Source organism: Marmota monax, unplaced genomic scaffold (genome assembly GCF_021218885.2).
Source record: "Marmota monax isolate L192 unplaced genomic scaffold, Marmota_monax_Labrador192_F-V1.1 WCK01_AAM20220418_F8-fsc00638, whole genome shotgun sequence".
Lineage (NCBI taxonomy): Eukaryota > Metazoa > Chordata > Mammalia > Rodentia > Sciuridae > Marmota > Marmota monax.
In genome coordinates this window covers 15,863-160,041 of record NW_026693899.1, presented here as the reverse complement: position 1 = coordinate 160,041, position 144,179 = coordinate 15,863, and the positions used below count along the sequence as shown (strand labels likewise).

Here is a 144,179-nt window from a genome sequence, read left to right as displayed (position 1 = left end):
AACAGATGTAGAACTTTATTGAATTAGTGCTATTCATTCTTATGTGTAAAAGATCATTAATAGTTTTGAGAAAATGATAGTAACTTTTTAAAATTAGTATCAAAACTTATCTATTTGTGTGACTTTACCTTGATGTCTAATAAACAGAAAACCTATGTTAGAGTATTTTCTTCACTAATTATCTGGGTGGGTTGCTTTGGACTCTCTTTTGCTGAAAAAATGCTATTAATATAATTATTATTATTATTTCTATTTTCAGTATTTTATAAGAGGTACTTCATGGTTTAACATGTTGCCTATTTTCAAAAATGTTCAATATGATGCTCAGAAAAATTGTATGCAGTCATTCGTGGATGAAATATTTTATATGTGTCTGTTAAATGTAGACTATTGATTGTATATTTTAATTCTGTTGATTTGTTATTTAGTTTTTGCTTGAAAGATCTATCTAGTGATGAGAGTGCCATGTTAAAGTCACCCAGTGTTATTGTGTTATATATTTATTCAGTGTATTAGGCACTTTTATCATAATGTGTCTTAAAGTGTGCTTGTTATGATTTTCTATATTTGGAAAACTGTATGCCTCCTTAATTTATTTTTTATTTCATTCTTAAGTTTTGAAATATTTTCTTCTAATAACTTATCCCAAAAGTTGTACATTCTTTCAGTTTCATTTCACAGCTTTCATTTATCTCAATAAATATTAAATTTTACTTTTTCATATTATTGTTTTTTCTTTTATTTTTCTTAAACTAGGGATTAAACCCAGGGATACTTAATCACTGTGCCACATCCCCAGCCCTTTTTATGTTTTATTTTGACAGATAGTCTTGGTAAGTTGCTGAATCTTATCTCAATTTGCTTTCCTCCTTCCTTAGCTTCCCGAGTTTCTAAGATTATTGAAATATACCACCATGGCTGGCCAGATCCTATTTTTAAAACACTTAGGTGAAGGTTCAAATCACTAGCATGCTTAAGATATGCTAAATTTATTAAGTAAGATACACTATATATCATCATTTATAATTTTAATTTAATTGTTTTGGGAATATACAACAACCAGCAGGAATAAATAAAGATAAGAATTTTAACATTTATAAAAAAAATGTTTTTATTGCATATGGTAAAAATCTTATACTAATAAATCATACATTGTATATATATATATATATATATATATATAATATGGGATGTCTATAACAAATTATATGCAATAGGTCATATGTGTGTGCGTGTGTCTGTAAGAAAGAAAAAAGCAGAAATGTAAAAGGCCTTCACCACTGTCACCCTTCTTGATGATTTGGAAGCCTCATAATCCCTGTGACCAAAGACACCATGCTTAGCACCCCTTAATACTGAGTTGCATACATTTTCAACATATGAACCAAAGTTTTACTAGGATGATATATATTAAAAGAAAAATAAATTTTACTAGTGTGTAGAATGGCTTTTAGGAATCACTACACAATAAGTTATCCTCAACTACATGGTGTAGGTGATTCTTTTTCTACTGATCATGGAAAGCTTCTTGCTAGAGTAGTACCTGGGGTTGATCCTAGTAAGTTCACAATAATAAGAAATCTTCTCAATAGTTTATGGAATATTATCCCCAAAAGACCAGGTTCAAAGTACAAACAAATGTTAATAAATATTAAAATACAGATATTGCTTTCTAACATAAAGTAATTTTGTGGAAAATAAAAATGGAAGTGATATCCAAAAATTCATGAATATGAGTTTAAGGCCAAATTCCAAAATTTAGCAAGGCCCTATGGAACTTAGCAAGATTTGTCTAAAAATAAAATATAAAGAGGGCTGTCAGCCATGTGTGGTAGCCCATGCCTGTAGCTCCAGAGGCTGAGATACAAGGATCAAGAGTTGAAAGCTAGCTGCAGCAAAAGTGAGGGGCTAAGCAATCAAATGAGATCATGTCTCTAAATAAAATACAAAATAGGGCTTTAAATGTGTCTCAGTGGGCAATACCTCTGAAGCCTATTCCATGAATTCAAAAAAGGTTTGCGGTTGTGGTTCAGTGGTTAAGCACCTCTAGTACCAAAAAAAGTGCCTATACTACCCAAAGTGATCTAAGAAGTTCATGTAGTACATATAAAACACTCAATATTACTTTTGTAGAAACAAAGTAACTTGTTTTTAAAGATTCTATGAGGTATCCAGGTTACATAAATAACTAGACATTCAAATTTTAAAAATGCTTCCTGATATAAAAATAATAAAAGCTGCATGTTGAATGGTTTTATGTTAACATGAAGTTAAATGAGGAAGCAATATATAACAAAATTGAGAATACATAAATTAACCTTCAATTTGATGATCAACTCAAAATATAGTTAATGATATATGCTCATTAAAACATCATTCAATAGAGAAAAATGTGGAAACCTATAAAATGTCCTTCCACATGAGTGGATGTAGGCAATCTGGGATGAACTATGGAATGTTTTCAAACTTTATGAAGATAATAAATTAATAATATGTACAATGATCAACTTTTAGTATAGTATGCTAAGTGAAATAAGTCATTCACAAAAACAAATATCATGAGATTCTACTTATGAGATATGTAATTTAACTAAACATACAGGCCAAAAGGAATGGTGTCTGTGGTGGAAAGGTGAGAGATAAATGAGCACTTGTTTTGGAGAGAATTGAATTTTACTTTTATGTGATACAAACTTTCTAGAAATATGTTACAAAACCATTTGAATCACCACTTTTGAATAGAACATTTAAAAGACAGTAAATTTAATTATAAGTAAGTTAATGGTTTTGATCACAACTAAAATTTCAAAAACCTTTTATAGATAAACAGAATTTTGAAAATCTTTGTTACCTTTAAAATGCTAAAGTCTTATTCCTAAACAAGAGAACAAATTTATTTGTATAAAGATGTGGAATATGTTAGTACTTCTAGCTACTTGGAAGCCTGAGACAGAGAAATGCAAATCTAGCTTCAGCAACTTAGTAAGAATCTGTTTCAAAATAAAAGTAAAAAGGGGCTGGAGATGTAGCTCAGTATTATAGCACCCTTGACTTCAATCTCTAGAATACATACATTTATGCCTATATGTATTTATATCACAAAATTTAGATAAATTATGTAAATAATCACATAAACAGAATAAACAAAACAAGGGTAATATTTATACAAGTAAGTAATATAAAAGTTTATTGAAAATAGGCACATTGTTCACATGCATTTAAATTTCACCTAATATTGTCCTAAAGTGAAAAGTCATGAAAATTTCTATTCCATTATATCACATAGGCATAAAAATAAAAACTGTATTAACTTATGTGTGGAAACCTACTTAACAACACTGAAGTTACTCTAAATAGTGGAACTCAAAAAGAGACACAAGAATTAGAGAAAATGTAACCCACAAAATTCTGAATAAATATTTTACTTTAGAAATCCTTATTTTATAATTTTTTTTTTAGTTATGGATAGATAGAATGACTTTTTAAATTTGATTTAATTAATTAATTTACTTACTTATTTTTTGTGGTACTAAGGATCAAACACAGTGCCTCATATATGCTAGGCAAGCACTATGCCACTGAACAACAGCTCCAGCCTTAGAAATCTTTATTTAAACCACAATTTTCAGCTACACTTAAATAACTACTATGAGCAGCCATTGAGAATTACTGCTATTCATGACACAGCAGAGAAAGTCCACAGAAAATACAGTGTAAGCATTCATAAAATGCTCTGATGTGAAAATTTTGAATGAATAAATAATTAAACTATATTAAAGTTTTCTTTAAGATATTATATGATATTAGTATATTACAATGGTTTAACCTAGAAATATTTAGAAATTGCACAGATATTCTAGGAAGCCACGATATTATTTGCAAAAATAAGAGACCCAGAATAGTCAAAGAAATCCTTAGCAAGAAGGATGAAATAGAAGGAATCACAATACAAGACTTTAAATTACACTACAGAGCAATAGTAATAAAAATGTCAAGGTATTGGCACAAAACTAGAAATACAGACATTGGTACAAAAGACAGAGACAATCCCAAATGAATATGGTTATCTTATATATACAAAGCTGCCAGAACCATGCATTAGTGAAAAGACCCCCTATTCAATAAGTGGTGCTGGAAAAACTGGAAATCTGTATGTAAGTAAATGAAATTAAACCACTATTTTTCACCCTGCACAAAAGTCAACTCAAAGTGAACCAAAAGCTTAGGGAGTAGAACAAAAACATGCACATAACAGAAGAAAAAGTAGGCCCAAACACTTATCATTTTAACTTAAGACTTCACTTTTTTTAAAAAAAGGCTTCTATAGCACAAGACGTAATAATAATAACCAATGAATGGGATGGATTCAAATGAAAAATGTTCTTATCAGCAAAGGATACAATAATGTGAAGAGAGAGCCTACAGAAAAGAATAAAATCATTACCACACACACCTCAGATAGTCTTAATCTTCCGGATACATAAAGAACACAAAAATCTTAACACCAAAACCACAAATACCCCAATCAATAAATGGGCAGAGGAACTAAGCAGAAACTTCACAGAAGAAGAAATACAATTGATTAAGAAACACGAAAAGTGTTCAACATCTCTAGTGATTAATCAAATCAAATCTAAGATTTCATCTCACTCAAGGCAGAATGGCAACTATCAAGAATACAAGCAATATTAAGTGTTAATGAGGATGTGTGAAAAAAATGTACAATCATACATTGCTGGTACTGCAAATTTTTGCAACCACTATGAAAAGCAGTAGGAAAATTCCTCAGAAAAATTGAAATGAAACCACCATTTGAACCAGCTATCCACCCCTCAGTTTATTCTCAAAGGACTTAAAATCAGAATACTACAGTGATACAGCAACCTCCATGTTTATAGCAGTTCAATTCACAAGAGCTTAACTACAGAAACAACCAAGATGCCCTTCAACAGATAAATGGATAAACAAAATATGCTACATATACACAGTGCAATATTACTCAGCCTTAAAAAATAATATTATGGCATTTGCAGGTAAATGGATGTAAATTAGAAAATATATTGCTAAAAAGAAATAAGCAAATCCCCCAAAAAAACAAAAGCCAAATATTTTCTCTGATTAGCAGATGTTATTCCATAGTTGGAGGGGTAGTGAAAAATAAAGGAACTTTGGATTATGTAGAGAAGAGTGAGGAGAGGAGTTGGGGTGTGGGTATGGAAAGGATCATACAATGATACAGACATCATTATCTTATATTCATATATGATTACACAAGTTCTGTGACTGAGCACTATGTATACCCAGAGGAATGAGAAATTATGTTCCATTTGTATGCAATGTGTTAAAATGCATCTATTGTAATGCTAATAACAAATAAAAATAACAATTTTAAAAATGAAATTAGGAATTTCACCAGGGGCACCCTACCCCTGAGCTGCATCCCCTGTGCTTTTGATTATTACTACTTTTTTGAGACAAGAACTTACCAATTTGATTAGGACCTCTCTAAATTACTGAGACTGGCCTCAAACTTGACATCTGTCTGAATCATTCTTACAAATTAGTAGGAGGCCGCCGCCACATCCCTGGGCCCGGCGGGGCGCCGGCGGCGGCGCGGAGGCCTGGGGCGGGGCGGGCCTCCGCGTTCCCGGGGCACCTGGACCCCGCGCGCTGGCCCGCAGGCCCGGCGAGGCCGGAGAGGAGCCTCCGGGGCCGAGGAGGAGCCTGAGGACTCCATCGAGCGCCGGCTCCACGGAGGCAGAGTGTGACTTCTGGGACGGGCTGAGGACCCCATGTGTCACTCCAGGGCCGTGATAACATGAAAAGCACCCACCCCCAAGGTTCTTCACACACCGTTGCAGGCAGAGTCCTTGAGTGTCTGGCGGCTGACAACATGCACCAGCAGTGGCTCCTGCTGGCCGCGTGCTTCTGGGTGATTTTCATGTTCATGGTGGCCAGCAAGTTCATCACGCTGACCTTCAAAGACCCAGACGGGTACAGCGCCAAACAGGAGTTTCTGTTCCTGACAACTGTGCCAGAAGCCGGGAAGACGCGAGAAGAAAAGCACTTTGCCGAGGATCCGAAGCCCGCTGGGAGGATGCCTCTGGCTGCCCCTCTGATCTATATGGAGCGCCTGGAGCTCATCAGGAACGTCTGCCGGGACGAGGCCCTGAGGAACCTCTCGCACACTGCGGTCTCCAAGTTTGTCCTGGACCGCATATTTGTCTGCGACAAGCACAAGATTCTTTTCTGCCAGACCCCCAAGGTGGGCAACACCCAGTGGAAGAAAGTGCTGATCGTGCTCAATGGAGCGTTTCCTTCCATCGAAGAGATTCCCGAAAACGTTGTTCATGACCATGGAAGAAGGGCCTCCCTCGTCTCTCCTCCTTCAGCAAAGTGGGAATTGAGAAGCGATTGAAAACGTACTTCAAGTTTTTTATTGTAAGAGATCCCTTCGAGAGACTCATTTCTGCATTTAAGGACAAGTTTGTTCATAATCCCCGTTTTGAGCCTTGGTACAGGCACGAGATTGCCCCTGGCATCATCAGGAAATACAGAAAGAACCGGGGGATCCAGTTTGAAGATTTCGTGCGCTATCTGGGTGATCCAAACCACAGATGGCTGGACCTTCAGTTTGGGGACCATATCATTCACTGGGTGACGTATGTCGAACTCTGTGCACCTTGTGAGATAAAGTACAGTGTGATTGGACACCACGAGACCCTGGAGGAGGATGCCCCGTACATCCTGAGAGAGGCCGGCATAGACCACCTGGTGTCCTACCCCACCATCCCACCGGACGTCACCGTGTATAACAGAACCAAGGTGGAGCGCTACTTTCTGGGCATCAGCAAACGAGACATCCGGCGCCTGTATGCACGTTTTGAAGGGGACTTTAAGCTCTTTGGGTACCAGAAACCAGATTTTTTGCTAAACTAATGTTTAGGACCCATGAATCCAGATATCTCTGTTAGACTGGGGGCTAGCCAGGTAGATGTCTGAGCACAGAAATGACACTTTCTCCATGACACCTCTCCTTAAGACTCCTGAGGCCTCCCCTGATCCCGAGGGCCTCTCCCCCACCTGTTATCAGGAAGCCGCTGGCCTCACCTTGGAGAGGAGTGGAGACATCTGCAGGAGGAGATGTGACAGCATTAGGAGCCATCGCCCTCAGCTGTTGAGTTGGCAGGCACAGCTGAGGCCCTCCTGGCCGCCAGGGTGGTCTTGCCTGTCATCAGTGGATTGCAAAAATGGTACCTGGCACTTTTAGGAGGGGTGGAGAAGCTGAGGTGCTGCAGAAGCTGCCCAGGCAGGGCAGGATCAAATCTGAGTCATAAGATGACACCTCTGGCTTTCACCTTGGTGTTGCTATAACAGATGGTCCTTTCTGGGACAACTGAGTCCCTGTGACATTCAGTGATGACCCCAGAGCAGGGCCAACCGTCTGTCTTTCAGAACCCATGCCTGTGCAAGGCAGGTCTGTGTGTCTGGACCACTGCCTGCCAATCGCCTATCCCATCTAGCACCAGAGGTAAAATTTTGGAAAGTGATTGGAGGGGAGGTTCTTACCACCCCGCAAAGGGGACACCTTGGAGGGGCTTAAAAGGAATGTGGCACAGGAAAGGAGGAGCAGGCCAGGCTGGGGACTGATTTGGGGACCTCCATTCCGCCTGACTGACACATGTCCCATCTGGGTGGGCGACAGGAGATCCTCCACCCAGCTCTCCCAGGGCCTCACCTTCCCCAGAGCCAGGAACAGACTAAACAGTTTTAGTCTGGAGGAAGCCAAACAGAATTCAGTGCAGCTTCCACATTCAGTGCCCTTTCATCTCAGCAAAACGGCCACCACCAGACCCATGTCTGCTGATGCCACCATCCTGGACTAACTGGCCAGAAGTGAGGTCATCAAGTTCACCAGCAATAAAATCTGACGCCAAGGCAGCGTCCAGGCACAGAGAGAGCCCCCACGAGGAGCACGCCACAGCCACCACGAGGGCCATGTAGAACCCGGGAGCCCAGCCGGGAGGGGTGATCCAGGCTTTTCTCAAAGGCAGCCTCAGCCCCCCTTTTCTCAAAACTGCTTCCTGGATTTATAAATGTGAAAGTAAAATGATATTTAAAATAAAAAAAAATTAGTAGGATTACAAGTGTGCCTGACCCCCCGGCTCTCCAACCACTTTTAATACCAAATGTGTAAAACTGCATAACAACCAATATTCCAACAACTAGTAGTCTAATAATTCAACACTGATACCACTTAGTAGAGATGCCACAAGTTTTGGGTTCACTCCTGTCGAATTTCACTAATCTGAGTTATTAGTTGCAAGCCCCAGAATAAGATCTATATTTGTGATGAGTTTTTCATAAATTGGGGTCTCTACAACGACACACAAGTTACATGTTCTAATAAAACTAACTACTTACAGAACAAATAAACACAATTTACTTATACATACCAGCTTCTATAAAATATGAAACTCAGGAAGCTGACAATGGAAAATACATAGAGAACATGAAAAATGTTAGAGGGAAATAGAGCACATAGAAAATTTTAGGAAATAGATGGTTGAAGAAATACCCTCTAGTTTTGGTGATTTGCTTCAGTAGCAAAATCTCCCTTACCATCATCATTAAGAAAATTCTCCCTATTTAAACTGTGGTGATTCAGACACTCACACTGCAAAATTTCCATTTTTTTTTGCCATCAAAACCAATTAATTTAACAGTTTCATATTTAGTGATCAGAACAAAATATTGTTTATCCAACCTTACCTTAAATTTTCCCCCTATGTTCTACCCTTTGTACATTAAACCATGTCATGTCAGCCTATAGCAACATACACAACTTTTTTTTTTTTAATCTCCTAAGTGTAGGTTGGCTTTTGTGTAAAAACTTTTTCATTTTGAATTTTGATTTATTCTTGTGATAATGGGGCATTCTGCCACTGAAATATATTCTTAGTCTTTTTAATTAATTAACTAATTAATTAATTTTTTGAGACAAGGTCTTACTAAGTTTCTCCACTAAGTTTGAACTTGTGAACTTTTTGCCCTAACCTCCCAGTAGTTGTAATTATTGGAATGACAAAATATGCCAGTTGGGTATGAATATTTTACCCTTCTTTGATACATTCCCCTTTCAGCTTCTTTTTTTACACTTCCCTCTAAAAACAAGCAATTTACAGGCTAAATTTTGGGATGCATCAGGATTTTGTATTTGATGCTTTCCCATTATTGCAATATCCATTTAGAATTTTTAAAATTCATTCATTATGAATATCTGAGTTTGTCTAATCTGATATTTTATAAATAGCTCCACAACAATAAAAATATAGCCACATATATTATTAAGAACTTAACTGACCTTATTTTGTGTATGATTTTATTCTGAAATTACCTCTATCTTTACTCTTAGGAAAAATTTTTATATCTTTCTAATACTAGTCATAAATTACATTCCATAGCTAATGAAAAAGTAAAACTAAAATGAGACAGTCTCTATCCAGCATTTTATTGGCTTAAATATTTGATGACCACCCTGACCATGAGGCAATAAACTATGCCTTCCTATCTGCATGTAGTGAGTTTTCTCTTGAATACTCCTGCACAAGTAGACTAGAATTGTTTTCCTGATTTTTTGTCGTAGTTTATTGTCCTTCTGCATTATTAGAACTTTTAATCTTTTCTCCCTATATGGGTAAAAGGAAAAATAATAGAGATCATTTTCCCCTTTCTCTTTAATGCCAGAAGCTAGGTGACTAAACTGCAATGTGTTTCTGGGGAGCTGAATCTAAAATTAGAAGAAAATTATATTAATGTTTCAATACATGATATTTATATAAAACCTATACAGGATATTCCTGTAATCTCTAGAGTAACCAGCTAGTCTGACCAGGTGCTCCATTTCCCAATAAGCTGCTTTGTAGAAAGTAATGATTATATAGATGTTGATATTCTCTAGGTAATTCATCAAACATGGCAGCTGGGGGCACCTTGGTTTACCTTCATGCAGTGCTGACACTCAGGACCAGTAAAAGACATGGCATTCATTGAAGACACATCACACTCTAAAGTTTTTTAAGGGGGCCCTAAACCTTCTATCCATGCTTACAGAAGACAAATAGATAAGATGTTATATAATTTTTTATTTTGGTACCAAGGATCAAGCCCAGGAGTGCTTAAGCACTGAGAGACATTCTCCCATTTATTTTTATTCTCAAACTTGTGATCCTCCTGCCTCAGCCTCCTGAGTTGCTGGAATTGTAGACATGCTTTCCCACATGGCATTAGATGCCAAACTTTTTTTTTACAGTTTCAAGTGATAATCCTATTTTTCTCTCTTGTGAATGTACACAAACATATTTTATTTAAAAAAATTTATCCAGAACTCAGAGAAAAAGATGAATTAAAATGTTATGTTATTTGAAATGTACAGTAAAAAAGCATACTTCATAATATACTGAGTTAACTGAGAAAAGATGGCATTTAGGGAACTCATGCTTACTATACTATTGGAAAATACCCAAAAAAGTGGACAACATCTGAGATGTAAAAAGAAATTGAATACCTAATGGGCCACAACTACTCCCAAATATGAATTATTATGTCAGTCAGAATTCTCATGTCATAAAGGTGTGTGGCAAGGAGGTAAAGAGAGTTTAAGCCAAGGCTGAGGCCAACAATCTGGCACAGGACATAAAAGTAGTATCCTGTCAAGCCTCATTATGTGGGCCAGAGGTGATGGAATATTGAGCACTATCAAATTTTGACTAGGGTTAACAGATTCCAAATCTGACCTCAGGAAAGTTCAGTTTCCCACAATTAGTTCTATTTTCAACCAGCCCCTGTCTTCTGTTTCATAATGCCCAGCCCTGCAGACTTATCATTTCTACAAATACTCTAGCCCCTGAAGTTCAGAGTGAAAGAACCTGTGACAGAAACTCCCAGGTATCATAATACCTGATGGATCTAGAGATTTACCTCCGCCAGAGATAAAAGTCTCCCAGAATTTTGAAACTTGTCCTCTATTCTTTGGTTGTTTATGATTGAATAATTACCATCACAATCACCTCTGATTGGATAATTTTTAACTGAATGGACAAAATACCTGCCTCAGACCCCTCTGAGTGACAGGTGAAACAATTAGAACTCAGGCTGCTGCATCAATGATTGACAGGTCCTTGGTTATTTTCTTTTTCAGACAGAGCTTTGTTTTTCCTGACTTTCTTTGTATACCCCACCATCTCAAGGAGAGAAGCTAATATGATGATGATTGTGAAGAAAAAGAGGTCATGTGGATGAGAAGAAAAATGCCACAGTGGACAGCCATCTCTCTTCCAGGAGCAAGGCTACCATGTCAAATAGCAGAGCATATGCAGAAAGTTTCCTAGCTGAAATCAGAAGAATAACCCAGCTTAACCCAGTCTAAACAGGGCTTTCTCAAACACTGATCATTTCAATCATGAATTTGTAAGTTTGGTGTAGTTTGTAATATTTGATAGCTAATCAACAAATATATCCAATGCAAACAGTAAACCAGAGTTCAAGACTTGCTGATTTCAGAATCACTAAATTGAATTGAGCATACAAGAAATACAGATTTTCCCCCTGATTTAATATTGGAAGTCATATTAGATGATTTTGAGTTATGCAGAAATGTGTGCAGACATAAACTTAAACTCACACCATACTCCTCACCAGAAGATGAACCAGACAACCTTAGCCAGATCACTAGAATCAAGGCTCAATGGCAAGATAAAAAGTTTTAATTTTTTCCTTCACATCTAAATTCTGATGTCAAGGTGTAGACACATGTGAAGACATAGAAATCCTTCCCCATGTTCACTTTCTAATATCTAAAAGGCCTGAGATTTTCCAGGTAGTCATTTGGAAAGATGGATTGCCTTTGTGAACTCTCATCTCATAGCACCCTCCTGTGTTTTCAAGACACTTTAGGCCAAGGCATAATACTAGTACATTTTTATACTCACTGTATTTTACTTACTGTAATATAAGCCATTCTAGATTAAAGTATTGGAAAACAGACCCTACCTGTCAATAAGAACAGCTACAAAAGAACATTGTCAATTGCCTGGCTACAGAGAAGGATGAAGAATTAGACTGATGTTATTTGTTAATGTCAAACCTAATTGATCTAGGACATCTCGTCCCCCTAAATTTACGGGAAGATGATCCAATACATATGGCTGTATAGTTCCTTCACATCCTTCAGGATCCTTCCAATCTAATACCATTGCACTTCTATGGGGATGAGGATGATTCAGAATAAACTCTGCATAACTTCAAATTTAAGAGCTCCACTTGGTCACACACTATATACAACTTTTTATTTTCTTAGGTTTTACATAGAGACATACCAAAAAATCAGGGTATGTGTCTATATTTTGCTCTTCATCAATGGGAATAATAGCCTCAGAAGTATTTTTCTGAAGCATCTAGAAATGACTTGGAATACTGTGAAAATGGCTGAGGTCTGAATTTAGGAAATCAATAATCAACAATGCATTTTTAATTTCTCACCATATACGAAATATTAAATTTTATAATGCATTCCACAGGCATGGTGATAAAATATTCTATGGAAACATGAACAAAAGACTGCATCTGTCTCCCAAGAGTGCTAAAAATGAAAAATTTTTACCCATAGATAATGTAAGGAGAGCACAGCATTTATAAATAGGATATCAAACAGTGCACTAGAATTCCCTGATGAGACTATTATCTGGGAATATCTATACAAAAACATAAAGCTACATGAAACTTGGGTCAATACAGAAGGATTTAAAATAGATTCAAACAGGAAATAGAATCCATGATTATGGTATATTGATAAAGCACTGTTTCAAATTTAATTGCAAGAAATTATTCTAAGTAGTTAATAGAGACAAATCCAAATATGAGTTAAAGTAAAAACAATGGCAAATAAAAATAAATGGAAAACAACTAATAATTTGAATAAAAATTAACACTAACAGAAAACTGAGTTGAGCAAAGCCACTTCTGTGGTTAGTGGTGAAGAGATAAAAATTCAGTTCCAACTATCAATTAGAGAAGCCATATTTTATCCCAAATTTACTGATTGGTAACTCATTTGTAAATAGGTGAGAATAACTTCCAATAACTTGAATGAACAATATCTTCAACCTTCAAAATATTTTAACTACCTAAGCATGGTGGCACAAATGTATAATTTCAATGGCTCAGGAGGGGGAATAAAAATATGACAAGTTAAAGAAAGCCTCAGCAACTTAGTGAGGTCCTAAGCAATTTCTAGATTCTGACAAAATAGAAAATTTTTACAAAGTGGCTCATAAGATTATGTAAAAATTTTCTATTTTGACATATGTGTATCTTAATGACATTAACATATTCTATCACCAGAAGCATGATAAATATTTGTATATTCAGTTAGCATATAAAAGAATGAGATCTACTTATAGGGACAGCACAGTGGTGCATACCTGTAATTACAGCCACTAAGGATGCTTAGATGGAAGGAGAGCAAGGCCCTAAGCAATTCAGTGAGACCCTGTCTCTAAGTAAAAAATAAATAAATAAATAAATAAATAAATAGGGCTAGGGATGTGACTCCATTTTTAAGTTCCCCTGTGTTCAATTCTGGTACCAAAAAAAAAAAAAAACAAAAACAAAACTAAACTAAAAAACAATGGAAGAAAATTGAAGTCTAGAAGTAAATGCCACACTTTTGTTTAATTGAATTTTAACAAGTTTGTCAGAGGAATTACATGGAAAATTAGGAGTCTCTTCCACAAATAAGGTTGGTATTATTGGATATTCATGTGTCAAAAGCATTATTGGATTTTACATGAGATTATTTAAAATAGTTATTATGAAATGAATCTTACACCAGAATATGAGAGCTAACACTAGAAAAAACAAGAAAATAATTACATATTTTTGAATAAGATTTAGCAGTAAATTCTTAGTTATAATTCAAAAGTAGGTGTGAAAATTAATAACTTGGGCTTGAAAAAACATATATATATAAAATAACCTTACCATGAAAGTAAAGACAAAATTATGAGTTTTTTTTTTCTTGTTTTCAAAGAACTATCTTGATCAAATTTTTAACCTTAACTAGAGGACAGTCAATCATCTTTCTTGAGTTGATGATTGAGCCTAGAGCTCAAACAATTCTCTTTTTAGGCTCTCATAATCCAGTGCCACAATGGACCCTGCATAGTTACACCAAAAAAGGGAACCAAAATATAGACAAATCCTATACATCCCAGACACCCCCAAATTATTTAAGCTGTAAAATCAATGATAAGCCCTAAATTGACTTCATACCACTTGACATATATTAATTGACCCCTACATTTTTATTTGGTTTTGCTCTGCCCATGAATAAACCACCATGTGATCTGGTCAGGCAGTATTCTTTTGTTTCTTTGTCTATCCAAGTGCAACTGTTTTATATTATATAAAGTTTTGCAAAAAAAAATCTTAAAATGGATGAAAAAAGAAAAGAACAAATGTCAAGTGTGTAGAAAATTGAAAATTTTATACCTCTTTATTGGGAAAGTAAAATTATCTAATCACTGTGCAAAGCACCTTAGTAGTTTCTTAGTAACATAAAAATTACTAAATTAACCAGCAATTACCTCTAAAATAACTGAAAATGTGTTCAGTTTGAAAATAATACACTAGCTAACATGTAAAGATAATACAAAGTAAATGGATTTAAAAAACTCTGTATTTTTCCAAAATAGGATATTATTAGGCAATATTATATTTGTATTGCTAGGAATTGAACTCCAGGCTACATGTGATAGGTGGGCACTCTACTTCTGAACTGTAATCCAAGTCATATTCAGCAATAATGTTTCATATGAGTACTAAAATATTACAATAAAGATGTATGTGGAAACCGTAAACCTTAAGCCAATTAAAAGAAAGCAGAGAAAAATGCCTTGTATTTTATAATCAAAAGTATATGTAACTTCCTGAACAGGTAAATTTATGAAGCAAAAATCCCCATATTTCTCATTATCAAAGAGCTGTGTGAAAGAGAAACAAAGGAGTAATTGCTAGTGGGCACTAGTTGCTTTCCATCTCAAACAATACCTGGAACTAAGTGTTTGTGATGATACACATGTGAATATACTAAGTGATAAATAATTACACCCTTAAATGGTTATAAATATAATTTTAATTTCATCTGTGCTTTGCCAGAATAAACAGATAAATTTTTTATGGAAAGCATAAAGTAGCCAAAGTCCCAGCCAGTAAAATAGGGAAATAAAAATGTAACTGATTTTCTTTGTATTATGGCTTCCACTTACATTTACTTGAATATGCTGTGGCTATATGTATATGATGATTATTTTTTATTTCCTTATTGCTTGTTTATAATTTGTGATAAATATATGAGAAAAATATGTCTGTATACAAACTACAATTCTAAAGTTGTCAAGATTGTACTATACTTACATAATTAAATATTCATTATTTTTTGAGTGTGTGTGTGTATGTGTGTGTGTGTATTCAGTGCTTGCGATCAAACATAAGCATAGCAAATGTTTTACTGTTTGGTCACATCCCAAATACAAATGTATATTTCTAATCTTGATTGCTTCTCTCTCTTTGTGGGTGTATGTGTGTGTTTCTTTCTGTGTCTCTCTTTGTTGTTTTTGTTGTGGTTGTTTGTTTGTTTGTTTTGTAACATGGATTGAACCCGGAGGAGTTTTACCACTGAACTACATTCCCAATCCTTTTCATTTGCTATTGTGACCCAGGTTCTAGCTAATTTGATTAGGCAGGCCCCAGATTTATAAATCTGCTGCAGCCTTTCAAGTTCTGAGATTAAATAAATGGGCAACCATGGCTGGCTATTAATTTCTTTTGAAAGAATATCTAATGACACATTTTTTATTTTCATTGTATGTATTTCTTATTGTTAAAGTGAACTTTTAGCACATCCTAATTAACACTGTTATGATTGTTGTTACTATTATATTAGTGAGTAAAAATTCCCCATTATTAACCATAATCTTCTCCTTCACACATGTGCTTTGTTCTATTGCCTATTTATTGTACTTAAATTTTTTTAGAGAAAGAGAGAGAGAAGGGGGGAGGGGGGAGAGAATTTTTTAATATTTATTTTTCAGTTTTTGGTGGACACAACATCTTTATTTTATTTTTATGTGGTGCTGAGGATTGAACCCAGTGCCCTGTGCATGCCAGGCAAGCATGTTACCGCTTGAGCCACATCCCCAGCCCTTATTTTGAATTTAAACTTAATCAGCCTGCTGATTAGTGTGCTCAGTCTCAAGAGTCCTCAGTTCTCTGGCCATCTCAGCCTCCTCATTCCTGTTTTACTCTAGTTCAGTGTTGCAAATCTCCCTTACCTATGCTGTACATATGTCCTGAGTATGAGAATCTCTTTAATTGTGCTAGTGCACCAGCCCTGGTTCTGAGTTTAGTACAGCAAGGCACAGTATTGTGTTAAAATAACAAAAAAATTCACCTTCATCTTATATCCATGTTTTCAAACAGAAGAAACTATTCAAAGGGACACTCAGATGGATGTAAAGGAAGGGGGTTACATGGTATTCACTGAAGATAAAATGAAAGCTGAGAAATAAGAACTTGAGCCTAAAGATCCCTCGTATTGGTAATATGAGTAATACACAAAGACCCAATTTAGACAATTTATTACACATCTGTAATCCCAGCAACGTGGAAGGTTGAGGTAGGAGGATTGTGAGTCTGAGTCCAATTTCAGCAACTTAGTGAGACCCTGACTCAAAATAAAAAGGGCTCAGGTATTGACTCATTGGTAAAATATCAAGAGGTTCAGTGACCAATGCCCCCCCACACACAATTTAATTCCTGCAATTTTGTGAAGTTGAACTGATGAATTATCTAATTGTCCTTTAAATTACAAAATCAGCACTCAGTTCTTCCTACAGTTTTTTAATATATATATTCAATATATATATATATATATATATATATATATATACACACACACACATACATACACACACATATATTTTAGTTATAGATGGACACAATACCTTTATTTTATTTATGCTGTGCTGAGGATCAAACCGAGGGCCTCACATATGCAAGACAAGGATTCTAATGCTAAACCCCAGCCCCAGCCCCTAACCTATGCCTTCTTTAGCCTCACTTTTGGTTCCTATTTGAAGGTGATAACTTAAGTCAAAAATCACAAACATAATAAATAACCAAAGAATAGTACTCCTATGAGGCCAGAAATTATACATTTCTTTTTGTTCATTACCCAGAGCCATGAAGACTAATTATAATAACACAGGGTCAATAACCACAAGTGAATATTAATTTAGTAATAAAGTAATAAATAAATTTCAGTTTTGTATCTGGCTTCAGATTATACACACATACGCACACCCACAAACACACACTTAGTTTTGTATGAAACTTTATTACTTATTTATTTATTTATACGTGGTGCTGATAATTGAACCCAGTGCCTCACACATTCATTGTAACCACTCTACCCCTGAGCTAAAAGCACAGCCCTTCAGATGTTTTTAATCAGATCCAAATAGTTACATTCAGTGGTCAAGAAATGGCATAAAGTATACCTTGAGCTGCCCCACAAGAACCACCAATTAATTCTAAAAAGAGAATGATGTAACACAATGGAATAAATAAATAAGAAGGTAACACATAAGTACTAAATGAATTTAAAAAGAAATTAAACCAGGCATGGTGGTGTATATCTATAATTTTAGTAAGATAGAATTGTGAGGCCATCCAAACATAAATACAAGATTCCTGGTGGTGCATGTCTGTAATTCCAGCAGCTTAGAAGTCGAAGGCAGGAAGTTCTCAGGTTTAAAAGCAACCTCAAAATTAAGCAAGTCCCTAAGCAACTTAGTTTGACTTTGTCTCAAAACTAAAAAAATAAACTGGGCATTGTGGCATTTTCAAAGCTAGCCTCAGCAACTTAGCAACACTATGAACAACCTAGTGAGACACTATATCAAAATAAAAACATAAGATCTGGGGATGTGGTTAATGGTTATACATCTCAGGATTAAAAAATAAATAAATAAAAAAGGGGAAGAGGCTTGGGATAGGACTTGGTGGTTGAGTGCCCTAGAGTTTAATCCCTGGTCCAATAAATAAATAAATAAATAAATAAATAAATAAATAAATAAATAACAAGACCAATTGGGCAACTTAACCAGAGATGATATACCTCAGTAATACAGCACTTCTAGGTTTGATCCCCACACAAAAAAGAACAAGAATAAGAAGAATAAAATAAAAAATTGTTTTATAATGAAAACAAAGAAATACAATCATTAAAAACAAATAAGAGCAACTATCTAATGTAAAGGAGAGAACCACTAATTTACTAAATTAATTTACAAAGTAAATAAAATAAAATAAATTAATCAGTACTTGAATTAAGTTTGTTGATATACAGAATTTAGTCTTGAAGCTTTGATTGTACCCTGAAAACAATTCATAAAATTAAACCAGTATTTTCTGAACCAAGCCAAATATATGTGTATTGGTGATTAATAAACTTGTTAAACTCTTGAATCTGAATAGAGTTTCTATTCTTTTATATGTTTTTCATCATAAATCTCAATAGATGTTTCAAAGAAGACAATGAAGAATCCTTAGTATCCTTCCCACATTGTGTGAGATCTTTCTATATTTATTTTTGTGGTTCAAGGTACATACATTTCTATATATGCAGTTTTATATTTTTGCTTTCAAGATCCATTAAAAAAGAAAAAAATTAATCTGCTCATCACAAATTTGAGTGCAAACACTGAAAAGTCTATCTTAACTACATTGGAATCATACAATATTAGAGATATATGGAGCTTTTTTTAATTACAACATAGGTTAAAAAATTAAATATGAAACACTTTCAAGGAGATGAAACTAACATGCTGATATATCACGTATTTATTTTAGTAAATAAAACAAAAAATATCATAGAGAAACATTACACAAAAATTTTGTTATCACATTAATAGATATCTACTCTCATGAAATATATCTTCTGTAAGTGCAATATAGTTGCATATACAAGTTTTTCATAATATCAATTTAAAAGATGCAAGATCTAGCTGGGAGAGGAGGCACATATATGTAGTCCCAACAGCTCAAGAGGTTGAGGAAAGAGGATAATGTGTTCCAAGCCAGCCTCAGCAAAAGCAAGATGCGAAGCAACTCACTAAGGCCCAGTCTCTTAATAAAATGGCATTCCTTAGCTTTTGACCACAAAAAAATAAATAAATAAAAATAAATAGATAAATAGATAAATAAATAAAATAAAAAAGTCAAAGGTTTGATGGGAAACTTAGAAGACACCAATATCTATAAGCTAGAAAACTAGAGAATAGAACCCTTGACCAAACCATATTCACTTAATGCAAGAGATGATAGAATAACCAGCCAACAAAATGCCCAGGTTTTCAACTGTCAAATAAAAACCAGCCTAAATGCTTTTCTATAGAGAATGGATAAAGAAACTGTGGCATATATACACAATGGTAAATTACTCATAATTAAAAAGAATAAAATTATGGTAACTGTATGTAAATGGATGGAGTTAAAGAATATCATGCTAAGCCAAGTAAGCCAATTCTCCAAAACCAAAGGACAAATGTTTTTTCTGATAAGTGGATGCTAATCCATAATGGAGGAGGCATGAGATACGTGGAGAAACTTTGGATTTGTAGAAAGAAAGGGGGAAATTAGTGTAGGAAAGATGATGGAATGAGACAGAAATCATTACCTTAGGTATGTGTATGATTTAATAAATGGTGTTACCCTACTTTGTGTGTAATTCATGCACAACCAGAAGCAAAAATTTGTGCTCTATTTGTGTATAATTTGAAGAGCATTCTGCTGTCATGTATAACTGATTAGAACAAATAAAAAATAGATTTAAAAAAAGACTCAGGTTTAAACTGAGTAGGAAAGAAACCTGAAAATCTATCAGCCAACCTCCAAAATGTAAAATAAGAGTGATCAAGAAATGTATAACACTAGAAAATCTTCTGTGAAATCAGGCTTCTTAGTTACAAAAAAATAATGTGTCTTCTAATGGGGATTAGGTTCACAAGAAAATAAATGTTAAGACAGAAGTTACCAGAAATAATTAAAGGCAAAGAGGACATTATAGATAATAGCAGAAGGGAATAGGTTCTTGATGGAACACCATGTAGTTCACATCACAAGGAAGCTGGTATTAAAGAAAAGAATAACAAATACATTTACTTATCAATCTGAAATTAAAGGCTGTCTGATCAAGCTGTGCTGACTCTCAGAAAAGTCAGTGAAGCTACAATCATGTTTTCCAGTAGCTTTGGTCAATGTTTTCATAACTACTACTTAATGCTGATCACATTATCATAATGGAAATTTGATCACATAGAAGATGTAATTTGCAATAATGCCTGATTTTCTACTACTGCAAAATAATAAAAGAATTAGGCACTCATTTGAATAAAATAACCAGAATTTTTTCTCTTCCAGTTATGAATGACTTAAATATAAGATTTTCAGTGTGAATGACTGTGAGTGCACTGATATCAAAGTGATGTTAGGGCCATACTACCTCTAAAGGCTCTAAGAGAAAAATATTTTTTGCATTTTCTCAAATCTGATGGCTTCTAGCATTTCTTATCTTGTGACCACAAATCTTTCTTTTCTGTGTTATTGAGGCCTTCAACATAAAGCAGAGAAGTCCCTATCATATTAAAGATAGTGCTAACACAACAGGGAACTACTATCCAATACTACAGGATATGGGAAACATATTGCATGATATGAAAGACCCTCCAATAGGCTTGTTCTTTCAAACATTGTTTGCAAAGATTGACAAAAGTCAGTTCATGTCCCAGAATAAATGAGATGAGTCTCTGCCTCTGGAGACCAGAACAGGTCATAAAAGAGTTATAAAAGTGAATTAAGGACAGGGCATTACAGGACATAGCTGATAAAATCCTGATATAAAAACAAAAAAAAAATTCAAAAAACATCATACCCACCTACATTCATTTAGGAGAATCAAATTTGGATGAAGAACAGAGGACAGAGGCATAGCCAGAAGGATTTAGCTTTATTTTCTTTTTACTAAATTGCTAATAATGTTTCCCACAATTACAGATTTCTGGATCACATTAATTACTACTTCATGTTTTGAATGTAACCATTACCTTCTATCTAAAATGCATGTGGCTATACTGAATTCACACCCACATTTATGCACTGATCATTAATCTTTTTCTCTATATAAATGTATATGTATGTGCTTATATTTTTCCCACATTTCCAAGATTCTCTCCTGAAAATTTCTGTGATATCATCTCCCTGAAATGCATTTTTGTCATTTCAGGTCACTACATCTAAATGTTCCATTCCATATAGTTGGAAAAGATTGAAAAATTGAAATGCCCTTTTGATTTAACTAATTAGCCACTAGAATTAAAGATCAACCTCAGTGACTCCAGAGGTGTTAATTCTCATTCACTTTTTTTGTTGGTGTTTAATTTTTTGTAGTTGTAGATAGACAGGATGCCTTTATTTGATTTGTATATTTTTAAAAACATTTTTTACTTATGGTTGGGCACAATGTTTTTATTTTATTTGTTGATTTTTATGTGGTACTGAAGATCAAACCCAGCACCTAACACATGATAAGTGAGCACTCTATTGCTGAACTACAACCCCAGCCCCTATTTGTATATTTTTTATGTGGAGCTGAGATTCAAACCCACTGCCTCATGCATGGTAGGCAAGCACTCTTCTGCTGAGCTACAGCCCAGTCCATCATTAACCTTATAGTGTTTTAATTTTAAAGCAAGTAGCAGGAATTTCATTTAACTGGATAGTAAAAGATTCAGAGCCATCCATGATGCTTTAAATGGTCCCAACAACATAGGGTAGTGGTTTTCACACCACTTTACCACTGAAGCATATGGATTTCATTCCAAGTTGGACATGGGTATTATGCTTTTCCTAGAAGGAGGTAGTTGGTTATGAATATTGACCTTTAACTACCTCTAATAATCTTGTAAATGTGAAGGTTGGATAAGAGGTTTAGAATTGTAACATTCAAAACACTTAGAGTAGACCCATTTGACAACAGGTGACATTTATATTCTGAAAACATGGAAGAAAACCCTTTACCTAGGCCCAAAGAGGTGACAAAATAAACTATGGAAAAGAAAATTGTAGTCATTCATTAAATTGGTTTAAAAATATTTTAGATGGTAATATATTACTGTACTAGGAAAGAGTGATGCAAATGAAATTTCAGTTTTTACATTTCTGAATATTTTAAAGAGAATATAAAACCTGGCTACAATGGTGCATGTTTTTAATCTCAGTGGCTTTGGAGGTTGAAGGTGGGGAATCACAAGTTTAAAGCCAGCCTCCACAATTTAATGAGGCTCTAAGAAATTATGCAAGACCCTGTCTCTAAGTACAATATTTTATAAAGTGCTGATAATGTCCCAGTGGAAAAGCATTCCAGGATTCAACCAGTGATACCACAGAAAAAAAGAGTATAGAAAAAGATGAGGTAATAAGTGACAATCTGTGTCAAGAATGTAAAGAATTTAAAAGCAGTAGTGGTTAGTCTATGGAAAACTCCTCTAGGTTTGTTAACTGCTGCTTTAGAAAGTTAGTATCCTGTTCTTCAATGTATACAAGGGAGATAGAAGTCCTATTTTAAGGTGTGTATGGGAACAAACAGAAGTTTCAACACAGCTTTTAGTTGTCCCCGAGTTCCACTTTAGTGGGTGATTGGATTATGCCCAGGTGATAGATTCTTGAGCTGTTTGAATTAATGTGTTTTTATACCAGGTCTTCATAAACCAAGCTTAGGACTTAATAAGAAGCAGACTTGGCAAAGATGAAAACATTCAAATGATAAGTAAACATGTAAATATGTAAACCATTATTAGAAAAGTTAAGATTCAGGAGATTTGTATCGTTATATACTCACCAGGAATGTAAAAACAATAGCAACTATGCAAAAGTGAATAAATAATATTTTCAGGGCATAATGAAATAAATGAAGAAATGAATAACAGACTAAAAAGTGCAAGGACATTAAGTGATTGGAATTTTCAAAGATTTCTTGTGGCCATGCAAAAGTGTAAAGCTACTTGGAAATGTTTATTTTACTACCTGCTAAGGCATACCCTCTGAAATATCAATTCTGCTCCTTTCTGGGAAGACATAAACACATATACAACCCTATTTATATATTTCTCATGTGGAGCTGAGGATCATATTCAACTGGCTCTCTCTCTCGGGAATTGTGCTATCTTCTTCTTTCTATCTAAACCATATTTCTGCTTATAAAGACACTGCCCCTCTATCGTCATGCTAACATTTTAGACTTGTTGCTTTTGAACCTATTAGCTGGTCTTTTTTTCTCCTCTTTTCTTTCATGCTTATTTCCTCCCTACCCCATCTATCCCACCAATACTTTGTCATGAATAGACAGTCCTACATACTCAGCATACACCAGTCTTATGTCCTGCCCTTTCCCTTTTCTGTCTTGTGCATGTATCACTTTGTGATCCCCTCCACTTAGACATCAATAGTCCAGAGTGGGGTCAGGGTTGAAGATTAAATGTGCAGGGTATTAGAAGTCAATTACATAACAATAAAGCTATGAAAAGTGGGATACCTCTAAAGCTGTAATATAAATGAGGTTAAAAAGAAATCTAAAGACATCACTAGTTAAATTAAAGGGTCTAAAATTCATTAATTTCAGTAAGTTGGAAAAGATAATTACATGAAAGGGAGAGTGATGAAAAGAACATTAAGTACAATAAAAATTTTCAAGATATACAAAATGTGCATGTCCACAGAGTGTCATATATTGGTGCATATATACAAAATGTGCCTCTTTTAAAAACAAATATACAGTGCAATAAATACACTCTAAAGTGTTTTTTTTTCCACTTTTTAAATGCCATAGTGAATACCAACACCACGATTTTTGTATTACCAAATGCTTAGGCTACATGTTATAGTTACATAAAGTTCCTCACTGACCAACAGATAATTTTATCACACATTGCTATATGTCGTGATGTTATAAATATTAGTATATACCTCATAATAATATAGATAAATAGACCCGTGTAAATAAGATACAAGATTTATTAAAAGAAAAAAAAAGACTTGTCCTTGAGACAACTATAAAATATATAGCTTGCACTATGGTGAGGACATAGAAAAATGACATTGTTTCCAAAGACAACTCCTGGGACAAGGGGATTTTTTGAGGGGGAATAGTATTATATGCTTTCTTAATACCAGATGTAAATTATTTTCAGAAGTAATATATACTTCAAAATAAAAATAAAATGTAGCTGGGAATGGTGGCACACATTTGTAATCACAATGACCGGGAAAGCAAAGTTCAAAGGTAGCCTCAGAAACTTATCAAGACCCTGAGAACATGGAACAAGACTCTGTCTCAAAATACAATATTAGATGGCCTGAAGATATGTCTGTGGCTTAAGGTTAAACCACCTCTAGTTTCAATCTGATATATATATATATATATATATATATATATATATATATATATATATATATATATATATCAAAAGTTACTGTAGAAATAAATTTATGGGAGTTGGTTTTGTAGCTCCGTGGTATAACACCTGTGTAGCATGTGAAAGGCACTGGGTTTGATCCTAAGCACCACATAAAAATAAATAAATAAATGTTCAACTACAACTACAAAAATAAAGGGGAGTTTATGCCAGAACACATTCCTGTAATCCTAGCAGCTAAGGAGGCTGAGGAAGGAGGATCACAAGTTCAAGGCCAGCTTCAGCAAAAACAATGGGCTGAGCAACTCAGTAAGATCCTGTCTCTAAATAATACACAAAATAGAGCTGGGAATATGGCCCAAATTACCAGCACTAAAAAATAATAAGGGGACTTATAGTATGAATGTCATAGAACATGCCTCCAATACCATCTATTTGGGAGGTTAAAGCAAATAAACTGAAATTTCAGGGTCAGCCGAGGCCACTTACTGACAACCTGTCTCTACATTAAGATTCAATAAATGGCTTGGAGGAGCAGTGAAATGGCACCCTTGGTTTCAATATCAAGAACAACAAAACAGGGCTTTTTTTCAAAAAATTACACAAAATATGTTAAAAATTCATAATTGGGCAACATTAAAATTAAAATTTGAATGATACCATTAAAAAGTACGAAGAAAAGAGATAGAGTAGGAGAATTAATGTCCTCACATATAACTAAACTCTTTTAATAAAAAAGGAAATGATAGAGACACCAAGTGAAAAGCAGACAAGAGATTTGAATAACTCAAATATAGAAGTGTTCAACAATAAAAAAAATTACAACATGTTAGCAACTTAGAGAAAAATAAAAAAACATCAGATAAAAAATATTACAGTGTTGATGAGGACATGAAACAAATTCTAATGAATTGAAAGGAGTATAAATTATTGTCATCTATTTTGAAAAATGTTTACTATAAATATATACATAAAATGTTATATATATATATATATATATATATATATATATATATATATATATATAATACTCCTCAGAAAGTAAGATAGACCTACAGAAATTAATGTACATGTGAACCATGATAGCATATAATTACATGATAGAATAAAGCTAGAGCTATGTTGGTCCATACAGCTAAAATCTGGGGGCTGGGAAAAGAGAGGAGGTACATTAAACATTACATGACTACTAAAGTTTGAAAAATTGGTTTCTAGGGAATAGACACATTTTTTGTTTCACTACATTCAGCTTTAACTAACAGAACAAAATATCACAGAAGTATTATATAGAAGTGATATCTGTGTAACATATCACATATGTAGAGATTTTCATGAAAAATATGTAGAACTTATCACAAAATAAAAATTTACAGAGGACATAAAATACTTCATCAAACACACCAAGTAGACAAATAAAACTCATCACTGCAAAGACAATCAATTTATGGTAGTTTAAAGTATTATATTCCCCCATCAAAATTTTAACATGACTTTCTTTAATAAAAGAAGAGTCCAAGACAATTTTTTTCTAAAATTTATCTGAGAAGTAAAATACCTCGAAACCTCTCATTTAAAAGACCAAATAAAGTAGTTATTGTTATTTGACACTAATGTATATTGTAAAACAATATTGCAATAATATAGTCCTATCAATTATAACAGAATCAAATCTAAATCTATATATATATGTTAATTTTGGGTATTTTTAAGAGCAATAGAAAGGCCTACCTAAATATAACCATATGAAAAATAACATTAGATGTGAAGGGTGAGATGGGCATGGTGGGACATGCCTTTAATCTCAGCAGCTTGGGATGCTGAGGCAGGAGGTTCATAAGTTTACAGTCAGCCCCAGAAACAGTGAGGCACTAAGCAACTCAGTGAGACCCTGTCTCTAAATAAAACACAAGATAGGGCTGGGGATGTGACTCAGTGATCCAGTGCCCAGAGTTCAATCCCAGGTACAAAAAAAAAAAGATGTGAATGGGTGAATGGTGAAATTTTCAATATAAAGTTAGAATTTGAAACCGGTGGCACAGTTCATTGATAGCGTGTGTGTGTAGATATGCAAGGTACTGGGTTCCAACCTTAGAAACATAATAAAAAGCAAATGTTAAGTGGAGATGATGTTGAAAATAAAGGAAAATATTAACATTCTGGACTCTCCCTTCATCTGTAGAGTTAATAAAAATCTACTCATGAGTGTCTCTTTGACACAGTCATAAATGAGTAGAGAGACTTAGATACATTGGACAGTTTAGAAAATAACTACCTTTAATCAGCAGAAAAGCTGGGCTGCACTGGGTATTAGTTTTGTCTTGAGCAAAATACCATATTTGGGACCAAATCTCCAACAGCAGCATTACCCTCAGTAAAGAGAAATGTGGGAGAATTGATACACAATTCTCTATGCCACAAAAAAATGTGGTGATTTTCTAGGGACTGTGTTAGTTTGCAAGCATATTTTCCCCAACTGCTGTTGCTGGCAGATGAGGTTCTCTCTAGCTTGTACTGTGGGTATAATAGGGGGAAATACAGTATAACACTGATAGCCTAAGTGAGATTTTAGCATTTCCTGAGCCCTACACAAACTCTGTTTACTCCAGTAATAACTCCAGAACTACCAATTGCTGCTAGTAAGACTTTGTTTGTGCCCTGAGTGACTCAACTTTAACATATTTTGTTTGTTACCATGTCCTGAAGTTCCAAGCTCTGGAAGCAAAGGTGACTGAGAATGTGCAAATCTCCATAGATTGCAAAAAATAAATAAACAAATTTACATTGTTTTTCCAGCATTTTTATGGACTATGATACCTAAAAGTAGTTCAGAAAAAGGGTTAGAAAATGTCAAGAGCTTTTTAATGTTTTGAACAACTAATTTTTAAAAAAAGAAAATACAAATTCCTGATTATTCCAAGCAGTCTTTACAAAAATGCTTTTATACTAGCTACTTCACATAAACTTGCCTCAGGGATTTAATGTATTAGTCAAATGGACATCTTGCAGTCTATGTACTGCTGTTATAATAAAACTGTAATTAAAACCTGAGAACCAGGTGTGGTGGCACATGCTAGTAAACCCAGAGGGTCATGGGGATGAGGCAGGAGAACTCATTCAAAGAGAGACTCAGCAACTTAGCAAAGCTTTAAGTAACTTAGGGAGAGCCTGTCTTAAAATAAAACACAAAATGGACTGGGGATGTGGTCAGTGGTAAGCACCCCTGGGTTCATTTCCCAATACAAAACAAAACCCAAACAAACAAATACCTGAAAGATAAAAGAGATAATAAGTATATAAAAGAGTAAATAAGTATATAAAACTGTTGGTGACAATAAAAATTCTATAAATGTATTTTTGAAACAAATGTTTAGATTCTCCAAAAAGTCAAAATAAAAATGCCATATAATCCACTAATAACTATTTTGGGTAGTAGAGCAAGGTTGTACATGCTTGTACTCTCAGTGGCTTAGAAGGATGGGGCAGGGGGATTTCAAGTTCAAACCAGCTTTAGCATCTTCGCAAGCTCCTAAGAACCTCATTGATACCCTGTCTCAAAAGAAGAAGAGGGGGGAGGCTGGGGATGTAGAATGATGAAGTGCTCATGGATTGATGTCCACTACCTAAGAAAATAAAAATAAATAAATAATAATTCTGGGTTGAAAAAGTCATACAATCCACTAATAAATATTCTGGGTATATATCTAAAGGAATTGGGATCCTCTTGTCAAAGAAATTATTGCAATTCCATTTTCACTGTAGTTTTATTCACAGTATCTAAAAAGAGGAATCAAATGAAGTGTTTTTAGATGAAAGGTATATCAGAATATTTCTTCCACCTTCAGAGCATCCAACTACTCCCCTTAGAGGCTACACACTTATAATTCCAATGGTTCCTAAGAAGGCAAGACTCAGATACTGATATTTTCAAGATACTCCAAGAGACTTTGACATCTTTGGGCACCTTTTGTCAGACTGTTCTAAAATTGAGGACTAGATAAATATGAGACAATGAAACAAAAACACAAGATAGAGTAAATTCTTCAATGGGGAATCTTAACCTAGACCCGGTGATAACTGAAACCAGAGTTTGAGATAAAACTAGATTCTCTGCTTCACTGATTTCTGGGTTATGGATACAATCCAAACAGATATTGGAAAAGTGTTAAGGCTACTGTTTAAAATCTATGTAAAATAGTTATTAAAAAGTACTAGGGATGTAGCTCAGTTTGTAGAGTGCTTGCCTTACATACACAAGACCCTGGGTTTTATCCCCTGTGACACACACACACACACACACACACACAAATCAGGTTATTGACATGGCTTTTGACCTAATTTGCTGTGTATTTTACCCCTTGAGATTGAACATGCCTGTAATTTAAATTCAAGTCCAGACTCACTTTTATTTTCCTACCACAGCAGGACAAAGGAGTTTGCTGAAATGTTTCAAATGTTTCCACAGGTTGCTTTAATAAAGTGGTCTAACATATAAAACAAAACAAAAATCTCAATTGAGGACCCATTTATTTTTAAATCCTTAATTGTGACACATTAACTATATTATCCTATTTAGAAGAGAGTCATTCTTTTTAATGTCACTTGTTTTTTCCTGCTTTCTTCACATGTGAAAGGCTCACAAGGGTAAAACAACATCTTGAAAAGCTTCCCTGCAGTACTTGGAGAAAAAAAAATACAAATAATGCATCCACTTGAAATGAAACATGGGAAAATAAAAATTGATAATGTTGAAACTGGAGTTTTGAGAAGAAATTGAATTCTCCATTTTGCCAAATTCTTTTGGGTTCTTGTCTCACTCCATATATATATAAATGAGTAGAGAGTCATAAATGAGTAGAGAGATTTGATCTCAACTGATGATCAAATCTCCACTAGACTATGTGTGTGTGTGTGTGTGTGTGTGTGTGTGTGTGTAAAGCCATGCAGGAAAAGAGATGACAGCAGGAAAAAAAATACAGTGGTGTGAACTTAGGATTGTATATATGGTTTTGGGCAGAGCATGAAGCAAAATTTACCTAAAATAGGTATTGAAAAAGTTATCCTGACTACAATCTTGCTTCACTTACATTCTTTCATAACCCATCCTACTTTGTTCCCACAAATGTTCTCATAATTTTTTTACATTTTAAATAGGCTTTAATAGTGCTCATTAATATATCGACTAGTTAGCCTCCAGGTGTGGTTGAATGAAGCCCATTATCCTAACTGCCTGATCATTTTACTATCTATTCACTGAACCCTGGCTTTGAAAATGTAAACAAGGAGCTAAAAAACTAAGGATTTATTCTTAGACATACAAAGAGCAAAGCTGAAGTTCTGGATTTCAAATTTTTGTTTTATTTGAGATACTTTCTTCCACTAATTTTAAGAAGCTCAGGAAGCATGAGTATCATGAGTTCAAAGTCAACCCCAGCAACTTAGTGAGGCCCTAACAAACTCTGAAAACCCTGTATCTATACAAAAAATAATATATATGTATATGTATATATATGTATGTATATGTGTATATATATATATATATATATATATATATATATATATATATATATGGGCCGAAGATGTAGATCAGTGGATGAATGCCCCTGGGTTGAATTCCTGATACCAAAACATAAAACAAAACAAAACAAACAATAAAAACCTCAAGAGAAACAAGTCCTAAAAACCACAGCTTCTACCATGCATGAACACAACTAATGGATTTGGGATTCTGGTGGTGATTATCCCAGTCTTCACTACACAATCTGGGGATCTGAGGACAGGCTGGGCTAGTGGCACATGGATTCCCACATAGGGCTTCACCAAGGTGCTTAAAAACACCATACAATGATGGGATTGAATGCCTAGGGTCTCCACTGATGATCAAATCTTCACTAGATTAGTTAGAGGGGAGTGAAGCCTGAGCTGCCACAGAGGCCCTCTGGTCACCAGACTCAACAGAGGACCAAGAGGAGTCCCTGAGTCCCTACTACATTTCCAGTTCCCACCATTGGAAGTCCTGTTGGCTTAAAACAGCCTCCCTATCCAATCTCATGATAACAATGCACACTTACCATTTTCTCTTTCAGGGTTCTTAGCATTGTCACTTTGATTTTTTTCAGCACCTGTGTAGCACAGAAACCAGAGGTTCTTGATCTAGTATAGGAAGCTTAGGAAAGGATTTGAAGAATGGCAAGCTCCAGACACAAAGGGAGCAGAATATTGTGGAAGTCCAACCCTTTCATCACTGGATGTGTGAGCACTGGAGAGTTCTCACCTAAAGGACCATTGGACAAGGCTTAAGGCAGTGCCTTCACACTGAGCCTATTGGGCCTGCTGTTTGAGTGACAGCATAGTGCAACCAACCCAGAAACAAATGAGGTCAGAATAGCAATTTCTCAGCTGCTCTGGTTGTGTGATTTAAAAACTAGCAATCAGGGCTCAGCAGAGAACTCAGTCAGTAGTGTTCCCCTCTAAGGCATAACCCTGGGGGTTAACCACACACAGAAAAAAAAAAGATTAAGAAAAGGACTGTGTATCAAGCTTATGTACCCTCACTACAGACCCCATCACCCTCTCTCTCTCTCTCTCTCTCTCTCTCTCTCTCTCTCTCTCTCTCTCTCTCTCTCTCTCTCTCTCTCTCTCTCTCTCTCTCTGTGTGTGTGTATATATATATATATATCTGTCTTGGGACAGAGTCTCAAATATTCTTAAGATGACTTTGAGAGTAACAGGTATTACAGGAATGCTCTGCAGCCCTGGTCTCTCTCGCTCTCTCTCTCTCTCTCTCTAAGCTGCTGTGAATTGCAGTAAGTGCCTGGGGATGGAGTTATTTTAAGATTTTAATGCAGAGTTTTCTTTCAAAGTAAATTCTATCAAAGACAGAAGTCAATTTACATTTATCACTGATTATAAAGATAAATTAATTTGTCAATAGATTTACATATTTCTATAAATGGAAGTGACATCACAATTACTTTAAAATTATATTTAAATTTCTGCTCTTTGGTTTTATGAGAAAACAACTAGAACTTAGGCTTATAAGCAATTAATTCCCTGAGGTAGCAATGTTCCCATACCCCCCACTAAAAAAGTGACTCACAATATAATTTTAAAGCTTCTAGTATTCACATTAAAAATGAAAAAGAAGTTGGGCTTTTGTAATCCAAGTGGCTTGGGTTGCTGAGGTAGGAGGAGCACAATTTTAAAGTCAGCCTCCATAAAAAAGGAAGGCACTAAACACCTCAGTAAGACCTTCTGTCTAAATAAAAAATAAATAAATAAAAATTTTAAAAGAATAAAATTAACTTAAATCAATTGTGATAACTTAAAGCACTATATGGAGAATATAATCATGGCTTGACAATATGAATTTAATAATGAATACGTGTATTTTTGGAAATTCATTTAAAATTAATTTTAAAATTTACTCTTTACTTGAAGTCTCAGGCACATCTTAGTTCACTGCAGCCACATTCCATGGTTTAGAGCTATGAATTCTTTGATCTCAGCAAGGTGAAAAGTCTGGACCATTCATTTTTATGTCATAGGTGATGGGATACATTTCCTGGACAATAATCTCATCAAGGCCAAAGCACAGGGGAGACAGTGCACTTTGAGAGAGCTTATTTGTCCAACCAAGAAGTGTACAAAGCTGAACACTGTTTCAAAAGATGCTAGACACAGATCCATTTCCATTTCAGATATCACACTGTAAACAAATTAAAAAAATGGTGTCCCAGGAAATGGAGGGTGCTAGGTCTTCAGATCTGTCAGTAGCCCATGCTCTAGAATATAAACACATTAAAGAAGATTCTTCTTTGAAATATTTTCTTGAGCCTAGTGGCAAGGTTGTGATATCTGTTTTTTTCCCCTTTGATGTGACACACTGAGAGAATATTTTCACAAATCAAAGGCATACCTGACTATACATATTTCTAAATAATTCAATAATATATTGAGAGATGTAACTTTAAATTTAAACTAGAGAAAGCAATTCACTCTCTATAAGATAGCTGCTATTTTCCAGATAATTAGTGTACCACATGTGATTGAATGTTGACATCTTGCCTACAGTGGGTATATTGTTGTCTATCACTGTATAAGAATTCACGCAAAACTTACTAGCTCATATTTGAATTGTCCATCAATTAATCTAAGATCATCTGTGATCCTTTTGTTGCATGTGTTTGCTGATGATTGATAAGATTACTCAGAGGGTGATCTGGCTACCAAAGGAAGCACCCTGATTCTCCTCCACAGGATATTTTATGAACAAATAAATTAATGTGAGAGGAACCAATGAGGTCACAGAAAGACATCTGCAACTGAAACTTTTCTAGATTCTTCTCTGTTGGTCTGCATATTTCCTGTTTGGCACACGTGATAAAGATCATCATGGTGTTTGTTAAGCTGCTTCCCAAGTTCTATGCCAGGCCTGCTGAATCACTTCAGCAACACGACTTTGTTTTTAGATATACATGACAGTAGAATGATTTGACTTTGATTCAGCATTTTTCAAAAGTCCTCAAGTTGTTTTCATAATCAACCACAGTCGGAAAGAGCCTGGGAGAAATGTGGGGAGAGAGGAACTAATTCCAGTCCAGTTCTCAAGTCCTTAAATAATCAAGTGTGTCTTCAATTCTCAAGTTCCCTGCAACTTTTGCCAAACTCCACTTGGGTAGGGACTGTCTAGAGGTCCTAAAAGATTTATACTTAGAACTGGCCTTCCTACTTTGAGACCCTATGACCAAATGAGGCTGTGTGTATTTTGTCACTGAAAATATCTCTGCAAATCAACATACTTCCACAGACAGGAATAAAAAAATCAGACACAAAAGAAATGGAATGTACTGCTTCCCCATTTTTTTTTCTTTTTTTGATTAGGTGATGAGGGCTTATATTTTCAGTGTGCACTTACTATGAACCAATCACATCGTCTGATAATAGGAGTTGAAGAAATAGAAAAAGTATAAGACTTTTTTCAAAAATATGTTTTAGTTGTATATAGACAAAATACCTTTATTTTATTTATTTTTATGTGGTGCTGAGGATTGAACCCAGTGTGACATGTGATAGATGAGTGCTGAACCACTGAGCTACAACCCCAGGCATGAGAGAGCATAAATCTGAGAAGTGAAATTGGAGTGATAAAGAAAAAATGTATGGGTTCCCCAAAATTATGTTTGTACAACTTTGGAAAAGTGCTATAATGTTCTTCAATGACAAATGGAATCCTCTCCTGTTTTCAGGCTCAAGAATGCTGGCAAAGCTGCCTTAGCAAGAGTAATGAGTGACTGACAACGTAGATGGTATGTGGGAGGGCTGTGAGAGAGCTAGGGATTAGCCTTGCTAAAGCTTCCCATGAGGGAAAAATGCTCTATGAATGGAAAATCTTTGATTTGAACATTTAAAAAATGTTTAATGAAAAATTCTATTGCAATTTATCGTTCATATAAAAAGAGAAATGGAGAAGGAAGTAGAGATGAGAAAAGGAAGAGAGAAAAGGTGAAAAAATAGAAACTCAATTTAACTCTTCTGCTAAAGCCACATGTATTTTACACTTTGTTTCAAGGCAACTGCATAAAGGTAACTAACTTGAATTGTTTGTTTTTATAAAGACATAAATCTATTAGAGTCAATATGGTCAAAGTAATTACAAGAAAATAAGAATGACACTAGAGGCAGGATCAGTCTAGCATCTCTTGGTAAGCAGCAGCATTTTATATTTTAAACTCATTTTCAGAAACTCCAAATATTCCCTGGGGCCCAGGGCTACACACCTCTGACAAGACCTTTGTCTCAATAATACCTGAATAGGGCACAGGGATGAACCTGCCAATTCTGCCATCACATTTCTCAGTCATTAACCCAGGGCTGATATTGTTCCTACAGTGTGCAAAATGCTTCAATTCTGGTTAAAGAGGCTGTTAAATGATCATCTGGAACAACTCTGAATCAACAAAGAACATCACATCTGAAATGCACCTGGGAGAGCAGGCCACAGGCTCCATATGTAAATAAGAAAACTCAACCCAGAGGACGGGGCTCTACACTCAATGAAGTGCATGGTTGGTCCTATTTAGGGCCATCTTCTATTCCATCTTCTACTTCTAGAACTGACTTTGTTATTGTGTGTGTCACTAGAACAACAACTAAAATAACACTTATTGAATTTCTAAAAGATTTTTTCTCAGTTTGTTCTGCATTTACATTCCCATTTGATTTTCACAATTTTCTAGTGGTTATGGCTATTATTCCTATTTTACAGAGGACAGCGTTGAGGCTTGGAGAAATTAAGAGCATTTCTGGCTCCCTCACTGCACATATGACCTTGAATAGAGGCTGTTAAAGTTGTCATGTAGAAAATTATCACCATACTAAATTCCTAATATGGTATTTTAAAAGGTAACATTAGGCAGTTTATGTGACTACCCAGCACAATGGTGGGTATAGGGTATGTCACAACATCAGCCAGAATTTCTCAGAGTCTTCCAGGAGCTTCCATTTCCCAGAAATAAAATCCAGGTTCTTGACTCATCTATAGGGCCTGAGCTATCTTGAAACACCCAGTCTTTCAGTTTTGACCACTCTTTCAATTCTTCTCTTCGTGAGACCCTCTCTACCCTAAAGTACTATCCTGCAGCATCCACCTCAGAAACCATACTATTTAAAATTGTGGCTCCTAACTCCACCATTCCCAATACTTTCACCCTACTGTTCCCTTTTCTCCATAGTATTTATCATTAATACACTGTATTTTTATATATTTTCTATTTTTATCCTTCCCTACCAAAATTTAAGCTGCAAGGAAAGAAATTAATCAGCTTTGTTTTATTCTTGCTGAGCACCCAGTTGATGTTCCTTCATTAAATAAATATAGGGATATCCTTCTCTGTCCTTTACTTTCTTTCTCATTCAAGGTCACATCCTTTTTTGATCAGAAGTATATATCCTTCGAAGTATGCAAAAGTCAATAGAAACACTTCAACTTTTATATGAAATATATTTAAAGGGTTACAAGACAAAAAGAAAAAAAATCCAACCAAGCAATAACAAAACAAAGTTTGAATCAGGGGCCTCTTTACCTGCACTGCAGCTCCTAGTTTGAGAAGTGTAGGACTTTTTTGTAAAAAATTTTTCATTTTTTTAAAGTATCCATGGGGGCTTAGGCAGACTGAATCACCCATTCTCTACTCTCTCATATTTCAGTAATGAGCATTCATTGACTGAATCCTCTCTGCACAGGACTCTGCATATGCCATGACTAAATGGAAGACAGACCACACCTGTGCATCTCAATTCATTATTATATGATAGATACTAAGAAGGTATTATATTCTGAAGGACCCAAGTAGGGGGCATGTACCCCCAGTTGCAATTTCAGAGAACAAGTTTAGTGACATCTTGAAAGATATCCAAGATAATTCGGTCTCTAAACAACAGAGAGGAATTCAAGTCAGTGCTCACACTGAGCAAATAAAAAGTTATAAAGTATCATAAGGCACCCATGGAACTGTAAGAAGTTTTGTAATACTATGACATCAGACATGAGGCTCAGCCTCTCCTATGTGTTATATAAAAGAATCAGCCTTTACTTGTGGAAAATAGATTGATCCAAATTGTGTGCAGAATTATCTTGTTATTGAAAATGTCTTTAATCCAGGCTTACTAAAGATTTAAAAGTTCTTTTCTCCAAGTTAGGGCATAATCTCTTTTTTTTCCATGCCATTATGTAAGCTTCCAGGTGACCTCTTAATCTTTAGAATGTACTCCTAAACATTCTTGAATGTCTGCTTCTCCCTATGTCCAATATAGTTTTATCAAATGGCTAAATTTTAAAATTCTCTTGAGACTGATGAATCTGGCCAATATGGGGTTCCCTGATAATTATTTAGTGCCAGTTTTTCTTAGTTGAAAGAGCCCTTGTGAGAGAAGAAACTAATAGCACTTTTCACAGCAGAGGACAGAGGAATGAGTAGAATCAGGTGAAGAGTGCACCCTGGCAGAGAATCTCACTGATGGCCTGAAAACACTAAGTTTAAAGTCAGAAAAGGATAGGCAGGAGAGGGAGAGACAGGTCATAGAGGAGAAGATAAAAAAGAACTACAGTATGGGTAGAACAGAGAGGGATTCCTCTTCATTTCAAACCTCACCCTAATGGGTCTTAAAATGAAACATTAGCACCTATGTACTTGTATATTTTATTACTAATTAGACCTAACATACTTGTCAGTTTTGATTGAGGTGTTTAGTGTACAGTATGCTCAGTTGAGCAGGGGTGAGCTCTTTTAGATCAAGATTGATGTCACAACAAGTAATGGAATGTTTCACTTAGGTAGTTTGGTTCTTTGATATCTGCAAATATTTTCAAAACACAATATTTTTCAAAAGGTTTCTACATGGTATTTTGTTATGAAATATTGCAAGAAATAACGTGGTTTGAAAAGTACTGACAATACTGTAAAAAGTAAACAATTGGCATTTCCATTTTCACTTACAAGAATTTCCTTTTTATTTATTTTTTTACTTATATTGGAAGTTTCATTTGTTTTTCTTTAAAGAAGAAGGCAATGAATGACTTCAAGCCCACTTCCAAACAAAACACAGCTGTATTATGTTATTTGCTCCCTTTTCAGTATTACAGCCTGGGAGAATTTTTAAGTACTATTTACTTATTGATGACTTAAAATATCTGTTTATCAATAGGCTATTCCTTTAATATTAAATATTATAATGATTTCTACAGTTAAAATGTTTACACCTAACATCTTTTTAAAAATTTTTTTAGTTGTAGATGGACACAATACCTTTTTTATTTACTTAGTTTTATGTGGTGCTAAAGATTTAACTCAGTGCCTCACACATGCTAGATAAGCACTCTCCCACTTAGTCACAACTCCGGTCCCACATAAATCCTTTAATTTAATTACAAAATTGTGTCCAGTGGATAATATTAAAGGGTTGAGAGAATAATTTGGCTGAGATACTGGTTGTAATTATCCCTATATACAGAAAAGCAACCTGTGTCCCAGTGGGGTTAAGTGATTGCCTCAAAATGGAAAATTCATGAGAAGGCACCACCAGGCCCCAAGTAGTCATTGTATAATTCTATAAGGTAGAGACTTTCATAGAAATATATACTGACCATGTGCCAAAGATTGAATTCATGAATGAGAAATTTAGAAACATGACAAAGTTGGTTGGAAGGACATGGGGAAATCATATATATATATATCAATCACAGAGTCTGTTGAAAAAAACGTTGTAAGAAAACTGCAACAAACTGGGGGTACTGTATATACAAAACTGGATAATATTCTATAAGGCAAGAAAACCCTAAATTTTGGAGTTACATTTTCTAGTAAACAGAAAATATTTGCAGCTAGTTAATCTTTCTTAGTTTAACATTTAACTTCAGAGAGTTCATGTACAAATGTATAGTACTAGTTAGTCAAAGTTATCTTCCTCTATAGCAAAAGTTAGCAAACATTTTTATATGGCACCAGGTAGCAAATATTTTTGACTTTGTACACCACAGAGACATTGTCACATCCATCTAGCTTTGTTATTAATATTAATTTATATTAATAGCACTATTAATATTAATAATAATTAATATTAATTATTAATGTTAATTAATTAATATTCATTACCTATTGCCAGTAGCTGCTTTCTGCTTTCAGCCGCTATTGGCAATAGGTAATGAATAAAGATGACTCTGTTCTCATATGTCTGTATTTACATCAACAACAACAAAAGAGACAATGGCTAGATTTGACAGGACATAGTTTTCTAATCCATTTGTCCTAGATTGGACTGAGGGAGATCCCATATCCAACATTATAAGAAATTAAAAGTGTTGGAGATGTGGGGAATTAGCTCAGTGGTAGGGCACCCATGGGTTAAATACCCACTACCCCCCAAAAAATATGTTTTAAGGAAAAATTAATCATATTGAAAATTCTTTATATTTAGTTATTATCACATATGACTTAGAATAAATTCACCTATAGCACTACTACTATATGTTCATTGGGATGCTAGAAAGAAAGTAAAAGCATCATTTCAATTGTTTAATGAAGTACAACATTGAGGTAATAATAATTTCATAGGAAAGTTATTCAAACTTTAATGAATATATGAAGAATATGCCAAAGTCAAACTGTGATTCTTTTTTGGATTTCCAACATGTAGTACCAAAATTTTACATTCCTTTTTATTAATTAAGCATAATCTACAATCTAACAAAAATGATTAATCAGAAACTGAAGTTGTGTGTTAATTATGATCCATTGAAACATTTTATATTTGCAGTATAAGGTTTTTATAGTATCTCCAGCTTGCAAAACTAACATTAAATACTGTGTGGATTAATAGCTGTCAAGTGTGCTCTACTTTCAGTATAAAGTAATATAAATTAGCTTCATAATTTGTCAATTAATATAGTTCATCACTTCTGAAATTCTTTTAACTCTTATGCGCACTTACTGCTATAGTTACAGGTACATATTTTTCTGAAAAAAAATTTTTCTTGATTCTTAAGTTATAAGAAATAACTTTGGTTCTGTTTTTTTTTTCTCTCTGTATTTCAGTTTCCTGATTGAGCAGGCTACAGAGATAAGACATTTCTGAGTAAACTCAGTGGAGAGTGAACCAGACTTAAGGCAATGACCCTGAGCAGCTACCATCAAAAACCTTTGTGCTATTTTCTCCAGCAGTTTTTCTCATTAAAAAATAAATACACTTTAAAGCATTTTCTTTTCCTAAAAGTTATTCAAGGTTGAAAAATGAATTCATTTCATTTAAGAAAAAAAATCTATTTTTTTAAATAATGGAATAGTCTTATTAATAAATGTTTAGCCTCTTTCTCTTTCTGTCTCTCCATCCATATTCCCTCCCACTCACATTAAACATCTTTCATAAATCAACGTTGTTGTGTCCTCTAGAAATCAAGTAGCCTGTAGTTTCCTATAGAACACAGTTCTCACTTTATATGAATAGTTTTTGGCAACAATTCTAGAGCTCATTTCCCCAATTTAGAGTTTCTTTACTCTCATCAGTCTACCACCACAGCAGAATTTCTTAATTATGTTGTTAAAAATATCATGTGTCATGCAATGCCCACTATTTTGCCTAAATATGGGTATTATTAGTAAACAAATAAGCAAAACTGGAAAAAATTAATATCTCAGGCAACAGAAGAATACCTTCAACCACGGCTATATTGCTAGTACATCAGACTCAGGAGAACAAAGCTTAGAAAGGTGTTGCATATACAGTCTCACCTCCACCCAGCTTTCTTTTGTAAAGGCTTGCCTTTGCCCCAGACCTTAGATATCAAACATTTATGACCAACTTCGGGGGAAAAAATAAAAGTCACTTCCTGTTGGAATATGTTCTCGGCCAACAACATCAAGAAGATGAGAAAGTCTGAGTTAATGGCTGAAGTTATTAATTATAAACTTAATTTTTGAAGAAAAGAAATTAAGTTTGCTATAGCAATTGAGTTGCTTTGCTAATAATTTCTTTGATACTGAATTGGGTTCTAAGGGCAGCCTTAAAATTAACTAAAAGTGAACTGGCATAAAACAGCAGACATTTGGGGGCTGTAAGTCTGAAGTCAAGATACCAGAGGACTGTGTTCCTCTGCAGTCTCAGGAGAATGTGCATGCTGTTCCAATGTCTGGGGACCCAGGCGTTCCTCACCCAGAAGATGCCTCTCTGCTTCTGCCTTCACATGGTATTCTTCCTGATTCAGTGTCTAAAGTTCATTCTTCTCATAAGGACACCAATCATATCGGACTATCTTCCCTTCCCTTCCCGATGTATTTTGGGTGTGGGAACGTGGCTCAGCAGGGACGCGCCTGATTGCAATAGAGGAGACCTTGGGTTTCATCCCTAGAACCGCGAACAAAGAAAAGAAAAAAAGTAAATGATTCCGATTGCATTTGTTAAGAACTCCATTCTCAAAAGGGTAAAACACCCGTGGAAACCGAAAGCTATCCGTTTCAGGGCCCATTCCCTTTGTCCTGACGCAGGGCAGGAACCCGCAGTCCACGCCCCATCTCGTAGCTCCGCCCCAATACCCCTGGGCACAGCCTTGCCCTGCTCGCACAGGTGCACGCACTGGCGCACGCGCTCATGCTCGCTCGCTCGCCCGCAGGCACCGCCAGCTGCTTCTGCGCCCTGGGTTTCTGGGAGGCCTGGAAGAGGCCGGCAGACGGGGGAGAAGGACGTACCTTCCAGTCCCCCAGGTACTTCCTGCTGACTGCTGCCTGGGCTCTTCGCTTCTGGTCCCACGGCTTCGTCGCCCTCTGGGGAGGCATGGCGTCACCTTTCCCCTTTGCAGTCCCCGGTGAGGTCCTGGGGACTCTCACAGAGGCAGCCTGGGCCCTCACCACCGTTCTGCTGTTGGCTTTCCCAGAGCCGGGAGGAGAGCCTCAGGTAGGGCGGACTTCAGTATCCCTCGCTGTGTGTGGCAGCGGGCACTGTCCTGGCTGGAGAGGCTTCGGGCGAGGAGTTGGGCGAGGCAGTGCGTGGAGAGGGGGCGCGCTGTCTGTCGCTGTGAGGCACATGGCTGGGTGGATGCAGTGGAGATTATAGTTGTAGGCCAGTGGGGCAGAGGAGGGGTGTGCTGTTCCTGGTGCTCACTCCTTCAGGCGGCTGAGTGGGTGTGGTGGGGTTATAGAGCTCATAGTTGGGTGTAGTTGTGGGACAGTGGAGGGGGTGTACTTGGGAAGCTGCTGGAGGTGGAGCCCCTCTCCTGAACTGGGGAAGGGGAAAGGGAGAAGAGTAAAACACGTGAATTCAAGGGAAGCTTGTCTCTATTGTTAAAAGTATGGATGTATCATATTTTAAAAACTGTTCTGAACTATATCTGCAAGTGTTTTTTTTTTTCTTCACAGAAGTAAATTCCAATTTTTCAGTGTAAGTCCAGCCATTATCTGATTTGTAATGATTCATTTTTTAAAATATACCAATGGCTTCCATATTTTAAAACGACCCATTTTATGGAAACCATTTTTGAAAGTCCTCGCTTAATTTGCCTTATATTTCACTATTTCCCAATAAGTAGAATTACTCTCCATTGACATTTTTCTTTATGCTGTGCAAAGGATATATTCGTTCTGAAATACTTTGATGTGCATTCTTCCAGTGTGTCTAATGCATGCCTCATGGAAAATCAGTTATCAGTTGGTTTTGTCTTAAAATGAGAGATAAGCACTGGAACTGAAATGGTCAAGTTTTTAAGGCATTCACCTAATGTCTTCTGATGACATTTTTCTCTATTGAGACATGTATTTTATAAATGCATGTCTTTGTAATAACACACATATTGCATGCCTTTTGTTGTTTATACAACCAGTTATAGTAAGAAAAAGTTTTTTTGTTATTGTTTTTATTTCACATTATCATTTGATGGTTTTGAACATGTGTCCATGTTCAATAGGTGGGGATTTATTAAATTTATGATCAGCATCTTGATAAAAGAGGCTGTTAGCCAAGTTAGGGTTAATTTTCATTTTACCACAGGGTCATATGTCATAACTAGATTTCACTTAGGGGTAACACAAGTTAACACCAAAATAGACAATTAAGAATATTAACATATTAACAAGCACTATTAAAATTAATTTTTTTTGCCTTTGAGATTTTACCATGGGATTGAGAACTACATGAGGAATATCTCTTAGAAGTTATTTTAAGTGTAGAAGCTTAATACATTTGCCTAGATGCAACCAAGCTTATATATTTTAATTGAACTACTAAAACCTTAAAATCATATCACCTTTTGATTTTCAATATGTAGAATACTTTCTGAGGGTTGGTTATAATTGTCTGAGTTCACTTTATAATTTTTACCATTAAGAGTACCTCAAAATGCAAATGAAGACTCTCATGAGGAAAGTAAATATGTGAAGTTTGGTTTTCCCATAGCAGTTCTGTGGAGCATCCCAGAGCCCCAAAGTCCCTGATAAGCTCCTCTAGTTGGACATTGTAAGTCTTGCTAAGTGCTGCTGATGGTGGGGTATGATAATGGTAGTAGAAAAGAAGAGAAGGGATGCATACTTGATTTTTTTAAAGTTTCTTCTAATTATACATGACAGTAGAATGAATTTTGAGATGTCATACGTAAATGGCATTTAACATCTCATTCTTCTAGTTGTATGTGGTATAGAATCATATTGGTCATGTGTATATGTGTACTTAGGGTAATAATGTTCATTCGTAGGTATTCTTCCTACTCCTTTACCCTCCTCCCCTCCCTTCACTCACCTCTGCCTAATTGAAAGTACCTCTATTCTTCCCTAGAAGGAATCCTCCTGTTTCAGTCTCCCACCTCATTGGCATTACAGGTGTCCACCACTGTGCCTGGATTTCATTCTCATTTATTCTGACTTCATGGGTAATATTTCTTTTCTCAAAGACTTATTTCGATTGGCACATAGTAAGTTCATATTGATATGGTATAGTGTAATCATTTTGTTTCATGGGTAATGATCTATCTCAACTTCTATCATTGCTTTGTTGTAAATATATATATTTAAAACATCTTCCCTATAGTTAGTTTTGGATATACAACACATTACTTCAGCTATATTCCCCCAGTTCTGCCATAGAACACCATAAATTATTCCTCCTAACTGTAATGGTGTTCTGGTTGACAAATCTCTCTGCATCCTCTCACACTCTTCCCAGCTTCTGGTAACAACTATTCTCTTAACCGCTGTGAGATTTATTGTGTTAGATTCGACATGTAGGTCAGATCAGGTAATACTTGTCTTTCTGTGCCTGGCTTATTTTATTTAGCATAATGTCCTCCGTGTCCATCCATGTTGTGTTGCATATGACCAGACTTCATTTAATTTTATGGTTTCATAATATTTCTTTTTATATATCACATTTTTTAAATTCAGTTTGTCAGTTTATGGGCACTTCTGTTGTTTTCATTTCCTGGCTATTATGAACTGTACTACAATCAATACAGTAGTTAAGGTGTTTCTTTAACATGTCCATTTCATTCCCTTTTGTGTAAATCCAAAGTGGAATTGCAAGATTATGTGGTAGCTCTACTTTTAGTTTTTGGAGGAACCTCCTTATTGTTTTTTGTAGCAACTGAACTAGCTTACATCCAACTATCACATTCTTCAAAAATGTTTTTTGTGATTTGCCTACCACATGTATCCCAATACTTTCCCTAATATTATGGCTTTCCAAATATGAAAATATATGCCTAGCCAAACCACTATCTCACTATTTTCAATAGTGTCATGTAAAAGGAAAGTTTCTAAAGTTTCTCAAACAAACAATGACAGTTTCTGTCTGGAACTTTATTAGATTTTTATGCAGAGTTATCTTTGACTTTCTTAATCATTTCCGCAGTTCATTTCAATAAACTTAATTTTTAAGTTTCCACTGTATTATTAGTTTTAAAAATTGATTTGTTATTTTTACTTTACCATATTTTTTAATAGTGCCTCAAATCTACCTTTGTATCCCAGATACTGTTGAATTTATGTATTGAAATGCAAGAAATAAAATGGCCATGTGAGGCATGAATTTAAAAAAAGAATAATTTGATATTATTTAAAAATAATTTCAATAACAATGCTATGAAATTAAGATGCTAATATTTCAAATATATTTATTTTTCTAGCACTTAAGACAAATAATCAAACTAATCACCAAGAAAATAATAAGTACATGCATTATTATTTAGGCTGTTTATATATCCCTGTGAGTCTCAGAATTATTGCCTTTTATTTGGTTCTAAAGAAAAGTCATATATTACTATTGCTGCATCATTTAAATAAAATCTTTTTCATTATTGTTTTAGTTCTGCCTGGCATTTCAAGTATTTCTAGTAGACTTAGTGTATTAACTTATTAATATATTCTGCTTAACTTGCATGGTAGATTCTTTCAGATTATGTGGGAATATTTTGACATGCATAATGTAGTTTTATTTGGTCAACATACTGTTTTCTTAAGCTATATAATTATGAACCATACAAACAAAAATATTTTACACAGGTCACATCAAAATGAAGAGAAGTAAAGCAATTTCATTAAAAATATAACATTTTGTGTTCACCATTGAGCATCAAATTTCTTAATTATCATATCTTGTCATTTTTCTCTTTCATTTCCTAACACAAATTATATTATTTAATACATCTTATAAAAAATTGAATTTTTTGTTTGTTTGTTTGTTTTTGTTTTGGTGGTCCCTATGGGAAATTTTTTTTTGTAGTGCTGGAGATTGAACCCAGGGCTTTCTGCATGCAAGCCAAAAACTCTACTAACTGAACTGTCTCCAGTTCTTGAATTCTTATTAATAATTTTTTTTCCAGCTAAAGTGAAATTTTCTAAATATTTCTATGTGTGTGTATAACACATAACATGACTATGGGTAATATTACATTTATGTACATTCATACAACACATATGGGGAGAGAAGGAAAGAATGACTATTTTTTAAAAATATTTTTTAGTTGTTGATGTACCTTTATTTTTTATTTTTTTAATTATTTTAATTTATATGTGGTGCTGAGGATCAAACTCAGTGCTTCACACATGCCAGTCAAGTGCTCTGCCACTGAAGCACAATACCAGCCCCAGAATGATTATTTTTGTGTTTAGGTAATGATATTTGTCTGTATGTGTATTTTTCCTATAAAATTTGAACTTAAAAGTGAAGTACGATAAAGTGATCTGAAATTAAATAGTTAATAAACAGAAAAATTAAGATTCTAAGTCTGGTCTGGTGCTACATTTATTTTTCTATAATAGGCCTTTGAATATCAGATATTGATCAGGTAAAATCAGTAACATGAAACTGATTATCTGGGGAAGATAATGAATATTAAACACATTTGAGAAATTCAGAATATCAACTGTGTTTCCTTTTTTTCCTTTTTCTCTTTTTATCATGGTTTTTTTTCCCCCCACTAATTGCAAAGTATAGCACCTGTCACGACCTCTTTTGTCATCCACTTTGGCTACCTAAATAATTTGTTTAGAAAATTTATAATGTATTATCCACTATGATATATAATTGTAAAAGTTTGAGACAAAGGTTTTCAACTTTTTGTACATTATTTTCATTTCTTTGATTTTCTCACATTTATTTTAATGAGAACACATGTAATGGGAGATAATATTTTTTTTAATTTCAATGTTGTAATTTTTGTAGGTCTTGATCTTCATGTTTGTTGTAATATAGAGTTATATACTATCCAGAGAATAATCTTATTTTGAAAACATAGGACATAATGTCAATTAAACAGGAGAATTTACAAGTTTAAGGGCAGCCTCAACAACTGTGTGAGACCCTTTCTCAAAAATGATTCCATCTCCATCACTGAAAATAAAAGTTGGGGAATCTAGCTCAGAGGTAGAACACCCCTGGGTTTATTCTCTGGTATTCAAAAAATATGAATAAAAATAAATGAAAAAATGACCAATTAGTTGATAACAATTTTTTAAAATAAGCTATTAAAGTTTGTTTTGTGATTTAATTGGAACAAATTAAAGGATAAGGCTATTTTGTTCTAATCATAATATTGTACAACTCAAAGGATTTATTTTGATAATTTTTATATTACTGAAATATTGGAATATTACATTAATTATTTATCTCTCTGTCAATAACTAGTTGTCAGCTAGTTATATCTAGTGTATAGTCAGCTGGATTTGGCCACAATTCTTTGATAATATCAATCATTGAATTATAAATATGGCTCAAGAAACTTAATCTGGAGGCTTACTGAGGCTGGGCTGTGGGTGGGAAATATTTAGCATGAAAATAATAACATGGACTTTTGAAAATATTTCTGTTTTTGATATAAGAATATATATATTTATCCATTTACTTAAAAACACACTTGATTGGAGATTTAAAAGGCAATTTGATATTACAGCTTTTTATATGACAAAAGAGGAAACAGCTACCTTGTCCTCTAAATGGAGAAGAAGACGTGTGTTCTCTTCATTTCAGATCATCAAGATCTGAACCATTTGCTATTAAGGAACTGAAGCAATTTTCTTATTTTCTTTGTGTTCCTAGTTCTCCATCTAAAAGTAGCAATAAATATAGTAGTTTTTTTTAGAGCATTTTGTATTAGTTTTAAGTAAATGGCATGTGGAGGCAGCTTACATATGTAGCCAATACCTAACAAAAATAGCAACAACTTTCATTTTTTAATTGTCATCTGTCTTATGGTCCTTTTTCCTTATGCTACAACAGAGCCATAGAATTAGACAGATTTAATTTCTGAGAACATCAGTGATTCTTTGTGATGTAAGGTATGACAGTGAGCTATCTTTATGCGTTTCATCTGTCATAAATCAATTGGTGATGAATGGTTCCTTTTCTGCACATACGTTTGAAAAGTTTATGTATTGGTAAACTGTTGGGTGACATATTTGGAACACAGTCAGTTGTAGCTATTTTAAACAGTATTACTAACAGCCTGCTAAATTGGCTTCATGACACCTATCTTCTGCACCTTTTCCTATTATTTTCACTTCCACCACAAATTTCTTTCTAAAAATAATTTTACTCTTGTCACATTACTTCAGGTGTACCTTTAGGATAAGAATACAAACAAAAAAGAAACTAACAAATATAATGGATTCCTTTTGTTAGGCAACAAGCTAAACGTACTGTAGAAGTTATCTAATTTAGTTCTTCCACTGATTCTTTAATAGAGGTGATTGTTTTCCCAATTTTAACTGCTGAAGAAACTGGCAGAAGTAAGATGAATCATGTTCTAGTGGCATCATCCTCTCATTCTAATTGAGAATTAATGAAATATCTGTCAGTGATTTTCAGCTCCTTGCAACTTAGAAGAAACATGCTTTTATGCACTGAAAATAAATATTAAAAAGTAATGTCATGTTACACATTTTTATTAAGGGAGTAGAACAATAAAAAACCCTAAGTATCAGCAGTCTGATATAAAATAAATATCATTTTAATATCTACATCAATATTTCTGGGAATAATATTTTTAAAAAATGATCTAAGGTATTTGAAAAAAGCTACAACACTTCACTGAAATAAGTAGCACTGTTATATTGCTTTTCTAACTAAAATAAACACTCAGGATATATTGAATTAAAAATAATTTCTAGAATTAAGCTATAAAGTATGATATTTAAATAGTTTAATTTTATTTAAAATATTTGTGTATGATGAAGAAGTGTGAACAAGACTGATTAATCATAACAGAGATACCTGTGAGTAGTTCTACCAAATATTCAACTCTATCATGATACTATAGTAAAGCATTATAGTATGGACACAAGATAGTAGATCTGTTGTATGAGAATAACAGTGGAAAACTAGAAAAGTTTCTAATTCTTTTGAAAATGCATCTGATAATGCAATTTTAGAACTTGAAATTTTTATATTATTAAGTGCATTTCTAGAAATCTTGCCTGAAGTTACAGGAAAAAAATGTGACATTTTATGGATGAGTTCATGCTATTATATTATAAGTTAAACAGCAGAAAGTTGCTTTTTGTGTTATATTTTTCTTTTTACAGATGTTTGTTAATGGGATGCCTTAAGTTTGACATATCTTATACAATAAAAAAGTTGGGAAATTATTCCTGGTGGACAGTAGTTTGCTTTTTTGTTCTCCTTAATGGTCCCCATGACAGTTATTTAGGCTGACATCTAAAAAGGTTATTGCTGCCTTTAAAATACATGTTAGACCAGTTTCTGTTATCATGATATTAATTATTTTGTCATAACCTAGATTCAGTATCATATCTAACACTGTGGGAGAATAGTAAGGATTGTTGAAGAAAGGGGTAATAAAATAGAACACATTGTATGTTCAAGTTCTTATAGGCATGACATTAAGCACCTTGCAGCACAACAAGTTGTAGGTAAATTCTTCTCAGTCACATTATCACTTATGTATGCAATATGTTTTGTTGTTCTAGAACAGAAGTATCTAGGGAGATCTTTCAGATTCAATTACACTGAATTCTAAACAAGCAAGTTGAAATGGATATATTTCTCTCAAAACAACTAATGGAAATAAAGAAAACTTTGATTTTTAAATTAATTTAACAACTATCTATTGTGTTCAAAAATAGCAATGTAGTTAAATTAGAATTCAAATTAATACCTATAGATTTTTCAAATATGTGAGCTTTTTAAATTTTTGCATGAGTCCAAAGTAACAATGAAATTACCTAAATCCATAACCTAAGGGACCAGTTTTCCACTTTTCACTTCCCAGTAACTAATTGTGTATCTATTCTTTCCCTATTCTGCAATAACTCCTGGTAATGACTAAAAGCTGTTCTAGAAATAGAAGTAGTAGTAGTAGTAGGTGAAAGTATTTTTTAATGCCATTTTTTTTCAATTTGTAATCTCTTTATTTGAATGGGACATGGCTGCATTATCTCTGCCCACATGTGGTTTAGAGATATGTAACAGAGCAGAAGGGTGAAACTCCTCTCCACTGTGCTATCGTTTATAGGAACACATTAGTAGCAACAAACCTGCTCTCATTCAATGCAGATATTGAAGCCAAAAACATGGTGTACATCAGTCACCATTATTTCTAAATTATTTGAAATATATTTCTTTAAAATTAATAGTGATGCATGCTAACAAATACTGATTATAAGCAGAATTTTCTTGATTAGAATAGTAGCAAATGTTGAAAGTTCTCCTCGTATTCCTTGTCCTTCTTTTGTAGCTCATATGTATACTTAGTTTGTCTCAATGATTTAAGTCCACATTTAGAATTCTAGAGACTCATGTATAAACCTGAACTTCAAGCTTCTCTGAAGGAACCTCATGTGGTCTCACTTGAGCCATAATACTTTATGGTGTGGTGTACAGGGGTGCATCCAACATGCTGGGAATATGTGTTCTCCAGTTTGCTGCTGGCAACTACAGCATTCACTCAGACCACCTACTTTGCCTCTATAAATGAATTTACAAGTCTTTTAAATATATATTTTGATAAAGATTTCATGGTGGTTTCTACTGATATACAAGAACATGGCCTACATAATATATTATGCATCTCTTTGAAATGGGATTAAATTTTTAAGTTTAGAATTTGGCATTTGAATAGTTTTCTTTCTATATACTATAAAAATCATGTTCCCATTAGAATTTTTGAAAGTCTGATTAGGTTACTCATTGCTAGAAGTGGATAAATAATTGCTAAAAGTAGATAAGTCATGGATATTGCAAGCTGTCGTATGTATTACTTTTCAGTTTTGTTCCTTAAAAATGCAAATGATTTAGTGTCTTTCATGATGCTAAAAATAATCTGTATAGGTCAGCATAAATCTTGTTGATACACAAAATTTCTGAATTAAATTTTTCCTAAAATTATAAATAATTTTAAGTAGCAATTAACGTGGAACCAGAGTTAAATTTTTTTTGAAAAGTAGCTTAGTATTATGTTACCAGGATTATCATTAAAAGTGAGAATACATTTTTAATATTATTTTTATTAGAGTCTATATTATACATAGTATTTGGGTTAATTCTAACAAAATCATACAGGCATGGAATTCCAGTTGAGTTAATGATCCTCTCTTTTCCCTTCTGTCCTAACTCTCCTCCTCCATTCTCTTCTTCCTATTCGCCTGGACATTCTTTCACTTGTCTATTTATTTATATTTGATTACTTCTTTCTACTTATACATAAAGGTGCTATTCCCTGTGGTATATCTGTATATGCATATAACATGATTTTTAAAGAATCCCTTCTTCATTGCCTTCTCTTTCTCATTCCCACTCTTCCTCTCAATCTTCTTTTTTCTACACTAATGGTCTTCCCTATGTCTTATGATATTATGTTCTTTCCTTCTCTATTTAACTTCAGCTTCTAATATGAAACTTTTGACTTTTGAGTTTCTTGGTTTGGCTTATTTCACCTAGCATGATATTCTCCCCCCACCCATTTACCAGCAGATGGCATAATTTATTATTTATGGCTGAGTAAAACTACATTGTATGTATGCGTACCACAATTTCTTTATGCTTTCATCTATTGACAGGCACCTGGGTTGATTTCATAAGTTAGCTATTCTTAATTGTGCTACTATAAACACACGTGGCCGTATTACTATACTAAGCAAATTTTATTTTGGTAATTTTGTGAAAATACTGAGTCATGGGATGGCTGGGTCATGCCATGTTTCTCATTTTAGGTTTGGGGGAATCTCCAAACTGTTTTCTTTCTTTTCTTTTTTTTTAAATTTTAATATTTATCTTTTAGTTCTCGGTGGACACAACATCTTTGTCTGTATGTGGTGCTGAGGATCGAACCTGGGCCGCACACATTCCAGGCGAGCGCGCTACCGCTTGAGCCACATCCCCAGCCCTCCAAACTGTTTTCCAGAGTGGTTGTACTAGTCTGCAGTCCCACCAGCAGTGTACAATTGTGCCTTCCCCCTACATCCTTACCAGCATGTATTACTATTTGTGTTCTTGATCATTACCACCATGGCTGGAGCAAGATGAAGTCTTAGTGTAGTTTTGGTTTGCATTAATCTAATTGCTAGAGATGTTTCATGTATTTTGGGGACTTTTTTTCCCTTAGAAATTTCTGTTTAGTTCTTTTGCTCATTTATTGACTGGGTGTTTTTTGTTTGTTTGTTCATTTGGTGATTTTTGTTATTTTTGGTGGTAAGTTATTTTTTAATATTTATTTCTTAGTTGTACTTGGACACAATACCTTTATTTTATTTATTTTATGTGGCGCTGAATATCAAACTTAGGACCTCACATGTGCTAGCCAAGTGCTGTACCTTTGAGCCACAATCCTAGCCCAGTGTTAAGTTTTTTTGAGTTGGTTATTTCTGTTTGTTAATGCCCTATCAGTGGATTAGCTGGCAAAAATTTTCTCCATTTCTGTAGGAAAAAATATATTTTTTATATTGAGCTTTCTAACATGTAAGATAAATATCTCTCATAAATAAGAGAAGACACAGGGACTAATTAAGAAAAAGCAACATAGTTTATGCAAAGTCTATCTCTTTTAATTTAGAGCCCATTATCTTTGTGACCCTTTTGGAACAGGAATGCCTGACATTGGTATCTGGGATTCTGATTGCATAAATTGAATCAAGAGGACTTGTATAACATGGAAAAAACTTTCATGTCATTGGAAAGCTTTCAGAACTAAATCCATGCAACTTAAATTCTTTACATGTGAATGTTTCCTTTGAAAAATCAATGTTAAATAGGTGTTAAGCAATGAGAAAGCTATTTCTGTAATATTGGACATACAATGCACAATTCTGTAAATTTTCTCTAAAAATAAAACAAGGAATCTTACTGATGAGGCTTGGTATTTCTGGAAAAGTAGACGTTCTTCAAAATATGATTGATACACTCTACTGGCAAGTTGAGGATTTTGCTCGTTAATTAAATATAATACTTAAATTCTTTACTAACATGTGTTAGGGAATGGGGCTATTGACATAGAATACAGTTCATGTTCTCGAGATGCTCTTGGTTGAGGTGGGTGTAGTTTACATAACTCCAAGATGCCATGATGAATGCTGTGACAAAGGCAAGGATTTGTGGAAAGAGTAAATGTTGGAAGCAGTTTTGGAAATGACTGGAGTTCATGTGGCCACTCTAGGCAGAGGAGATGCATTTCAAAGTGAAATAGCAGCACATATGGAAGCAGAGTGGGAAGAGTAGGAAGTGGCTACTCTTAATTTACGTTATTATTATATGCTTATATTCATACAGTATTTTGTAAGGTTAAATTCAGTTGAGAAGTATTAATTTTGTGAATAAACTATTTATATTTTTTTCAGAGTGGCCAATCACCAGTTTTACTCACCATAAAGAAAAACAGACTGATGATGGTAGAATAAAGCAACCATACGTGCAGTTGATGATAAGGGAAGGTATAGCACATTATTTATATATTTGTTTATTTTTTTTTTTGAAAAGGCTTAATATTATAGGGAAAATCACTCAAGTTAAAAATATTAAATTAATGGGAATGACATAACCATTGGAATACAGTGAAATATATGAACATGAACTACAATTAGGGATAAAACCAGTTATTCAAACTGACTGATGAAAATAAGAGTATGTCGTATGACTCACATGTCCTTATAATTATTAGCTGATGATTATTATTTGATTTTATTGATCACATGGTCTTGTGTTAGCTAGAGTTTTCATTTTAGTTTTATAAATATGGACTTTTAGTTTGCTTTTTTTTTTCTCCAGTATTGAACTTTTTAAACTTTCTTTTAGATTTTATCTTCTCTTGGTATAATTTCCTTTTGGAAATGCTTTGTTGAGCATAAATAGACATTGAAAATAATTTTGTTCTTTGGATGATTGTTTGCTTTAAATTACTTTCTTTGTAGAATATTATTTTTTATTATTTCTAAATGAGTTTTAATTGCTGTTGACACATGTTGTCAATTTCTAATGAAAAAGAGGGTAACATATGCTTGAAGGCTGGTTGCAAGATTATACATGTAGCATCAATGCTTCTCAGAGTGAGTGACTGAAGCAACAATGACTATTATTATCATAGTGCTACTGTTATTGTATTACACCTGCAAATAGCTTTTTTACTTCTTCACCTTTGGCTGACTGTGAATTACAATGTTACATCACCCTAGGAAGCAAAAGGAGCTTTATTCCTCAAAATCTTTGCCAACTCCAGATGAATGACCTAGTCATAGTTACTGTCCATTGAAGGATTTTAAGTTTGTAACTCTCCCCTTTGGGGACTAAAGGTTTCTTTTTTTGTGTGTTTGTTTTCATTTTAGACTTACAAATGATTTTCAAAGATAAAGGCTTGATCTTCCAAGATGTTTATGTCTGTTAGTGTATGTAAAGAAAATATATCAAATTGCTAAAATATAATAAATTGGCTGTTTAAATAAATTTATTAAAAATACTTAAGGTTGAAGTTATCTCTCTCTCTCTCTCTCTTTTTTTTTTTTTTTAGAAAAACCCTTATGTTGTCTGTGGAACATAAATCAACACAAATAGTTGATCTGCTTTTTCAATGTGTTGTTAATGTGTCTCTTCAAATACTGTGGATGGGTTGTCTTGTTTTATGAAATTGCTAGTGGCAATACTGCATAAGTATTTACATTACAATACTAGTCAACATTAGATGCATATTCACAATAGTTACACCTGTTGCATCTCACACATGAGGTGAGATTTTATAGTGTCAGTATGTATGGAACAGTAGTGAGTTAGGACAGTTCATCAGTCAAAAACCCTTCAAAAGTCTACCCTAGAGATAGTGATGAAACTTTGGGTGAAGATGAGGGAGGTGAGGTGAGGGGGAATGGGGGCAGGAAAGATGGTGGCATGAGATAGACATTATTACCTTGGTACATGTATGACTGCAAATTTGGTGTGACAGTACATCATGTATAATCAGAAATGAAAAGTTGTGGTGCAATTGTGTACAATGAATCAAAATACATTCTGCTGTAATTAAAATAGAAAAATAATTAAAATAAATGATTTAATTAAAAAAAAAAGTAGTGATGTGTGCATGAGTCACCTCCAAGGTTTGTTCTCTCCTCTCCCCTCCCCTGTCCTCTCCTCTTCATGCGTTGGTAGGAAATTGTTCTAGCATTGAGGTATACCACTAGCCAGTATCTTAAAACTTTGTAAGCCTTTATCCTTAGGGTTTCCAGCATTATCCATTTCATTCCAAGCATAACCCCTACTCATGGGCACAAATAGTATCACACCTATGATTTTTCTAAGTAGCTATTTGGGTCTTGAAATGCCCAGTTTAGCAGAAGTTAGCTTTTCCACCATTATCCTTTAATTTACCAAGGACCTAATAATATCCTTGAAGTCTAAGGAAGATAATTCTGTAGTCAGATGGATGAAGATAAAGGGATTTAAAATTGTTCCTTTGTCTCTGTGAGTTCAGTTACTGTAGTGTTTCTGCTAGAACTGACCCTGTAGATTTGTAGTGAATAGCTTTTATTACAATATGTCCTGACTAGTCCCAATCCCTGAGTCTTCATGGTAACACACACTTAGACTCAAAAGTTGCAACATTCTTTTTAGGTCACATGCACTCATGCTTTTTTATTCAACCATTATTTCCAAGCAGCAGCACTGTGCTTTGACAGCTTGGCCTCTAGCTTTGACCAACAAATATTAAGCACTCTGACCCTGTATCCTTTTAGGAGCCTTATTTGGAACCATATTAGCCTTACCCTTTTGGGTACATTATTGTTTGAGGATTTTGTCTTTTCTATCAGAAAATTGATATCATTCAAAGCTATCAGAGAGCTTCAAATAAGGTCACTGGAAGAGATGGGAGTTTTCTGTCATCTTGGCTAACAAGTGTGTGCCCTGAATTGTTCCCTTTTTTGAAATAGATTCCCTTTAATTGCAGGGGCAGGGGGAGGAGGAAATATCACTGTTTCCCAGGGTAGGTGCCAACTTTTCAGTGGCACATCTAGTGGTTTGTTTTTTCGAGTAATTAAAATTTCCCCAGCTGTTACAAATACTGCCTAAAGTTTTCGGCATATAACAAGTTGTTCTTCAAAAGAAAGAGATTAAGCAGATTCATTGAATGTAAGAGAGCTAAGCCCCATTATGACTCTTCAGTATCTGTTGTGTTAAAAAGGATTTTGTCTTCCCAGTCAGCTGGAGATCAACATGGAGATGTAGCTACTCTTACAATGATCTGCCGATTCTGTTCAACTAGGTAGAGAAGAAATAGTAGTAGTCCAAACCAGTTCTTGCATTTGTTGTTATTGATTAGTCTCTCAAAAGAAGATGATTGTATTCTCTAATTTAAGAGATATTTATAAATAAAGTTATAAATTAACTTAATTGCTGATTTGCTCTGAGGTACAAAGCACAAAGAAGAGCACGATTGATAATTAAAATTAGGACTCAAGCATTTTTTAATAATTTTAACATTTTAATACTAGAACCTATGGAAAATGCATATTAGTTATATTTGATATTCTAAAAAGTTAAATATGCCATTATTTTACTACTTCTCTTAACATGTTTCAATGTTTCTTAGTAAATCTTCATAACAAGCTGGTGAACTAAAGTGATACAACACATATTTCCTCCAAGGCCTTAAGCCTAAGAGAAAAGACTTGTGCAAGAACAAGGAGATATTGTTTACAGAGACAGAGAATTTTCTGAGTTCACGCTACACTAGTTAATATATTTGCCTGAGTTGCTCTCAATGCATGATCATTTCGTCTTAGTTTTTTCTCCTTTATTACAAGTTATGGGTGCAGTAGCACATGCATTCACTCCAGCTACTTGGTAGCCTGAGCCAGGAAAATCGCTTGAGCCTTGGCCATTATCGTGAAATGCCGTCTCAAAAATAGAGCAAACATTTTAGAAATAATTTTCAAGTTAATAAAATGTCTATAGTGCTTACAAATTTGGAGAGCATATGAAAAAGTTCTGAAAGTAGATCTAAAACACTATATTTGGTCAGTGTTTTCATATGAGTATTAAAATATGAATTTTATTACTTTTGTCAAGCATAGCAACAGGAATCTAATTCTTCAATATATAAAAGCAGAATCTAGGATGCCATCAATTTTCATTCCAGGTAAGACTTACAAAAGTGAGTTACACTTGGTGTGCATTCCCTGTGTAATAAGAGTAAGAAAGTTTTGATCACAAAAGAACAATGGAAAAAAGTAAATGTTTAAATTCCATTCATATTTTTCTAATTTTTTTCTTGATCACATAGAATCCAGGATTATTTAGCAATTAATTGCATTAAATTTATTATCTAAATGATATTGTCATAAGAAATTTTATACTAATTTTGAATCTGAAATTTTATATCATTGAAGAAATAAGAAAAATATTTTTAAATTAGTAGGTTGTGTTTCTTCTATTGTGGTATTTTAACAAATTGGGCTTTTCTATAATGTCACCTGTTATAAAAATGGGTGTTCCTGTGAACTATTAATATCAACAGATTGGTGGATTTCACAGTGGTAATTCGATACACACATATACAATACTTGAATCCTAACCCTCTCCTTACTTCCATTTTTTCCCTCCTTTCTCTTGTTTCATTCCCAAATACCTTCTCTCTCCTTTAGTAATCTCTCTTCCGTTTTCTAGTCATTCTTATTTTCTTCCAAGATTAAACATGTTACGGAGAGCATGTGATACTTGGATTTTAGTTTCTGTTTTATTTATTTTTCACATTTACATGGTGACCACCATTTCCATCTGTTTTACAATTTTTGTCCTTGTTTCTTTTTTAACTTTTTTATTCAGGGCTTGAAATATACCATTTCTTGCTATCCTGGGCTTTACAGTTTCTCCTCAGAAATCTAATATTTTTCTTATGTGTTTATAATTGCTTTGACTTTTACAGATTTCAGTGTACCTTTGGTAATTTTATAGACTATTCTGTGGAAATGTTCTTTTCTGGTCAGGTCCATTTGGTGTTCTAAAAGCTTATTATACCTTGATGTCCATAACTTTCACAAGATTTAAGAAATAATCTCTTTTATTCACTGAGAAAGCTTGCATTTCCTGTAGCCTGTACCTCTTCTTCATTGTGTGTACCAATGATTCATTAGATTAGTCTATAAATTGTGTCCAGTGGGTTTTTAAGTTCTTTACAGTTCTTTTAATTCTTCTTTGTATTGTTGAATGTAATATTTCATGATCAACTTCAATCTCTGATATTTTTTCTTTCACTTGATCTACTCTACAGGTCTGACTTCTACTCGATATTTTTATTTGAGGTGTTGAGCTCTTTATTTTCAAGATTTCTAATTGATTCTTTTCAGAATCTGTATTTAATTGTTCCTTCATGTCCTGCAATTAAAAAAAAAATTTGTCTTATTTTATTTTTTTAGTTGTAGATGGACACAATATCTTTATTTATTTATTTATTTATTTATTTATTTTTATGTGGTGGTCGAGTACCAAACTCTGGGTCTCACACCTGCGAGCCAAGTGCTCTACCACTGCACCCCAGCCCCAGCCCTGTTTTGCATTTTATTTAGAGACAGGGTTGCTTAGTGCCTCATCATTGCTAAATCTGGCGTCAAACTCTTGATACCCCTTCCTTAGCCTTCTGAGCTGGTTTTTTGAGTTCTTTATGTGTCTGTGAGATTAATGTTCTCTCTGAGATTCAGGTGGTAAAAGATTTTTTTTTTTACATTTTGCGGGCTCTACATTCATTTTCTTTGCTGTGAAAAAGCTTTTTACTTTGTACCTTCCCATTTATTGACTCTTGATTTTATTTGTTGCAATTTAGAAGTTTTGTTGAGGATGTGAGTTCCTAGGTTGACATGATGGATTGTTGGTCCTACATTGTTTTCTAGTGGGTACAGGATCTCTGGTCTAATGCCTAAGTGATGACTTTAAGTTGAGTTTTGTGCACAGTAAAGGACAGGAGTTCAATTTGATTCTGCCATATACATATTTCCAGTTTTCTCAGTAGCATTTGTTGAGAAGGCTGTTTTTTCTTTTTATGTCTGTTACTGATGTCTTTGTCTACTATGAGATAGTTGTATTTATGTAGTTTTGTCTTTGTGTTGTCTTTTCCGTTTCATTGGATTTCTTGCCTGTTTTACTGCCAAAATCATGGCATTTTGTAGCTCTATAATTTGAGATTGTATATTGTGATTATTTCACTTTTCTCACTAAGGATTGTTTTGGAAGTACTGGGCCTCTTGGTTTTTTTCCAAGTGAATTTCATGAAATGCCTTTTCTATTTCTATGAAAACATATCATTGAAATTTTATTAGGAATTGTAATAAAAATATAGTGTTTTGGTAATATGGCAATTTTGATAACATTAATTTGCCTACCCATGAACATTGGGGATCTTCCATCCTCTAAGGTCATCTTCAATTTCTTTCTTTAGTGTTTTCTAATTTTTGTTATAGAGATCTTTTTTTATTATTGGTTGTTCAAAACATTACAAAGCTCTTGACATATCATATTTCATACATTTGATTCAAGTGGAGCCCCTTATAGAGATCTTTTACTTCCCAAGTATTTTAATTTTTTTGAGCCCTTTGTGATTCACCAGCTGATTCATAATTGGTGTAGAGGACCATAATTGATTTATGGGTGATAATTCTATATCCTGCTACTATGCTGAGTTTTTTTTTTGAGTTCTAAGTTATTTTGGTGTAGTTTTGGGTCTTCTAAATAGAGAATCTTGTGGTCAGCAAATAGGGATAGCTTGAGCTCTTCTTTTGCTTTGGTTAGAATTTCAAGGACTGCGTTGAACAGAAGAGGTGAAAGAGGGCATCCTTGTCTTGTTCCAGGTTTTAGAGGGAATGCTTCAGTTTTTCTGCATTTGGAAGGATGTTTGCCTTGGGTTTTTTGGTATATAGCTTTTAAAATATTCGGTTATGTTCCTATTCCTAGTTTTTCTACTGTTTTAAGCATAAATGGATGCTGTACTCTGTCAAATATCTTTCTTTCATCTATTGAGATAATTTTGTGATTTGTTTTAAGTCTGATGATGAATTACATTTTTTGATTTCCATAGGTTGAACCAATCTTTATTATGGTACACTATATTTTTAATATATTCTTATTCAGTTTTCTAGTATTTTATTAAGATTTTTTGCATGTGTGTTCATCCAGGATATTTGTCTAAAGCTTTATTTCTTTGTTGTATTTTTGTCTGGGTTGGTATCAGGGTGATTCTACCTTTAGAGAATGAGTTTGGAAGAGTTTCTTCCTTTTGTTTTTCATGGAATAATTTGATGAGTATTATTGTTAGTTCCTTTTTAGAAGTTTGGTAGGAATTGCCAGAGAATCTATATGGTCTTGGACTTCTCATTATTGGTAAGTCAAAATACTGATCCATAAAAAATAACTGGCTTCAAAAATGCTAGAAATGACTGGGTTCAGTGATGCATACCTATAATCCCAGTGGCTCGGGAAGCTGAGACAGGAGAATCTTGAATTCAAAGCCAGCCTCAGGAATAGTGAAGTACTAAGCAACTCAGTGAGACCCTGTCTCTAATAAAATACAAAATAGGACTGGGATGTTGCTCAGTATTTGATTACTTCTGAGTTCAATCTCTAGTATCAAAGAAAAAAATGCTAGAATTGAGAAAAAATATGGATGTGTATAAATGTCCATGAATTATTCAGGTCACAAACAAGAAAGGAAAAAAAATATATAATTTAAAAAACAATAGATCTCAGTGCTTTTGTGGTGCTAGTGATTGACCCTATAGCATCATGAAATTGAGGCACATTCTCTGGGAGTTGGCTACATTTATAGTCCTTATCTTCCATTCTAAATAGTTTGAGGGAATATAGATTACATGCTGAAAAAGTATGGCATCTATAAAGGTCTGCCACTTAAGAGGATTATTGAGAAAATTGACATCATGCTGTATGACACAGTACTAAATGAACCATCCTGCTCTGCTGCAACCAGATAAACTCTTCTCAATGTATTTGACAGTCTCAAGAAGTCATAGTTTATAAAATGGTCATCAAAAACTTTTATAAGTACCTTGCCATGGGAAATAAGACTCTAAAGGGAATAGCATGCATGAATTGAAATAATCCTCCTCTTTTGACTGGTGAGTATAAACTCAGTCTATATAATTTTAACAGTACAATTCTTTTCAAAATTAACATCATCACTATTTATTTTACTGTTGGGGATTGAAACCAGAGCTCACACATTCTATGAAATACATTACCACTCAGCTCCTTTCTTTGTCCTCTATATTCTCTCAGGGAAAGAAGAGTCACATTATTTTTTGTTTTGTTTTTTTTTTGTTTGTTTTTTTGTTTTGGTTTTCTTTGTTTGTTTTGTTTTGTTTATACTTCTAATGAAATTGCAGGAATTTCTTCTCCCATAGGAGATATAATGGTTGGCACATTCTGAAAGTATGAGTGAGTTAATAGCCTATTTAAGTATTTTATCAAATCAGTTATGATATTATCATATAATATTACTACATAACAATTTGATGCTACCTCCCTAGTTCTTCTTTCTGCATTTCCCCAGGACAATGCAGTGTGGATAAGAGTATATAAACTCTGAATGGTGTCATCTTTCAACAGTTTTTATCCCTAGGGGTGGTAAATCATTGTTTGTACCACACATAAGACAGGAAAAGTAGCTGGAAGTAAGAGATTAGCATCTTTGCTGTCTCCTATACTGGAATGTCTTTGTAAGCCTTCTGTCCCTGGTCTGTTTACTGCATTCCTCTAAGTTCTATAGATGTTTTCATATATTTGTTGACCATTTGTATTTCTTCTTCTGTGCAGTGCCTGTTCAATTCCTCTGCACATTTATTAATTGGGTGATGTTGTTATATTAGTGTTAAGTTTTTTTTTCAGTTCTTTATCTATCCTGGAATTTAATGCCCCCCCCCCCATTCTGGTGGCTCTCTTTTCATGTCCTTGGTTGTTTCCTTTGCAATGAAGAAACTTCTCAGTTTGATGCCATACCATTTATTGATAATTGATTTTACTTTTTCCTGAAGGGCCTGCCTTTCAGCATCAACTGTGGGGAGTTTGAGGGCACAGAGAAACCCCTCCAGAGATAGTTTCAGAGAATGGTGTCTGCTTTATTGTGTAGCAAAAATAGCTTTTATAGTGGGAATGTGCCTATTTACTGGTAACAGTCATGATAGGCCAGAGGTGATACACAACATATCATATTACGGGAATCCTGACACCAAGAGTCTAGGAACTGCCACATAGGCTGACCTTGTACGATCAAGGGAATAACTTCTTGCTTCTTGTCAAAGGAGCAGGGAAATGGTGCTTGCTAGTGTTCTCACAATACTCTGTCCCAAAACAGTATTGTACATTAGGACTTCCATGCTGCACAATGAGCAAGTAAGCATTCCTCCATGTAGATCCAAGGTCAGACCCACCAACAACTTCTTTTGCTTTAGGGATCTTATTAAGAAGTCAGTTCCTGACTGTTGCAATCTGTTGGAGTTTTGGGCCTACATTTTCTTCTAGCGGTTGTGTGGATTCTGGTCTAATTCCTAGGTCATTGATACAATTTGAGTTGAGTTTTGTGCATGGTGAGAGGATTAGGGTTCAATTTTATTCTGCTACATATGCATTTTCAATTTTCTCAGTATCAGTTGTTGAAGAGGCTATCTTTTTTCCAATGTACCATATTGGTACCTTTGTCTAGTATGAGGTAACTGTATTTATGTGGGTTTGTCTGTGTCTTCTGTTCCTTTGGTGGTCTTTCCTGTGTTCTTGCCAATATCATTTTTTAATAGCTCTGTAGTATAATTTGAGGTCTGATATTATGATGCCTCCTGCTTCATTTTTCTTGATAGGGATTGTTTTGGATATCTGGGTCTCTTGTTTATCCAAGTGAATTTCATGATTGCTTTTTCTTTTTTCTGTGACTAATATCTTTGGGGTATTGAAGGGAATTGCATTGAATCTTCATAGCACTTTTACTAGTATGGCCATTTTGACAATATTAATTCTGCCTATCCAAAAACATGGGAAGTCTTTCCATCTCCTATGGTCTTCCTCAATTTATTTCTTGAGGGTTTTGTAATTATCATTGTAGAGGTCTTTTACCTCTTTTGTTAAGTAGTTTCCAAGATTGTTTTATGCTATTTTGAATGGGATAGTTTTCCTAATTTCTCTTTTAGCTCATTCATAATTACAGTATAGAAACACAATTGATTTAAGTTTGTTACTTTTGTATCCTGCAATTTGATGAATTCATTTGAGTTCTAGAAGTTTTTGGTAAACTTTTTTTTTTGGACTTCTAAATATAGAATCATGTCCTCTTCAAATGGATCTAGTTTTAGGCCTTCTTTTCCTATTTGTATCCCTTTAATTACAATCATTTGCCAAATTGCTCTGGCTAGAGGATAACAGACCTGATTTGTTCAGCTCTCTATTCATCAATCATTAGTAAAGTTGGTGGTCTTGTGTTTTATTTCATTATGATCTGATATATTACAGAATATTATCTCTACACTTTGTATTTGCTAAGAGTTGCTTTGTTTACTAATAGAAGTAGTGAAAGTAGGCATCCCTCTCTCTTTTCAATTTTTAGAAGGAATGCTGTAGTTCTCCATTTAGAATTATGTTGGCCTTGGGTTTGTCATATATAGCTTTTACAGTGTTGAGGTATGATATTTCATTCCTATTGTTTTTAGTGTTTAAAGCATGAATGGATATGGTATTTTGACAAAAATAGATGCTGCATCTATTTGGAAGATTATGTGTTCTCATCTCTGTGTCTGTTTGTGTGATGGATTACATTTATTGATTTCCATTTGTTGAAACAATGTTGCATTCCTGGGATGAATCCCACTTGGTCATGGTGCCCTATCTTTTTAATATGTTTTTGTATATTTATCAATATTTTATTGAGGAATTTTGCATCTATGTTCATCCAGGATATTAGTCTGAATTTTTCTTTTGTTGATGTGTCTTTGTTTGGATTTGGTATTGGTGTGAGATAGGCTTCGTTGAATGAGTTTGAAGCGTTTCCTCCTTTTCTATGGAATAATTTGAGGAGGATTGGTATTGTTTAAAGGTTTGTTAGCAATTGGCTGAGAATCCATCTGGTCCTGGATTTTCTTTGTTAGTAGGCTTGTGATGACTTCTTCATTCTCCTTATTTGTAATTGATCTATTTAAATTTTCTATTTCCTTTTGGTTCAATTTGGGTAGCTTATGTCTCTAGGGATTTATTGATGTCTTTAAGATTTTCTAGCTTATTGGATTATACTTTCTGTAAAATAGCTTCTAATTATTTTTATATTCAGTAGTATTTATGTTGATATTTCCAGTTGCACCATAGATTTTGGTACTTTATATTTTTCTCTCATAGTTTGGCTAAAGTTTATCAGTTGTTAATTTTTTCAAAGAACTAACATCTTGATTTTTTTAAATTTTTGAATCTTGATTTCTTTGATTTCATCTTTGATTTTTATTGTTTCCTGTCTTTTGCTGACTTTATTGTTTTTTTTTAATTTCCCCTAGGATCTTGAGATATAATGTTAGATTATTTACTCAGTAACTTTCTATTATTTTTATATATGGGCTCGATGCTCTACTTTTCTCTTAGAACTGCCATCATAGTGTCCCAAAGATTTTTTTATATGTTGTACCAGTATTCTCACTTACATTTAAATAGTCTTTTTATATTCAACCCTGATTTGCTTAGCTATCTATTCATTATCCAGTAGTGAATTTAGTCTCCTCATTTTAGTTTTTATTTTTATCTTGTTGATTTTTAGTTTTATTCCATTATGATCTGATAGAGTGCAATGTATTAGCTCTCTTTTTGCTTTTGGTAAATGTTGCTTTATGTACTAAAATATGGTCTAGTTTATAAAATGTTCCCCATGCAGCTAAGAAGAAAGTGCATTCAGTCATTGATTGTTGAACTATTCTGTGTAATTCTGTTAAGTCTCAATTATTAATTATAATTTTAGTTCTGTACCTTTTATTTATAATTTTTATTTGTATGATCTGTCTAGTGATGAAAGAGGCATGTTAAGTTCTCAATATTATTGTTTTGTGATATGTTTGTTTCTGGATATTGAGAAGAATTTGTTTGATTACATAGATGCTCCATAGTTTGGATCATATATATTTACTATTGTTATTTCTTTTTTTTGTATTACTCTCTTAAGCAGTATGAAATGGCCCTTTTTATCTGTTCTGATTAACTTTTGCTTAAAGTCCATTATATCAGAAGTGACAATAGAAACAACTGTTTGTTTATGAGATCCATATTTAATGAGATGGGTTTTCTATCCTTTCACAGTACATCTGTGGATATCTATGCCTATGAGGTGAGTCTCTTGGAGGCAGCATATTGTTGGGTTTTGTTTTTTGCCAGCATATGTCTTTTGGTGAGATGAATCCATTAACACATTCAGTGTTATTATTGAGAGATGATTTTTATTTCCTATTATTTTGATTTATTTCTAGTTTTCACATTTTAGATTTTACTTTATTCTTTAGTTGTAGTTTTCCTCTCTGTTGATATATGTATGTATACATGTTTATATATACATGTATATATATTATTTTTCTTCACAAAATATTTTATTAAGTATGTTTTGTAATGCCAACTTTCTAGTCATGATTTTTTTAACTTATTTATCATGGAAGGTCTTACCTCATATTCAAATCTGAACAAATTTAGTATTTTTGGTGTAATCCATTTTTTTCCAGAGCTTGGCATATATTATTTCAAGACCTCTAGATTCTAGGGTCTTGGTTGAAAAATCAGCTGAGATCTATATTTATTTGCCTCTGAATGTGACTAATCATTTTTCTCTAGCAGGTTTTAAAATTCCATCTTTATTTTGTATGTTAGGTGTTTTCATAATGTTGTGGCTAGGAGTGAGCCTGTTGTGATACTATATATTTGGAGTTCTATATACTTCCTGTGTTTGATTTTCCATTTCATTCTTAAGATTTTGGAAATTTTCTGTCATTTCATTGAAAAGATCATTATTTTTTTTTTTTTTTGGTTTGAAATTTAGTGCCTTCATCTACCCCAATTAATCTTAAGTTTGGCCTTTGCATTTATTTATTTATTTATTTTTGAAAATTCTGTTTATGGTCTGGTAACATCTTTTCTCTATGGTGAACTTTATTTTGAAGAATATGTAGTACTTCTTCATTACTTGAACATCTGCCCTTCAAGTCATCTATTCTTTTGGTGATACTTTGCATTGAATTTTTAATTTGGTTTTTTGATTCTTGCATTTTGAGAATTTCTGATAGATTTTTCTTTACAATTTTTATTTTCTTATTGAATTGTCTTTTACTTTTTATGTCTTCGTGTGATTTCACTCCTTACATCATCTTTTATCTGATAGATCAGTTGAACTATAAACTTTATGAATTTCTTCTCTGACATTTCCTCTACTGTGGTTTTTCTGAAATTTGCTGTTGTGTCTTTCTGGTTTGTTTGGGATGCTTTGTTCGCTTGCTTGTTCATTTTGTTTGTTTGTCTACTAATGCATCTAAATGAGTCTGAAGCACCAGAGCTTCTGGTCTATGAATTTCTTGTGATCTTGTAGATATCCTGTGCCTCACAGATTAGGGGGGAGCCAAATAATTGCAAACAATGCATAACAATGTGTACAATGCATAACACTAACTTGAACACTTACTTTTTATTTTCACACAATGTTAATTGGCACAATAAACAAAAATGTATCAGTTTTTGTCAGTAAAAACGAAAGTACTCATAAATTATATCTTTCATAAAATCAAAGAATAGGCATTTCCTGTGGTTTCAGTTGTATTACTTGTTGCTGTGGTGGCATCTGGAATTTTAAAAACCAATTAGTGTTATGAGAAGTTAAGAAAAAGTTCATTAAGAGGAAAGAAGCAATGGGGATTTGTAGTTTCAAGATACAAATAGGGCAGATAGAGAGGTGATGTAGGATGTGTTGTTTATGAGGGGGAAGGAGGAAAAACTAAGAAGTGAAAAATTAAAGAGAAAAGAGAGAATAATGGAATTTTACTATTAGTAAGAGAAAAGAGAGAAATAGAAACAAAGGGAAATAAAAGTTTTGAAACAGAATACAAAAATCAATTCAAATATGCTAATTGAAAACTTTAATCCTCAAAAACAGAGTAAGAAAAAATAACTGAGAATGCTAGAAATGAAAAAGCAGAAACAAATATGTACATGTACAAGTGTGTAAATGTGCATCATATATGCATAAGTACACATTGAAAAACTTAAAAAAAACACAGGAGTGTCACTAAGAGTATGTTCTTGTTGTCTTGTGAGTCTTTACATCTCTCAGCTTCCCTTCTCCATGGAATGATATGGGGAGCTGTGAGAGGTGCTGTCAGCTTGCACCTCCAGAGTATAGGTTATGCTGGGTTCTACAAGATGTTCTCAGGGGAGGCATTAAGGTCTGGTCTTTGCCCCAGGTGTTTTATTGCATGGAAAGTTAATGGGCATAAATGAATCAGTGAACCTTTTGGAGTACACTGCACTCTTCTCCCCAGGGCTACACTCATGAGAGGGGAAGCCAGTCCTTCACCAGTTTTGTTTCTCAAGGGTACTGTTCTTTCTGGCCTCCTGAGATTTTTCCCAAAGCACCAAGCTCCATCAGTCCTGCTCATTCAGATTTTTAAGACACTGCCACTGGTCCTGGGCACTGTTGTGTCAAAGGAAGAGAGGAAGGAAGGCTCTCTTCAGCTTCTCTGACTTGCATGTTGGAAAGGAAAACTGCTGCCCATGCCAGAAATTTTTCTAATTTGCTAGGCTCAGTTTAAATCTTGTGCCTGGTGTCTGCCAGATTCATGTATCGGACTGAGCCCCATATGAATCTAAGTTCCCAGTTTGAATTGGTGCTGCTGTAGTGAAAATGTCCAAACACGTCTCCAGCTTCAGCTCCCCAAGAATAGCATGCAGACTAGGGGTGACATTCATGCAGCAGTTTAATGAATAGAATAGCTCCTGGGTCTGCCCAGAGCCAGCTTGACCCTCTTGTCCCGTGTTCTGCGTGCCAAGACTGTCTGCAACATATTATTATTATTATTATTATTATTATTATTATTATTATTACTATTACTACTGCTACTACTACTACTACTACTACTAGTAATAGTTTTAGGTGGACACAATATCTTTATTTCATTTTTATGTGGTGCTGAGGATTGAACCCAGTGCCTCATGCATGCTAGGTTTGCATTCTACCACTGAGCCACAACCCTAGCCTTTTGTATGCAGCACTTTTTACTCTTTCTTGTCCTTGTGTACTGACTTCCCTCACTTCTGTCAGAACCTAAGCTCCAGTTCTGTTTCTCATATTTGTCTAACCCACCCTAAATTACCAATTTTTCCAAGGTTCTCTTTCCAATATTGAGTATCAGTGACATTCTTTTATGACCCACCTCACAGAGAAGCAGTTTTCTCACTCTCTGAGTCCCATGTAATGGAGCTGTGAGAAAAGTCACTTCTTGCTAATCCACCATTGTGTCTCCCCTTGTTTGACACTGTTATCTTTATGTTACTAAATTTGACAATGATTATGTTTTCTTTCATCTTGAAGCTTTTATTAAGGGTTATGGTTATGGGACCAACAATTTACTTTTAAGTGTCAAATTTTTATTATTCCTTCATTTCTTTTTTGCGTTTATAAGTACAAAGTAGGAGACATAAAAATTGTTAATGCATTTACTTGCCTGTCAAAAATACAATTAATAATAATTATAAAAATTTATTCAGATATGAGCCTGTAGGAATATTTTATAATAAAATATCAGAGTCATAATCTTTTAATATTTTACATTTCTTCTATTGATTAAATATATATTTTATATTTTCTTTAATAGTGAAAGAAAGTTCTAAAATGACTCTTTAGAGTCATCTAAAAGGTATGCATTTATAGATTAAAAAAATTATCTACTAAGTGGTGAGTGAAGATAAAAGGATTGTTGAGTGTTCTAGTCTGGGACAGACATCACATTCAGTTAACACTTGTTTTCTAAAGTTGTCTTACAAAGACTTTGAAAGTGTCCTTGCTATTATAACCTGTTAATTACTAATGATGCAGCTATCATTCATAAGGTTGACAATTTGTCCCATATTCACTTAATTAATAAATATCAGGCCTGTGGTTAGACTGTAGCCTTACATAGCTGAAAAATCCATTGTAGTGCCTCACTCTACAGATTGATACCAAGATGTATTATCAATTCTATATCATCAGTTCAGAAATTCAAAGGCAGTTGTGTGTTAACTGATTTACATTTTACCTGTGAAGCCTGGTTATAGTCCAAGAAATTTGTCCTGACATTTTTGACAGTTCCACTTATAACCATTTTTTTAATACATCAAAACTTTTATGGAAAATCTCACAGATCTATGGCCACATGGTTTTCTAATAAACAAGATCAGGCAAATACTGGAGAGATTATTTTTCTTGAATTGAAGAATACCATTGTTTAGATAATGTAGTATTAATTATATTAATCCTTAGAGGACATTCTGATTTCTATATTTTCTGATTTTCTTGTCAGTTATCCTTCAATTACTTCCCCTATTCATTTTAGAAAGACTTTTTATAATGTTTTTTCCTTCTTCTATGACTATAATCTTTTCTTTAATATCTATTTTTATTGTCTGTTTTGTTCTCTTGATGTTTTTGTTTTATTTTGTCAATTGAATATTATTTTTTCTGTTCACAGAAGCAAAAATTCAGAGAATTTCAGAATTTTAAGGAATTTCAGCAACTAGTCAAAGTACCCTCTAGTCTTTCATCATGTGTTTGACAGGCTGGCCAAATAATGGATTCCCAGAGGAAGGGGGACATTTAGATAATATTCAGGGAAACAGAGGTACAAATATCAAGACTCTGCTTTTTCTGGCAGTCTTTCTCTTTGAGTGTCTGAGTGCCTGTAAATATTTTAAAGTGCTTGCTAGTTATGTGGACCTGAATAAAGTGAAACTTCTTTAGGAAAAATTTATTTCATAATTTGTTTTAATGCGTCTGACAGAAGTATTCTAAATTATACATATATATATATTACATATATATATATATATATATATATATATACACACATACATACACACATATAGACACATATATGTATATATCTGTATTCTGAATATATATATATGCATATATATATATTTTTTTGTATATATATATATATATATATATATATATATATATATATATATATACTTTTTAACTTTAAAAAAAATTTAAAAGATTCAGGGAGCTCTTTGCACTATTTTTGAGTAAAGGCAAGTAATAGGATATTTTTATTGGTGATTTCCATGCTGAAGAACAATGACAGCCATTTTCAAGCCATCTTGCTAATTATTATAAAGAGAGGGGACTCTGCATCTTGCTACCTTGTCTTCGATTATCAGAAGTTTGTTTCAGTTCAGGTGAGGAAAAAAAAATATCAGCCATTATTTGGGTTTTAAGTTCAGCCTTCAAGCCAGGCAATTTTCTTTTTTTTTTTTCACTGTTTATTTATTTATTTATTTACTTTTATTGGTTGTTCAAAACATTACAAAGCTCATGACATATCATCTTTCATACATTTGATTCAAGTGGGTTATGAACTCCCATTTTTACACCAAATACAAATTGCAGAATCACATCGGTTACACATTCACATTTTTACATAATGCCATATTAGTGACTGTTGTATTCTCCTACCTTTCCTATCCCCTACTATCCCCCCTCCCTTCCCCTCCCATCTTCCCCCTCTACCTCATCTGCTGTTGTTCAATTCTCTCCCTTGTTCCCCCCCCCCCGTTTCCCCTCACAACCTCTTATATGTAATTTTGTGTAACATTGAGGGTCTCCTTCCATTTCCATACAATTTCTCTTCTATCTCCCTTTCCCTCCCACCACTCTTCTCTGTTTAATGTTAATCTTTTCCTCATGCTCTTCCTCCCTGCTCTGTTCTTAGTTGCTCTCCTTATATCAAAAAAGACATTTGGCATTTGTTTTTTAAGGATTGGCTAGCTTCACTTAGCATAATCTGCTCTAATGCCATCCATTTCCCTGCAAATTCCATGATTTTGTCATTTTTCAGTGCTGTGTAATACTCCATTGTGTATAAATGTCACATTTTTTTATCCATTCATCTATTGAAGGGCATCTAGGTTGGTTCCACAGTCTAGCTATTGTGAATTGTGCTGCTATGATCATTGATGTGGCAGTATCCCTATAGTATGCTCTTTTTTTTTTAATGCATGACCTCACTTTATTTATTTTTTTTATTTTTATTTTTATTTTTTTTAATTTTTTATTGTTGGTTGTTCAAAACATTACAAATTTCTTGACATATCATATTCCACACTTTGATTCAAGTGGGTTATGAACTCCCACCTTCACCCCATACACAGATTGCAGAATCACATCAGTTACACATCCATTGATTTACATATTGCCATACTAGTGTATGTTGTGCTCCGCTGCCTTTCCCATCCTCCACCATCCCCCCTCCCCACCTCTCCCCTCCCCTCCCCTCCTCTCTCTCTACCCCCTCCACTGTATAACCCTGAGGGTCTCCTTCCATTTCCAAGCAATTTCCCTTCTCTCTCCCCTTCCCTCCCACCTCTCATCCCTGTTAAATGTTAATCTTCTTTTCATGCTCTTCGTCCCTACTCTGTTCTTAGTTACTCTCCTTATATCAACGAAGACATTTGGCATTTGTTTTTTAGGGATTGGCTAGCTTCACTTAGCATAATCTGCTCTAATGCCATCCATTTCCCTGCAAATTCTATGATTTTGTCATTTTTTAATGCAGAGTAATACTCCATTGTGTATAAATGCCACATTTTTTTTATCCATTCATCTATTGAAGGGCATCTAGGTTGGTTCCACAGTCTTGCTATTGTGAATTGTGCTGCTATGAACATCGATGTAGCAGTGTCCCTGTAGCATGCTCTTTTTAGGTCTTTAGGGAATAGACCAAGAAGGGGAATAGCTGGGTCAAATGGTGGCTCCATTCCCAGCTTTCCAAGAAATCTCCATACTGCTTTCCAAATTGGCTGCACCAATTTGCAGTCCCACCAGCAATGTACAAGTGTACCCTTTTCCCCACATCCTCGCCAGCACTTGTTGTTGTTTGACTTCCTAATGGCTGCCAATCTTACTGGAGTGAGATGGTATCTTAGGGTGGTTTTGATTTGCATTTCTCTGACAGCTAGAGATGTTGAGCATTTTTTCATGTACTTGTTGATTGATTCTATGTCCTCCTCTGAGAAGTGTCTGTTCAGGTCCTTGGCCCATTTGTTGATTGGGTTATTTGTTATCTTATTGTTTAATTTTTTGAGTTCTTTGTATATTCTGGATATTAGGGCTCTATCTGAAGTGTGAGGGGTAAAAATTTGTTCCCATGATGTAGGCTCCCTATTTACCTCTCTTATTGTTTCTCTTGCTGAGAAAAAACTTTTTATTTTAAGTCCCATTTGTTTATTCTTGTTATTAACTCTTGGGCCATGGGCGTCCTATTAAGGAATTTGGAGCCCGACCCCACAATATGTAGATCGGAGCCAACTTTTTCTTCTATCAGGTGCAGAGTCTCTGATTTGATATCAAGCTCTTTGATCCATTTTGAGTTAACTTTTGTGCATGGTGAGAGAAAGGGGTTCAGCTTCATTTTTTTGCATATGGATTTCCAGTTTTCCCAGCACCATTTGTTGAAGATGCTATCCTTCCTGCATTGCATGCTTTTAGCCCCTTTATCAAATATAAGAAAGTTGTAATTTTGTGGATTGGTCTCTGTGTCCTCTATTCTGTACCACTTGTCCACCTGCCTGTTTTGGTACCAGTACCATGCTGTTTTTATTACTATTGCTCTGTAGTGCAGTTTGAAATCTGGTATCGCTATACCTCCAGATTCACACTTCCTGCTTAGAACTGCTTTTGCTATTCTGGGTCTTTTGTTTTTCCATATGAATTTCATGATTGCTTTATCTATTTCTACAAGAAATGCCGTTGGAATTTTGATTGACATCGCATTAAACCTGTAGAGAACTTTGGGTAATATCACCATTTTGATGATGTTAGATCTGCCTATCCATGAACAGGGTATATTTTTCCATCTTCTAAGATCTTCTTCTATCTCTCTCTTTAGGGTTCTGTAGTTTTCATTGTATAAATCTTTCACCTCTTTTGTTAGGTTGATTCCCAAGTATTTTATTTTTTTTGAGGATATTGTGAATGGAGTGGTTTTCCTCATTTCCATTTCAGAAGTTTTGTTGCTGATATACAGGAATGCCTTTGATTTATGCGTGTTGATTTTATTTCCCACCACTTTGCTGAATTCATTTATTAGTTGTAGTAGTTTCTTTGTATACCCTTTTGGATCTTCTAGGTATAGAATCATGTCAACCGCAAATAGTGATAATTTAAGTTCTTCTTTTCCTGTTTTTATGCCTTTAATTTCTTTTGTCTGTCTAATTGCTCTGGCTAGTATTTCAAGAACTAAATTGAATAGAAGTGGTGAGAGAGGGCATCCCTGTCTTGTTCCAGATTTTAGAGGGAATGCCTTCAGTTTTTCTCCATTTAGAATGATGCTAGCCTGAGGCTTAGCATATATAGCTTTTACAATGTTGAGGTAAGTTCCTGTTATCCCTAGTTTTTCTAGTGTTTTGAACATAAAGGGATGCTGTACTTTGTCGAACGCTTTTTCTGCATCTATCGAGATGATCATATGGTTCTTATCTTTAAGTCTATTGATGTGGTGAATAACATTTATTGATTTCCGTATATTGAACCAGCCTTGCATCCCAGGGATGAATCCTACTTGATCATGGTGCACAATTTTTTTGATATGCTTTTGTATTCGATTCGCCAGGATTTTATTGAGGATTTTTGCATCTAAGTTCTTTAGAGATATTGGTCTGTAGTTTTCTTTCTTTGAAGTGTTTTTGTCTGGTTTTGGGATCAGTGTGATGTTGGCCTCACAGAATGAATTTGGAAGAGCTCCTTCTTTTTCTATTTCTTGAAATAGCTTGAAAAGTATTGGTATTATTTCTTCTTTGAAGGTTTTGTAAAACTCCGCTGTATACCCATCCGGTCCAGGGCTTTTCTTGGTTGGTAGTCTTTTGATGGCTTCTTCTATTTCTTCCTGTGTTATTGGTCTGTTTAAATTGCGTGTGTCTTCCTGACTCAATGTGGGCAGATCATATGACTTAAGAAATTTATCGATATCTTCACTATGTTCTATTTTATTGGAATATAGGGTTTCAAAATACTTTCTAATTATCTTCTGTATTTCTGTGGTGTCCATTGTGATATTGCCTTTTTCATCCCGTATGTTAGTAATTTGAATTCTCTCTCTTCTTCTCTTCGTTAGCGTGGCTAAGGGTCTGTTGATCTTATTTATTTTTTCGAAGAACCAACTTTTAGTTTTATCAATTTTTTCAATGTTTTTTATTTGTTTCAATTTCGTTGATTTACGCTCTGATTTTAATTATTTCTTGTCTTCTACTACATTTGCTGTTGTTTTGTTCTTCATTTTCTAGGGTTTTGAGATGAAGTGTGAGTTCATTTATTTGTTGGTTTATTCTTTTTTTGAGGAATGAACTCCAGGAAATGAATTTCCTTCTTAAAACTGCTTTCATTGTGTCCCATAGATTCTGGTATGTTGTGTCTGTATTGTCGTTTATCTCTAAGAATTTTTTGATTTCCTCCTTTATATCCTTTGTAACCCATTGATCATTCAGTAACATATTGTTCATTTTCCAGGTGATGCAGGATTTTTCCTTCCTTTTTTTATCATTGATTTCCAGTTTCATTCCATTATGGTCAGATAAGGTGCATGGTATTATCTCCACACCTTTATATTTACTAAGAGTTGCCCTATGGCATAATATATGGTCTATCTTTGAGTAAGATCCATATGCTGCTGAGAAGAACGTGTATGCACTTGATGATGGTTGATATGTTCTATATATGTCGGTTAAGTCTAGGTTATTGATTGTGTTATTGAGTTGTATAGTTTCTTTATTCAGCTTTTGTCTGGAGGATCTGTCTAATGGAGAGAGCGGTGTGTTGAAGTCACCCATAATTATTGTGTTGTGGTCTATTTGAGTCTTGAACTTGAGGACAGTTTGTTTTGTGTACGTTGCAGCACCATTATTTGGTGCATACATATTGATAATTGTTATGTCTTGTTGGTGGATGGTTCCTTTTAACAGTATATAGTGTCCTTATTTATCCTTTTTGATTAACTTAGGTTTGAAGTTGCTTTTATTCGATATGAGTATGGCCACTCCTGCTTGCTTCCGAGGGCCATGTGAGTGGTATGATTTTTCCCAACCTTTCACCTTCAGCCTGTGTATGTCTTTTCCTATCATATGAGTCTCCTGAAGGCAGCATATTGTTGGATCTGTTTTTTTAATCCAGGTTACTAGCCTATGTCTCTTGATTGGCGAATTTAAGCCATTAACATTTAAGGTTACTATTGAAATATGGTTTGTACTTCCAGTCATGTTTATTTATTTATTTATTTATTTTAGTTTGCCTAGTTTTTCCTCTTTGGTTATTTTTATCCCCCTTTACTGAGATACCTCCCACTGTTAGTTTTGGGTGCTATTTTTCAATTCCTCTTCTTGTAGTATTTTGCTCAAAATGTCTTGCAGTGCTGGTTTTCTGGCTGCAAATTCTTTTGACTTTTGTTTATCGTGACATATTTTAATTTCATTGTCTAATCTGAAGCTTAATTTTGCTGGATACAGTATTCTTGGTTGTAATCCATTATTTTTCAGCATTTGAAATACGTTGTTCCAGGATCTTCTCGCTTTCAACGTCTGTGATGAAAAATCAGCCGTTAACCTAATTGGTTTACCCCTGAATGTAATCTGCCTCCTTTCTCTCATAGCTTTTAATATTCTCTCCTTGTTCTGTGTGTTGGATATCTTCATAATTATGTGTCTTGGAGTTGGTCTATTATGGTTTTGAATGTTTGGGGTCCTGTAGGCTTCCATGATTTAAGCCAGGCAATTTTCAAGAATAAATTATTCTCAGGTTCTGCTGATGTATTGGCTTCACTCTGAATTGGAACTAAGAGTACCCTCATAGAATATTTCATAGTTTCGGAGCTGTAGAGGCAGAAAGAAGTAAATATGAGTATTTTTATTTTTTAAAAAACGGAGGTCATATTTTAATTATATTAATCAAGAAACACCATTTAATAAATTATACCTAAACTTTAAACAGTTTACTTTAAAAAGAAAATGACTCACCTATTTTTGTTTTACATTTTTGCTCTAAAGATCTACCAAAAAAACTCATCCAGGTGATTCCTGCTTTGCAGTGGATGAGGAGATCTATGATGCTCATATTAAGGTAAAGTGATCTTTTGTGAAATGTATGTTCTTGGTGTGAATTTTGTGTTTTAATGTATTAATGCTGGAAACTTAGATATATTTTTCTGACATTTTATATGAAAATTTGCTAAGAAGAATGTATTTTAGAGAATTATGTTGATTTAAAAAATGTTTTTGTATCAGTGTTCTCTCAAGAGTGTCTTGGGGATGGAAGAAAAGATAGGCTGGGAAATACGTTGTGACAGACAAATTAGGAAGAGCTTTCTAACTGCAGAGGAAATATGATTTTTAGTCAACGATTTTTTGGGTCAGTTTACATTATTGTGTCTTTTAAATTGTACTTACGTGACTTACAATACTTGTGCCTAAATTAATTTTTATAGAATCATAGAATTTCCCTGGTGGTTTTAGCTTGTAATATATAACATGCATGGCAAGTAGATTTTCTTTTTTGACTTGAACCCTGGATATTTTTGTACCTTAACATTTAGTGAAACCTTTTTTCCTCTATTTCTATCCTTTGCTCTGTATTTACACTAAAGTAATATTGGGAATTGTGGCAACTCAGAATTCTAGAATCTATATATATATTTTTTAAGAGAGAGAGAGAGAGAATTTTTTTTAATATTTATTTTTCAGTTTTTGGTGGACACAACATCTTTGTTTCTATGTGGTGCTGAGAATCGAACCTGGGCCGCACGCATGCCAGGCAAGTGCGCTACCGCTTGAGCCACATCCCCAGCCCTAGAATCTATATCTTAACACTTGTATTAAAAAGGGCTTCCATATCTATACTTTCTGAGTCTTTCCACTAAAGATAAAACTAATTAAAAAAAAGTATAAGTAAATAGCAGAAAGATCAGTAGACCAGAAGGAAATACTAGGGTCTGAATTAGACCAAATTATATTCTATGCTTTTATAATTATATCCTAGTATATAACTTCTACTGTGATGTATAACTGAAAAGAACCAATATAAAATAAAAATAAATAATTTAATGAACCTTTTCTAAAAATTTTCTCTTCATCTAATTAAAGAGTAGATGGTCTATGCAAAGTAATAACCAGTTCTGGAAGCAGAGACTCTCAATAATTATATGGTAATACTTGAGTTTCCCAGATTTTTTTTTCACTATAGTTTCTTAAAATATTCAAATACTTATGTCACATTCTGAAATTTCAAATTTTAGATGTTTCTATATTTATTTATTTAAATATTCATTGTAAAACTCTACAAATTTTGTGAACTATTCCAAGTTAGGAAATATATTTGCAAATATTTTGTAGCACGTAAAATAAGGTTTCAAATGTAAAATACTTCTTTTTTTTTTGAAATGACTTGAATTTTATTTCAGTCATGAAGAGCTAAATATTATGTGAGTAAGAATGGTGTAATTTTTATTTTGGGGAAAACAATGTGTAGAGCTATCATACTGTGTTCTATTTAGAATGCTATTATTCATAACTTAACCGAGCTCATTTGACCTGGAGAAATGCACCGTTTCTAAAAGCTGGTGTTATATATATTGTTGAACATGAATAAAAGTGGAGAAAATAAATTTCTACATAATTAATCATCCTATGTAATATAATGTGCATGATATAACTAGTAATTAAGTCTACTGAATTCAAAAATATATTTTAAGTTTTCATTCTCTTTTAATATATGGGATGTGAAAGTTTGAGTAAGTTATCTCAAATTGATGTCATAAAGGAGGAATAAACAAGTTAGAGTAATGTCATAAATATGAAAGTAGGAACCAGAATATCCTTCAAGCCTGGTCTTCAGATGAAAATTTGCTTGTTTCTACCTTTTAAGTATTTTATTGTTTTATATCTTATTATTTTGTTAACTTAATTATATGAAGGTACTATGATAAAAAGAGCATACATCTCTTTCTAAAACAATGACTTACTCCAATTCTTAATATTTCCTTGCAGAATACATCTCTTCAGTGTCTATTCATTGTGCCATCTCTGTCACTGTGGTTTGTTTATTGAGTTAATGTTTCTGTTTAGCAGCTCTGTGTGGTTTATATTCATTGATATCATCTCCACAAGATTGCTTTCATCATTTCTTTTTTTCTTGGAAGGATCAAAATTTGTATAATCATTTATCTTCAGCTATTTGACACATAGGAACAATGTGTCACATTTTTCCATAGGATGGACAAAACTTATACTGTTTATGAATCCAATCAATCTTATTTAATAGATAACTCTAAAAGCTCATATCTTATGAGCTTTCTCCTTAAGAGGTAATTCATGCCAATATAAGTCATAAAAACATTGAAATATCACATATAATTTCTCATATTATTAGTCTTTTTCAAAAGTACTCTAAATACAGATGACTACCATTTTTATCCTACATCATTCAGTTTAAGAAAATAGTATAATGGATTTCAGTATTTGTGTAACAATCAGTTGGATATAAGTGGAGTGACATTTTGGAGATCTCTGTGTCATGACTCATAATCTTTACCCCATGAGAATATACCCCAGCTTAGTAAGTGAGAGAATTCAGTTTGAGTATACACCAAAATGATTCAGAAACCTCTGCTCTTTCTGTTGTACCCTGCAGTCATGGAAAACATTTATTATTTTGTCAACTTTGGTTCTTATTATGCCTTAATTTTTTTTTTCTTTCTAGAACACCCCGGAAGGAGGAAAATTAACTGAAACTTCAAGGCAATCCATGAAGGATGGTAAGCTATTTGAAGACTGCCTGATTTTGTGCTGCTTTTTGACTTGAAATTACAAAATTTTTATATACTGTTTATTTTGTTTTTATTGTCAGAAGTATAATATGACACTGAGAACAAAACAGTGGAAACTAACCTGACAATGGTAACCCTGCCATTAAAAAGAATGACATAGTTGAAACCACATTTGTGCAGGCAATCAGAATAAAGAATGATTGTCTTTTCTTTACATCACCTGACTCAAAGATAATGTGTTTTTAGAAATTCTCTTTCCATTTTTTTTACATATCATCTTTTATGAAGACAAACATCCTAGAAAGAAATATAAGGCTACAAGGTTATAATAGAAAACAAGCAACAGGTGAGGTATATGTATAGAATTAACACTGATAGAATGTGGTGGGAATAAACAATTTTTTGGTGTGTCCGTATGGAAGGAAATAAATAGAAAATAAGCCAAAATCACAGCTTTAGGAATATGAAGCTGAGAAAAGGGGATGCATACAAAGAATTTATTTATGAAGGGAAAGATAAGTATCCAGATTGGATGATTGTCAATATGGCTGATATTTAAAATAAGAAATATTGAAATTAATAAGAGCAGCAATTGAATATTAGGCCAAACATAGGAATGTTCAGAGGAAGTACATGCTGGATATATAGAACAATGTGTCACATCTGTCTATCATTTACTCTTGACATCCTTCAATGAATAGAAGGCAGGGTGTGTGATTACCATCACAATCATTTTGGTATTATAATGAATACAAAAATAAGAAAATAAATGTGGCATATTTTAGATACTTAAGAAATCAATATTTTCTTCTGTTTTTATTAAAGCTTCAAGTAATTTATATTTAGCACCAATCAGTATAGGCTTAAAACTGTTGGTGGTCAGTGCTTGTTGAATTATACCAAAATAGATTCTACTGTCACATATAACTAAAAAGAAAACAACAACAACAAAAATAAACATAAAAAATGTATATAAATAGGTACTGGTATTCAAAGAAAAATATAAATCCAAACAGAAAAAGTAACAATAGTAATGAACATGATAAATTAAAAAAAATAAATGGACTTCTAAAAATTAAAAAAGGTCAATTTTTAAAAATTAATGCACAGTTTTCACTGTGGCATATTTGTACATACATGTAGATCAATTGTACTTACCCAATCCTGTCTTCAACATTCCTTCCTCCGTACCTCCGATTTTATCTATGTTAATGGACAAAATTTATTATCCATCCATCTATTTTCATGTTGATTATTTCCACCTCTAGTTTTCTATATGAGAGAAATATATGATACTTTTTTTCTAAGTATGGCTTATATTGCTTAACATGATGCATTCCAGTTTCCTTTATTTTCTTAAAATTGATGTTTATTGTTCTCTATGCGTAGAAATCTTCCTTGTGTATATATGGCACATTTTCTTTATTCATTCTCCTGTTTACAAGCATCTAGCCTGATTCTATAACTTGATTCCTATGAATACGGTCATGATAAAGATGGGCATGTGTGTATCTCTAAAGTTCGCTGACTTTAATATTTTCCAATAAATACTGAAGAGTAGTATAGTTGAATCATAAAGTAGTTCTATGTTCAGTTTCTTGAGTAGCCTTCATACTGATTTCCATAGGAGTATAGTAATTTGTGTTCCTACCAATAGCATATAAGAGTTTCTGTCTCTTCAATTCTTCCCAGTATCATTTGCTTTCTTCAGGATTGCTTTTTCTGGATGGTGGAAAATGGGAGCTTGGTGTTGCTTTAATTTGCATTTCTCTGATTGCTGGAGATATTATGCATTTTTCCACCTAAGTGTTGGCCATTTGTACCTCTTATTTTGAGAACTAACTGTTCATTTGCTCATTTATTAAATAGGTTTTTGTGTTTCTGGTGTTAAGATGTTTGAGTTAATGTTTTCAGGATATTGACCTTCTGTCAGAAAAGTAGCTGGCACAGATTTTCTCCCATTCTGGAGGCTACCTCTTCTTACTGTTGCGTGTTTCACTTACTATGCAGAAAGGTTTCAATTTGATGAACTCTCTGTTATCCATTCTTACTATTTTTCCTGAGCTGTAGGAAGCTCTATTCAGGAAGTAATTGCCTACATACTGAAGTGTTTTCCATATTTTTTTCTAGCAGTATTAAAGCTTCTAGCTGGTACATAAGTCTTTAATCGTTTTTGAATAAACTCTTGTACAGTGTTAAAAAATAGGCATCTAGTTTTCTTCATCTACGTATGGATGTCTAGTTTTTCCTACACTATTTCTAAAATATCTTTTGTCTTTTCTCCAACATATGTTTTGGCATCTTTGCCTAGAATCACATGACTGTACCTGTGTGGATTTGGCTCTCTGACTTCTCTTCTATCCATTGGTCTATGGGTCTTTCTTTACACTAGTACCATGTTTTTTTTATTACTATGGCTCTGTTTTATATTTTGAAATTGGGCATTGTGTTATATCTATTGTTGCTCTTATGATCAGCACCACTTTGTCTAAGTTTATTTTTTCTTTCATACAAATTTAAAAGTAGTTTTTTTTCCCCATTTCTGTGAAGAATATCGTTATAATTTGAATGGGAATACATGGTATCTATAATTCACTTATGGTACTATAGCCATTTTCACAATATTAATTCTGCCTTTCCATGAACATAGGAGATCTTTCTACTTTCTATTGTCTTTAACTTCCTTTTTTATCAATCTGTTATTTTCCTTGAAGATGCCATTCACTTACTTGGTTAAGCTTATTTTTAGCTATTTTAAAAGCTATTTGAATGAGTTATTACCCTTTCTTCTTTCTCACCAGATGTGCTATTGATATATAGACAGTTTATTCTTATATGTTTATTTTGTATCATGTTACTCTGATGAATTTATTCATCAGAAGTAGAATTCTCATGATGTAACATTTATGGTTTTCTAAGAATAGGACTATATCATTTGCATATAGAAGTAATTTAACATTGTTACTTTTCTATTTGAATCCATTGTATTTTTTTCTCATCTCTAAAATTTTAAGTATTGTGATTAGTGAGATTGGTGACAATGAACATCATTGCCTTTTTCTGATTTTAGGGAAAATTTTCCAGTTTATTACACTATTGGCTTTGAGTTTAATATACTTGTTCTTTATTATCTTATTATAAGCTTCTCCTATTTCTAATTCCTCCTGGCTTTGTCATGAAGGGCCCTTAAATTTTCTCAAAGGCTTTTTTCTGTTGATGTTGAAATGATCATGTAGTTTTGCCCTTGATTCTGTATGTGGTGTATCAATTTTATTGATTTGCATGTATTGAATTATGCTGGAGCAAAATCAGCTTGATCATCATATACGGTTTTTCTGTGTGACACTAGAGACTCAAGCCAGCAGCACTATACCACTGATCCACATCCTCAGCCCCCTTTATTATTCACTTTGAAACATGTCTCACTAAATTGCCCAGGCTGGCATTCAAATTATAGTGTGCCTGAAACAACCTTCTTCATTTCTTAGAATATAGACATACCACAATGCCTGACACTGCATGTTCTTTTTTAATGTGTTGTTGAATGTGGTTTGCAAAGATTTTGTGAGAATTTTTATACTATATTCCTCAAGGATGTTGGTCTCTAGTTTTTTCCTTGTTGGGTCCATATTCACTTTTCCAATCAGGGAAATACTTTGCAGATTTGCTTAGGAAGCATCTTTCCTTTGCTCTTACCTGTAATGGGAAGATTAATATTAGTTCTTCTTTAAATATCTGATAAAATTCAGTCATGCTTTCACCTATGGTCCTGGAGGCTTGTTGTTATTGCTTAAATCTAATTGCTTGTTATTGAGCTATTTGTTTATCTCTATCCCTTTGATTCAAAATTTTTAGGTCATATTTCATCAATGTCTTCTAGATTTTTTTTTCATGTGTTGCAATTTAAGTCTTTAAAATAGTCTAGATTTTCTCATTTATTAAAATATAAGTTTTTCAAATAGTCTCTAGATATCCTCTAGATTTCAGTGGTATCTGTTGTTATATTTCTGTTTTTGTTTCTAGCTTTATTCATTTATAATGTATCTTCTTTCTCTTTTTTTATTTTTTACTTACCTTGGCTAAGAGTTTATCAATCTTATTTACCTTTTCAACAACCAACTATTTGTTTCATTATTACTATGTTAGGTTTTTTGTTGTTGTTGTTTTGATTTTCTACTTTATAATTTTGGCTCTGTCATTTATTAATTCTTTTTTAGTATTGGTTTTAGAATTGATTTACTGATGTTTTTCTTAAAACTTGGGATGCATCTTGAGGTTTTTTAATTTGAAATATCTCACATTTTTAAAAGGAGATAGTCATTGCTATGAACTGCCTACATACAACCACTTTTGGTGGATCAGAGGAGGGACATGGGAAAGGAAAAGAAAGGTACTGGGTAGAAATATTGGTCAAAATATGTTATATGCATTTCTGTATGGTATAGTGAATCACACTATTATGTATACATACAATGTCTTGATAAAAGAAAAGAATAAAAAGGAAAAAAAAAGAATGGCTTTTACTGTATTCCATACATGTGTGGATGCTGTGTTTTGATTCGCATGTGGTTCTGAGGTATTTTTTGAAATTTCCCCCTGATTTCATCAGTGACCCTTTGATTATGCAACTGTATTTTTTATTCCTTACATGTTCATGCAGTTTCTGTAGTTTTACTCACTGTTTACTTCTTTTTCTTAATTAGATCATTATTTCCTACATAATATTGGGGTTCATTTTTAAATAATCATACAAGTATATTTATTTATTTATTTATTTTTAGTTTGGTTCTCAGTACTCTCCCTTTTTCTTTCTCTGTTGCCTTTCTTCTATTCCACTGATCTTTCTTGTATTTATTTGTAGTTGTTTTAATTAGTGAATCATTGATATATATATAAAGGTCAGATTCAGTGTGATATATTCATAAGTGCACATAGGAAAATTTGTTCAGATTCATTCCACCACACTTCCTTTGGCAGTCCCTCCATCCCTCTCAATATTCTTCCTCTGCTTCACTGACCTCTCTTCTATTTTCATGGAGTCCCCCCTATCCCCCTTGTTTTTATATACCTTTTTAATATGAGGAAAAATATTCAATCCTTGACTTTTTGAGTCTGAGTTATTTCACTTAGTGGGAAGTTTTCCAGTTCCATTAATTTACTAGCAAATACCATTTTTTTTTATTATTGAATACTGCCTGAATAGAACTCTATTATGTATATATCCCACATTTTCTTTATACATTCATCTGTTGATTGGCACTTAGGCTTTTTTTGATAGCCTATTTATTTTTAATCATGCTGCCTTAAACTTTGATGTGGCTGCATCCCTATAATATGCTAATTTTAAGTTTTGAAGAATCTGTGTATTTTCTTGCAGGGTGTTTGTACTAATTTGTAGTCCCACCAACAATATACAAGTGGACCTTTCTTCTGCATCCTCATCAACATTTACTATTACTTGTGTTATTGATGATTGCTATTCTGAAGAGAGTCAGATAAAATCTCAGTGCACTTTTGATTTGTATTTCCCAAACTACTGGAGATTTTGAACTTTTAAATATACATTTATTTTACATTTGTAATTCTTTTAAGAAGGATTCCCTTTAGTTTTTTCCATTTATTCTGTGGGTTACTATTTTTTTTTTTTTTGGTAATAAAGTTTTGAGTTCTTTATATATTCTGAATATTAACCTCCATTTCTTTTTTTTTAAGAGAGAGAGAGAGAGAGAGAAAGAGAGAGAATTTTAATATTTATTTTTTAGTTTTTGGAGGACACAACATCTTTGTTTCTATGTGGTGCTGAGGATCGAACCTGGGCCGCACGCATGCCAGGCAAGTGCGCTACCACTTGAGCCACATCCCCAGCCCAAACCTCCATTTCTTGATCAGATGACAAAGATCTCCCATTCTCTAGGCTCTGTCTTTATGCTCTTGTTGCCTTTGGTGTTCAGAAGTATTTTATTTGATGTCATACTACTTATTGATTATTGGTTTTATTTCTTATGCTTTAGGAGTTTTATTAGGGCAATTGACGCTGTGTCAATATGTGGAAGAGTTCAGCTCACAATTTATCCAGCATTTTTAAAGTTTCTTTTGTAATTCCTAAATATTTTACCCACTCTGAGTTGACTTTTGTGAAGGGTGAGAAATAAGGATCAAATTTTGTTCTTCTTAATGTGTATATAATTTCCCCCCACCCATTTGTTAAAAATGCTGTATGTTTTGTTTTCTAATAGCCATCCATTGTGATGTGATAAGGGATGAAAGCAATTATTTTGGTTTTGTATTTACTAAGACTTGCTTTGTATCCGAATATATGATCTATTATAACAAAAGTTTCTTGTATTCTGAAAAAAACTGAGTTCTTCTCTTGTCAGATGAAATACTGTGTAGACAACTGTTGACAGTATGTGAAATAAAAGTGACATCTAGGAACTTTCTTGATGTTTTGTCTATGTAACCAGTCGCTGATGAAAGTAGTATAAAAGTCACCCACACTTCTGTTTTTTATCAGGTCTTATCTGTCCCTTTAGGCTGAATAGTGATTATTTTATAAAATTGGTTTCACTGACATTCATATGTAAATATTTACAGCCACTTATTTTCTTGTTGGATTTTTCCCTTTAGCAGTATGTAGTAACCTTCTTTGCCACCTTTGAGTAATTGTTGCTTGAAGTCTCCTTTATCAGCTTTGCAAATAGCTACCACTTGGCTTTTTTCTTTTTCTTTCTTTCTTTTTTTTTTTGCTTCCATTTACATGGAATATCTTTCCATCCTTTCACTTTTATTCTATGAACATCTTTGCAATTCAGGTGTGTTTTTTGTAGACAGTATACATTTGGGTCTTGTTTATTCATTGAGTATTTCAGTCTATGTCTTTTAAGTTGGTAATTAACACAATGTGAATTCAGTGTTAGAATATTGAGGTGTGTTTCTTTATAATATAGGATTCACTCTTAATTCCCATTTGTGTATCCACTCTTCTTGCGACATTTATTCTCTTGTATTCTCCCATGATTTATTTTAATCTTTTTCTTGTGTATATAGAATTCCATTGTGAATCTTTTGCAGTGTTAGCTTAGTTGTCATAGGTTATTTTTGTTCATTCTTTTCTTGGAAAGTCTTTACTTCTACTTTTATTTCTGAAGAATAACTTTGATGCAGATACCAATATAGGCTGGCAGTACCGAAGTAAGACAAATGAGACTGGACACCAGAGGAATTAGGAAGAAGCAGATTTATTGTCTGCAGCCTACTCATTGAGGGCTTTCACCTAAAACAAATTCTCCCTCTGAATGCCAAGTCTAGACATTTGTTGAGCTTTATACACAGTGGTATGGAGAGGGGAGTTTGAAGGTGTATATTTTTGCAGGGGTCTACATTAAAGTAATTTTTTTCTGCAAATTCTCAGAAGTTACCTATTATTCCATTTCTTAGAAAAGTCAGGGATTATATAGATTATACCACAAAAGCAGAGTACATTCATTAAGTTCATGGGTAAATTTAGTATTTGCAAAAAAGAGCAGAGCAACAGGAAATAGAGTGTCTAACCACATTTGAGCCATTTTGTGGAGATCTTTGCTGATGAGTTGTTAACAAGAAAATTGTGGTAAGAGTTTCTGTGGAAGCTTAATGAAGATACATTGGTGGAGGAGAGGATGCCACTACAGTATTTCTGTTTTAGTGCTTGGAATATATTTGCATGTACTGCTGGACCTTAGAGTTATACAGATGCATATCATTTATCAATGACTTGGTGCTTCTCTCTTGAATTTTTACAAACCTTTTTATGCTCTGAATTTTGACATTTTATCCAAAATATAATGCATACAGTTTCTTATTTGGCCAAGTCTGTTGGCCTTCTAAATGCTTTCTGTGCCTGATATTCATCTTATTTCTGCAATTAAGGGTTATTTTTCTGGTGTGAGTTCACCGAATAAGTTCTCTTTGCCTTTAGTCTGTATATACACTCCTTCCTTCAGACCTTAGTCTCAGTTGGTCTTTTAAAGTTGTCCTGGAATGTTTGTATCTTATTTTTAAAGTCTCTCTTTTTATTAATTCAGGAAAGTTCTATTTCATCTACCTTGTCTTTAAGACTTAACATTCTTCCTTCTGCCTGATGTAGTACTTTGGCAGTATTTTTATTTGGAATTTTATTTGAGTTAATAAACTCATTAGTTCCAAATTTTTTGCCTTTTTTTCCCAAAACTCTATCTCATTTTGGGGATGTCCTTTCAAAGCCTGGATTGCCTTCAATAATTTATTTTTTAGTCCTTTATTTCCTTAAATTATTTTTATAATAAATTGTTTAAATTCCTTGCTTACCATATCTTACACATCAATGTATGTGTATTAAATTATTAGGGATTTAAACACTTTGGATAGTGTCTTAGTTCCTTGCTCTATCATGTTTCCTGATTTAATATGCATAGGTTTGAACAGCTGTTCAAATAGATTTGTATTCCCCTCTTACATGTGGGTCATATTGTTGAGCAGATTTCTCTTTGGATATTCTCTGAACAGAGTATATGTTCTATTTTCAAAGCCCCAAGTCATTGACAGAAGTGCTGGGACCTCTAATCCAAAATACTTTAAGAGGAAAGAATAACCACCAGTCATATAAAAAACTTATAAGCTAAGTACATGTTGATATATAACCAAAGTAAAAACTTTTAAAAATGATCTCTACAATTCCAGTAGCCAATGAAGAAATGGTAATAATAAACGGTGCCCAAAATTTAAGCATTAGTGATTCTAAAATCAATACTAAAATATATAGAAAAAATGGTAAGATGGAAAAAAGAATAAGAAGAAAAATGAAAAAGAAAAATAGTACAAATACAAATGAAAAATAAGAAAATAAGTACAAAGAAAATAAAACAATTAAAAGATCATGTAAGTTAGAAAGTGAAAAATAAATGATAAAGAAAAGCCACTTAAAAGTGCAGTACCAAGAAAAGTATATGATTTCCTTATATCTGATATAATTCAAATATAAACACTTTCTTCCCCTACTTCTAGTTTTAAAATTCACCATTTTGGGAGTCTTTCTGGGGAGCAACTATAATTGTACTAGTCCTCTCAATTCTAGCCCAAACAGGCCAGGACTGGTTGTGGAGTCTTGAATGTGGAAAAGCTTCATCCAAGCCTATGAGAAAGTGTTATAAGACCATTTTCATATGAAGAGGTAAATCATTCACAATATTGTTTTTTTTTTTTTTAAGAGAGAGGAGAAGGAGAGAGAGAGAGAGAGAGAGAGAGAGAGAGAGAGAGAGAGAGAGAGAGAATTTATTTATTTATTTTTAGTTTTTCGGCGGACACAACATCTTTGTACGTGGTGCTGAGGATCGAACCCGGGCCGCACGCATGCCAGGCGAGCACGCTACCGCTTGAGCCACATCCCCAGCCCACAATATTGGTTTTTGTGTTCCTGGGGATTGGATTCTGGCTATAGTAGGAGCTGTCAACAAAACTCTCACACATGGACCCTGTGGGTCAGTCTGTGCTTAAAACCCCAATTCCCAACTTTTTTCAGTGAGCTCAGGATCATGCAAGACTCCAAGTCTTCATGCAGGATCTGTGCTTGGTTGGGGGAGATGCAGGAAACAACTTTTCACAAGACTTTCCCAAGCACTCCAAAAATGTTCTACCCCACAAAATTACACAAAAACTCATCTTCTTTCCTGTTACTAATCTCAAAACACCAGTTTTAACAGGGTGATGTCCCCCATTGACCTTCATTTTATAAGGTGGCCAACCAGCACACCATGCTTTCTGCTAAGAAGAGTTTTCAACACATCTCTGTTAATCTGAACCAAAAAGGTGGGTACCCACAATTCCAGTAAAGAGAGGCATCCGTTGTGTCTTGGAGATGTAAAACATGCAGGAGATTCTGACATAGTCCTAGCAATGGGACCTTCTAAAGTGGAAACCCCCTCTGTTAATTACCAGGGAAGTGATTGTAATTGTTTCAGTTGAAGAAGTGAGGTTTCTTCCTTCACATGCCTCTGAGCATAGTGAGATGGCCAGACCCAGGAAATAAGCTCTCCTCTCTGGAGATTGTAATAGCAAGTTTTCTACCAAAATCAATCCTGACACTCACTGTCACATAGTTCCTACAGGCACATTTAATTTTGAAACTTACATCAGTTTCTATCCATTGGATAACCATGTAACCATGAGTACAGCTTTCCAGAGCTCCTTACGGGACTCCAAGTGAAGAAGTATCTTGGGAGTTGCTTATGATTCTACTGAGAAGAAGCTGCAGTGCAACTGTCCTCCATTGACATCTTGCAGAATCCAATTGGCTGAAACTCTTTACTGGAATTTAAAATATGATTTTCTTGAGATTATAGAGGGTCTGAGCCTACCAGAGAAGAGCTTCCATGTAGCCAGTGTGGAAAACTGCTGCAGTTAAATTCTTTTACGAAACTTTTATTACTCTAAGAAAAACATATTCCTTGTTTTTATCTGTTCATTGGCTCTCTGTAATTGCATTCCACTGCTTGCCCCTTCCTAGTGTTTCTGCAGTCACACAACAATTGATTTAACTCAAATTCAGGGTGTAGTCAGTAACCACTGTATTCATCTACATACACGCTTTTTACCATAGTATAATTTCTTATCATTTTTTTCTTGAGTGGAAACTGATGCATACTCTATCCCATATATTGAAAAAGAAAGAAACCTTCTTTAAAACAACTTTATCATTTTATTAAACTAGTTTGTCTATCAGTAAAAGTTTTACCAAAAGATATTTAGATTCCTCTTAGCCCTTGCTTACCTGAATGAAAGCGTGGGGCCGTGGCTTCTTCTACTTGATGTGACATAATTCAAGGTCTATAACAAAATATCTTAGTTAAACTCTAAAAGCTTATAATTAGAATGTTTTAAATGTTTAAATGATGTGTAGCAAATATATATGTATATATATACACAACTTACACAAGTTATACATATTATATATTATATGTGTTATACATGGTAGAAGGTCCTGTAATTTTTAGTGGTAAGTGATGAGTAGGGTTAGGTGTAATGGAGTTACTTCCTGATGAAAAAATGCACATCATTTAGTGTGCTACTGGTTGATCTCTCTCTCTCTCTCTCTCTCTCTCTCTCTCTCTCTCTCTCTCTTCCTCTCTCTTCCTCTCTCTTCCTCTCTCTTCCTAATCCTTTTGATTGTTGATGGACCTTTGTTTTATTCATATGCAGTGCTGGTAATCAAACCCAGTGCCTTCACATGCAAGGCAGGCATTCTGCCACTGAGCCACAACTCTAGCCCCCATGTTGGTATTTCTCTATTGTCCTTCTTTCCTGGTTTTATAGATTTAGTAACCAAATGACTATAATATTTGGCTGATTTGCAGAGGATACATGACACTTTGATATAAAATGTTTCAAACATCTCTAGTTTTTAAGTCTAATTTATTTCAAATCTAGAAAGCTATGTGTCTCCTTAGAATAGTGATTAGGAAATCTTCATGGAACTCATTAGTGATATTAATTTTACCAGAGTATCTCTCAGATTCTTTCTCAGAATGGTTTGGGTCATTTATCTGGTGATGCATATCAAAGGGCAAAAGATGGTGTAAATGGACATATAAGAATGTAAGAACCATGCATTATATAATCATTGGATATAATGCATATTTAAAACATGAGCACTAGTATGATTTAATAGTGGAAGAAATTAAAATAATAAATAGTAAGGAGATTGAAATAATGCAGCTTATCAATGGTACATTTGAGTGTCCCTAGAGGAGTTGAATTTTTATTAGGTTCATTTCCAGATCTGCTTAGATTAAAAGAAAAGATGGGAAATAAGGAAGGGGAGGTGAGAAGTGGGAATGAAGAATGAGACAAAAAAACTATAGACAACAACAAAAAGAAAAAGAAGCAGGTACACATTGATCATGGCCTGATAAAATGTTCTCTGGTAACATTATGACTTCTAATACACCTACAAATTGGGGGATAAGATAGGGAGAATTTCAAATAGGTAAAATTAAATGGCCAGGCACAGGGTCTGCATGCCTATATTCCCAGCAGCTCTGGAGGCTGAGGCCAGAGAATTTTGAGTTCAAATCCAGCTCAGTAACTTAATGAGGTCCTCAGAAATTTAGCAAGACACTGTCTCTAAATAAAATATAAAAAGAGCTGAGAATGTGGCTCAGGAGTTAAGCAACCCTGGGTTCAATTATCAGTTCCAATAACACAATAACAAAGCAAAAGAAAACATCAAATAGGCAAGTTAAGTTAGAGGAATTGGTAGAAGATTAAGCATGCATAAAAACTCTCAAACTTTAGTGAATCAAATGTTGGGGAACATGTACAAAATATATGTTCTGACTCAGAGGTCTTTGGTTCTCCCTATCTTGTCCTCCAAATTCAAGTAAGGAGTTGAGATGAGAAACATAGCATTTCAGAATCACTGAGCATTTTAAAAGATAGTTAATTTTTTTCTTTACTGAAATCATGGCTTTGAGAATGCTAGGAATGCACCCAATTACTCTGCCAAGTCCTCATTTCTAGATAGCTAAGAGTCTGATGGACTGATATTTCATGAAAATCCTTGAAAGTCTAACAAGATATACCAAACCAGGCTCATTTTGTAAACAACAGACTGTATATGTTAATTTTTTGAATACCTTTTTATTCTTTGAAGAGCTGTTATTCTTTGTATACATGCCAATTAATTTGAAATTTAATAGGTTATTCATATCTTATAATTGTTTGGCATTTCAGTTCACTTTTCCCCTTTTGATTACCATATTTTAATAGTTTCTGTTTATTGAGCATTATTTATTGTATACAGTTCCTATGTCTTCTCAAATAAGTGGATCAAGAAACTTTCAGTGGGTTAGACCAGAGGTAACAGTAAAAGAAGATACACCCCTGTCCTGCCTGGATATGGAAAAATAGATTATTTTAAAAAGTATATATGTAAGCTGATCAGTTCAGAGAACTTTCCTCAATGGAAATGAATTGTACTTTCCACTGGACTGTTATCACACCTTTGGATTTACTATATTGTAGGACAAATGGAGGAACAAGATATATACCTGTAATAAAGTTGTTAAATGATTGTGATAGGCTACATTAAACACACATGCTGTTAATTTTTTTCTTCATTTTATATATTTATGTCCTGAAATTCCTGTTTTGCTCCTCTGATTAGATATTCCCATTCCTTCAATTACTCCACACCTTTACTTGGTATGTGTACATTACCTATTATATTTATGGTAATTATAAATGTAATCTCACTTTTGAAAACTTAACTCCATGTTTAATGAAACCAATATTGGATATTTTTTCAGTATTTGATTCATATTACTACTCAACAAAAACTAGCAAACACAGAAACCCAAAAGCTAAAATATTCTTTATCAAAGCTAACACATGAAACACGGCTCCACGTTGATTCAGCAGCAATGTGTGCTTGGTTTTGTTACATTCATGTTTTGTGGATTATATATTTCTTTTGCTTTTCAGTATTTCAGGATTTCACACATTCTTTTGTAAAGGTAATTATAAACATCTATGTTTATCTTAAATTATTTACTGTGTATTGTATAAAATGTACAACATGTATTTAATATTTACTTTCCAAACATATACAGCCTATCCTAGACAGGAGGTATTTTCTTCAAAAGAATACAGTAGGGACAATTTAAGAAAGGATATACAAATCAGGTAAATTTTGCAATGCAAGTTCTGTAGAAAGAACTATATTAAAATATTTGAAATGCTAGGAGATTTTCCCCTAAGTAGTAGGAGGATTTGACAAAAAAAAAAAATGCTAGTGTCTATATTGGCATACAAGTTTAAAAATATATCTTTAAAGACACAACAAAATGATTTCTAAAAAATCTTTACCTCAGACATTTCTAAAATTAAAGTTCCCAAACTGGAATCCTTATACCTTTTAGGTTAGTTATGAGGCTCTATTTTCCCCTCAGATTTTGTAAAAGTTTATTGTATAGCTGCCAATAAATTCCAGATCTTGGGAGATAGACATAAAAATATTTGTTTAAACCCAGGGATTAGGGGTAGTGTGTGAAACAGAACCCACTTAAGATTTAATTTTCGTTCTAGTATAATACCCACTTTATTGAATAATTACATTGAACCCGTGTTGTACTTGATGCAACTGTTTATTCTGTGTCCATTGTCACTCATTTGATTATGTCTGTAATCATTCATATGAAGTATTATTTTGTATTAATTTTTTTCATTTCATATAATACTAATAGAGTATTTATAGGAAATTAGTATTTTCTGATTTTTTAACCCAGAGTTGTAAATTCAAAATTATTTACACAAACCATTATGCATATTCCCTTTTCATGCTTTCTTTGCTTGTGTTTTTTTGTTTGTTTTGTTTGTTTGTTTATTTGTTTACTTTTTAATTGTGGGGATTGAACACAGAATCTTTTCCATGCTAAGCAGTGGCTCTACCACAAAGCTTTACCTCTGATTCATTGGAGGTTTGGGTAATTCCAAGATTCAGGAAATTGTCCCCAGAGCACCGAAATGAGTCCCTTCATCATAGGAAAATGTGAAATTGAAATAGTACCTGGTAAATCCAAAGAACTTAATCAGTTGCTGTGTTTTATTTCACATGTCATTTGATACCTTGTTTAACAGTCTAGAGTTTCTTATTCCAGAGACTCAGCTTTGTCCTTTATTTACTTAATGAAACTTCATTTTATATTGGTCACAGAAAATGATATATCCTCTGTGTTTATTGGATCATTCCCTCCATTCTGGCCTGGTTCCCTCTTTTTGGCACTTCTGTCACCTGCTTATTTATCTCGGCTCATGCATATGCTCTCCACACTCACCCTGTCCCCAGCATTTGGAACCATCTAGCTACAATGCAAATGTGACTATGAACCTCTCTCTAGAGCATGAAAGGCCAGCTTTTAAAATTACCCAGAAATCTTTCGTGAGTTCAGCCTAACTCTATTTCTTCTTTTGCCTTCACTGTCCTCTGGCATTGCTCCTGAGCAGCCCTGTATTTTCAGGCACATACTGACCCACTTAATGCTTGACTCTGTGTCCAGCTACAGCCTTTCAAGCTCTTTCCACTTTCTGCCTCTGACTGGTAACCTCACTTCATTTAGTCTCTGCTGAGTCCTAGCTTCAGGAAGCCATGATCCCTAGCATCTTTTTACTCTCTTCTCACTTACAAAAGGAGCATAATCAATTTTGGGTTCAAATAAACTGTTGATGCCAAATGATGTAAAAGAAGTCACCTCAAGTCTAGGAGCCAAAGGGCTAGACAAGGGAAGGAGTAATTTACACCTCAGCTAGTAGATATCCAATTGAACTGTGGCTGAAATACTAAGGCACTCCAAGGAAAGAAAAACCACTTTATGACAAGCAGATTCATAATTATGCAGAACTGAACAATCTGGGTCTGACAGAAGAACACAGTTTTCAGAATAATGAAGAAAATATTTTAAATACAAGATGTTCATTGATAACAGTATAGAAAATATCAGCCATTGTGGAAATGACTACTGAATACTAGTTGTTTTTATAAGTTACTGTTTTGAGGAAGAGAATAGCAAATTTTGTGAATCCCCACATTTCTATAGTGTTTTTAAAATTTGCTTCTGGCAACTTTTCATTCATCTTGAGTGGATATACCTTTGAGATATTTTTGTGTCATGAACCTGGTGATATGTAGTGTCTCCCCAGGTCAGGAACACTGTTGAAGTCTTACATCACTAAATACATTTCCTTAAATAATCAGTATTTGCTGGGTCCAGCCGGTCACTTCTAAACACACGTGCTTGGGAGACTGAGACAGGAGCATGGCAAGCCTCAGGCCAGAACAAACACTTTACGACCTAGCCTCCCCCAAAAAAAAAAAAAAAAAAATATATATATTTATTTATTTGGATACAACTCTGGCAGAGAGCTTGTCAATGTTGTAATTTAACCCAGAGGGTTAAATCACCAAATACACACAAGTATACCACAACAATAAACAATTAAAAAGGTAAATAATCACCTAAAATTCAATCTTATTATTACTTTTTATTTTTGACAGACTTCATTCTCTCTAAATGTTCTAAGTAGTTTAAGAATATCTACATAATTTTCAGCTGATCTACTTTGGTTCTCATCATCTGAAGAAGAGGAGGAAGGTCTTGATGGCACCAAAAAATAAGCAGCCACAGGTATGTATACACATCCTTTTAAATTTCTGGTTTCTTCTTGTTTTGCTTGTTTTAAGAAAATCAATAAGGCCAAATTGAATTATCTTTCATAACATTGCTTTGAAATCCAAAGATGGTAATTTAATATTTGAGTCTAAAAGAATTGAACTGGTTATGAATCTGAAAATAACATTAGAATTCATGATAACATATAGGTAAACATTATCCTTGTGATCGAGGCAGAAATTTTCCAAATATTGTTTGTGCTTCCATTTTTATAACCATCTTAAATGATGAAGGAGTTATAATTAAGTGGTTTTGTGAATACCCATTTGAATTAATGAACATATATAGTGGCAACGGTCATTGAATGGATTTATGGTAAAGGATGGTCCTTCCCAGTGGCTCAATTTTTGTTACATATGAGCATGCTTTCATGCCAAGGTGAAGATTTTCATACAGCCTAGCCATCAGTGTCTCTGTCAATGCAAATAGTATAACCTCAAAAAAGATACCCAATGACCTGTTAAGGAAATTGAAACCTCCCAGAATGGAACCATTGCTTTTGGGTAAAAGCAGGAACTTTCTAGGTTTTTTTTTTCCCTTTCCATACCATAAAGTAGTCAATATTATTAACATCTTTATCTAAACTCTTTAGTGAATAATAGAAAAAAAAAAGGATTTGAATGCTGTTTTTTGAGAATTTAGGAATTTGAGGTGTTTCTTGCCTTTTTTTCTTATTGTCTGTGTTAGTAAGGCCAAGGTTTTGCATGTATTTGGATGGTTTTCTCTTCCGAGTATATGTGTGTGTCCTTTAGTGCAAAGCTTTCTCTTTAAAATACATCCTGGGCAGGGGTGATATTTCAGTGTCAAGTATCCATCTTGATATGACCAAGGTGCAAGGTTCATCCACCAGGACCTTTTGAAGAGTAGAGAATAACTTCCAGTAAGAATAACAGTTTAAAACATGTATCACCTATAAAGGAAATGCTTGTTTAAAGTGATCTCTCTAAGTCCACAAACTAGAGAGGAAAACAGTGTACACCTAGTTGAGGAAATAGGCAGTACTGGTCATAAAATTATTAAGGTGAAATTCAATAAGGAAGGACATTGAAACTGATGTGATTAAACATCACCTTATCTGATGGTGATTTGGTAATGGAGTACACAAGCTGAGTTTCTCTCAGTTTGGGGTGTGCCCCCAGAGCCACTGAATTCAGTGGTAGTGGAGTACACAAGCTGAGATTCTCTCAGTTATGCCCAGCTCCTTGCATGGGGGTGCTTAGGGAAGGTTATCACTGCAAATGAAAACTTACCTTCAGTATTTTTATTTTTCCTCTCAGGGATGTGGTATGTTTGTCTGATAAAACCTCTCACCATGGAGTCTGGAAACTGTTTTGTGATGCAGACCCCAATTGGGGACTCCTGCAGTCAGTGATCTCAGGGGTGCGCAAGGTTCCAAGTGTCTTAGGGATTTCTTGGCACTCTGTTTCAACATGGTAGATGAGGTCTGTTGGCAGAATCTGTGCTTTGTTCTGGAAAATATAGGAACATATTTTCTTACGAGACCTTGCCCCCCTCTCCTGGATCTTTCTGTCTCTCGAATTACTTACTGCATAGTTTATCTCCCTCACAACCACTGTTCTTAAAGCACCTATTTGAAATGTGCAGTGCCCCTGTTGGCCTCTACATTATAGATTGTCAGGTGGCACAACACACCTCTTGCAGATAGGAGTTTTCAGCACATTCCCTTCAGTCTCTCTCATAAACCCATAGTATCATGTCTAACAACCACCGTCCTGTGAGGAGAGCTTGCACCTGCAGCTTGGAAATACAAAACAGGCAGTTCCTTCTGACCTGTCACACAGACAGACACTTGCAAAAGGGGCTGGACCACATGGGTCCGTTACAATCACCCTTCTATTTTAAGGGAATAGTTTAGAACCACCTATGTGGCAGAAATTGGAGCAAATATTTCAAAAGCCACTAATCATGGTAGGTTGACATACATGTATATCTGCTCATATGTATGGTGCTGCATGATATGACTTTTCTACCAGATACATCCCTGGCATGACATCACAGAACAGCAAACATGACATCAGAATAAAAGTGCCCTGGGTTTTTTTAGTCCTCCATAGACCACAAGACCTACTGTAGCTGCCCACAGCTGTTGTGTCTCTGTTTCTCATTTTCTCCCCCAGACCCAACCAGAATAGTGTTGGTGTGTGCCTCCAGAGCCAATGAATTCATGACACAGTAAAGTATTGGAAATATATTTTTTTTAATTCTGAGGTTTCTGATCTCTGATGAGAAATGACTAGAAAAAGGACTCTGAGTAAAGGTGGCTTCTGTCCAGCACCCTGATACTGCTAGCAGGAATTTGCAGTCCATTCATTCCTCTGGGCTGATTGTGTATTGTAAATTGCACTGCTACAAAACAGTGATGTTGACATATCTCACAAACTGACTTTTACTTCCTCATGACAAATACCAAGGTGTACTATGGCTTGGTGTTGAGGTGGTTATATTCCTAGTTTTCATGAGGAACCTCCACACTGCTGTCCAGAGTAGAAGTTTTTATGTTCAGGCTCACAAGTAATGTATGAGAGTGTCTACTTCTTTCTCCATCAACTAATGGGATTGGTAGAATTCTCCTTCTCAGCTCACTAGAGGGGAGCTTTCCTTTTTCCACCCTGTGCAATTTTACCCTAAAACTGCAGCAGGATATTTCTCCTATTGTCATGACACCTGATGGAATCAGGGTCACTCCAGGTGAATTGGACTGGCACTAAATAACTGCACAGACACAGAAAATACTTTTTTTGGGGAGATCAGGATTACTCCTCAGCCTCAGCTCCCACAAGGGAGCCATAGAAAGGCACAAGAGGCAGGCAAAAGAGAGAAAGCATGCTTGAAACCCACCTATTTATTGGGGAGAAGCCATTCAAAGAATATTCCATCCAAATAAGGCAAGGGGTCAAATTTAAGAGGGTGGAGTTTTGCTTTGTCATGTCTTGGTTAGCAGTTTGGCTGACATTTTGGAAATTCACACTCATCTCAAGTGCTGTGTGGGGAATCACAGGCAGAGTGAACAAAAAGGCACACAATATATCATATAGCCCAATCAGGCAGCTGCTATTTCAGACTAGTTTTCCTCATATACTCAAATGTGCATAGCTCACACACATAGCCCATGAATGATTCACAACATCCCATGAGTTTATTTACTATTCTAAAAGCCAAAATTTTGGGTTTCATTTCATCTGAGGCTCCCTACAGTACCTCTCCAGTATTTTTCCATAGCTGCTCTTTTTCATCCAGAAAGCGCACACCAGTCAATATGACTCAAGCTCTGAAAATTGGGAAGTGCTGTATATATTTGGGCTGCCATCTTTCTTCATTGGTGTACTTTTTAGTTCTCTCTCAAAGGAACAAGTTGTTTGCTCTACCCAGATTGTGTGTGCTGCTTTGTAACAGTAAGATAGAAACATTTCTTCATCCTACTTTGTCATTTTATTAAACTGGATTTTTTTCTCGGTGAAACATTTACTAAAAGGTTTTTAGATCCTGTGAGACTGTGATGACCAAAATGAGGCAAGTCCAACAGTGTCTCATTTCTTCTCAACATCATATGATTCCAACTCTCTCATCACACCAAGTCACATATTTTAACAATAAAAAATTCCATAAGTCCATTTTTTAAATTGTATAATGCAACATGATATTATGTATGTTTCTCAAGACTGTTCTAATTAAGTATTTAATGCATTGTTTGTGGTGGGGGTGTGAGATATGGTTGGTTACACAATTAGAGTACATACATTTCTGTTAGTGTATTGTCAGGGAATGCCATCTCTATGACATCCATCCTGCTTTTACCAAATCATGAGCCATAGGAAGATAAAGAGTTCAGCTTCATCTGGAGCACAAATGCTAGGTTCTCCTGTGGAAAGTGTGACTGTTCAAATCTGTAATTGTCTATGTTTTAATTAGCTGCTTTCAAGATCAAAATTTGGGTGATGCCTGAAAGAGTGATGATGAAGTCTTCATGCAGCACATTGGGTGATTCATTTTGCAGATATTCTCTGAGGGTGGTCTATACATGTGCATTTCTCACTCATACAGAGAGAAACATCATACAGCAAAAGAGAAAGCAGACGGACATGCCCATGGTAAGAACTACATACTCTATTCAGTTATTTGAACAGAATATTGATTTCTAACATGAGCACTGGTATATTCTAATACTTAGAACAATGAACCTAGTAAACATGTAGTAATGAAAAAGCAAGAAAGATAATGAGTTGTCTTCTTTTAGACCAAAATTCCAGCCGCAGGTTATAGTAGGAATGTCCCTCTTAGTTTCTTTACAAGACATGCATACATGACAGGAGACTTGGAAATTGTTAAGTGGAGAGGAAAAGGGAGAAAATAAGCATTATGAAAGGCAGAGAGAGTGAGTACAGTAAGTAAATGAAGAAAAAAGAAGACGTGGAGACAGAGAAATTTCATTCATGTACCTGAAGAACAAGAGCAGCCTATTCAAAATGTGGAAAGAAATGGGAGTTTCCAGTTGTGCACATGACTCAAGGTGTGAATATATTTTCTCACCACTCATTCCTGTCTTGGTTGTCATTAGAAAGGAATTGACAAGTGAAGAATTAATCATGCAGAAAGAAAGTTTTTTTTTAACTGAAATGTTCATGAATCCATGTGTCCAGTCATATGTTTATATAAAAAATCATAATTAAAACAAATTTAGAAAGTTTAAAAATAAGTAATATTGTAGATGTTCTTGCTGCTACCTGGGATGATGCACAGAGGGTAGACACAGCAGGATGGAAAGGGGAAAAGTGTGCAAATGATTATCGACTTATACCTAAATCCATAGGTTTCTAAACTGTACTTTGGACAATTTGGAGAGGAGAAGGGGAATAAACTTTGAGAAAATGCATTCATGACAGGAGAGTTGGAAATTGTGAAGTGGAGAAGAGAAGGGAGAAAATAAGCATTATGAAAGGCAGAGAGAGTAAGTACAGCAAGTAAATGAATACAGCAAGTATATGAATAAGAAAGAACTTCTCATCCTCCAGGTTTGGGAACATCATCGGGTAGAAATCTATCTCTATTATTGGAAGGCACTTGAAGGCAGGGAAATGAGAAGCAGACCAAGTTTAGATCCAAACTATCAAACTCTAATAGATTATCTTTTGGGAACCCTATTGAAAATGCACATTCTGACCTCACTGGTCTGTGCATCCATGTTTTCTTATGGCCAAAGGTGATTCCAATCATCACTATCTGCAGGCCACCATGTAAAGAGGTCAGGAAAGGATTTTCCTTTAGCAAAACTGAGTGCAGAGCCACTGGAACATCAAGTATGACCAAGTGATTGCATACAATTTGTTTTTATTCTGATCTTGTCTCTTGAAGAATGAGAAGGACTCAAAGTACAGAATGTATTTTTCTTAGGTCTAGTCTCTAAATAGGGAATTAAGAAGGAGTGGGGATAATCTATAGGCAAAATGTCAAATGGAAAGAATCAAGACCAGAGATCAAGATGTTGCTTTTGAAAAGTCCCAGGGAAGGAGAAATGTGGAAGGAACAAAATAAGCTAGCAGGGTAATTAATCTTGGAGGAAAGAATGGGGAAACTAAGAGCATGCAATTTAGGGGCTATCAGTATATCTAGCTTCCAAAAATATGTGAGAGACTGTAACTCATCCATCATTTGAATCGTGAGGAGCTGGTAGGTTGGGGACGAATTGCAGCCATGACCATCTCCTCTGTACCTACCAGACATACTGCTTGCTGTGGCTTCAACTTGAGTCATTCTGAGGAGAAAAATTACATTTCAGAATCATTGGTTGTTTTTAAAGACAGCTACTTCTTTCTCTTTCTCTGTTCTCTCTCCTCCCTTCTGTTCTTTCTTTCACTTTTTTCTTTCTTCCTTCCTTTCTTTTGTATTGAAAATATAAAGTCATGGCCCTGAGCATTCTGGAAATTTACTTCATTAATGAGCTACATCCTCATCCTTCAAAAGCTAATTATAATTTTGTGATAGATCAGGCCTTTCATGAATACACTTAAAACACTGTCAAGTAACACTGAACCAAACTCATTTGTAAACAGAAAACTTTATACAGTTTATTCTTTGAACACCCAAACTCTTGGTCATATTTGTGTGTGTGTGTGTGTAATAAATTATTATTGATATCTGATAAAGCTATGCCCTTCCATTTCACCTTTTCCTTTTGGATTGCCATATCTCAAAAGTTTACACCAATCAAACCTTATTTCTTAGATGTAAGACCTATCTGTTCTCATTTGAGGGGATCATGAAACTAATCCAGTTATACCAGAGAATACAGGAAAAGAGGATGCACAAGAGGAACCAGCATCTCATCTGTGAAAACAATAGGTGGTGTAGCTGTCAGTGTCAAAGTATGTATTTCAGGTGACTGATTTAAATATTTCTCTTTGTTGAGAAATGAACCTGACCTTCCCCTGGAATCTGAACACAGATTTAGCCTTACTAAACAAAAATGGAAGGACAAATGGAATAAATGTATACAAACTCAAAATTATAGGGATTAAATCCTTCCAATTGTTTTCTACTAAGATATGTACTATGGCTTTTTTTTGTTTTTACTTTGCCTTTGCCACTGAATCTCTCAGGGCCCTTCTTTGCTTCTCTGATGGAATATTGCTGAGCTTTCCATCAGTCTGCATCTTTGCATTGGTATATGTACCCTTGTCTGTTTTATTTATGGTCATTGGACACATAGTCTCAGATTTGTAAAATGAACAGCATGTTTCACAAAACCTATTCACTAAGTTCCTTTATTTACTTTCAGTCACATGATTGTTGTCAGCCAAAAGCAGCCAGCACATAAACCCAGGAAATAGAGTAGTTTTGTGCACAGCTAACCATGGACCTCAGCTCTATGTTGAGACATCAGTAATATAGGAGTTGTTTTGTCCTCTTCACCTTTGAGAATATATCCTCTTTGTGTTTCAGCCTCACGGGACTCATCTGCTGGCATAAAGGTAATTAAAGTTCTATATTTATACTAAATTATAATTTTGTAGTGAATGAAGTATACATTCTTATGTACTATATTCTTTCCAAGCATACTGAGCCCACTATCACAGTGCCCCTTCCATGGAAAGGACTAGGCAAGGTGAAAGAAAAGATAGTAAAATCAGGTAAGTTTTGCATTACAACATTCTGGGGAAATACTATGTTAAAACAATTGAAATGCTAGCAGCCTTCCCACATGTAAGGTTGTTTTCCCAATGAGGTGGGAGGATTTGCCCCACAATGTCAGTCATTAGTTACAGCAAATTATCTCTTTTCTGTGTTTCTGGGAATATCCTCTCCATTCTGAACTGCTTCTCCTCCATTTTATACTGTTACATTCTCCCTGTTTCCAGCATTTGGAGTGATCTAGCTACCATGAAAATGTCACCGTAAGCCTCTCTTTAGAGTGTGAAAGACCAACCTTTTAAATTTTTTTAGAAATTTTTCCTAATAAGTGCTGTGCCTCATTCTGTATCTTTATGCCTTTCCCTTACGTCCACTGTCCTCTGGCATTAGTCCTCACCAATTCTTCATTAAGACAAATACTGACCTACAGCATTTCATGTTCTTACTATCTCCTGCTCTCTGGATAGTCACCTCTCACCTGTCTCTGTGAGAGGTGAGTAGCCAGAAAAACCACCATTCCTGGCACCTTTTCCCTGCCTTCTTAGGTCCCAGTGCGCTTCAGCTTGTTACATTGGCTGTCAGACACATAGGTTCTCCTTTGCCCTTCCCCCAGAAGTCCCGTGGGTAGAGTCTAATCTGTATCAGTTTCTACCACATTTCATCAGGCACAACTTAGGTCCCTTGAAAGGCACTGTCATGATCCGTGTGTGTGTGTGTGTGTGTGTGTGTGTTGTTTAGAGAAACTGAACCAAAGAAACTACTGTGGCACTCTTGCCTGAGAATGGCTACAGCCTCAGCACTTCCATCACCCACTGAGAGAACAGCATGCTTTTTAAGCACCAGTGCATAGTGCAGTCTTTTTGACAGATCAGTTTAGGCAGCATTTTTGATCTCAGGTTTCTCCTTAACAGGACACACCATGGCACAACTTAGAATGCAACTTTTTCTCCTCTCCCTCCCTTGGTCAGAGGCAGACCTGCTTTGGTGTTTAAATGCAGATTGTGGGCTTTCTTTGTTCATGGTACAGATTTCTGGATCCCTAAGACCTTCTGAGTGTCCAGAATTTCTAGGGATTTGAATAAATTCCCTCTTTCACTCACCTTTCTAAGAAGCTCTTCACCCACTTTTTTCATCTCTATGTGATGGTGCAGCTTAGAATGCAGCTTACTCTATGCCAACATTTTCCCAGAATCAGCCCTTTTTTCCATGTAGATTTTGAAGTTTGTTTCTGAGCAAATTTCATTGATCATGAGTAGATGAATATTGGCAATATAGTGTGCATTGAACCCGGTATCCAGTCATGCCTCTACAAGGAGTTGGTTGATGATTTGAATAAGAAAAATACTCCCTGAAGAACTCAGTGTTTGTTGGGTGCAAATGAGCACATCTTTATTCACAGCTTCTTAGAAGTCCAAGACTGAAGAATGGCTGTGTTCATTCCAGTCAGAGGACTCCGAATGCCAATTAAAACAGCCATGGGATAGAAATAAGGGGTAGAGAATTTCACAAGAATGCACAAGTCCCTCTGTCCACTCCCAAGGTGCATACACAAAGAAAGAAAAAGAAAAAAGAAAAACTGTGGAAAGATGAAACCAGTAATTATTCACCTAACATTAAACTTAATTGGAAAGCATATTTGGGAATATTAAGTTGTATTGGTGTTACAATTACTTCTTTGTATTTGGATTGACATACCCTCTTTCTAACTCAGTTCTAAGGAATGTGAGTAAATGTATTCATTTGTCAGCAGAGACTCATTTTGACATGACTTCAGAGGAAGAGCACAAAAGTTTTGATGATGCTCAACATACCCAGCCTCAGGTATGTCAACATGTAAAGCATTTCTTCCTGGTTTCCCTTGTTTTTTCTTGGTTGAAGAAAGTAAAGGAAGCCAAAATAAAATACATTTTAAATAGTCTTTTAGAGTTCAGGCATTATAATGTACTACTCATGTCTACACTCCACTGGTTAGAGTCTGAAAATAGCATTAGAAATCATGTCAACTAAAATTTATTTTGTCATGGAGGCAAAATGATTCTAAATGTCACTTGTGCTTCCACATGGATAAACTTTTAAAAATAAAAAGTTGAGACTAAATTTGAGAATAAAGAATAACCACCTGGATTATGAATGGTGTAAGTGTAATGGCCATTGAATACATTCATGTGACGTGATTGTTGCCAAAGGGCTCAAAATTCTAATGAAAATCACTAGTTATCCACTCCAAGTTGAATGATTTTTTTTCCTGTGGTGACCTTTTCATTTTGTTTCTCATCCTTGCAGAAAAATCAGTCAATATGTTGAATATTTTTATCAAAATCTCTTTAGTTTGTTAAAGAAATGTATTTGGGTACAATAATGGGGGTATGATTGAATTTGGAGATGCCATCTCACCTTGTTTTCTCATGATGCCAGAATTCCTAGGGCAAGGTTTAGGTAGCATACATCTAGATGTATTTCACTTGGCTGGCATGTGTAAGACCTTGGATGTGCAGCTTTCCCTTTGGGATGTGTCCGGGCAGGGGCCCTATTCTAGTGTCAGATCCCCAACAGAACACCCAAGTCTCATATTTTAAAACTAAATCTTTGTCAGTTGAGTTTTTAAAACGTGTAATCCCATTTAGTATGAAGCATATTCTTCAAAACTCTTTTAAATAAAACTTGAAAACCTTCTCACATTTGATGAAGAATGTGAAGTCGGGTGAGTTACAATGAATATCATTCCTCCTGTGCTTCAGAGTGTGTACACATTTGTTAGAATGTTGTCATGGAATGCCTTTTCTGTGACATCCATCCTGCTTTTGCCAAATCAGTAACCATAGGAAGATAAAGAGTTCAGCTTCATCTGAAGCACAAATGCTAGCTTCCCCTGTGGAAATTATGACTGTTTAGTCTGTACTTGTCTACATTTTAGTTAGCTGCTTTTAAGATCAATATTTGGGTGATGTCTGAAAGAGTGCTCATGAAGTCTTTATGCAGCTCATTGGGTGATTTATTGTGCAGGTATTCTCTGAAGGTGGTCTATAGATGTGTATTTCTCACTCATCTACAGAGAAACATCATACAGCAAAAGAAAAATCAGACAGACATGCTCATGGTAAGAACTACATACTGTTCTTTGGACAGAATATTGATTTCTAACATGATCACTGGTGTATTCTAATACTTGGAAAAATGAACCTAGTAAACATGTAGTAATGAAAAAGAAAGAAAGATAATGAGTTGTCTTCTTTAAGACCAAATTCCAGTTGCAGGTTATAGTGGGAGTGTCTCTCTTAGTTTCTATACGAGACATGCGTACATGACAAGGGAGTTGGCAATCATGAAGTGGAGAGGAGAAAAAGGAATAAACATTGAGAAAGGAAGAGAGAGTGAGTACAGTAAGTAAATGAAAGAAAAAGAAGCTGTGAAGGCAGAGAAATTTCAATCATGTACCAGAAGGAAAAGTCCAGTGTATTGAAAATATGGAAGGAATATGTGGGTTTCCCTTATGAACATGACTGAAGGTATGAGAGAATTTTGTGTTTTGGTTTTGTGTTTTTTCAGGTAGGAACTGAATCAGTACCTATTACTTTATCTGGGATAGACACAGATTGCATAAGATTCTCACTACAAAATATTTTGTTGGAAAGAATACTGTTCTTTACCCTCTACCTTCTTTCTATTGATTTCTCAGTATATTCTCATCTTCCTCAGGGAATCCTTTCTGTAGATCAGTTTCCTTTATTACATCACAAAACTCCTTTTTATATCATCTTTCTGAGTTTATATGTTTTTCTTCTCCATTAGACTTTAAGCTAATGAATAGAAAGAGATCCCATCTACTTTATCTGCAGAGTACAGCAGAATGTGTCACATGTTGTAGGTACTCATCGGTTTAGTGTATGAATAATGCATGTGAAATATACAGCATTAATATATGTAATTACTCACATATTTTGTTTCTTCTTTCCTTTCTTTCTGACAGAGTCTGTTAGCCTGTCGAAATCCCAGAAAGCAATTGTATCACTTCAAAGAATAATAAAGCTTAAAAAAAGTCACTGCTCACAGTGTTCACTACATGTTAAAAAAAAAAAAATTCACACCTGGAAAATGAGATGCATGAGCTAAAAAAGAGGGTATCAAAGTTTAAGCACAAAAATGCAGAATTGAAACAATAACTCCACAATTTGAGGTATTATATTCTAGATTGAAAGAAGGGGTGGAACACTTTCCTTTATTACAGTCAAAATAAGGAGGATAATTTTTTTAACTGATGACCTGTTAGCATTTTCAAGGGAGAAAACTTGAATAAAATATAAAATTCTTACAAATAAGATAACATATTATTAAATGTGATTATTCTAAAAATTAAATGAATATTTTTCCCTGACACAATTTTAATGGCTACATGAAACCCCATCTGCTAGAAATCTGTTTGTTTTACAAACAGAATTTGGGGTTGCTATTTGTTTATATTTTAAGTTATTTTATTAAAATTAACATTTCAATAAATATCATTTAGAAAAAAAATCATTTTCCACTCAGATGCTATGGCATGTGCCTATAATTCCAGAAGCTAGGGAGGCAGAGGCAGGAGGACCAAAAGTTCAAAGCAAGACTAGCAACTTATCAAGGTCCTAAGCAAATTAGTGAGACCCTGTCTCAAAATTTAAAAAAAAAAAGAAAAGAAAAAGGCCTTGGGATGTAGCTTGGTTGTTTAGCTCTTGTGGGTTCAATCTCTGGTACCAAAGGTGGGAGTGAGAACAAAAAAAAAAAGGAAAGAAAAAATTATTTTCTATATATTTCTTTACTTTTAAAAAATATTTCAATATAGAGTTATTTGGTTAAAGTAGGGTAACTTTAAAAAAGATATTTGATCAGAGTTTCTAAATTGCTCTCAAGAAAGTTTGTACTCCACCAATGGATCATTTTCTACTGCCCTGAAACATGTTTTTATACATTTATACTTTTTCTTCTAATGCTTGGGGTCAAACCCAGGGTTTTGTGTGACTAGTATAATGTGCTAGTGCTCAGCTAGACCCTCAGCTACACTTTTATCATTAATATTCATTTAAAAATGAAATGGAACCGATGTGATTCTGCAATCTGTATTTGGGGTAAAATTGGGAGTTCATAACCAACTTGAATGTAATGTATGAAATATGATATGTCAAGAGCTTTATAATGTTTTGAACAACCAATAAAAAAAAGAAAAAAAAAGAAAAAAAAATGAAATGGAAACTGATTATTTGTTATTTTATTCAAATTTACTCTCATTCATAAATCAAATTTGTTCAGAATTCTATATTTAAAGACATAAACTTTTTTATTCTTTTTAGGTTTACATGACAGTAGAGTATATATTGACATAAAGTTATTCTTGTTATGGCTAATATTCCATTGTGCATATATCATATTTTCTTTATCCATTCATCTGTTGAAAAGCATTACTATTTATTATTGGATTAAATATTAGATACTCTCTTGTTCCAAAGTGGATTTTTTTAAGAGTGAAAATTTTTTAATATTTATTTTTTAGTTTTCGGCAGACACAACATCTTTGTTTTTTATGTGGTGCTGAGGATCGAACCCGGGCCCCACGCATGCCAGGTGAGCGTGCTACCGCTTGAGCCACATCCCCAGCCCCAAAGTGGATTTTAATTTGTTTGTAAAATACATAATGATCAACAAGCTAAGTTGAAAGTGTTACCATAAAAGAAACATAATAACAGGTATTAGATTTCTTATTCCAGTTTGGGGTTATAGTAATACAAGATATATATATGTTGAAAGAAGAATTCTGAATGTGCTATTACACTGTAAGTCAATTGTAGGTGTACCTGACATACTTTATGAAGATAAATCATATTACTACTGAATTCATAAATTTGTATATAAACAATAAGTCTTTAAAACTTATTTGACTTGAAATTATCTTTTTAACTGGGGAGGATCTATGATAGTGCAAGAAAAGATAACTTTGAACTTGTCAATTTACCAAATCACTTCAAAATTCTTTTTTGTAGTATCTAAAAGATTAACTAGTAACAGAAACTTACCAAATAACAAATAGTTTTTTTATTATTGCCTTTCAATTATGTATGTTTTGGGGAAGAATAAAGGAGATATTAAAAATGTGTGACTAGAAAGGAAAAGCTTCAGAGAACATAAGGTTTTTATTGAGATACCAAATCAGGATACAGAGAGCCAGAACATAAAAGACTTTTTGTTTTCTAGCAAAAATCAATTGAAAGGTAACCATATTTAACTTCAGATGTACTTTAAAAGAAAAAGAGGCTAAGAGAAAAATGATGATATATTATATGAAAAAAATTAAGGACCCATTAAAAGAAAAAGAAACTGAATATAACAAAGAAAATAAAGTGAGAAAGCAACCTGAAATCTCTGTTTGCACAATACATACAGAATTGGAGACTGCAAGAAATAAGTTTAATTGGGTAAATAAGCCTTCGGTAAAGTTTAAATTTTTACTTTATTTCTTTGGCATTATTTATAAAATCCCTTTAACTTACTCTATGCAGCCATGTTTCAGTTAATGATGGCAATGTGGTCTGAGGAATGTGCTGTTTGGCAATTTTACCTATATGTAGTCATCATGTGTGTGCACTTTCATACACTTTCAGACATCTCCCACAATGCCAGGAAATGCAGACTTCCAGGACCTCCATTTATATGCAGTCTGCTGTCTCCCAAAGCATTGGTATGTGGAGTGTGAACTATTATTTGTGTTTAAAATACAATGTTATCTTACTCTAAAATTAAGTGATGACATCTATCACTAAACCAATTACTACAAATCTTAGCACCTGGTAGATGTTTAGTATTTGTTTCCTTAATGAAGAAGTCAAATTTGATCACTGATATAAGTATAAATTTAAGGCTTTTTTATGTTCACATACAGACTAAATAGTTATGAAACTAGTTAAGACATTTTTTAAAGTTTTTCACAATCACATTTCTGCCTGTATTTAAGAAATATTTTCACTCAGCCAAATTTATCTGTCATTTTTGCAGTTGAAATGTAAGACATTTACTTATAAAGAATAAATCTACTCTCTAATTTTTTAAGGTACCACTCTTAAATTAAGCTTTTAAAGTTCCTACCATCTGCTGATATGTGACCAAAACCTTGCTGAAATAAATTTGTAGATTTTAGCAGAGCAAACTGAAACCCACAATTTCTGTGAGAACAGAATGCCAGAATTTACAATATGGAATTTCGGTAAAATGTCTTTGCAAACAAAAAGAGAGATAGACATGTGCAAAAGAAATAGTTTCCTCTGTTTTCAAATGAGTGAGTGTGTGTGTGTGTGTGTGTGTGTGTGTGTAACATATTTTAAACAGTAATTCTATCCATCATGGAAACGTATAGAAGGTTTTAAATCCATATATTTATAACCATACTATATATATTTTGGGGGTGATGCTGGAATTTTTTGTCTTATTGAATTAAGTAATGTTCTTAATTCAACTCTATTTATCTACATCAGTCCTATGATGACTTTCAGAGTAGCCTTATCAAGAGAAAAGACTTTTAATATTTTCCATAAGAATAGATGATTTTTCTATGATCCTAAAACCCTTGCTTCTAATCGTAGATCTTCTAGTTTAGTTTGGGGAAGTGACTTCGCTCCCTTGTTGTGTTCATATGTGTTATTCCTCCCACTGTTAAGTAAGGAGGAAAAGTGTTGCCAGCAAAGACCCTGGTTTTGAATATAATTTTCTCACTTTTGAGAAGAGAAACAAACAAATATTCTCCTATTTCAGTATAAAACACCTTTGGAAACAATGGCATACTATAATATGTTCTTAGAAATAAATTACTGGTAAGTATTTATTCCTAATCAATAAAGTCAGTTTATTTCCTCTATTATATATTTACTCATGTTTCAAACTTCACTGAGATGAAACAAATGCCACTCAGTAGCAATCTCAGGATTTTCTGAGTATAGCCTTGCACATTTTGCCTTAGTTACCATTCATATAGTGAAATGCAAGCCTTCTTTGATGTTTATCCATTCACAGGACAGAAATAACCGGCTTGGTGGATGAGCACTAGAAGCACAGGCAAAAGACTTGGAGAAAATCTTGCAACTTGCTTGTTTTTAGCCTTGCCCTCATTTTCAGAATAGTGATACAATGTTCATTGATATGCATACATATGATTAGTGCCATTCCTAGATATATCATTTATCAATAGATGCAATTCTCATACCTGGATACAGAATGTTAGAAAAAAGCATATGTGAAGAATATATTCAGTAAAAGACCACATTCCTCTTCCCTAACCTCCCTCCTCTTTGCCCAAACAAATTTCCTCCATTTTTTCCAATGTCTCTTCTCTCCTCACTATGGATCTACATCCACATATCAGAGAGAACATTTGCCCTTTGGTTTGGGGGGTTTGGCTTACTTCACTTAGCATGATATTCTTCAAGTACATCCATTTTTCTGCAAATGCCATAGTTTTATTCTCTTTTAATGCTGAGTAATATTCCATTGTGTATATATACTGCAGTTTCTTTGTCCATTCATCTATTGAAGAACATCTAGATTGCTTCCACAGTTTAGCTATTGTCAATTGAGCTGCTATGAACATTGATGTAGCTGAATTACTATAGTATACTTATTTTAAGTCCTTTGTATATAAACTAAGGAGTGGGAGAGCTGAGTCAAATGGTGGTTCCATTCCAAGTTTTCTAAGAAATATCTATACTGCTTTGAAGTATAGATAAAAGTATAGATAAAATTGGTTGCACTAATTTTCAGTCTCACCAGCAATGTATGAGTGTGCCTTTTCTCCTACATTCTTACCAATATTTATTGTTTTCTGTGTTTTTGATAACTGCCATTCTGGGTAGTTTTTATTTACATTTCTCTAATGTGATTCCAATTAAAATTTCAATGTCATTCTTTATAGAAGTAGAAAAAGAAATCTTGAAATTTGTTTGGAAAAAATAAGAGACAGAGAATAGCCAAAACAATTTTTAGTATGAAGAGTTAAGCAGGAGGCATCACAATACCAGAAGTATATTACAAAGCAATAGTAACAAAATGACATGGTATTGGCACCAAAATAGACATGTAGACCAATAGTACAGAATAGAAGTCAGAGACAAACTCTCAGAAATAGTTATCTCATACTAGACAAAGGCGCCAAAAACATACATTCGACTATTTCTCTTAAATAGTTTTCATTGCCAACTTGTTCTTGAAGCAAATGGCAGAATACAGAATGTCTAATTTCTTACTACTAAGCAATTCATTTAAAAAAATATACCTAAGTATTTTATCTCTCACCCTTATTTCCACCTTCATGTCCTGGTGAAAGATATCAGTAGAGGTTCATTTGCAATATGTTATGCCCGCTTTCTGATTGATAGCACATAAGAATTTTTTAAGCCTTTAAGTCAAAAAAAGATATATATTCCAAAATATGAACAGTTCATTTTATAACCAGTCTTTGACCAGCTCTGATGTAGGTGTAAAATACGTTAGCCTGTTTTATGGCTTGGATATGACATGTGCCTCATATCTCCTATGTTAATGCTGGGATATTCAGAGATGAAATGATTGCATTGTGATACGTGTAACTTGATCAGTCCACCCCAGTTTGAATGCACTCATGGGGGGGGAACAGTAGGCAGATGTGGTGTGGTTGGGGGAGGCAGGTCACTGGGAAATGTGCATTAGAAGGAGGCATCTTCCCTGTGGCCTCTTCTGGCCTTCTAAGTCTCTCTGCTTCCTGACTGTTTTCAAGGGAGCAGATTCCTTCACTATGTCATCTCCCCATGAGTCTCTGTGTCACCTTGGGCCCGGAGTAATGCAGTTACTCATCTATGAACTGAGACCTCTGGTACCATGAACCCAGATAATCCTTACCTTCTCTAGATGGTTGTTATTCTGTGTCTTGATCACAGCAATAAAAATCTGGGGAAAAAAAGCAGCCTGCAAATGATTTGAGACACTTTGTCCTTTGCAGATCATGAGGTTCTGCATGACATCCCTCTAAGGACTAGGCCGCTGGCTATTCTCTAAAGAGAAGTGAGGATAAGCGATTACTGTTTAAACTTTAAAACCCTATTGGTATCACTTAGTACTAGAACAACATTCTGCTGAAATTCTCAAGACTTCACTTAGTACTAGAACAACATTCTGCTGAAGTTCTCAAGACTTGACTTTTCCTGTGTTCCTTTTTCTGGTTTCCCAGCTTGCAAAAAGATGTGTGTGTGTGTGTGTGTACACACACACACACACACACACACACAAGAAAATAAAATGTCAACATTCATTTAAAAAATTGAAATCCAAAATATACCTTTATATTTTAAATTTGCATGTGGATAGATATAGAAATATACATGATTATGTTTTTACTTATATATCACTTGAATTACTTTTACTATGCATCAAACAATAATTCTCAAAGATTGTATAAAACAAATATAAATTGTAGATTTAAACACAAATTTCAACAATGGCAAATGATTTACCATAAAGTCTGCTTTCTGTTGTATTGTCTTTCTAATCTTATTGATTAAGTTGTTAAATTATGTGGAATGCATTTCTTATGTATCTACTTTTATGATTCTATGTTAGTTATGTCTCTTGAAGAAAATATCAGTGTTTGTATTTTCAAAAATGTTTTGCCTTTGGCAAATGAGTGTTGTCTTACATGTTGCATATGATATTGGATGTAATGGAAAACATTGTTAAACAAATATTTTCATTATGACTCCTGTTCTATTTAATTTTCTATAGTTGATTTCTGTTGTTATTTCCAAGATGATACATTTTATCTTTTCAAAAAAAAAATGATCAGAACATGCACTCATTTAAAGCCTTCACTATCCACCTTGACATTATATGAAATGGGATAGTAATATTTTGCTGTAACTAATTTTTAATAACTGGTATGTATTTTAAGGGGTTTTATTTACAAGTTAGCATGCAATGCTCAGTGAAATTTTACAAACCAGGCACCCACCACTGCATGCAATTCCTGCATAGAAAAATAATATCTTTAGCCTGAAATGCTTTATTGTCTCTCTCAAAACAGCCCCAAGACTATTGTGAATTGTACTGCTGTAAACATGCCAATCCCAAAAACTAAAACCACAAATGTTTTCTCTGATAACTGGATGCTAGTTCATAATAGGGGGCAGCATGAAATGAGTGGAAGATTTTTAGTTTGGGAAAAGGGGAGGGAGGGGAGGAGACAGGGCATGGAGATAGGAAAAATGGTGGAATGAGATGAACATTATTATCCTAGGTATGGGTATGATTGCACAAATAGTTTGATCTATTGTGTGTACAATCAGAGAAGTGAAAAATTGTACTTCACTTGTGTACTATGAATCAAAAAACATTCTGTGGTCATGTATAACTGATTAGAATAAGTAAATTAAAAGAAATTTTTAAAAATCCTCAAGATTGACAAGTATGTGAAAGCTAACAGCATAGATCACTTTCACCTCTCTCAAACTTTATAACAAATGAGAGTTCAGCATCAACAGTTTTATATTTGATATTAAAAATTCCATGTTCTTTTTAAATTAGCATTTTTCCAAATTACCAGTGGTGAAATTCAACTGTAGGAATATCAAATATTTAAGCTTTTTTTTTTTTTTGTGCCTAGGATTGAACCCAGGACCTTGTGCATTCAAGAGAAGCACTCTACCAACTTAGCTATATTCCCAGCCCCTAATTAAGCATTCTTTAAAAAAATTTGTTTTATCTTTATACATTATAGTTATACATACTATTGTAGTTAATTAACATAATTATACCAGCAATAACGTGATTTGCTCTTGTTCAGTCACCAGTACTTTTTCTTTTCCTCCACTAATGTCTCCCCCTGTTCCTTTTCCTCTACTCTAATAGTCTTCCTTTTGTTTATTTAAAGTATTTCAAAATCAGTGCTTTATAGATACTCATGAAGATGAAATTCAGTGCTATATTCGTACATGTACATTGAATAGTTTTTTCAATTCCATTCCACCCTTCCTTTCTTTTACCAGCCCTCCTTCATCACCCTCAATCCCCTCCTCTGCATATCTCCTTTCTGTTTTTGTGAGACTTCCTCCCCCTCTTATTTCCTGCATTTTGGTTTAACTTCCACATATGAGAGAAAGCAATCAATATTTGAGTTTCTGATTCAGGCTTATTTCACTTGCCATGATGTTCTGCACTTGCATCCATTTATCAGCAAAGGCCATAATTTCATTCTTCTTTATCACTGAGAAAAATTCATTATGTATATGAACCACATTTTAAAAATCTATTTATCTTTTGACAAGAAACTGGGCTAGTTCCATACATTGGATACTGCAAATTGTGCGGTTTTAAACATTGATGTAGCAATATCTCTATAGTATGCTGATTTTCGATCTTTTGAATAAATACCAATGAGTGGGATAGCTGGTTCATAAGGTGGTTCCAGTTTTAGTGTTTTGAGGAATTTCCATACTTCTTTCCAGAATGGCTGTATTAATTCATGGTATCAACAAAAATGTAATGTATGTTTTCCTCCACAGCCTCACCAGCATTTATTATTGTTTGTATTCTTGAAAATAGCCATTCTGACTGTAGTGAAATGAAATGTTAGTGTAGTTTTTAATTTGTATTTTCCTTCTTGCTGGAGATATTGAATATTTCTTTTTTCATTTATTTGTTGGTTATATCTTCTTTTGACAAGTGTGTAGTTCTTTTGCACATTTACTAATTTATTCATTTTGCTGATATTTTTTGAGTTTTTATACTGGATATTGATGCCCTATCTGAGGAGCATTTCACAAGGATCTTCCCCATTCTGCAATCTCTTTTTGGAAATAGATACCTAGGTACCATCTCTGTGACTGGGAAATGATCTGTGGGCCCACATCATCTAAGTTCTTGTTGCCTGTGATTGTAAATTGTGTGCTGGGTTTCTCCACTCCCTGAGATAAAGGTGTGGTTGGTATACAGGTGTCTGAGCTCTCATTGCCCACCATCATGAATATCAGTTGTCTTCTCTTCTCTGTTGAGATCCCCTTGGGACAGTGCCATCAGTAACCTCCCTTGTGCTACCTTGGGCCTTGAGGTGCAGGCTCTCTGTTGGCTTTCTATGGCACAGAAGCTTGTTCTGGTTGGTGTAGCTTACAGGTTTTATCTGTCTCCAGGATTGGGTGAGATATGAGCTGCCCATTGTTTTCTGAGCCTCCTGTAGAAGTTGTGTTGAGTGCTCTCTGAGGATTGGCATTCCCTAGGAGTGATGAGCTCTCTGGTATTTTCCACTCCACTCCCCTTGTCCAAGGCTGTTTCAGTAGCTTTAGCAGCAGTCCCTTTGCTAGTTCCTTCTAAGTGGGTTATTGAAGCATCTCACTGCAGAGGGGTTTTCTCTGCTTTTCTTCCTGCCCTCTGAAGGTGGGGAGAAGCTGTGTGGATTAATTTTCTAGGGATGCTGGGTTGGTGTGGATTCAACAAAATGGCAGCTATGTTTTGCCTAGATTTCAGTGCAGAACTTGGCTTAAACTGCTCCATTTCTTTGACTGGCTTTCCTGTTCCTGTTGTGTTTCAACTTGGTCTGATTTTCTCCCAGCTGTTGTTAAGAAAGTGAGCTTATGTTTTTTTTTTTTTTCTTTTATCTTCCTGGTTCTCTCTCTGCCCTACCCTGGTCAAAGTTCAGGAATGAGAATCTCTGTCCTTATCTTTTGTTCTTGTGACCAAACTGCAAGTGCCTCTAGACTTGCAGTATTTATTTTTAGAGTAATTTTCTGTCACCAACTCTCTTCTTTCAACTGCTTTTTATTTGTAATGTATAGGGTCAGAGATTCTGTTTGATTTTCCCCACCATCTCCCTCCTCAAGCATTCCCCTTTTGAGAGATATTCATCCTTGGAAGTGATTAATAGTGATCTTGTGGAAGATATTAGTTCTCAAAAGAATGATTTTCTTAGAGTGAGCTCAGATGTCTCTGCTATCTCTTGCTCCCTGTCTTGCCCTGTGGTCTCTTATATATGTGCTCCCACCATTCCATATCTTCTGATATGCAGCACTCACTACTGCTGAGAAAATGCTGGTACCATGTCCTTAATCTCCAGAACTGTGAACTCAGTAAATTTCTTTAGCAAGTTCCAACCCCAGGCCTATGGTTATGTCAATAGAAACAATTACTACAATATGTGACTATCTTTTTACTTGAAAGTCTCATGGTGAGCACCATGTGTAGTTTCTTCAGGGTGTTTTGGTGATACTTGCAGGTGTTTTCACTGGGTAAATTTGTAGTTGTCCCTTTGTTGGTCATAGGCTTCTACCTAAAATGTTGGTATGAATTTCAACTAAGATGCTCCTAGTTTTAATGAATAATTTAGGATGTATCCACAATTATGGTTAATAATTTCTGTCCTGTTAAAATATTTGTACATTATAAAACTTCTGAGATGGTCCTTTTTTAAAAAGACACTTTAAATACATGCAATTTTACATCCGTAAACCATCCACAATTACCTAGTTATATGTGTTGGTAGTGATCTAAGTTTTTCAAAATACAATAAATTTTAATATCTTCTGAGAATATTGATTTGATGTTTCCGTCTCCTTGCCGCTGCCTCACCAAGGCTGACACCACTATCCTTCTGAGCTACTTCATGTCCAGTCTCCTGCTCTTTCCTCCTCTCCTGACTCACTCAGTCTTTGAAATTTCTCAGCATGTAATGCCAGATTTGTGGGACCCCAGTAAGACCTCCAGGGGCTGAATCCAATGCAATCACACAAGAGTCTTTATTGCCAGCTCGAGCCTGGACTCACAGCCATTTCCAATGCAGCAGTCCTGAGGAGTGAGTCCTAACCCTTAGTTCAGTGAAGATTTAAAGGTTTTGGGGGGGATACTCTATGCATCACAACATCATACAGCAAATCATTTCACACTGTGGGAAAATCAAACAACAACTCTTTTGATTAGCACATTCACTGGTGTGAACAAGTTGGGTAAGGGTGATTGGTTAGTTCAAATGGTGGGTACATTTGAACTGTTTGGCTTAGGCCATGAGAGGTTGCAAAAGTGTATATGCTAAACTGCAGGGTTGCCTAATCATGTCATCAATCACCAAAACTACTGGGAGGGTCACGTGGCATTTCAGATATTTTTCCTGTCTCATGCTGATTGGTGGTTGCAAGGGGGTTGCTATGGGTCCTCACCTAGTGTAACTGAGTCAGAGACACCTGGCGGTTCATATCCCTTCTGTTATTTACAGACAAACAACTCAGCAGGGTGGGTATGTACCTAGGAGTGCTCTCTGGGTTTTTTCCAAAGACAAGGGTCATGCCTGCTCCCTCTAGACAGGCCTTGAGGTAGAAGCTGGTTTCCCAAAAATGGAGTCACATCAGTTTCTCAAGCACCACACAATTAAGACTAGTCCTGGTGTCTAAAGTCTTCATTGGGAGAAAATCCTGTGGAGACAATGGGGAGGAAGCCCCTGGAATCTGTCTTCCCCATAGACAATGACTGCACTGTTAAAATTGTGGGATGTCATTATTCTCCAGGAGCTGTCTGAAGGACACTGAAGGCTTAAAACTTTTAAGGGTAAATTTGACTGTTAATGTCAAACATTGTCAATTCTTATCAAATTAGCTTCTAGCCATCCCCACACCACCCCCAGGGCATAAATGATGTGCATGGGCTCTTGTGGCAGCCCACCCACAGTTTGCAGAATACTTGGTGGGCTATGAAAACTCTTTGTGTCACCTAGGACCCTGAGTTCTCATTGCTGATTGCCCTGTTAGTCCTGAAGCTACTGATACAGACCCGCAGTCAAGGTCACACCCTTCCCAAGCTTTGACCCTGTGATTTAAAACATCAGTTTCTTTCTCTATTACCTTTTCCTTGTTTCCTCACTTTCTCTCTCTTAGCAGTCATCAAATTAAGAAGTAGTAGTTCCACACACAGTAATACTAGAAGGCACAATCTCAGAGAAGATCTGAAAAGATCTTAAGTTTATGCCTCAGATCGAACTCATCAATTACAAAGGCAGCCTGTGACAATCAAAAATGAAAACAAAGCAAGTAACTCTGGGGAGAGGAAAGAATATTATTTCTAGGACTGCCATATTAATATATTATAGGTCCAGTTTTCAGTCAAAAACTTAAAAAAATAAACTGGATGTATGGATAATTCAAAGGCTGAATAAATAATAAACCAACAGAAAACATCCTTCAGGAATGGCACTCCCCAGTCAACAAATGTTCCTGCTGAAGCTCTAAAACATGACAACAACCACATGGTTGGTGCTTTAAAGAGGGGGTGTAGTTTGTATGTGTCTTTTTATGACTGAGTTAAGGCAGGTTAAGATCTCTAAAAATATTCCAAGGGAATGGTGGCTCTAACAGAGAATTTTTTTTATTGTCATTATACTCTGAGAGAAGGTTGTGGGCTTTTTTTAAAGATAATTCTCTTGATTTTCCTTGTATGTGGACATCTCATGGGAGGATGGATGTGCTGTTTTTTCTGTGGACTGTCTGTTAAAGATTGTTTATGCTAATGGAGAGTCTTGGATATCCTCAACTTTTAGAAAATGTATTTTATTGCAGAGGGTATTAAGACTCCAGCAAAGGAAGAGTAATGCCCAACGCATCAAAGGATTTGGAGATCCATGGAAAATGCTGAGCTTGAGGAGTCCTAAGATCTTCAGACTACATGGAGAGCAGTCTTGAAACTTAGTTGTAAAGACTTCAAAAGGGAAGTGACAGATGGTCTAACTAAGGGTTCTGTTAACCATGTCATGCTTTATCTATCATAAAAATTGACTGCCAGCATCCTGGATAATTCTTCTGAAAAAATTCCTCATGATTTAAAGCTAAAGCCAACTCTAAATGTGTCCCATTCTCCCCCCACCTGTTTTTTTTTTGTTTTTTTTCTGTTTTTTTTTAACCATGGATTGAACCAAATGGCACTTAAACATGGAACCACATCTGCAGCCCTTTTTTATATTTTATTTAAAGACAGAGTCTTCATGAGTTGCTTAGGACCTCAATAAGTTGCTGAGGCTGGGTTTGAACTCATGATCCTCCTGCCTCAGCCTTCCAAGCCACTGGGATGACAGGAATGCACCACTATGCCCAGCAAACTTTTCTCATTCTAATGATCATATCAAGTTATTGTGCCCTGTGCTATATCACTGCCTCGGTCCCAAATAGTGCTTGTTGCAATGGTTAAAGCTCCAGGTTCTGTATATTCATGTTGACATCAGAACAGCTGTGCCCCAAATCTTTACTGTTTAAAAATACAGAATAAGAATGTAGATCATAATGAAGGAGCAGATCATGTGAGCAGGTTGAAATCAGAATTGAGGAGGGAATGTGGAACTGGGGCCTCCTACTCTAGAGAGAAGAGTCTATGCATCTCACATAAATATAGCAGAAAGGCTTATGTAAGTAGCCTGTTGTGTTCTATGACAAAATCCAGGGGACTGAGTACTTTACAGAAAGAAGATTATTATTTCACAGTTTAGGGTCCTCACAGCATGCCACCCAAATTTGCTCAATTTCTATGTGGCCCTGTGCTGTGTCATAAGGGGGTGGCTGGCATCATAGCAGAAATGTGTGTGAGAAGTCACATGGTGAGTTTGGAAGGCACAGAGCTGACTAGGTTCTATCATTAGAACCAGCCAGCATCCTAAAGAACTTCCTTCATCATTTCAATGGGCAAAAATCCCCAGTGACCTGTCAACCTCCACCAGGCCTTACCTCATATGGGCCCCACCACCTGTTAATATTGCCACACTGGACACCTTGCTTCCAATGGAAAAACCCTTGGGAGACATACCACATCCAGTAGAAAGACAATGCATTTCTATAAAAAGGGTCAACACTTCCAAAAATTCCATGAAAAAGCAAATGAAGGCATAAACAGCAGCAAACTCAACCCAGGAAAGACAGACTAAAAATCCCTTTGAAGAAAAGCTAACTCAGCATCAACCTCAGCATAGACTAAATCTGTTTTATACAAGTGTTTCTGATAAATACTGTACACTGGAACTCAGGAGAACAAGGAAGTCACTAGACTAATCTAGGGAGAGAAACAACATTGTAGGTAAATTTTGCAAACAGAGAAATTTATACCCATGGAGAAACTCTTTTGTGAACACAGAGCTCAATTGCACCTGGAAAAAGATATCAAAGTGCATAAGTGTATTCTAGTGTCATGTATAACTAATTAAAAAATTAAAAATTAAAAAATAGGAATATGAGTGCTACTTCAAACATGCCTTCTATGAAAGATTTCAATCCCTACATGTTCTTTATTTCTGCCCTCATGCTGTCTAGAACTCCCTGGGCATCTGGAGCTGCACAGAGTAGTGTTCAAGCCAAGATGAAGGAAAGAGGAAGAGATGAAGTACCTTTAAAAAAGAGAAAGAAGGTTCTGTGTTACCATAGTATTTTCAAACTATTCTGATGGTGTGGCCTTCAGTTCAGTTTTTTCTACATTAGTCTAGTTTACATCTGTTAATCACTAGACTCATTATATTTATTAAATGTTCATGTTATTTGCACTTTGGGAACAGTCAAGATGACACATAACCTTTGAAAGACTGGCTTTCCCAAGGGCACCCAATTTTTAGGAATTGGCTCCGCATGGAATCCATATAAAAATTTACCTACCCATGGCTATAGATAAAAACATACCAAATAGTAAATACTTAGGGTGAACATTTCAGAAAATCTTGTACTTGATATGTAGACTATGTTAGAGGTGCTGTATTCCAGTTAGGAGTTTTGCTGCATGATTTGATTATGGCTCTTCTTGACATGGGGGAATATATGTGCTTATGTAAGATGAGAGATAAGTGAGTTTGTTCTACTCTAGTGACCATTTCACTCTATATCTATGGTGTCATTTTATCTACCTTAATATATACAGTAAAATTTATTTTTTTTCAAAACTTTGGTAAAGTAATTGAGTAGATATATTTTCAAAAAAGACATAAAGTGGTCAGCAGATATATTAATTATGCTTATAGTGACTAACCATCAGTAAAAAACATAAGATGATATTACTTCACAATTGTTGGGATGGTTAAAAAAAAGACTAGTAATAACAATTGTTTGCAGAAATATGGAGCAAAGATAACCTTGGGCAGATTATTTGTGTGATTATGCAAATTGGCCCACTCACCATGGAAAACTGTATAAAAATGCCTTGGAAAATTGAGAGTAAAACATACTTGTGACACTGAAATCCAACTCCCTTGTGTGCATCTAACGGAAAACAAATTGAGTCAGCCTCCTTATATCAGAGAAAACATTCAGCATTTTTGGGGGGAATTGGCTGGCTAACTTTACTTAGCATTGTCTTCAACTCCATCCATTTACCTGCAAATGCCATGATTTTATTCTCTCTTATTGCTGAATAAAATTCCATTGTGTATATGTGCCACAGTAGAGTAGGGAGGGGAAGCATGGGAGGAATGGATGAATTCTGGATAGGGCAGAGGGGTGAGAGGGAAAGGGGTGGGGCAGAAGATTAGCAAGGATGGTGGAATGTGAAACACATCATCATCCAAAGTACATGTGTAAAGACACAATTTGGTGTCAACATACTTTATATACAACCAGGGATATAAAAAATTGTGCTATATACATGTAATAAGAATTGTAACACATTCTGCTGTCATTCATTTTTTAAATCAATAAAAAAAAATAAAATAAAGGAGAAATAAATCACATCTCACAGAGACATCTGAAACTCCCTGTTCCTTGTGATACTGTTCACAAGAGGCAAGACAGAAGCAAGGCAACACATAGTGTCCACCAGTGAAAAACTGTGTGTAGTTGATGTGGTATGTTCCTTAACATCCAATGGAATGTTATTGAGCCTTCTAAATAGGAAAAACCTGCCACAGTGTTGACATAAATGAACCTGAAGGGCAGTGTTATAAATGACATAAATCAGACAAGAATACTGTTTGATCTCTCTCTTACGTGGCATCTAAAAATGTCAACTTCATAGGGTGGTTGTAAAGAAGTGAAAATGGAGGTAAATGGAGAGCTTGGTCAAAGTGAGAAAAAATTGCATTCTAACACCAATAAATTCTGGGAATCTCATGTATAACATCGAGACTGCAGGTTACAAGAAAGTGTTGTGAACTTGAAATTTGCTGAGAGATCTTAAATGTCCTTAGCATACATATGTGTTAAGTAATATATATATATTAAGTGGCTTGTGGAAAGCATTCCACAATATCTACCTATGTCAGCTCCTTTTGTTGTACACTATGAATGTGTACAAATGTAATTGTCAGTCATACCTCAGCAGAGCAGGGCTGAGTCTGCATACTTGCATAATGTTTATGCAGGCTTGGTTCTTCACTCTGAGCTGCAGGCTTCACACTGAACTTCCACCCATCCCTCATAGTCAAGAAGCCATTCTATACACAACCACCACATGCACAGCTGTGTCTTAACATATTTAATACTTGTTCTTCTGTGATGCCTCTCCTAGGGGCCTCAGGGCAGCTCTTCTACCTCCCATTACCCCAACCAGATCCACCATCAGAGCCCTTCCTTCTCTTGTCTTTTATTGTCTCTCAACTCCATTACTTCAGTCCATTCCCATAGTCACTGCAGTCCACACAACCAAATGTCCAAGATCAACTCCCAGGTATTTTCAACACCCAGTTCAAACTCCAAACTGACTTCCCACCATCCTCCACCTTTTCTTTGGGTGTACACCTCTTCATATTATTTCTTATTCTTTTTATTTATTTAAAAAAATGACAGCAGAATGCATTACAATTCTTATTACATATATACCACAATTTTTTGTATCTCTGTATATAAAGTATGTTGACACCCAATTTATGTCTTTATACATGTACTTTGGATAATGATGACTATCATTGTCACCATCCTTGCTAATCCCTCGATCCCTCCCTTTTCTTCCCACCCCTCTTCCCTATCTAGAATTTATCTATTTCTCTCTTGCTCCCCCTCCCTAACCCACTATAAGTCAGCCTTACATCAGAGAAAACATTCGGCATTTGGCATTTGTTTACTTGGGATTGGCTAACATCACTTAGCAGTATCTTCTTCAATGTCATCCATTTACCTGCAAATGCCATAATTTTATTCTCTTTTATTGCTGAGTAAAATTATACTGTGTATTAATTTTTTTATCAATGCATTCACAAAAGGGCATCTAGGTTGGCTCCACAGTTTAGCTATTGTGAATTGTGCTGACATAGGTAGATATATATATATATATATATATATATATTAAGTGGCTTGTGGAAAGCATTCCACAATATCTACCTATGGACTTTGTTTAGATTGTGATTCCTTGATTATCGTAATAGTAAAGTTTCATAATAAATTTGTGTCAGGTGATGAAAACTCCTTCTTTTTCTCTTATAATTGAGAAGTGTCTTGGCTATGTTTACATATATTTCACATTGTGTATGGATTTTAGAACTGTATGCTGTGGTTTCTTTTTTCATTTAATGTAAAGCATGTTGAGCTGGGGGTTGTAGCTCAGTGCTAGAGTGATTGCCTCACATGTGGAAGGCAGGGGTTAAATCCTCAGCACCACCTAAAAATAAGATATATAAAGAATGCTTTTTATTAGTTAATTTTGGTTACACATACTATTCAGGTTCATTTAGTTATAATTGTACAAGCATGGAATATAATTGCTCCACTTAAGTACCTAGTACTTCCCTTTTCCCTCTCCTTCTATTTTTCCCTTTCTTCTATTTATTTAGAGGTTTAAAATTTATTGCTTTATGGATACACATAAAGGTAAAATTCACTGTGATTTATTCACTTATTTACATAGAAATTTTGATTAGAAAAATTGTAAGTTAATTTTGGGGAAAATTATCATTTTTGTAATGAGTTTTATCATCTACACATGGGCTAATTGAGTCTTTTATGTGCTTCTTATAATTTTATTTTCTCACAAATTTTATATATATATGCATATGGCACCTATATAAAACTTAAATATATATGTGTGTGTGTGTGTATATATATGTGCCATATGCATATGGTGTTTCCCATGTATATTTAAAATATATATATATATATATATATATATATATATATATATATATATATATATATATATATATTAATTAAACTGGCTATTCTGTGACCAAAAATGTTCCTGGTCCCTGGTGACCATTTTTCCCACAGTTTATTATGTCTCATTTCCAAAAGGTACATTCCTTTTTAATTTTTTTAAATTTATATATGAAAGCAGAATGCATTATGATTTTTATTACACATTTAGAGCATCATTTTTCATATCTATGGTTGTATACAACGTATATTCACACCATTTTTTTTCTTCATACATGTACTTTGGATAATAATGATTACTATGTTCCACTATTATTTCTAACCCCATCCCTTCTCCCTTCTCCTCCCAACCCTCTGCCCTATCTAGAGTTTATCTATTCCTCCCATGCTCCCTCTCCATATTCCACTATGAATCAGCCTTCTTATATCAAAGAAAACATTTGGCATTTGGTTATTTGGGATGGGCTAACTTCACTTAGCATTATCTTCTCTAACTTCATCCATTTACCTGCAAATGACATAATTTTATTCTTTTTTTTATTTCTGAGTAATATTCCATTATGTATATAAGCCACATTTTAAATTTTATCTATTCATCTATTGAAGGGCATCTAGATTGGTTCCACAGTTTAGCTATTGTGAATTGTCCTGCTGTAAACATTGTGGCTGTGTCCCTGTAGTATGCTGTTTTTAGGTCCTTTGGGTATAGCCGAGGAGAGGGACAGCTAGGTCAAATGGTGGTGCCATTCCCAATTTTCCAAAAAATCTTCATACTGCTTTCTATATTGGCTGCACCAGTTTGCAGTCCCATCAGAAGTTTATGAGTGTACCCTTTTCTTCACACCCTCACCAACACTGATTGTTTTTTGTCTTCATAATAGCTGCCATTCTGACTGGAAGGAGATGAAATCTTAGAGTGGTTTTGATTTGCATTTCTCTAAGTGCTAGCGATAATGAACACTTTTTTCTATATTTGTTGATTGATTGTATATTATCATCTCAGAAGTATCTGTTCAGGTCCTTGGCCCATGTATGCCCATGATGTGGTTATTTTCTTCATTGATATTTAGCTTTTTGTGTTCTTTATATACCCTAGAGATTAGTGCTCTATCTGATGTGTGAGGGGTAAAAATTTGCTCCCAAGATGTAGGCTCTCTATTTACCTCACAGATTATTTCTTTTGCCTGGAAGAATTTTTTTTTTAGTTTGAGTCCATCTCATTTATTAATTCTTGATTTTAATTATTGTGCCAAAGGGGTCTTATTTAGGAAGTTGAGGCCTAATCCCATGTGATGAAGATTAGAGCCTACTTTTTCTTCTGTTAGACACAGGGTCTCTGGTTGTATTCTTAATTCCTTGATCCATTTTGAGTTGAGATTTGTGCATGGTAAGAGATAGGGATTTAATTTTACTTTGTTGTATATGGATTTCCAGTTATTCCAGCACCATTTGTTGAAGAGGCTGTCTTATCTCTAATGCATGTTTTTGGCACCTTTGTCTAATATAAGATAATTGTAATTTTGTGGGTTAGTCTCTGCATCCTCTATTCTGTACCATTTGTCTACCAGTCTGTTTTGGAGCCAATAAGGTACATTCTCTTGAATCATCACCCTGCATTTTACGTGTTTGGATGAGTACTGCTGTATTCCTATGGGTTTTCATGGTTAGATTTCCAGTAATTTCAGTATGTCTCTATTTCTGGCAGGGAGTATTATGTATCTTCATTAGCCAAAGAGTTTCCAACAACAGAAAATAATAACCTAAACTCCTTCTTGAATTTATGAGAATGATTTTTTCCTACTTTTATCATTTCATTTTATACTTCTCTAATTTTTAAAGATTTCTTTATGATTACTCTATACTTGGATATCTCTTGTATAAACTGGCAGTTTGTTTTTTGCCCATATTTCTTTTGTGATTTCTTTCTTCCAAGATAAGAAAATAGATCCTAAGAGGCAGATGAAGTTTGAGTTTACGGAAAAAAATGTATTTACTTTTAATTATTAAAATTTTTATTTGCCTTTTTTACTTCCCCTAAATACATATTGTAGATTTCTTGTCTGTTTTATTTTAGATTTTATTTCAAATGAAGTTTTAGGTTTTTTTTTTTTTTTTTTTAAATTCTAACACAAAAAATAAATAAGAAAAATCTCTCTTTCCTATGGATGCAGAAAAATGAATATTTCCCAAAAAACATTTGGTAAGTAAATTGTTGAAGGACACATCCACTAAAACATCCACTCTACTTCTTTGAAGGTTTTTTTTTTTTTCTTGACTATTTTTGACAGTGAATCAAATCCTATTATCTGGGTTGTGGAGTTTAATACACAATCACATAGGATACAGTTTGGGCAATTTTAGAAATATTAAGACATAATTTTTTACTTAGTGATATATTGTGGAGTTAGCAACAAAAAGATCTCTTTATTTTTAGAAATAGTTACATATTTTTTAAATATCTTATAAACTCTTTAGATTATTTTTTCCTTGAGTCATACTTAGAATTTGGGCCCATGATATGCTTTTTTGCACCTTGTAATCTTCAAGTATTTGCCCCCATCAAGAATCTGGGTTGAGGCGCGCGGTGGCGCCATGGACGACGAGGAAGAGACTTACCGGCTCTGGAAGATCCGGAAGACCATCATGCAGCTGTGCCATGACCGTGGCTACCTGGTGACCCAGGATGAGCTGGACCAGACATTGGAGGAGTTCAAAGCCCAGTTTGGGGATAAGCCAAGTGAAGGGCGGCCGCGCCGCACAGACCTCACCGTGCTGGTGGCACACAATGATGACCCCACTGATCAGATGTTCGTCTTTTTCCCAGAGGAGCCCAAGGTGGGGATCAAGACCATTAAGGTTTACTGCCAGCGCATGCAAGAGGAGAATATCACCCGGGCCCTCATCGTGGTGCAGCAGGGCATGACACCCTCTGCCAAGCAGTTTCTGGTGGACATGGCCCCCAAGTACATCCTGGAGCAGTTCCTGCAGCAGGAATTGCTCATCAACATCACGGAGCACGAGCTGGTCCCGGAGCATGTGGTCATGACCAAGGAGGAGGTGACTGAGCTGCTGGCCCGGTACAAACTCCGAGAGAACCAACTGCCCAGGATCCAGGCAGGGGACCCTGTGGCCCGCTACTTTGGGATAAAGCGAGGGCAGGTGGTGAAGATCATCCGACCCAGTGAGACTGCAGGCAGGTACATCACTTACCGGCTGGTGCAGTAGCCACGCAGCAGGTGCCTGACTCATTGAGGCCCTGCTCCTCTATGCCCAGACCCCAGAGATGGCACGGGTGTATGTGACCACCTTCAGGGACACCCACCTACCTGCAGGGACCTGCCCTCCTGCGTTCTGGAGGGCAGCAGTCTCTGGTTTGCTTTATCTTACCTGGGGCAAGGACTTCTCTGCCATGGCCTGGCTGGCTCTGGCTGCGCCCCTGTGTGCTCTGGGCCCCATCCCCACCTGACACCTCCTGACTTCACCGAGGGCAAGGCTACGGCCAGCTCCTTGGCAGATTTCCTCTGTCAGAATGCTGTATGGCCTAAAAATAAAGGATATTTTAAGTAAAAAAAAAAAAAAAAGAATCTGGGTTGAGGGCTGGAGTTGTGGCTCAGTGGTAGAGTGTTCATCCAGATTGTGTGAGGCCCTGGGTTCGATCCTCAGCACCATATAAAAATAAAATAAAGGTATTCTGTCCAACTACAACTAAAAACATTAATATATATATATATATATATATATATATTTTTTTTTTTTTTTTTTTTTTTTTTTTTTTAAAGAATCTGGGTTAATAGCTCTTGCTTCTCAAGAGTTCCTTTAACATGAAAGAAGATAAATCAGTGTGTTTCTCCTGAGATATGTTCTTGAGGCACAAAATGAGGAAGAAAATAATATTTCTCCAGACTGACATCTTTTCTATCAGGAGCAAACCAACATTTGTGGAGCTTTGAAGGAATTTCATACTGTTCTGTCTTAAGATAGTTCTGTGTGTGCTACTGAGTTGCCATTTAATGTCCAGAAGGATCCTGTGCTTCTTATCTTTACAATGGGAATAACTTTAGAGGACACAGATGAACAATGTTCTTCATGGAGCCTACAAATACATGTCTGTGCTGTAGCCCATAGCTGACAAAGCACCTGGAAGACACCATGCAAATACTAATTGTTTAACTATTATCTGCCACTCACATATATTTTCTTTCAAAAGATTGTAATAACCTTTTCAACTGTAGGCCCCAGGGTCATCCACATGCACATATATAAAAAGTTGAGTCCACCATGTCTAAATTCTAGATTTCATTCTCTGGTGATTCAGGATGGTGTGACTAGTTGCATATTACTTTTTGCCTTCCTTTTTCTCTATCTCCCCAATAAGAGTTCTCTACTTAGAGGCATAAAAAATATGTATAATACATAGTATATATACATATATACTATGTGTCTATATAAATATTTATATGTGTGTGTGTTTGTTCTTTGTACATATATCCTATGTATAGTATATGCATATATACTATGTATTATATATGTTTACTATATATACTATAGTATACACATGCTATTATATACACAAATATATATTATATGGTATACATATATAATACATGTTACCTATACTATAGTATACATGTACACATACTATATTATATATGCATATACTATACATAATATCTACATATACCATACATACATATATAATGCATAATTTTATACACACACACACACACACACACAAAGAAGTCCCTTACTGTTTTGAATATTTGTCACTAACAAAGTCCTAAAATAATAAGAAAATTTTGTATGAGTTATGTGGTGTGGTAGAGGTATTTTGGCTTTTAAATTAAGTAAAATTTATTTTTGTTATTTATTTATTTATGGTATCAGGGAATAAACCCAGGAGTGCTTTACAACTCAGTTACATTGTCAACAATTTTTTGTATTTTGTTTAGAGACAGGGTCTCAACTAAGTTGTTTAGGGCCTTGCCTCACTGTGTTGCTAAGGATTACTTTGAAGTCGTGTTTCTCCTGCCTCAGCCTCTGGAGCCACTGAGGTTTTAGGCATGTGACATTATACTTGGTGATACCTGCTTACTAATTAAAGGGGCTTTAATCATGGAAGAGAAAAAAGTCATAGACTGGTCGTTAGGTCTAAGGCCAATTGCAAAATAAGGAGTTTACCTTCAATGCATTTAAATAACAGACTCAAAGCTCTTGTTAGATTTGAAGACATGGGCACCACTTTCTGGAACTTCATCTTTTTTTTTGCTTCTATTTGATATCTTTAATGAAAGGGTCCATGACCAGCATTTGGTAGGAAAAAGTCTGGAAACTTTCTGGTTAGATCTTCCTGCTATCACTCAGGGCAGTGTCCCTCCTATTTTTTGGACTTGAAAAGAAATGGTAAGAAATTGTACCCCTCACCTCTACATACAAAAGGAACAGTGAGGACCTTCATCTCCTTGAGGTCAGAGGAACAAACCATAGCTCTGAACTCTGGAATGTGGTTCTGTGAACTGAGATATTCTAGATTCTTGACATCAGTTTTGAGGGTACAGTTCAAACAATGCATATACTTTTTTTTGGTAATATTTTATTGGTCACATAATTGTAATATTCCCATAATTAATATATTGAATTATGTTATTAATATCAATTTCTACTATTTATGTGAATACTAAAAAAAATGACTATATTTGTGTTTCACATATTTTTACCATTGGATATCACTGCCTTAGGGGATTGCTTCCCAGTCAATTTTCAATCTCTTTTTTTTTTTTTTCAGAAGAGGAGAAAGCAGGAAAGTTAAATAAATTTTTACATTATTGTTATTTTATTATTTCCATTCATAAATAATATACAGACATATATAATCCACAGATTAAAAAGGCCTTATGTGCACAGTTAAATGCAAATGTCCTCTTGGGTAGGCTGGTTCTCACTTCTACAAGGAAACCTTGCCTTAAATAGCTACAGCCAGAGGCTCTGGATATTAATTTCCAGCAACTAAAATAAAAATATATATAAAAAAGCTGCAACCAAGAACCTGTCATTTTGACCTCATCCTTTTCATCATTTTATGCCATCTCCTGTCACTCAAACAGAAGACTCACTAGGTTCAGTCTGAGAGGGTGAGGATATAAACCCTGTCCACTCAGGTGTTCTTAGGTCAAATCCAGCACATGGCCAGTGATGAGAGGCAGGCTTTGACTATCTGGTGTGGCTTTTGTTTCTAGAGCCTGCAAGCATTGGTTCCCTCTATATTATATATGCATATACTATATATAATATCTACATATACCATACATACATATATAATTCCCTCTCTAAGCTCTCTCTTTTTTGTTCAGAGGATCTTATTTTCTCTGCTGTGCAGGTGCTGAAAGATTTACTGCAAGAACAATGGGCCCCTCAAAAACTAGTGATTATTATGCTCTGGCATCCTAAGACTTGCAGAGGGTGGGGATGCTTGAAATTGGCTGGACTATAGTGGGAACTAGCAATTGTGGAATGGAATTTTTGGAGTAATCTCTAGAGTCTGCAGGCCTTAGTCCTCATCTGGGTCAGGTTAGCCCTGAGTTCTTACTGGCCAGTCAATTTGGGCATGTGTCAGTGATAGGGACTCTGGGAGCCTTGTCCTATTCCTGCAGAGTATCTTCAGTCCCTACCTGAAGTTCTATCTGAAGTTGTAGCATTCCAGCTCTTTCCCAGATTGTGTGTTGGGGTGAGGAGAATTATCAGAATCACAACTCCATGTGTTTTCTTGCAAGAGGGGGGCTGTGGTCTTTAGGAGTCTCAGTTATTCCCTCCCCTTAAGCTTGCTATTCTTTCTTTTTTGTGTGAGGGTGGTGGTACTCTGGATTAAATCCAGAGGCCCTATATCACTGAGCTACATCCCTGGTACTTTTTATTTTGAGACAGGTGCTGAGTCTGGCCTTGAACTTGTTACTCAGTCTCCAGAGTTGCTGGGATTACAGGTGTGTGCCATCCTGCATGGATCCCCCTAAATATTCAAAATGTAAGGGAAGCGAAATGTCAAATTTAGAACCCCATCTATCAGCCTAAACCATTATATATCTGTCAGTAAATTTTTAAAATGCCAGCTCCCTGTTCACATTCCTAATGACAGTGTCCCTCTCAATTCTTCTCTCAACTATTTGTTTCTCATGCTATATTTCAAATGGGCACAGTATTTTTAAATTCTTTTACCAAGAACTGGATGGACGTTTCTAAGTGATTTGTTTTCTGTCTGGGTGCAGTGGCACATGCCTGTACTCCAAGAGATTCAGGTGGATAAGGCAGAAGATTGCAATTTCATGGTCAACCTTAAGAATTTATGTAGACTGTGGGCAAGTTAGGAAGACCTATCTCACAATTTTAAAATAAGGGCTAGGGATATAGCTCAGATTTAACATGCCCCTGTGCTAAGTCCCCAAAATACTACAGAAAAATAAAAAGCAAAAGATATTTTTTTCTGTTTCTGAGCATTTCATGTGAGAAAAAGTAGAGGAGAATCACTTGAGCTTTGTGAAATTGTGTATATGTGTGTTCTTTCTTTGTCTCTCCCAAGCCAAAAACCTTTTCAGAATATTTTTGGGCTGAGAGTCTGCCTTGTGGACTTTATGTCATAGGGATCTCATACCGTCTCTTATATTTTCCTAGTCCTGTGTTTCAAAACAGCCTCACATGAGGATCCCATACCTGACACATGTAAAGTCTCTAAGGCACGAGTTCAAGGCCAGACTTAGTACCTGGGTCCTATCCTGTTAGAGAGCAGTCTAAGTTTAGAGAGTTCCATTTCTTATTGATTCCAGTTCCATTGGAAATACATCCAGAATTATTTTTACTGTGTTAGCTTTTAAAAAGCTCTCATGGTACTTAAAAAAATGGCTGTTATTAAATTTATATTTTACTTCAGTGTGAAAGTGTTTCTTTCATATCCATCTAATTGGAGTACTAGTTATCTTTTATCTTTTCAGTAGTAACCACTCTTGTTTTTCTTTAACATTTATTTTTTAGTTGTCGTTGTACACAGAACCTTTATTTTGTTTTTATGCGATGCTGAGCATTGAACTCAGTGCTGCATGCCTTCTAGGCAAGGGCTCTACCTCAGCCCTGATAGTAGTTATTCTAACAGATGTGCTCAGACTTCAGAATGCCTTAAACTTGGATGATGAACTAAATTCTTGATGCAAGTTTGTTAGCATTCAGGTTGCCTTATACTCACTGGAAGTAGGTGGTGTAAACTTTTCTAGAAATAAGAATCTTTTATTTTTACCCATTGTCTTCACTTCTGATGGGAATTGTAGCCCAAGGAAGTACTCACATATCAATGTGAGGCCCTTCTTTTGTGATCCAAGGATATTTTCACATGCAGAATTGCCATTGCTCCAAAAACTTAGAGGTTAAAGATGTAGTGCATTGGATAGAAAATTTACACTTTTTAACTTTCTCAGTTCATGAGCAAAATTCTATGGGAAGAATTGGTTAGGTCTGGAGTTATCACTGAGGTGAGCTGGGAGAGAGGGCTCAAGCAGTACTGAACTCCCACCTGGGCTGCCAGTTGTGGATTGTATTTCTCCTAATAATTTTTTTTGGTACTGGCAGGATAGAAGCTATGCTGCGAGCAAAAGCATTTTGCAGAGTATGCTGGTAAATCCCTTCCAGGGATGAACTGGGGCCCTTGGGATTTTACTCCTCCTCTGCCCTGGTCTTGAGAAATAAAGTCCATGGATCTTTCATGGCCACAGAAAAATACTATTTTTTCCTCTCATTTCTTGATACTTGTATATATCTAGTCCCTTCCTCTCAATGCACCAGATAAATTAAAATCCAAACTATGAGAAATTTAGCATAAAATATGCTATATTCATGATCCCAATTAGGCTTCCTCTGTTCAGAGTGACAGTGGATTTGGGCATTCTGTCCCAATTGTATGGCACATTGCTTAAGGCAGAACCAATGCTCAAGCGTCCACTAACTTTTTCTACTCATCTGATGGTAGGTATGTTCTCAGTTCTCCAATGTACACAAGTTGCTCAATTTATTTATGACTTTATTTAAGAGTGATTTAAAACAGAAATAAGTATTTATTTTGTGTATCCATGAATGGAGGGAGAGTCAGGAACCTCCTATTCTGCTACATTTTGAAAATCATCCCTCTTAACATCTGTTTTTTGGGGGTGCCAGGATATAACCCTACTACCACACATAATCTGTGCATAAGTCCTGGCAGTGATCTGTGCCTCCAATTCTAAAATCTATCTTTATTTTGGATTTTACTATTCACTCATTTCAAATATTTTTCTTGATATGCTTGCATTTCTATGAACCCTTTTATTGCACTTAACAATGATTTGTACATTTATACAGGTTTATCTATGGTATTTTCTGTAGTGCTTCCTTGGTTTTTAAATATTGCAGTGTTATAGTTTTATAATATATATTAGTATCAGGTAATGAGTGCTGGTGCTTTTTCTCTTATTATCAGAGTCCATGGCTAATTTACCTTCCAGTAGAATTTCAGAAATTTTTGTTTTGGTGTCTACTTTAGTTAAAAATAAAGCATGTTAAAATTTTAGTGGGCTATTATTATAGATTAACTTGGGGGAAATGGTCATCTTTATAATGAGGAGTTTTTTCATATACACATAGGGTGTTTAACTGAGTGTTTTATGTGCTTCTATGTAATTTTATGTTCTCAAATTCCACATATTTCCTATTTAAATATGTTTTCCTATGAAATACAACATTCATGTGACACACACACACAAACACACACACACACATACACACACACACTCTTACATGGTATTCTTGTGGATCGAACCCTGTGCTTCACATGTGTGAGGCAAGTGCTATGCCACTGAGCCATAACCCAAGCCCTACATGGTGTTTTATACTATTTCACTTAATTTAATATGATAAAAATGTGTCATTTTGTAGAAACCCTTATTTACCACAGTTTAGTATTTATCTCTTTCTAAATGTACATACTCTTTAATCAAGATGTTAGGTTTCAACTCTTCAAAGTAATACTGCTGTGTGTGTGTGTGTGTGTGTGTGTATGCATGCTATAATTTTAGTCTGTTTCTGTTGGGGTGTATCAGGTATCTTCAGTAGAAAAACAGCTTGCACATATGGAGAGCAACAACTCAAACTCCATCTTTTCTTCATGATAATTATTTCATTCCATACGTTCATCGATAGTCTTTAATTTGGTGTTTTTCATGTGATTTTATTTTATTTTACCTAATTTCAAGTTTTTTTTATGATCTCTGAACACTTATATATCTCATATAAATTGACTGCTCAAGTTTCTTGCAATTCCTTTGCAATCTCCCCCCCCCACACACACACAGGTTGTTTAATTATATATGAGAAATTAGTTTCTTTCACCCTGTCATTTCACCTTGCACCCCTTAATGATATTTGATGAGCAGAATTCTAATACTATAAAATTATGAACTTAGAAATATTTTATGTAACTTTGAAAACAAATAATTGTCTAATTTTTGTTGTTGTTTTGTTTTTTGTTCTTTTTCCCTTTTTTGATATTAGGGACTGAAACCAGTATGTCTTGTTACTGAGCTATATACTCACCATTTTTTATTGCTTTTTAAGATTTTATTTTGAGAAAAGATTTTGCCCATTTGCTGGGATCACCCTCCCAATTTAAATTCTTTTTCCTCAGCCTCTGGAGTACTGAATATTCATGTGTGCACAACCACAAGCACCTAATCCCCTTTCCTCTTTCTTACATTAACTTTTGAATGCTTTATGTTTTCTTTCATACTTTAGTATTACTTATTCATAATTTATACATTCAATATTTACTATATGAAGATGAATTGTTATGTGATATAAATGATGGGTACTATACCATTATGGAAGGGGTCAGGGATTAAATCCAGGGGTGTTTAGCCACTGAGCCACTTAACAGCTATTTTTTGTATTTTATTTAGAGAGAGGGTCTCACTGAATAGCTTAGGGCCTCATCATTTCTGAGGCTGCCTTGGAACTATTTTTTAATGCTTTATATTTTATTTTATATTTTAGTATTATTTATTAATAATTTTTATATTAAGGATTTAGTATGTGAAAATAAGGTGTTATGTGATAAGTAAAGAGTACCATTGCATTTTTAATGTCACAGAGATGTCCCTTTATCCCAGCATCTTTCTTTGGATAGAATGCTATCTTTCTTCCCTGCATTGCAATCTCTATGATTTATCATCATCTAAATAGCAGGGACTCATTAAGAATTTTGTTGTGAGTTTCACAGTCTGTGTATTTTGAGGGTTAACTGTCAAAAATCACAGCATCTGTTGTTGGTGTCATCATGGTGTTTTGTTCAGTGGTAGACTTTATGTACACCAATGCCTATAGCAAATATCCTGGATGTGCAGTAGTTTGTATTAGTATAGTAGTCTGGGTGTATAGTAGAGTGAATGTAATGGTGAGTCTAGATTCTTGTCATTACACTGAGTTATTTGAAAAATGGAGGAATCATCTTTATATAAAATATGCTGTCTGTGGAACATCCTTGAATATATACATACGTGTGCCGTTATATAGTATATAATTGACATGATTTTTAATTGTCAAATATTCTAGTACTCTTTCAATTTCATTTGCTTTTTAAAAGCACCTACATTGACATTGGTGATTTTTCCTGTGGCATGCTATTTATTTATTTAATTAATTAATTAATTTAATTGATTTTATTTTTTTAAATACATGGCAGTAGAATGCATTACAATTCTAATTACACATTAGAGCACAATTTTTCATATCTTTGTATATAAAGTATGTTAATGCCAATTTGTATCTTTATACATACACTTTATTTTTTTTGCATTTCAATTCTTATTACACATATATACCACGATTATTTATATCTCTGTATATAAAGTAATTTGACACCCAATTTGTGTCTTCATACATGTACTTTGGATAATGATGTCAACCACATTCCACCATCCTTGCTAATCCCCTGCCCCCTTCCTTACCCTCTCATCCCTCTGCTCTATCTAGAATTCATCTATTCCTTCTATGCTCCACCTCCCTACACCACTATGAGTCAGCCTCCTTATGTCAAAGAAGACATTCAGCATTTGTTTCTTTGGGATAGACTGACTTCACTTAGCATTATCTTCTCCAATGCCATTCATTTACCTGAAAATGCTATGATTTTATTCTCTTTTATTGCTGAGTAATATTCCATTATGTATATATGCTACATTTTTTTGATCCATTCATCCACTGAAGGGCATCTAGGTTGGCTCCACAGTTTAGCTATTGTGAATTGTGCTACTATAAACATTGATGTGGCTGTGTCTCTGTAGCATGCTGTTTTTAAGTCCTTTGGATATAGAATGAGGAGAGGGATAGCTGGGTCAAATGGTGGTTCCATTCCCAGATTTCCAAGGAATATCCATACTGCTTTCCATATTGGTTGTACCAATTTGCAGTCTCACCATCAATATATTGAGTGTACGTTTTTCCCCACATCCTCTCCAACAGTTATTATTGTTTGTCTTTATAATAGCTGCCATTCTGACTGGAGTGAGATGATATCTTAGAGTAGTTTTGATTTGCATTTCTCTGATTGATAGAGATGATGAGCATTTTTTTCATATGTTTGTTGATTGATTGTGTATCCTTTTCTGAGAAGTGTCTGTTCAGGTCCTTGGCCTGTTTGTCGATTGGGTTATTTGGTTTTTTTTTGGTGCCTAGCTTTTTGGTTTTTTTATATATCCTAGAGGTTAGTGCTCTATCTGATGTGTAAGGGGTAAAAATCTTCTCCTAGGATGTAAGCTCTCTGTTTACCTCACAGATTGTTTTTTTCTTTCCAAGAAGAAACTTTTTAGTTTGATTCCATCCCATTTATTGATTCTTGGTTTTAATTCTTGTGCTATAGAGTCTTATTAAGGAAGTTGGTGTCTAATCCCACATAATGAAGATTAGGGCCTACTTTTTCTTCTATTAGACACAGAGTCTCTGGTGTAATTCATAGGTTCTTGATTCATTTTGAGTTAAGTTTTGTGCATGGTGAGAGATATGAGTTTAATTTCATTTTGTTGCATATGGATTTCCAGTTTTCCCAGCACCATTTATTGAAGATGCTATCTTTTCTCCAGTGCATAGTTTTGGCACCTTTGTCTAATATAAGATAATTGTAATTTTGTGCATTATTCTGTGTGTTCTCTATACTGTACCATTGGTCTACCAGTCTTTTTTGGTGCCAGTACCTACTGTTTTGTTACTATTGCTGTGTAGTATCGTTTAACATCTGGAATAGGGATGCCACCTGCTTTACTCTTTCTGCTAAGGATTGCTGTAGCTATTCTGCGTCTCTTATTTTTCCAGATGAATTTCATGATTGCTTTTTCTATTTCTATGAGGAATGCCATTGTGATTTTGATTGGAATTGCATTAACTCTGTATAGTGCTTTTGGAAGTATGGTCACTTTGATAATATTAAGTCTGCCTATCCAGGAACAAGGTAGAGCTTTCTATTTTCTAAGGTATTCTTTGATTTCTCTCATTAGGGTTCTGTTGTTTTTATTGTATAGATCTTTCACCTCTTTTGTTGATTCCTAAGTATCTTTTTTTTTTTAGGTTTTTTGTGTTGGGGTAGTTTTTTTCATTTCCCTCTCAGAGGTTTTTTTTCACTGATACACAGAAATGCCTTTGATTTATGGGTGTTTATTTTATATTCTGCTACTTTGCTGAATTCACTTACTAGTTTTAGAAGTTTTCTGGAGGAGTTTTTTTGATCTTCTAAGTATAGAATCATATCATCAGCAAGTAGTGCTAATTTAAGTTCTTTTTCTATACATGCCCCTTTGTTTTGTTTTTTCCGAATTAAATTTATTTATTTATCTTTTTTGTTATTTATTTATTTTTTTATTATTAGTTGTTCAAAACATTCCAAAGCTCTTGACATATCATATTTCGTACATTTGATTCAAGCAGATTATGAACTCCCATTTTTACCCTGTATACATATTGCAGATTCACATCGGTTCCACATCCACTTTTTTACATACTGCCATACTAGTGTCTGTTGTATTCTGCTGCCTTTCCTATCCTCCCCCCTCCCCTCCCCTCTCCTCCCATCTTCTCTCTCTACCCCATCTACTGTAATTCATTTCTCTCTCTTATTTTTCCCCTCTCCCCTCACTTCCTCTTATATGTAATTTTGTATAACATAACAATGAGAGTCTCCTTCCTTTACCATGCAATTTCCCTTCTCTCTCTCTTTCCCTCCCCCTCTCTCGACCCTGTTTAATGGTGATCTTCTTCTCATGCTCTTCCTCCCTATTCTGTTCTTAGTTGCTCTCCTTATATCAAAGATGACATTTGGCATTTGCTTTTTAGGGATTGGCTAGCTTCACTTAGCATAATCTGCTCTAGTGCCATCCATTTCCCTGCAAATTCCATGATTTTGTCATTTTTTAGTGCAGAGTAATACATGCCCCTTTGATTTCTATCATCTCTCTAATTGCTCTGGTCAATGTTTCAACCTATTTTGAATAGAAGTGGTTAAAGTGGGTATCTCTTTCTTATTGTAGTTTTTAGAGAGAATGTCTTCAATTTTTCTCCATTTAAAATGATGTCGGCCTCAGGCGTAGCATAGATAGCCTTTACAATGTTGATATATGTTCATGTTATCCCTGGTATTTCTAATGTTTTGAACATAAAGGGGCATTGTATTTTGTCAAATGCTTTTTCTGTGTCTATTGAGATGATATATGATTCTTATCTTTAAGTCTACTCATGTGATTAATTACATTTATTGATTTTTGTATGTTGAACCATCCTTGCATCATGTGGGATGAATTCTACCTGATCATGGTGCACAACCTTTTTGATATGTTTTTGTATTCGATTTGACAGAATTTTATTCAGAATGTTTGCATTTGTATTCATTAGACTTATTGGTCTGAAGTTTTTTTCTTTGATGTGTCTTTCCTGGTTTTGGGATCAGGGTGATATTGGCCTCGTAGAATGAGTTTGGAATTATTGCCTCTTTTTCTGTTTCCTGAAATAAATTGAAGAGTATTGGTATTAGTTCTTCTTAAAGGTCTTGAAGAACTTGGCTGTGTATCCAACCAGGACTGGGCTTTACTTGGTTTGCAAGCTTTTGATGGCTTCTTCTGTTTCCTTCCTTGATATTTGCTGTTTAAATTGTCTATATCCTCCTTACTCAATATGAGCATATCATATGACTTAAGAAATTTGTTGATGCCTTCAATGTCTTCTGTTTTATTGGAGTATAAGATTTCAAAATAAGTTCTAATTATCTTCTGTATTTTATAGTATCTTTTGTGATATTACCTTTTTCATCACGTATGTTGGTAAATTGAGTTCTCTCTCTACTTCTCTTCCTTAGCGTGGCTAACGGTCTGTCAATTTAATTTATTTTTTCAACTTTTTGCTTTGTCAATTTTTTTAATTGTTTCTTTTGTTTTTTGATTTCATTGATTTCACCTCTAATTTTAATTATTTCTTGCCTTCTATTGCTTTTGCTGCTGGTTTGTTCTTTTTCTAGGGCTTTGAGATGCAGTGTGAGGTCATTTACTTGTTGACTTTTTCTTTTAAGGAATGAACTCCATGCAACAAATTTTCCTGTTAGTACTGCTTTCATAGTGTCCCAGGGATTTCAATATGTTCTGCCTGTGTTTTCATTTACCTCTAAGAATTTTTAAATCTTCTCCTTGATGTCTTCTGTGATCCATTGTTCATTTTGTAGCATATTGTTTAGTCTCCAGGTGATGGAGAAATTTCTATTTTTTATTTTGTCATTGATTTCCAATTTCATTCCATTTTGATCTGATTAAATGCATGGTAGTATCTCTAGTTTTTTGCATTTGCTAAGAGTTGCTTTGTGGCATAGTATATGGTCTATTTTAGAGAAGGATCAATGTGCTGCTGAGAAGAAAGTTTATACACTTGATTCAGGTTGAAATATTCTATATATGTCACTTAAGTTATTGATTGTGTTATTGAGCTCTATAGTTTCTTTACTCAACTTTCGTTTGGAAGATCTAACCAGTGGTGAGAGATTTGTGTTAAAATCACCCAAGATTATTGTGTTGTGATCAATTTTACTCTTGAACTTGAGAAGAGTTTTTTTGATGAACATAGCTGCACCATTGTTTGGGGCATATATATTTATGATTGTTATATCTTGTTGGTGTATGGTTTCCTTGAGCAGTATGTAATGTCCATCTTTATCCTTTTTGATTAACCTTGGCTTAAAGTCTACTTTGTTTGATATGAGAATGGAAACCCCTGCTTGCTTCCACAGTCCATGTGAGTGGTATGATTTTTCCCAACCTTTCACCTTCAGTCTGTGTATGTCTTTTCCTGTCAAATGAGTATCCTGTAGACAGCATATTGTTGGGTCTCTTAATCCAATCTGCTGGCCTATGTCTTTTGATTGGTGAGTTTATGCCATTAACATTTAGGGTTACTATTGAGACATGATTTGTATTTCCAGCCATATTTATTTTTGTTATATTTCTTGAGTTGGCTTCCTATTTGATTAATTTTTCCTTTAGTGTACTACTTCCCTCTGCTGATTTTTATTGTTTTTCTTTTCCTCTTCCTGAAATATTTTGCCAAGGATGTTTTGTAGTGCTGGTTTTCTAGCTATAAATTCTTTTAACTTTTGTTTATCATGGAATCTTTTTATTTCATCTTCAAATCCAAAGTTATTTTTGCTGGATACAAGATTCTTGGTTGGCACCCATTATCTTTCAAAGCTTGATATATGTTGTTCCAGGATTTTCTAGCCTTCAGGGTCTGTGTTGAAAAATCTGCCATTATCCTAATTGGTTTTCCCTTATATGTAATCTGATTCCTTTCTCTGTGGCTTTTAAAATTCTCTCCTTATTCTGTATGTTGGGCATTTTCATTATAATGTGCCTTGGTGTGGATGTGTTGTGATTTTGTACATTTGGTATTCTATATGATTCTTGGATTTGGATTTCCAATTCATTCTTCATGTATGGAAATTTTTCTGATATTATTTCATTGAATGGATTGCAGACTTGCCAATTTCTGTCACTTAACTTTTCTGTGACCATTTGTCTTTTTTTTTATCTGAGTAATTTTTTTCTACAATTCTGGTGAGTGTAAAATAGTCTCTGTTGGCTTCAATTTTATGTTCTTTATATAGTATAGTTTTATATTCATATATTTATTCATTTATATATTTATTTGTCATTTGAATATTTTCTCTTTTTTGAAAATTCTCATCTTTGTTGTACTCAGTTGGGACATCTATTTTTCCCCAAAGAAATGTATAGTACTTCATATATTATGCATTATAAGCACTTTATTAGAAAAGTTAACTAAGTATATCTCCAACTCTTACTTTACCTTTAGACATTGAAGTCACACTGACTTAAAATGACACAAGTAGGATTTTTTTTTTCTTTTTGGTACTGGGGATTGAAATCATGGGTACTCGACTACTGAACCACATCCACAGCTCTATTTTGTATTTCATTTAGAGAAGGCTGTCACTGAGTTGCTTAGTGCCTTACCATTGCTGAGGCTGGCTTTAAACTCAATAATCCTCATGTCTCCGCCTCCCAAATTGCTGGGATTACAGGCATGTGCTACCATGACTGGCACAAAATTAGGATTCATAGAGGCAAAGCCCAAGAAATTTACAGGGTGAAATCTTGAAAAGGATGAAGTAACTGAATCAAATATCTGAAGTGCATATGAAGCCCCAGTAATTTTAGTTAAATACTAGAGCCCACACACATAGTGATGGGATTAGCAGGGGAATACACAAAGAATAAAAATGATAGTAGTTGAGGTGATCTATTCTACATGCACCTGAGAAAGTTTCCCAGAAATAAATTAAATGCATAGCTCATACCTGCTATATGAATGGGCTTTATCGTCTGCTTTGTTTCTGAGTTTGGCTATGTCCAATGAGCATATTTAAGTTTGGTGATTTCTGAATTTTCTAAGTATTTTGAAGGTAATGTTCTAAGCAACTCTCTCCTCATCTCACAGTTTTGTGGTTCAGTCTCCTGAACTGCTTCAGTTTGCAGGACCAGGGTGCCCTGCCTTTCTTCTTTTCATTTTTCCTTGGAGCTGCATTTTCTGAAATTCTGGCAATTACTGTGAGCAAGGAGAAGCTCACTGGGTATCTGCCAACTCCAGTGCTAGGGGCCAAGACTGTGTGAGGTTTGAGGGTAGCTGTTGTGTGCCATAATGTACTCTTGTGTTATTTTTTAGGACTACCTTAGAACAAAAAGAAGGAAATCTTTTATGACAACAAGCAGAACAATTCTCAGGGTCACTATAATCTACAATAGTTTTATTCTATAACTTCTGGAAGGAGTGTTGCTCTGGTGACACAGTGACAGTATTTCATTGTTAAGATACACAAAATATTTATAGCTGTCAAATAATAAATTCATATTATTTTAAGCAATTATATTTTTGATTTTTTTTACAAGTTGCAAAGTAAAATTATTTTTTCTGCTATTTAAATTAACCATGTTACCAAATACTAATGTGGTAGATAGATGTTAAACCTAAGTAGTAATTTTCAAAGCTATGCAAATCTTTTACAAAATACAATTGAAATTGCTATTTTTGGTCAGAAACAGCAAAAGCTTGATCATAAAACTTTTTAAAATCTGAATTACTAAGCTTTTTTTGGAATGGAAGCTATGTGTTATGCCCTGGAGAACTTTTCCCTCTTTGCTTAAACTACCTCTCATGAATTATACCTTAAGAAATATTCTAAAGCTAAACATGACATGTTTTTTATTGTATTGAACAACCTTGACCTATATAAGAGGAGGTTTGATGCAGACATAAATGTCTTGATAATGATTCTTTTAGTTTTTGAGATTGATTTGTTACTTTCTTGATTCTATCTCCTGCTACATTGAGAGCAGAAATTTTTGCTGGTTAGTATGTCTATCTTTTGTGCCTGGGAATGTGTGTTAGTGGTAGCTTGTTGTCTTGGATTCTGACAAATAGGGACTACAGTTTGCTGAGGATATCACCAATATTTTTGTCTTTGTCAAAGTAAGGGATATTAAAACTTGCTTTTATCTTTTACTATCTCAATTGTGTCATTTTCTTAAATTAGGTATGGGGTGGTAGAAGTATTTTTGAAGTGGATAATTTGAGAGTAAGAATTCGTCAAGAACTATTAGTAGCTACAAACTCAGAAAAGTAACAAGATTCAAGATCAATCAGTTACTTATATACATAAGAAAATATATATTCATATTTGAAATTAAAAATAAGTCTAGTGACAATCATATCAAAAACAAAATACTTAGGATAATTTTGAGAAAGTTATGAAAAGTTGGAAATTAGAACTGATGGCTTGCTTCTAGAAGATCCAGTAACATCCCTAAGTCTCCTTTTGTTTTTTTTAGTTCTTTACTCCATAGAAAAAGACAGAAATTGTGTTTTATCTCTGTGTTATTGAGGATTGGACCTTAAGTATGTTTTACCAGTGAGCTATATCACCATCCCTTTTTATATTATTTTTCAAGAAGATCTTGCTTAGTTATTGAGAGTGGACTCAAGTTGCAATACACTAGACTCAGGCACCCAAGGAACTGGGATTACATATGTGTGCCAAAAACCCTAGCAGAGTTTGCGTTCTTGACTTTCAAAATATTACTCTTGGATCAGGATGAAATTTAGGGTTGCAAATGTATAGTACTTTTCTTATTTTTTGTGGGAGAAGATAGAATTAACAGAGAGAAGATATGGCTGTCTACATCTTAGGAAGTAGAACACCAACTATTAATTCACCTGCCAATTATTCAGCATTTAAAGTTTCCTCAGATATTACAGAATTGTTTGAAAGAGACATAGGTACAAGGGCTGTGAGAAAGGGCAACAAGGTATTTCAAAGTATAAGAAAGAGAACTCTAAAAAAATCAGTGCTAAACTACCAGGGTATGAAAAATAGAGTCCCTGAGGATTAATTGTAGAATTGTAGAAGACACATAAGAATGTAACCAATGCAGTGGATACATTATTAAAAAGAGGATCATGGTCAAATATCTTAACTCTCAGACATCATCCACATACCCACAAACATTATGCTCTTTTCACCTCACCTCTGTTCTACCACTAAAGTCCATACCAACTCTGCTCAATATGTACCATCTTTGAAGAGAAATGTGTGTGTCAGTGGTACTCTGGGGATTAACATGGGCAGAACTCCTTGCCTAGTTGGTTGTAGAAATCAGAATGATGTCTCTCTGTTTCTTGTGCATGCAAACATGCACACACATACAAATTACTCAAGGTTTCAATTATAGATATAATGTTGGATGATGTAAAATTGGGAGTATTGAGCCAAATAATTGTAACTCTAAAAATATACATGTGCAGAAAGTATATGGATCATACATTCCTTATTACACTGTTGTTCTATTTCATTGTTTACAACAGAGCAGTGTTTCTGTGTAATGTAGTAAAATGTACTGAACACTCCAAAATTAGTTTTGTGTGTGTCAGGTACAAAGAGAATTATCATATTGATATCTTGTTTACTAATAAATTTATAGTAAAAAATACTTTTAAAAAATCATTTAAATTGCTTCTTTTCAGTCTGATAAA

At 34.6% G+C, this 144,179-nt stretch overlaps 3 protein-coding genes across 6 annotated transcripts; all 3 read left to right on the top strand.

Annotated features, from left to right (window-relative positions):
* Positions 1-5,598: 5,598 nt before the first annotated feature.
* Positions 5,599-7,246, top strand: LOC124105658 (carbohydrate sulfotransferase 10-like). The gene is given in 2 exon segments (XM_046462870.2): positions 5,599-6,356; positions 6,359-7,246. Coding segments are annotated over 2 exon segments (1,119 nt in total). The 5' UTR covers positions 5,599-5,818; the 3' UTR covers positions 6,940-7,246.
* A 33,443-nt stretch (positions 7,247-40,689) lies between these two features.
* Positions 40,690-105,533, top strand: LOC124105659 (uncharacterized). 4 transcript variants are annotated; one of them, XM_046462873.2, is made up of 10 exons: positions 40,690-40,840; positions 75,336-75,408; positions 78,043-78,097; positions 91,604-91,635; positions 94,228-94,302; positions 98,363-98,456; positions 101,305-101,333; positions 101,417-101,492; positions 103,244-103,314; positions 104,497-105,533. In XM_046462873.2, exons 1-10 carry the CDS (start codon positions 40,728-40,730, stop codon positions 104,518-104,520), a joined length of 642 nt encoding a protein of 213 aa, XP_046318829.1. In that variant the 5' UTR covers positions 40,690-40,727; the 3' UTR covers positions 104,521-105,533. The 4 variants fall into 4 exon arrangements, with proteins under 4 accessions (XP_046318829.1, XP_046318828.1, XP_058441158.1 ...); XM_046462872.2 differs by having other exon boundaries at positions 103,241-103,314; XM_058585175.1 differs by lacking the exon at positions 101,417-101,492 and having other exon boundaries at positions 98,410-98,456.
* A 20,578-nt stretch (positions 105,534-126,111) lies between these two features.
* LOC124105657 (DNA-directed RNA polymerases I, II, and III subunit RPABC1-like) lies at positions 126,112-127,103 on the top strand. Its single transcript, XM_046462869.2, has one exon. The coding sequence runs from the start codon at positions 126,141-126,143 to the stop codon at positions 126,771-126,773; it is 633 nt and encodes a 210-aa protein (XP_046318825.1). The 5' UTR covers positions 126,112-126,140; the 3' UTR covers positions 126,774-127,103.
* The last annotated feature ends 17,076 nt before the right edge of the window (positions 127,104-144,179 follow it).

Coding starts and splice junctions, on each gene's coding strand:
- LOC124105659 (XM_046462872.2), top strand. CDS start 40,728: ATGCTCGCTCGCTCGCCCGCAGGCACCGCCAGCTGCTTCTGCGCCCTG. Junction 101,334..101,416: donor ACTCATCTGCTGGCATAAAG/GTAATTAAAGTT, acceptor ATTCTTTCCAAG/CATACTGAGCCCACTATCAC. Junction 103,315..104,496: donor CTCAACATACCCAGCCTCAG/GTATGTCAACAT, acceptor TTTATTGTGCAG/GTATTCTCTGAAGGTGGTCT.
- LOC124105657 (XM_046462869.2), top strand. CDS start 126,141: ATGGACGACGAGGAAGAGACTTACCGGCTCTGGAAGATCCGGAAGACC.